Here is a 144179-nt window from a genome sequence, read left to right as displayed (position 1 = left end):
TGTGTAGCCAGCAGGACTTTATTAGACGTATTTATTCTGTAACCCAGCTTCTCTTAAGACATCCAGGGATTTCCTTTAAGCTACCTCTCCTCCCTCCTGAGAAGAATCCTCATGCTGCTTCTCAGACATTAAAAATAAGATGAGAAAGCCCCTGTCATTCAGGTCTGAACCAGCTTAGCTGACTGGCTACTGCCAGCTCCCCAGCCAGCTGGTGGACACACCCACCTTCCTGTTTGTGCTAAATCCCCTTGGGGCTGAGAGACTTCACCCACCATGGCCAAACTCACTCTTAGATCTTCAAGGCCGAGGAGACAGTTGAAATGCAACAGAAAGCAACACTATTTATATTTTCATTTCTATTAGACCTTTATAATGATTTCTTATTGAACTGAAGCTTAAATGGCTCAAGACTGATCGTAATAGAACATTTAATTGTTTGCTTGTCTAACTCTCTCAGTCCTAATTAAATATTGTTTTTCACTGAGCAGCTTACACAGCGGCGTTTTTCTCCCCGTCACTGAAGAGAGCACGGGGACCCAGGCAGAATTCAGATGAGATGGGGCTCCCTCCCTACTCGCATCCTATTCATTTTTCGTCCAACAACAGGAAGCAGAGCCCTCTGGAGGGAGAATCACTGAGTTCTTAGGAAGAGCTTTAGGAGATAATCTCACGCCAGTCCTCAGAGATGATCTGGATGCTTAAAAGATGAGCTATGATAGCTCACCTTACCTTGTAGGGTTTCCTATAGAAAGAACTGGCTCATGGTGTCAAAAGCTGGTGTTGGAGCCCTTGCTGGCACCTTTCTCCCACAACCCTTTTCAGCAGCGTTACCTTTAGTGTCACCAAAATCCAGCCACAGCTCATCACCTCCAGGTCGTCATCCAGATCTAACCCACATTCACATCTTGCCCAGATGACTGCAGAAACCTCTTTCTTGGCCTCTTCTGTTTATCCCAGGCTCGCCACCATCTGTTCCCACCAGAGCAGCTGGAGTCCCCCGATTCCCCCCTCCCCATTCCAGGACCCTGCCTTGGCTCCCAGCTCACACAGAAGAAAGCCAGGGTTCAGACAATGGCCTCCACCCTGCGGCTCCTTGTGACTTTGTCTCCTAACTCCCCTCTGCTCATTCAGCCCCAGCCTCACTGACCTCCTAGCTACCTCCTTGGATACTCTTCACGTGCTTCCTCCTCCAGGCTTTTCACTTACCATTCACTCTTCCTGGAATTTGTCTCTCCCTGAAATCTGCAGGCTCGCTCCATTACTCCTTCATGTGTTCATCCAAATGTTACCTCTAGTTGGGTGGGGGTGGGGGCTCTGATCATCCCATTTAAAATTCCCACTACCCCACACTCCCTATCCTCCCACTTAATTTTATTTTTCCCCATAGATTTTACTGCTGACACACCTTTTTAGTTCACCCATTTATTCTGTTTATCATCTACCTGCCCTCCTAGAATGTTAACTCCAGGAAGACAAGGATTATTCTCTGCTATTTTTACTGTTGAATCCCCAGTGCTTACAAAAATGCCCGGCCCTAAGTAGGTGTGAAATATTTTTTGAGTGAATGGAATAAGTATATATGAATGAATAATAATACAATGGCAAGGGTCTACTCTAGGGAGAAATGTCAACAACCTCAGATATGCAGAGGATACCACTGTAACAGCAGAAAGTGAAGAGGAACCAAAGAGCCTCTTGATGAGGGTGAAAGAGGAGAGTGAAAAGGCTAGCTTAAAGCTCAACATCCAAAAAACTAAGATTATGGCATCGGTCCCATCACTTCATGGCAAATAGATGGGGAAACAGTGGAAACAGTGACAGATTTTCTTTTCTTGGGCTCCAAAATCACTGCAGACAGTGCCTGCAGCCATGAAATTAAAAGATGCTTGCTCCTTGGAAGAAAAGCTATAACAAATCTAGACAGTGTATTAAAAAGCAGAGACATCACTTTGCTGACAAAAGTCCATATAGTCAAAGCGTCGGTTTTTGTAGTAGTCATGCAGAGATGTGAGAGTTAGAGCTGAAAGAAGGTTGAGCACCAAAGAACTGATGCTTTTGAACTGTGGTGTTGGAGAAGACTTAAGAGTCCCCTGGACTGCAAGGAGATCAAACTAGTCAATCCTAAAGGAAATCAACCCTGAATATTCTTTGGAAGAACTGATGCTGAAGCGGAAACTCCAATACTCTGGCCATCTGATGCAAAGAGCCAACTCATTGGAAAAGACCCTGATGCTGGGAAAGATTGAAGGCAGGAGGAGAAGGAGATGACAGAGGATGAGATGGTTGGATGGCATCACTGACTCAATGGACATGAGTTTGAGCAAACCCTGGGAGACAGTGAAGCCTGGTGTGATGCAGTCCATGAATCACAAAGAGTTGGATATGACTGAGTGACTGAACAGCAACAACTCTAGGCCAGGAGCCTGGATGCATTTGCACTTTGCATCCCAGCATGCTGGGTATCAAAGAAATCTTCCCATGGGAGATGGTGGCGCTAGGGGCATCATCCAGTGAGCATCTTCAGAGTGAGCTCCAGAGCTTAGAATAAGCCCTAACTTTCTAGCTGTGTTTATTTAATTGGGGGGCAAATGGTGAAAGGAGAGGGAGCTTGAACCTGAGTTTAAAAGAGGCTCTGGTTCACAGCATGAGAAGGGACAAGTTGACTCAAGGAGTTTCCCAGAGGTATCAGAGGTGAGGACAGCTCAGAGAAAAATGAGGCATTGCTGTGAATACCCATAAAGTCTGTGGGTGCTCTGGGAGCCTGGGGATGACCTTATCTGTTTGACAACCAGGTCAATCAAGGAAAAGTTTCTTGAGGGGAAAAGGGAACGTAGGTGGTATAGCCAGGACCACTCTGTTTGTACAGACACATAGGATCATTGTACAGACACATAGGATCATGGGGTCAGCCTCCAGGTGGCCCGTCTCCAGGACCAGAATCTTTGAGACATGCTCTTCTCCAAAGTCTGCTGGAGAGGGCATTCCACTTTATCCCCTATTCACCAGGTATGGGGTTACAAACTTCTTATAAAAGAGTATTTTTTTCATGAGACTTCACATTTGAGAACCTCATTCAATTCAGTTTAACGTTTATTTATTCATCAAATTTTCAAGGTTTGCAAATTTTACATTTTCAACAGTTATGTCAAACATCTCACTGGAAAGGTACCAATTTATACTGTCCTTTTCTCATACCTTACATTGAGTATCTATTATGTTTTCATCTGCTTTAAAGGGAGTCAAACTTCCTAGAGATTTGTCTATTTGATTTATCTTTTCAAAGTTTTGGTTCTTGATTTGACTAATCAATTCCTTGACTTTTTGCTTTGTGATTAATGTAGGTTCTTACCTTTATTAATTTCTTCCTCTCAACTGATATTTTGCTATTTGCTTTCCAGCTTCTGATTTCGAAATCTTAAGACAATTATTCTCAATCTTTCAACATTTAAGCATATTTATTTTAGTAATAACAGCTTTAGATTATTGATTTTACTGAGAATAACTTTAGTCAGATTCCCATATGTACTTTTATACAGTGCTCTCACCATCTTAAATGTCTAAATAGCCTGTCTTTTCAGTATTGGTTTCCATTTTGACAGAAGAGTTATTTTTTATTTTGTTTAATTTCTGAATATCATTTATCTTAATCTAGGCATACTCTTGCTATTAATGTGACCAGGAAATATAGTTTGTAAAGTTTTAATTTGGAGATTTGTTGTGGATTTCTTCACCAGATATTTGTGCTGTCTATCAGTCAGGATAAGTTAGATTAAGCTTCAGTCCAAACACCCCACCTAAGACATCAGTGGTTTAAATATCTTGGTATAGACAAATGGATAAGAAAGCTTTGGTACATATACACAATGGAGTATTATTCAGCCATTACAAAGAATACATTTGAATCAGTTCTAATGAGGTGGATGAAACTGGAGCCTATTATACAGAATGAAGTAAGCCAGAAAGAAAAACACCAATACAGTATACTAACGCATATATATGGAATTTAGAAAGATGGTAACCTTACCCCTGTATACGAGACAGCAAAAGAGACACAGGTGTATAGAACAGTCTTTGGGACTCTGTGGGAGAGGGTGAGGGTGGGATGATTTGGGAGAATGGCATTGAAACATGTATATTATCATATGTGAAACAAATCACCAGTCCAGATTCGACGCATGATACAGGATGCTTGGGGCTGGTGCACGGGGATGACCCAGAGGGAGGATATGGGGAGGAGGGAAGTGGGAGGGGGGTTCAAGAAGGGGAACACATGTACACCCGGGGCGGATTCATGTCAATGTATGGCAAAACCAACCAATATAATATTGTAAAGTAATTAGCCTCCAATAAAAAATAATAATAATTTTCATTGACAACCTTAAAAAAAAAATGTCTTGGGTAAACTGAGAGTTCTTCTCAGCACAGTCATTCAGGGGCCCAATATGATGGAATCGTCATTTTGACACATACTTCCATGATCAGAGAGGCAGAGAAAAGAGCCTGGCTCTTTTTTTCTTAATTAATTAATTTTAATTGGAGGATAATTACTTTACAATATTGTGATGGTTTCTGCCACACATCAACATGAACTGGCCACAGGTAGACGTGTCTTCCCATCCTGAACCCCACTCACACCTCCCTCGCCACTCTGTCCCTCTGAGTTGCTCCAGACCAGCAGCTTTGGGTGCCCTGCTTCATTCATTGAACTTGCATTGATCATCTATTTTACACATTCAATGCTATTCACTCAAATCATCCCACGCTCACCTTCTCCCCCTGAGTCCAAACGTCTGTTCTTTACATCTGTGCTTCTTTGCTGCCCTACATGTAGGGTATTCATTACCATCTTTCTGAATCCCATATATATGTGTTAATATACAATATTTGTCTTTCTCTTTCTGACTTAGTTCACTAGTATTATAAATCCTGATTCTTTAAACCACTTCTGTGCCCATTTCATCAGCTAAAGAAGACTCAGATTCCTGAGTTCAACAGAGCATGGATGTCTTTTCTAATTTATTTTTTTATTGAAGGATAATTGCTTTCCAGAATTTTGTTTTTTTCTGTCAAACCTCAACATGAATCAGCCACAGGTATACATATATCCCCTCCCTTCTGAACCTCCCTCCCATCTCCCGCCCCATCTCACCCCTCTAGATTGATACAGAGCCCCTGCTTGAGCTTCCTGAGCCATACGGCAAATTCCCGTTGGCTATCTGTGACATATGGAACATGGATGTCTCATCCTCTGAAGAGAGGAGTAGTGAGTATTTATGAATAAGCATTCTGCCATGTGCATTCAACAGATACTTGTAAAGGACTATGGAGATAACACCTACTATTATCATAGATTGTTATAGACATTGGGATCCTGACAGACAACTTTTAGCTCGAGTCCTGCTTCCTTTTCCCATCCATTCTCCAGCCAGAGGTGGCCATGTGACCCAGATATCAATGGAAGTTGGTGGGGTTCCTGGGAACGATTTTGCTTTTCTGATAGTGGTGCTGCCCTGTCTTCTTCCTCCCTCTCTCCGTCTTGACTGCTAATGTGGGAAAGGCCAAAAGAATCCCAGATGCTTGACATTACTGAGCATCTGAACCAAAACCAGCAGCAGCCTACCTTCAGATCTCTCATATGAAGAAAAACTAGATTCATGTTTGTACAAGCCACTGTGGTTGTTTCTTGTTAGTTGCATCTGAGGACATTTTTTTCTTTTTTTAAATCTTTATTTACTTATTTTATTGAAGTATAGCTGCTTTACAATGTTGCATAACTTTCTGCCGTACAATGAAGTGAATCAGTCATATGCATTCACATGGCCTCCCTCTTGGGCCTCCCTCCCACCCCAACCCCATCCTATCCCTCTAGGTCATTACAGAGCACCAAGCTGGCTTCCTGTTGAAAGCATTTCTGATCTGCATTTCTGATCCACATAATAATTCAGCATATAAACAAGATAGACAATTTCCATCTTCAGTGAATGATAATCCTTTGGAAGTATTCTGTTGTGAGAAAATAGAATATAGACTATATATATATGGAATATATATATATGTATGTATGTATATGGGGCATATGGCTTCCCTGGTAGCTCAGATGGTAAAGAATCTGCCTGCAGTGCAGGAGACCCAGGTTCTATCCCTGGGTCAGGAAGATCCTCTGGAGAAGGAAATAGCAACTCACTCCAGTATTCTTTTTTTTTTATTTATTTTAATTGGAAGCTAATTACTTTACAATATTGTGGTGGGTTTTACCATACATTGACATGAATCAGCCATGAGTGTACATGTGTTCCCTGTCCTGATCCCCCTCCCACCTCCCTTCCCATCCCATCCCTCCAGGTTGTCCCAGTGCACCAGGCTGAATCCCTTAATTCACGCATTGAACTTGGACTGGTCGTCTGTTTCATTCTTGCCTGGGAAATCTCATGGACAGAGGAGCCTGGCAGGCTAAGGTCCGTGGGGTTGTAAAGAGTTGGACACAACTAAGCAACTATGCAGAAGGCAATGGCACCCCACTCCACTACTCTCGCCTGGAAAATCCCATGAACGGAGGAGCCTGGTGGGCTGCGGACACGACTGAGCTACTTCACTTTCACTTTTCACTTGCATGCATTGGAGAAGGAAATGGCAACCCACTCCTGTGTTCTTGCCTGGAGAATCCCAGGGACGGGGAGCCTGGTGGGCTGCCATCTCTGGGGTCGCACAGAGTTGGACATGACTGAAGCGACTTAGCAGCAGCAACTAACACACACACACATATATGGTCTCTCTCTCTCTCACACACACACATACACACACACACACACACACATATGGTGTGACCCTGGTTCCTGAACAGAGCTCGTAAAACTCTTGTAATTCTCAGAATGGTGAGAGCACTTGGAGCATCTTTTGTTCTAATCTTTGGTATTTGACCTCAGTTCCTGGCCAGAGCTCCTAAACCCCACAGATTGCCTCAGTGATAGCAGTGTCTTTGGTTCTCATGAAGGGACTCTTGGCATACTCCTGGATGAGGGGCAAGTCACCAGAAAGACCAAGACATAATTAGAAGCTTGGAATTTTCAGCCCTAGTCCCCATTCTCCAGAGAGGGGAGAGGGGCTGCCAATGAAGCTAATAACTGATCATGCCTATGTGAGGAAGCCTCCGTTTAAATAACCCAATAGTATAGGGTTTAGAGAACATCCAGGTTGAACACATCCATGCATTAGGAAGGTGACTCACCCCAACTCCACTGGGACAGAAGTTCCTGTGCCGGAAGTGTTGTAATTGCAGTAGTGGTAGTAGTATGAGAGTTAAGGATGAAAGACACAAGAGGGGTGACCTTTTCCTGTTTGTCTATAGACAGCCAAACACAATGCTGAGTGCTTTCTAAATACGCCAAAGAGTTTATGTGATTCCAAATGTCACAAAGTCTTTATCCTTAAAAATATGCTGTGAGGACTTGCCTGGTGGTCCAGTGGTTAAAAATCCGCCTGCCAATGCAGGGGGCATGGGTTCAATCGCTGTTCTGGGAAGATTCCACATGCCATGGAACAACCAAGCCTGTGCATCCTGGAGCCTGTGCTCTGCAACAAAAGAAGCCACTGCAGTGAGAAGGCCTTGCTCCTTGCAACTAGAGAAAGCCCATGAGCAGCGATGAAGAAGCCAGAGCAGGCAGAAAGAAAAATAATAAACACAGATAATAAATAAATAAAAATACATTGTGAAATAAGATTTGCAAATGGTTGTACAAACAAATAGTTTCTTTGTACTGATTGCAGTACAAAGAAACTATTTTCCCTCACTCTCTTTTTTTCATTAGTTATAATAGGCTTGGGCTTTGCACGCAGCTCAGATGGTAAAGAATCTGCACAAAATGCGGGTAACCCATGTTCGACCCCTGGGTCAGGAAGAGCCCCTAAAGAAGGGAATGGCAACCCACTCCAGTATTCTTGTCTGGAGAATTCCATGGACAACGGAACCTGGCGGGCTACAGTCTATAGGGTTGAAAAGAGTCAACACAACTGACACACACACACACTATAGGCTTAACAACCATACTAACAATTACTTAGACAACTTTAGATTTCACTGTTCTTATTTTCAGCAACAGCTTTGTTGAGATACAATACATAAACAATGTAATTCACCTGTTTAAAGTGTAAGTTAATGGATTTTAGTATGATCGCAGAGTTGTGCAGCCATCACCACGATCTATTTTAGGATATTTTCCTCACCCCAACAAGAAACTCTGTACCCACCAAAAGTGCCTCCTATTTCATCCCAACCTGCCTCCTTCACTCCAGTCCCACCCACAGCCCTAGAAAAATACTAATCTGTTTTCTGTCTCTATGGATTTGCTTGTTCTGGACATTTCGTATAAATGGAGTGATGCATTATATGGTCTTTTAGACTAGCTTCTTCCACTTAGAGTTCATTCATGTTTTAGCATGTATCAGTACTTCATTTCTTTTTATTCTTAAATATTATTCTATTGTATGAATATACTACACTTTCATTTATTTGTTAGTAGAACATTTGATTTGTTTCTATTTTCTTTGCTATTATGAATAATGTTGCAATGAATATTCTAGACAAGTATTCATTTAAAGACCTGCTTTCAGTTATTCTGGATATATATCTAGGAGCAGAATTGCTGAGTTGTATGTTAACTCAATATTTAACTTTTTGAGAAACTTCCAAGCTGTTCCCTGAAATGGCTGCACTGTTTTGCAATCCTACCAACAGTTATGAGGATTCCAGTTTCTGCATATCATCTCCAACCCTTGTTATTACCTTCTTTTGTATTTTAGCTCTTGGAGGGAGTGTAATACCTCATTGTGGGTTTGGTTTGCATTTCTTTGGCAGCTAATGATATTGACATCTCATATGTTTATCAGTCACATGTGTATCTTCTTTGGGGAACTGTCTATTTAAATTATTTGCCTACTTCTAAGTTAGGTTGTCTTTGTATTGTTGAGCTTTAAGAGTCCTTTAAATATATTAGCACAAATTTCTTATAGGGAATATGATTTACAAAAATTATTTCCCATTCTATAGGTTGTCTTTTCACTTTTTGATAGTGACTTTCAAAGCACAACAGTTTTTAATTCTGATGATGCCAATTATCTATTTTTTTCCTTCTGCTTGTGCTTTTGGTGTCAACTTTACAAAGATTTACATCAATATTTTCTTCAAGAATATAATAATTTTATCACTTCACTTAATTATTTGGCTGTGGTGGGTCTTAGTTGCGGCACACAGGATCCTCAGTCTTCATTGCAACGTGAATTTTAGTCTTTGACTCATTTTGAATTAGTTTTTGTTTATGGTGTGAGATGGGCTTCCCAGGTGACTCAGCAGGAAAGAATTCTCCCACAATGCAGGAGACACCGGAAATACCATGGGTTCAATCCCTGGGTTGGAAAGATCCCCTGGGGGAGGGCATGGCAACCCACTCCAGTATTCTTGCTTTGGAGAATCCCATGGACAGAGGAGCCTAGCTGGCCACAGTCCACAGGGTTGCACAGAGTCAGACGTGACTGAAGCAACTCAGTACACACACATGGTATGAGACAGATTTAACTTCATTCTTTTGCATGTGATATCCAGTTGCCTTTACAGTATTTGTTCTTTGTCTCACTGGGTTGTCTTCACACTCTTGTTGAAAGTCAGTTGATTTTTATCAATATGAGGGTCTATTTCTGGATTTTCAATTCTATTCTATTGACCTGGATGTCTGTCCTTATTCCAGTACTATACTGTCTTGAGTACCATAGCTTTCTAGTAAGTTTTGAAGTTAGGACATAAGAGTACTCCAACTTCGTTTTCAAGATTTCTTTTGGGTTATTCTGGATCCCTTAAATTTTCATATGAATTTTTTTATCAGCTTGTCAATTTCTGCAAAGAAGACAGTTGTGGTTTTGATAGGGATTTCATTGACTCTTTAAATCAATTTGAGAAATATTGCCATTTTAACAATATTGTCTTCCAACCCATAAGTATGGGAGGTCTTTTGATTTATTTAACTTCTTTAATTTCTTTCAGTAATGTTTTATAGTTTTAACATACAAACCTTGCATTTCTTAAGTTTATTCCTGAGTATTTTATTTTTTGATGGTGTTGTAAATGGAATTGTTTTCTTAACTTCATTTCCAGGCTGCTCATCACTAGTGTATGGAAATACAATTAGTTTTTGTATATCGATCTTGTATCTTGCAAACTTAATTTATTTATTAGTTCTAATTGCTTTTTTTTTTTTCCAGTGAGTCAACTCGTCGCATGAGGTGGCCAAAGTATTGCAGTTTCAGCTTTAGCATCAGTCCTTCCAATGAACACCCAGGATCGATCTCCCTTAGAATGGACTGGTTGGATCTCCTTGCGGTACAAGGGACTCTCAAGAGTCTTCAAAAGACTCTGATGCTGGGAAGGGTTGGGGGCAGGAGGAGAAGGGGACGACTGGGGATGAGATGGCTGGATGGCATCACCGACTCTGTGGATTTGAGTCTGAGTGAACTCCAGGAGTTGGTGATGGACAGGGAGGCCTGGCGTGCTGTGATTCATGGGGTCTCGGAGAGTCGGACACGACTGAACTGAACTAAACTGAACTGAATTGCTTTTTTAGTGGATTCTTTCAGAATTTTCTATATATAAGACCATGTTATCTGCAAGTAGAGGTAATCTGACTTCATTTTTTTCCAATATGAGTCTTTAATTTCATTTTCTAGCCTAATTTCCCTGACTAGAACCTCCAGTACAATGTTTAGTAAAAGTGGTGAGAACACATGAGATCAGTGATTGTAATAGTGTAACTCTAGATATGGGAAGAAGCAACAAGAGGGAATACTTTCCTGGACCATAAGAGGCGAGTGACACAGGTGGTCTGGAGCCTTTCGGCACTGTGAATGAGGCCCTCCAGTAACAACAGCACACTGACTGGTCTGTCAGTGGAAGCTTCTCCAGACCTGGGGGTAAGCATTCCCAGCACCATGGGATAAAATGGTCATGAAACGCCCCACAAGCCACGGTCAGATGTCCTGCCGACTGGAAACTGGACCTTGTCATCTACCTCTGCAAGGATCAAATCCTGGCCACTGAAGCTGCTGACCTTAAACACCCCCTGAAAGAAGTTCAGGGTGGAGATGAGGAATGAGCCACTCTGTGCTCTGGGAGAAGCTAGCAGAACAGGTCCTCAAAACACTAGGTATTTTCAGGAGAAAATTTTATGAGTCTCAGTTCTTACATCTTCTCTTACCTAAAGAAACACTGACATCAGTAATGGTGACATCTGCTTTGGCTAGTAAGGAGAATGTTACAATTAAAAGTCAAAATGAAATGAAAAAAAAAGAGAGAGAACAGATATCCTTCTTGTTCCCAATCTTAGGAAGAAACAGTCAGTCTTTTTCCACTTAGTATGATGTTAGCTGTGGGTTTTCAATAGATGTTCTTTATCAGGTTAGGACGCTTGCTTCCATTCCTAGTTTGTTAAGTATTTTTATAATGAAGGAGTGTTGAATAGTGTCAAATCCCTTTCCTCGGCTACTGAGATAATCATGTGACTTTGTCCTTTACTCTGTTCATGTGGTCTTTTAAAATAATTGACTTTGGGACCTCCCATTGCAGGGACAGATCCCATTTAGTCATGGGGTGTAATCATTTTTATATATTGCTAGACTCAGCCTGCTGGGTTTTGTTGAAGATTTTTGCATTCATATTCAGTTTCCTTTTCTTGTGAAAGCCTTACATTATTGGGGTATCAGCATAATACTAGTCTCAAAAAATGAGTTGCAAAGTGTTCCCTTCTCTTCAGTTCTTTGGAAGAGTTTAGTATTGGTCCTTTAAATGTTTGGTAGAATTCACCAATGAAACCCTCTGGCTCTCAGCTTTTCTTCGTGGGTAATTTTGTTTTGTTTTACTAACTCAATCTCTTTACTTGTTAAAAGCCTATTCAGATGTTCTACTATTTCCTGAGTCAGTTTTGGTAGTTTATATCTTCCTAAGAATTTGTCCATTTTGTCTAAGTTATCTAATTTGTTGGCTACAGTGTTCAGAGTATTCTCTTATAATCCTTTTTATTTCTGTAAGGTCAATAATTATGTTGTAAAAAGAAGGAGAAAAAAAAAAAAGAGCTTCTTCTCGCAAATCTTTACTCTATGCTTTTTCTCAATACTTAACGTTTGACACCCAAATGTGGGAGGGTTTTTCCAACACCAAGAAATTCTCCAATTTTCTGTAGAAACCAACTGGATGCCCTGCAGTGCAATAGCCCTGACACTGTCTATTGGGGTTAGCACACATCCCACAGACAAAGGACTCAGTATCACAGGACTGCACATACACCCCCACTTTAGACGCCAATCGCAAGTCCAGGTTATTACCTGTGCTTCTGGCCAACTGACTATAAATCACAGATTTCCATTACACCCCCTCCTTCTGATAATTTGCTAGAATGGCTCGCCGAGCTCAGCAAACAATTTACTAGATTACCAGTTTATTATAAAAGAATACAACTCAGAATGGCCACATGGAAGAGAAGCACAGGCAAGCTATGTGGGAAGGGGCAAGGGACTTCCATGCCCTCTCCAACAAGCCACGCTCCCAGCAAGCTCTGTGTTCACCAACAAGGAAGCTCTCCAAACTCTGTACTTTAAAGATTTTATGTAGGTGTGATTGATTACATCATTGGCCATTGGTGATTAACACAACTTCCAGCCTGCCCCAACTCCTCTCAGGAAGTTGTGGGGTGGGATTGAAAGTTTCAACCCTCTAAACAAGTAGCTGGTTCCCCTGGCAATCAGTTCTTCCCTTCCCCAACCCTTAGGAGGTTTCCCAAAGTTATCACAGCATCATAAACTCCGGTGTGATTGAAAAGGGAGCTTTAGGACTAAAAAAGACACGACACTATTTCACCGTTATCACTCTCATTACTTAGGAAATTCCGAAGGTTTTTAAAGTTCTGTTGTCAGTAACTTGACGAAGATAAAGTACATATTTCTTATTATAAATCACAAAGTTCTCTTTTTAATTCTTGATTTTAATAATTTGACTCCTCTCTGTTTTTTCTTGATCAGTCTAACTGAAGATTTGCCACTTCTGTTGACCTATTCAAAGTACCAACTTTTGGTTTTTTCTCTATTGTTTTTCTAAGCTTTATTTTATTAATTTTTACTCTACACATTATTCTTTCCTTCTGCTTTCTTTGGGTTTAGTGTGTTCTTTTTCCCATTTCTTTTCTTTTTTTGGCTGCATTGGGTCTTCCTTGCTGCCCACAGGCCTTTTCTCCTGTTGCGATGTTCAGGTTTCTCTTGCTGTTGAGTATGAACTCTAGGGCATGTGGGCTTCAGTAGTTTCAGCCCAGCTCTAGAGTACAGACTCAATAGTTAGGGTGTAAGGGTTTACTTGCCTAGGCACTTGTGGGATTTTTTCCCAGACCAGGGATTGAATTTGCCTCCCCTGCATTGGCAGGCAGATTCTTAACCACTGGACCACCAGTGAAGTCCCTTTCCCCCATTTCTTAATGTAGAAAGTTATGTTGTTGGTTCGAGATATTTCTCTCTTTTTTAAATGTAGGTATTTACAGCCATACATTTTTCGCTGTTTTAGCTGCTTCCCATAAGTTTTGGCATGCAGTATCTTCTTTTCCTTTCATTTCAAAGTATTTTCTAATTCCCTGTGATTTTTTTTTTCTTTTACACATTGGCTATTGAGGAGAGTGTTTCTAATTTCCACATACTTGTGAATTTGTGAAAAACACAATTTTTTTCTGTTGCTTTTACTCCATTATATAAAGAGAACAGTCTTTGTATGATTTTGATCCTATTAAGTTTATTGTGACTTGTTTCATGGTATATTATATTACCCACCTTGGAGAACGTCCCACTTGTGAACTTGAGAAAAATGTATATTCTGCTAGTGTTGGATGGAGTGTTTTATAGGTATTTGTTAAGTCTAATTCATTTGTGTTGAAGTCGTCTATTCCCTTGTTGATCTTCTGTTTAGTTTCTATCCATCCCCATTCCTGAAAATGGGCTATTGAAGTCTCCAACTATTACTGTTGGATTATTTATTTTTCTCCCAATTTTGTCCATTTCTGTTTTATGTATTTGGGGGCACCATTGTTAGATGCATATATATATAATAGCCATATATTCCTGATGTGTCAATCCTTTCATCATTATCAAATGCCCTACTTCAGTATCTTTTCCTTTGTTTAAAAGTCTATTTTTTTCTGGTATTAGTATAACCATTCAGCTTTTTTATGGTTGTTATTTGCATGTTATTTCTCTCACATCATTTTATTTCCAACCCACTTCTATCTTTGAGTCTAAAGTGTATCTTCTATGAATAGCAGATAGTTATATCTTGTTTCTAAATCCAGTCTGACAATTTCTGCCTTTTGATTGGATTGTTTAACTCACTCACACTTAATGTTATTATGTATATAAGTTGGAACCACTGCCTTCTGAATACCAAGTCTTCCTTTTGTTCAGTTCCTCACTTTGAATTTTTTCCATTTTGCTGGAGAGCTGCTTCCAGTAAATTTCTTATGGCTATACATGGATAATATCTTTTCTGAGTTTTTGAACAACTGAAAAAATTGTTTTACTCTTATGCACAAACAATAGTTTGGAAGGGTATAGAATTCTAGAGTTGCAATCATTTTTCCTCAGAACTCTGTAAACTTTTTGCCATTGCCTTCTAATACTCACTGTTGAAGGGGAACTGTCTAATGCATCTTTCTTTCCTCTTTAATCACATTTTAACCTATTGAACTGCTCTTAATATGCTAACACTGAGGATTTATAAAAATCCACAAAATACATCCATGTACAGACTTTTTTCCAATTAATTCTGAGGATAAATCAGAAAACCCTCTTGGCATAAAGATTTAAATATTCAGGTCAAAAAAATAAATAAATTTTCAGGTCAAGTAAATTTTCATTTTTTCTTCGATTATTTTTTCTCCTCTGCTTTTCACTATATATTTTTCGAATTCCTTTTACATAAATATTGAATCATTCTATCTAGTTTGATATCTTATTGTCTTTCAGGATTGTTGTTTCTTTGTGCTTTTTAACCAAGTACTAGAGGAGCTTCTTAAATAGAACTTTTTAATTAATTTATTTAATTGTGCTAGTCTATTATTTCTATCATATTTTCTAGCTCCCAAAATTCCTTTTGTTTCTCTGATAATACCTTTTCCAAGTAACCTGCTTTAACTTACATCACTGCCGTATCCTCCCCAGTCTCACTGCTGCAATATGGCTTCACAGCATGGCACTTGTTTTGAGTCCTCGGAGACTCACTCTGATGAATTTTTTCATGTGTCTAGAGAGCTTTCTTGGAAATAAGGTGGAGATAGTTTAATGCCAGTAGCTGAGGGAGTTTCATTAATAATTCCTTACATTGATGAATTGTGAGACCAAAGGAAAAGGAAATTCAACATTAGACTATTTATCTAATTGACCTCAGTTACAGAACCTTGAGATAAATAAACCTTTCATTTATGGCATATGACCACCTTCAGGCCATGAAAATCCTTCTCTTATTTTATTTATGCATATATATAGGTAAATAGAGTGCCTGAAGAACTATGGACAGAGGTTCGTAACATTATACAGGAGGCAGTGACCAAAACCATCCCCAAGAAAAGAAATGCAAGAAGGCAAAGTGGTTGTCTAAGAACTTACAAATAGCTGAGAAAAGAAGACAAGCAAAAAGCAAGAGAGAAAGGGAAAGATATACCCAACCAAATGCAGAGTTTCAGAGAATAGCAAGGAGAAATAAGAAAGACTTCTTCAATGAACAATGCAAAGAAGCAGGGGAAAACAAAAGAATGGGAAAGACTAGAGATCTCTCAAGAAAACTGGAGGTATCAAAGGAACATTTCATGCAAGGATGGACACAATAAAGGACAGTGAAGACCTAAGAGAAGCAGAAGACATTAAGAAGAGATGGCAAGGTTACACGTAAGAACTGGTTAATGACCAGTTAACTGGTCATTATGACTGCTTAATAACCAGTTATCTGGTTAATGACCCAGGTAACCATGATGGTGTGGTCACTCACCTAGGGCCAGACATCCTCGAGTGTGAAGTCAAGTGGGCCTTAGAAAGCATTACTACAAACAAAGCCAGTGGAGGTGATAGAATTCCAGCTGAGCTATTTCAAATCCATGATGCCATTAAAGTGCTGTACTCAATATGTCAGCAAATTTGGAAAACTCAGCAGTGGCCACAGGACTGGAAAATGTCAGTTTTCATCCCAATCCAAAGAAGGGCAGTGCCAAAGAATGTTCAAACTACCAGACAATTGTTCTCATTTCACATGTTCTCATTCCTTCAAAGTAGGCTTCAGCAGTATCTGAACCAAGAACTTCCAGATGTACAAGTTGAATTTAGAAAAGGCAGAGGAACCAGAGATCAAATTGCAAACATTCAATGGATCATAATGAAAGCAAGGAATTCCAGAAAAACATCTACTTCTGCTTCATTGACTATGCAAATGCCTTTGACTGTGTGGATCACAACAAACTGTGGAAAATTCTTAAAGACATGGGAATACTAGACCACCTTATGTGTCTCCTGAGAAACCTGTATATGGGTCAAGAAGCAACAGTTAGAAACTTATAGGGAACAATAGACTGGCTCAAAACTGGGAAAGGAGTGTGTCAAGGCTGTATATTGTCACCCTGCTTATTTAACTTATATGCAGAGTACATCATGTGAAATGTTGGCCTGGATAAATCACAAGCTGGAATTGAGATTGCCAGGAGAAATAGCAATAACCTCAGATATGCAGATAATACCACCATAATGGCAGAAAGTGAAGAGGAACTGAGGAGCCTCTTGATGAAGGTGAAAGAGGAGAATGAAAAGCTGGCTTAAAACTCAACATTCAAAAAACTAAGATCATGGCATCTGGTCCCATCACTTCATGGCAAATAGAAGGGGAAAAAGTGGAAGCAGTGACAGATTTTATTTTCTTGGGCTCCACAATCACTATGGACAATGACTGCAGCCATGAAAATAAAACATGCTTGCTTTTTGGAAGAAGAGCTTTGACAAACCTAGACACCTATAAAAAAGAAAAGACATCAGCTTGCCAACATCAGCTTGCCTATATTCAAAGGTATGGTTTTTCCAGTAGTTACATATGGATGTGAGAGTTGGACAATAAAGAAGGCTGAGCACTGAAGAATTGATGCTTTTGAACTGTGGTGCTGGAGAAGTCCGTTGGACTGCAAGGAGATCAAACCAGTTAATCCTAGAGGAAACCAATCCTGAATATCCATTGAAAGGACTGATGCTGAAGGTGAAACTCCAATACTTTCGCCACCTGATGCAAAGAGCCAACTCTTTGGAAAAGACCCTAATGCTGGGAAAGATTGAAAGTTAAAGGAGAAGGGGATGACAGAAGATGAGGTGGTTAGATAGTATCACCAACTCGATGGCCGTGAATTTAAGTAAACTCGGGAGATAGTGGAAGACAAAGGAACTTGGCGTGCTATAGTCCACAGGGTCGCAAAGAGTCAGACCCAGCTTAGCAACTGGACAACAGCAGCAGAGTCTAGCATACTGTGGCTGACATATAGAAGGCATTTCATAAACATCTGTTGAAAGAATGATCAATTCAGCAAACACTGGGCAACCACGTGGAATCTATAATGACAATGGAGGGCTCCAGTTGACCCCACAGTTCCACATTTTGACCCCGAGAGGGGGCACAGAGCCTGGCTGTAGATCATTGCTTCCTAATGCTAGTGGGACCAGGGGTCAAGGACTAATGTGCTCCTGCCCTGTTAGGCTTTGGGCAACAGACCGAGAATCTGAGACAGCTGAGAACAAACACAAAGATGAAACAGGAGCCAAAGGAGTGTGTGTTGCAATTGCGATAAATGCTGTGTTAGGGTTGCTGCTACTGCTGCTGCTAAGTCACTTCAGTCGTGTCTGACTCTGTGTGACCCCATAGACGGCAGCCCACCAGGCTCCCCCGTCCCTGGGATTCTCCAGGCAAGAACACTGGAGTGGGTTGCCATTTCCTTCTCCAATGTGTGAAAGTGAAAAGTGAAAGTGAAGTCGCTCAGTCATGTCTGACTCGTAGCGACCCCATGGACTGCAGCCCACCAGGATCCTCCGTCCATGGGATTTTCTAGGCAAGAGTACTGGAGTGGCTTGCCATTGCCTTCTCCATGTGTTAGGGTTACTTGGAACTAATTTGATAGTGACGTTGGAGGAGGGTAGAAGTCAGGGAAGACTTTTCTGGTACTTGAGAAGAGATTAATACGGATCAACTGGTGACAAAGAGAAGGGGACATCCTGTTCTTTCCTTCTTCATTTCCTTTCCTTCTCCCTCCTCCTTCTTCCAGTCCTTGTCCTAGAATTCTGAGTGTGCCAAAGGAAGCCTATGCCAGTTAGGGAAGAGGCTCTTCTGTTGAAACAAAGACCTAACAATGTGATGCCTTAAATAAATTAACAGGCTTTTATTTTCACACAATAGTCCAGAACTGCAGGATTGCACTGCCCACCCCGACATGTGGCTTCCATGTCTGCTCCAGGTGCCAGCCAGCAGGAAGAGGGGAAGAGAGGAAGTGAAGGGCAACCTACTTCCTTTTAAAAGATGTGACCTGGGGACTCCCCTGGTGGTTCAGTGGTTAAGAACCTGCCTTAAACTGCAGGAGATGTGGGTCTGATCTCTGGTTGGGGAATTAAGATCCCACAGCAAAGCCCTCCTGACACAACAAAGATCTGGCGCTGGTGCTTAGTCGCTCAGTCATGTCGACTCTCTGTGACCCCATGGACTGTAGCCCACCAGGCTCCTCTGTCCACAGGGATTCTCCAGGCAAGAATACTGGAGTGGGTTGCCATGCCCTCCTCCAGAGGATCTTCCCAACCCAGGAATCAAACCCAGGTCTTCCGCATTGCAGGCAGATTCTTTACCAGCTGAGCCACAAGGGAAGCCCAAGAACACTGGAGTGGGTCGCCTATCCCTTCTCCAGTGGATCTTCCCAACCCAGGAACTGAACAGGGGTCTCCTGCATTGCAGGCAGATTCTTTACCAACTGAGCTATGAGTTTACTGTCTGAGCCATCAGGGAAGCCCCAGTAAAGACCTAGTGCAGCCAAAAAAAAATGTGATCTGGACATTGGATATACCACTTCTTACACTCTTTCAGCCAGAAGTTAGTCATGTGACCATACCTACTTGTAGGGAGGCTGGGAGATGCAGTCTCTAGTAGCATAGAGAAGAAAGGATAATGCAGAACAGTTGCCAGTGTCTACTGCAGAAAACAAGATCATTAACCCAGAGAAATCAATTCACTTCTTCAATGCCTCCTAGCACTTGCTTGTGTGTTGACAGAAGTTTTGTGGGGCAGAGCAGGGAACCTGGCTGGGCCCTGGCTTGGATGAGGGTATTTCATCTCAGTTAACGCTAACATTGTGTTCACACTCATCTAAACTGATAAAGGAGGCAAAGGGGATTTCTTTTGATCAATTGGTCAAGCAGACAGAAGAAGATGTGTATATCTTCCCAAGGCCATTCAGCAGGACAACAAGCTCCTAACTCCCTCCCCAAAGCTCCAACCACACAACCTTCCGCACACAGCTCAAGGCCAGGTCACTGAGCTCCAGGGCCTGTCCTCACTCACTCACCTTGGATGAAGATCAGTTCACTTCAGATCAGTTCAGTCGCTCAGTCGTGTCCGACTCTTTGCAACCCCATGAATCACAGCACACTAGGCCTCCCTGTACATCACCAACTCCGGGAGTTCACTCAAACTCATGTCCATAGAGTCGGTGATGTCATCCAGCCATCTCATTCTCTGTTGTCCCCCTCTCCTCCTGCCCCCAATCCCTCCCAGCATCAGGGTCTTTTCCAACGAGTCAACACTTTGCATGAGGTGGCCAAAGTATTGGAGTTTCAGCTTCAGCATCAGTCCTTCCAATGAACACCCAGGACTGATCTCCTTTAGGATGGACTGGTTGGATCTCCTTGCAGTCCAAGGGACTCTCAAGAGTCTTCTCCAACACCACAGTTCAAAAGCATCAATTCTTCAGCACTCAGCTTTCTTCACAGTCCAACTCTCACATCTATACATGATCACTGGAAAAACCATAGCCTTGATTAAGACCTTGGTTGGCAAAGTAATGTCTCTGCTTTTTAATATGCTGTCTAGGTTGATCATAACTTTCCTTCCAAGGAGTAAGCATCTTTTAATTTCATGGCTGCAATCAGCACCTGCAGTGATTTTGGAGCCCCCCAAAATAAAGTCTGATACTGTTCCCATTGTTTCCCCATCTATTTCCCATGAAGTGATGGGACCAGATGCCATGATCTTAGTTTTCTGAATGTTGAGCTTTAAGCCAACTTTTTCACTCTCCTCTTTCACTTTCATCAAGAGGCTCTTTAGTTTCTCTTCACTTTCTGCCATAAGGGTGGTGTCATCTGCATATCTGAGGTTATTGATATTTCTCCCGGCAATCTTGATTCCATCTTGTGTTTTATCCAGCCCAGCGTTTCTCATGATGTACTCTGCATATAAGTTAAATAAGCAGGGTGACAATATACATCCTTGATGTACTCCTTTTCCTATTTGGAACCAGTCTGTTGTTCCATGTCCAGTTCTAACTGTTGCTTCCTGACCTGCATATAGGTTTCTCAAGAGGCAGGTCAGGTGGTCTGGTATTCCCATCTCTTTCAGAATGTTCCACAGTTTATTGTGATCCACACAGTCAAAGGCTTTGGCATAGTCAATAAAGCAGAAATAGATGTTTTTCTGGAACTCTCTTGCTTTTTCCATGATCCAGCGGATGTTGACAATTTGATCTCTGGTTCCTCTGCCTTTTCTAAATCTAGCTTGAACATCTGGAAGTTCACGGTTCACATACTGCTGAAGCCTGGCTTGGAGAATTTTGAGCATGACTTTACTAGCATGTGAGATGAGTGCAACTGTGCAGTTTGAGCATTCTTTGGCATTGCCTTTCTTTGGGATTGGAATGAAGACTGACCTTTTTCAGTCCTGTGGCCACTGCTGAGTTTTCCAAATTTGCTGGCATATTGAGTGCAGCACTTTCACAGCATCATCTTTCAGGATTTGAAATAGCTCAACTTGAATTCCATCACCTCCACTAGCTTTACTCGTCGTGATGCTTCCTAAGGCCCACTTGACTTCACATTCCAGGATGTCTGGCTCTAGGTGAAGATCTTCTTTGGATGAAGATCAGGGAAATCCAATTGCCAATCCATTTAACACCAAGTACTGGGTGCTTGTCTACATACTTTACACACATGACATTGAGGCACTAAAAAAAAAAGTTAAACAATTTGCCTAGGGCCACAAATTTGGGCCCTAGGGCTTCCCTTGTGGCTCAGCTGGTAAAAAATCCACCTGCAATGCGGGAGACCTGGGTTCAATCCCTGGGTTGGGAAGAGCCCCTGGAGAAAGGAAAGGCTACCTGGTTCCAATATTCTGGCCTGGAGAATTCTGTGGACTGTATAGTCCATGGGGTCGCAAAGAACTGGATGCAACTGAGCGACATTCACTCACAAATTTAGGGCATGGTAAAACCGAGATCTGAACCCAGGTGTTCTAGCTCCATAATCCATGATTTTAATCTGTTACATGAGACCACACCTGCTGCAGAGAGGAGGTGGCCTCTCCCGTCCCCAGGACCTCAGGTCAGAAAGAAGCCGACCTCAGATTCAGAGTGAACAAACAATTGTTGAATGTCTCAACGTGCAGGGAAACTTTCACTCTGCCACTCATGGAGGTTCTGAAGCAACAGACACTTAAGCCTCCCCACTCCCCTCTCTGCCCCTTGCATACCTGTTTGCCAGGTTTCCCACACCAGAGCCTCACCAGAACATCTCTGCCTCAGCCTGCTCTCTGCCTACCCTCTGGCCACCTTCCTCCTCCTTCCCTAAGCCCAGGATGCTTCAGCCAAGACTGGTCAACTGGTCACCCAGTTCTGACCACAGCCACTTCTGTTCTGCTGGGCTGGGAAGAGGGTCAGCACAGACCAGACACATGGTCTGAGCTACTGTGTGAAGGCAGGCTCTAGGGCCTCAGCCCATGGGAAGGGTCTGGCTGCTGAAACCCCATAAGCCCAGACATGCAGGCTCAGGAGGAGGTGGTCAGGGAACACAAGAGTGGTTGTTAAGTGGAAAGCATCACGCGTGTTGCCCCCATTATTCGCTTTCTGCACTGTCACGCTGACAAGCTCTGACACAGAGGCATTAATTTTTCATGCCACCCTGCCACAGAAACACAGATCTGTTTGGAGCGATGACAAACGAAATGCAAATATGGCTGGGAGCCCAGGGCTGAGATGCGGAGACCACGGGTCACATCCTGCTCCAGCCTCACCCACCTGTCCCGTGACACCCGCAGCCACCACTTTGCATCTGCCACATCCCAGTGGCACCAAGGAGCCAAAGGTGACTGGCAAGGAGAGGGCACACCACACTCTCAGCGGGTAGCAGGCAAGTTGATTAAGAAAAATTCACTCCCTCAATATGGCTTCTGATCGCATGTTTATCTTCATCTGAACCATCCTGGGTAGATGTGTTTTAATTGCAAGCCACTTCCATTCTTTTTCCAGAAGCAGGCAGGGCATAAATTATAAAATAAATAAATGATTAAGAAACATCTAATTATTGTTATTAGTTTCTTACTTGAAGGTACTTCTAAGCTGCTTCTTATTAAAGTCATTCATCAAGGAGCCACTGTGCCCTTTCTGGAGGCGCTGCTCCCAGGACCAACTCGAGGCTCGCTGCCTCCCGAAACCCGTGCTGCTTAATAAACACGGGAATATTGATGGCTGTGAATTCGTCCCTCAGCCTAAACTCCAGCTTGATGGATTGATGCTTCCTAAACATGGCGACTATTTCTCCAGCCATTCATCAGCCCCACAACAAATACAGGTGTCAGCCCAAACAGACGTCAGCCTCTAACTGCCTCCCCCAGAGCAGACGTGGAGAGAAAGCCTGCAGTTTCCCACACAGGGACCTCATCCATTTTTCATGTGCTGCAGTCCCTTGACTTATTAAATATTTATAACAATGTCATTATTTACCAAACAAGCTACCAGGCTGTGTCCGAGGTCCCTAGAGCCTGGCTCCTGCGTGTATAGAGCAGGGCTCCTCCGCCCCGTCCCAGCACCACTTTTCCTCTGGAGAACCTTCTCAGTAGAGGCCGTTGGGTCTGGCAGACAGGTTTCTCTGCCTTTCTGCATGAATGCCTTTGTGGGTTCTCTCCAGGCTTGCCTGGAGGGGACTGAGGGGCTGGAGGTGCGTGACCCTGCAGGAGACCGATGCATAAGGAAGCTAAGGTGCTATGAGCAGGGGACTCCCACGGGGCCCCCCTCGCCATTCCGCCATCCTTGCCATGCTGAACTTACCAACCCCCTGATCCACTCCCCACGTCACTCCCTTCTGTCTGGGGCCCCCCGTCCCAAGCTCTAATGCTTCCGGGTCATGGCAGATTATGTCTCCAGCCAAGAGACAAAGAACTCACAGGCTCCACAAGGAGTAACTGAGTGCCTGCAGGTGTAGGGCGCTGCCTTATGTGCAGGGGACAGTGCAGTGTGGCAGACACGGGCTCTCTCCCCAGCACTCACAGCCTCCCCTAAGTTTCTTCTCTGCTGGAGCCCACCCTCCCACACCTCTTCCCAACACTGGCTAGAAATGGTGGTTAGTCACTTCCTTCGCTTTCCTTGTAGCTTGGCCACGGGCAGGTAACCAAGATCCCGGTCAATGGATCCGAGGGGAGGGTTTCAGAAAATGGTGAGGGGTGGGGGGCGGATCTGAGAGACATTCCTCTCTCTGGTCAAGACACTCTGGTAGAGAAAGGCCCCATCTTTCTCAGCTGGATGTCATCACTGAAGACCAAATCTGAAGACCTGCTGAGAATGGCAGAGAGAAGAGCCTTGGTCCAGGCTGAGGTACTGAGCCAGCCCTGCACTTCCCTGCTTCTGACCTTATTAAGTAAGGTGTTTACCATGTCTTTCTTTCACTACTAGAATACCCCGCCATGGGCCTGCCTGGGGGCTCAGTGGTGAAGAATCCACCTGCCAATGAAGGAGATGTGGGTGCCGTCCCTGGTCTGGGAGGATCCCACATGCTATGGAGCAACTAAACCTGTGTGCCACGACTACTGAGCCTGTGCTCTAGAGGCCAGGAGCCACAACGACTGAAGCCTGCATGGCCTACAGCCTTGCTCCACAACAAGAGAAGCCACCGCAATAAGAAGCCTGTGCACCACAGCCAGAGAGTAGCCCCTGCTCGCTGCAACTAGAAAAAAGCCCACACAGCAGCAAAGACCCAGTACAGCCAAAAAATAAAAAATAAAATAAAAAAATAAACCTTCCTTACATAAAAGAAAACTAATACCTCTGCAATAAAAAGGTTGTAGCAGGTAAGATCCACTGGTGGATGCTGAAATTAGTGGGCCACAGGAGGAGAGATGGGACAGTTGCATGACCTAACGTTACCTCCCCAAGACATTTATTAAGTCCATAGAGAAAAACAGCACCTTTACAGTAGAGAAACCCAGAAGACATCACCTTAACCAAATGGCCAAGGTTTTAACAACACCAGTAAAAGGACATTATCAGTCACCTTCTCCCTCTGATACGTTGCTTTTGGAATATTCTTGCCAAACAATGGAAAATCTCAATCTGACCACGACAAAGCATGAAATAAATCCAAACTGAGACACATGCTGTATAATAACTGGTTAATACTCTTCAAAATTGTTAAGGTTGTGAAAGCGTGAAAGTCGCTCAGTCGTGTCTGACTCTTTGCGACCCCATAGACTATACAGTCCATGGAATTCTCTAGGGCAGAATACTGGAGTGGGTAGCCTTTCCCTTCTCCAGGGGATCTTCCCAACCCAGGGATCGAATCCAGGTCTCCCACATTGCAGGTGGATTATTTACCAGCTGAGCCATAAGGGAAGCCCAAAAATACTGGAGTGGGTAGCCTATCCCTTCTCCAGTGGATCTTTCCAACCCAGGAATTGAACTGGGGTCTCCTGTACTGCAGGCAAATTCTTTACCAACTGAGCTATCAGGGAAGTCCCTTGTGAAAGAGTGAGGTCTGTCAATTTGGAGGAACTAAGGAGACACGTCGCTTTAACATAACATGGGGTCTTGGATTGGTTTCTGGAATAGGGGAAAAAAGACATTAGTGGAAAAACTGGTAAGATTCAGATAAAGTCTGTAGTTTAGTTGATAATATTAAACCAATATTGAGTTTTAATAAGTATTTTGGTTCCGCAGTATGCTGACATTAGGGGAAGCTAGGGAGGAACATCGGAGAAGGCAATGGCAAGCCACTCCAGTACTATTGCCTAGAAAATCCCATGGATGGAGGAGCCTGGTGGGCTGCAGTCTGTGGGGTCGCTAAGGGTCGGACACGACTGAGCGACTTCACTTTCACTTTTCACTTTCCACTTTCACACATTGGAGAAGGAAATGGCAACCCACTCCAGTGTTCTTGCCTGGAGAATCCCAGGGATGGGGGAGCCTGGTGGGCTTCCGTCTATGGGGTCACACAGAGTCGGACACGACTGGAGTGACTTAGCAGCAGCAGCAGCAGCAGCAGGGAGGAACATATGGGAATCCTCTGAGCTATTTTTGCAACTTTTCTATGAGTCTAAAATTAATTTTTAAGTTTCAAAAAATTAAGCCAAGGACATTCTCCTAAACTGTGTTTTCAAAAAGTAGCAATTTCCCCACTTCTGGAATTCGCTGTAGTAAAAATTTACTCAGAGATTCCACACACAAGAGGACTTTATACAGTGTAGAAGGATTCCTCTTCTAGTAACTGCATTACTAAATGCAGCTGTGTAGGTTGATTATTAAATTTCCTTATTTAATAATAGTATAGAGTATTGGAGTAATAATGAAAAAAAAAAAGACAAGTTTTGAAGTAGTGGGCCTAGGTCTGTATCCAAGATGTGCCGTTTAGACTGGTGTGATTGTTAGGTAAGTTACTCTCTCTGCACCTCAGCATACATGCATATAACACTGAACTAGCACAGTCTACGGAGAAGGCAGTGGCACCCCACTCCAGTACTCTTGCCTGGAAAATCCCATGGATGGAGGAGCCTGGTAGACTTCAGTCCATGGGGTCGCTAAGAGTCAGACACGACTGAGCGACTTCACTTTTCACTTCCATGCCTTGGAGAAGGAAATGGCAACCCACTCCAGTGTTCTTGCCTGGAGAATCCCAGGGACAGGGGAGCCTGGTGGGCTGCCGTCTATGGGGCCGCACAGAGTCGGACACGACTGAAGCGACTTAGCAGCAGCAGCACAGTCTAATTTGGTTGTACACTTTGTTCCTTAGAGCTGAAAACATACAAAATGACATAAGTAACACAGCAAAGACAAAGACTCAGCTTTCATTCTGGTGGGGAAGACTCGTGATAAATTAGTGCCAGTGAAGATATAAGTAAGAATATCGGAGACTGGGATGTGCTATGAAAACACAATAGGGTAATGAAATAAAGAATGAAAAGAATTAAAGAATTGAATATAGAGATATTCATTTTAAAAAGTGACTGCAGAGTCAGCTGACAATGACTCTGGATATGGGACTCCATCTGGGATGAGAAAGGACTTGCCATATGGACATGCAAGGGAAGAGCATTCCTGGCAGAGGAAACAGCCAGTGCCAAGGCTGTGTGGTCAAGACATTCGGGTGGCTTCTGTGCCTGCAGTGAAGGAGAGTGACATAAGACAGGACTGGAGAAGTGGACAGATTTATTTAAGAGGCTGATGCAGAAGCTCAGTTAGGAGACTATAGTGACCTGAAGTCACGTGTCATCAGTGGACAGGTGGGCAGATTCAGTACATAATTGTGGGATCACTGTAGACGTTGGCTGCAGCCATGAAATCAAAAGACACTTGCTCCTTGGAAGAAAAGCTATGGCCAACCTAGACAGCATACTAAAAAGCAGAGACATCACTTTGCCAACAAAGATCTGCATAGTCAAAGCTAAGGGTTTTCCAGTAGTCATGTACGGATGTGAGAGTTGGACCAATAAAGAAGACTGAGCACCAAAGAATTGATGCTTTTGAACTGTGGTGCTGGAGAAGACTCTTCAGAGTCCTTCGGACAGCAAGGAGATCGAACCAGTCAATCCTAAAGGAAATCAACCCTGAATATTCATTGGAAGGAATGATGTTGAAGCTGAAGTTCTAATACTTTGGCTGCATGATGCAAAGAGCCAATTTGTCGGAGAATACCCTGATGCTAGAAAAGACTGAGGACAGGAGAAGGGGGTGACGAGGATGAGATGGTTGGGCAGCATCACTGACTCAATGGACATGAGTCTGAGCAAACTTTGGGAGATGGTGAAGGACAGGGAAGCCTGGCGTGCTGCAGTCCATGGGGTTGCAAAGAGTCAAAAACAACTCAGCAACTGAAAACAACAACAAGGCTTAGACAGGGCTTGCAGATGGATTAGATGTAAAGATAGGGTCTGAGGGGAAAAGCAGAGTCAAGGATGGATCCGTGGTTTCTGGACGTGATCACCTGGAGTGGATGGTGATGCCATTTACTGAGCCCTAGAAGCAGATGGAAAAATGGGTCAGAAGCAATACTTAAAGAGATAATGGCTGAAAACTTTCCCAAGACTGATTCATGAAGTGCAGGATAGAAACAAACCAAAAAATAACCCCACACCAGGCTCATCATGATGAAACTGAAGAAAAACAAAGAGAGGCATCTTCAAAGCATTTAGAAAATAAATACACACCTTCAAAGGAACTGACCTATCTATAGAAATAATAAAAAGCAAAAGACCATGGAATGAAAATGAAAGAAAATAACTTTCAACATAGAATTCTATCCCCACTGAAAATACCCTTCAAAAGCAAAGGCAAAATAAAGACATTTCCAATCACGTAAAAACTAAGAGAACGCATCATTAGCATGGGCTTAAAAAAGAAACACGAAAGGAATTCTTCAGGAAGAAGGGAATTGACCACAGAAGGAACAGTGAAATGCAGGAAGGAAAGAAGAGCAATGGACAGAAAATATCTTAGTAAGCCTAAGTGAATACTGGCTTCTAATATCAATTATGATAGTGTCAGTTAGGACTTCCTTGGTGGCACAATGGATGAGAATCCGCCTGCCAATGCAAGGGGCACAGGTTCGATCCCTGGTCTGGGAAGATCCCACATGCCAAGGAGCAACTGAGCCAGTGAGCTACAGCTACTAAGCCTGTGCTCTAGAGCCCGGGTGCCGCAACTACTGAGCCTGCCCACTGCAACTAGAGAGGAGCCCCTGCTCCCCGCTGCTAGAGAAAAGTGCACCCAAAAGCAACACAGGCCCAGCACAGCCAAAAATTAATAAATGCAAAAACAGGGTAGAAAAAATAAAATAATAGTAATGTTAGTTGTATAAGTTATATATACAACCATCCCTCAGTATCACGGGAGACTGGTTCCAGGACCTACACCCCCACCTCATGAATACCAAAATCCGAGGATGCTCAAGTCCAAGGATGGCATAGTACTGTCAGTCCTCCATATTCACAGGTCCCCCTATCTGTGGATTCAACCAATCACGGTGTAGAACCCACAGAGGGGAGCGCTGACTGCACATATATGCTAAATACACATTGAATCTGAATACACAACAAATAGCAGAAAGGGTAAAAGGAAGTTAAGGTGTTCTAAAACCCTAAGGGGTAAAAATTACTAGTTTTTCTTACACTCTTAAAAGTCAAGAATGCATACTGATATCACAAGAATAACCACTGCTGCTGCTGCTAAGTCGTGTCAGTCGTGTCCGACTCTGTGCGACCCCATAGACGGCAGCCCAACAGGCTCCTCCATCCCTGGGATTCTCCGGGCAAGAATACTGGAGTGGGTTGCCATTTCCTTCTCCAAGAAGAGCAAAATAATGAATAAAAGAGGTGAAAACTGGAATTTAAAAAATGGTTGACTGATCTAAAAGAAAGAAGAGAAAAAGAAATACAAAACATGGGGTAAAACTAAATACATTAGTGATTATATTAAATGTAAATAAACCAAGCACGCCAATTAAACCTCCCAACCATCATATAGATACTGTTAGCCACAGCTAACAGGTGAAGAATTTGATGCACAGAGAAGTGAGCTGCCCAAGATTGTCCAGCTAGAAAGTCATGGTACCAGGGTTCACACCTAGCAGCCTGCCCCCGAGGCTTGAGCACGCCACCTCCTCTCTGTTCACCCAACACTGTTTTAGGTCAGCCCTTCCACAGGACTCTACCCAGATTCCTGCAACAAGTTCCTAACCAGGCCTTGTTGGTGCCACATCGTTGCCATGGTGACTGTGCTAAGTCACAAACTGGATCTCATCTCTTCCAAATTAAAATCTCTTCCTGGATTCTCATTTACTTCAAGACAAATGTACGTGGTCATAAAAGGTCCTTCCAGATGAAGCCTCTGGCAACCTCCCTCTGGCAACCTCCCTCCCCATCTACTGCTTCCTGCCTTCCTGTCCTACATTCCGGGAAGACTGGACTCCTGGGATTCCCAGAAAGCACAAGCAGGTTCCCCAGCCTGGGATGTGCAAGTTATGCTCTGATGCCCCCTCCTCTGTAGAGGTCCCATGAAGTTCAGGGTCAGCCCCTCCTCCCCATCCCCGAGCCCTTTCTCTGTGCCACGCCCCATGCTGAATGCTTAACTCCATGAAGTACCATCACTCTATCTTCTATATAGAAAGCCAAATGCAGAAAGGCCAAGTGGATTACCCAGGCAAATCCACTCATCCAGTTGGTAAATATTTACTAACTACTTAGTAGTTACTTACTTGTCCCTGGCACTCTCCTGCTGCTGCTAAGTCAATTCAGTCGTGTCCGACTCTGTGTGACCCATAGACGGAAGCCCACCAGGCTCCCCCGTCCCTGGAATTCTCCAGGCAAGAACACTGGAGTGGGTTGCCATTTCCTTCTCCGATGTGTGAAAGCGAAAGTGAAGTCGCTCAGTCATGTCTGACTTGTAGCGACCCCATGGACTGCAGCCTACCAGGCTCCTCTGTCCATGGGATTTTCTAGGCAAGAGTACTGGAGTGGCTTGCCATTGCCTTCTCCTGGCACTCTCCTAGGTGGTGGGAAAAGAACAGAACAAACAGCCCTGCCCTCTTGTGAGCACACAAACCATTTTAGGTGTACACACTGTATCCCACACATAGCTCTAATGGTAAAGAACCCGCCTGCCAATGCAGGAGATGCAGGTTTGATGCTTGGGTGGGGATGACCCCCTGGAGGAGGGCATGGCAACCCACTCCAGTATTCTTGCCTGGAGAGTCCACGTGGACAGAGGAGTCTGGTGGGCTATAGTCCGTAGGGCCATGGGGTTGGACACGACTGGAGCGACCTGGCACATACACACGACTGTATGTCGCATATATACTGTACAGATAGTGGCTGTTGGTACTAAGTGACATGAAGCAAACAAAGTAGGGAGGAGGGAGAGAATGTGAAGCTGGCTGCAGTGTCTTAAAAGGTGGCCAGGGCAGGCCTAGCTGAGAAGCTGACATCTGATCAAAGACATGAGGAGGTAAAGGAGTGAGCTGTGGGACACCTAGAGAAAAGGCTTCTGAGCACAACAGCAGGAAGTGGCTGGAGATGGGGTGGGAATGTGGAGGTGCCTTGAGGGAGGAAAAGCAGAAAGCACATGCTGAAATCTTCATTATCTATCCACCAACCTGACCCCGACCAGACAGCGAGTTCCTCGGAGAATGGTCCTATCTCCAGACAGACAGAAGGCGTTGCTAAACAAAGAAAAGTGAAAGTGAAGTCACTCAGTCGTGTCCAACCCTTTGGGACCCCATGGGCTGTAGACTGCCAGGCTCCTTCATTCATGGGATTTTCCAGGCAAGAATACTGGAGTGGTTTGCTGTTTCCTTCTCCAGGGGATCTTCCCGAACCAGGACTCGAACCTAGGTCTTCCCTGTTGCAGGCAGACTCTTTACCATCTGAGCCACCAGGGAAGCTTGGACTTTAATTTTGAATCAGACAATTAAAGGGGCACTTCCCCCAACACACCCTTTTATGGATTTGGAACCCTGAGGCTGGCACTGACCACATGGCATCATCACCCACCCCGTGCCTTCCCTTCCCTGCTCTCTGGAGAGATGAGGACTCAGACATGATGCCCCTGTGTCCTAGGAACTGGATCTGTACACTGTGGGCCTGTGAAATCTTCCTAAACCAAAGAAAGCTACAGGGGAGCCTTCCAGCAGCAGGGAAGCCCAATTCTGACCGCAACACTGGTTTCACTCACACTGTCTTCCCACTTTCTTAAAGAAAAACTGAGCTGTTATAAATACAAAGAGCAAGTGAAATTAATGTCAGCCTCCTGCACATGCTAAGAAATGGGGTACCAAGCTAATGGGTTATGCAGCATCAGGCAAAAACCTGTCTGGGAGAAGAGAGCTCTGGTCTTCTGTGTGGAAATGTGGGGAGGGGGTAAGAAACAAGGCTGAGGCCAGACCAAGTCAGGACTGAGCTCCAGAGGGTTCTAAATGAGGAAGACCCAACCCACCCAAAGAGGGCACACCTACCAGATGACCCATCTCAGACAGAGAACAGAGCCACGAAAATAAAATCCAAGACGTCCACCGGGGAGAGTTCAGGAGGTGCCAAGGAAGGAGAAAGAGCATCCTGGGGGTTGAAAGGTGGAGGGTGGCTTCAAGCCACACCCTGGGAGAGTGACAGTGACCTGGAGTCAGTCACGGGACCCACAGGAACACGTGGGCCAGGGCGAGGGGATTTATCAGGCCTTTGCTTCTTCCAGGAAGACCGACACAGAAGGGAAACATGTGTGGGGAGACACTGATCATTCAAATATTTGAAAATCACCTTCCAAATTCTAAGGAGACAGTGATCTTTCAATACTCGCCTTATTATTAAAATGACTACGGTATCTATGTATTTTACCATAGAACATTTTCAGACAAAAAGACGCCTCTTATATGATCAGTGTACTACATGGTTACATTCGCTCATACAACCCAAAGTGCAATCTTGCCAGTTAAAATCAGGCTTATGGTGCTGTACTTTAGGTTTTACGGTTCACTCATCCTTGGTTAGGAGCAGCCTCCCCGCCCTAACCCTAAACCATAATGCTGTGCCATAGGAAAATAACATCTGCCCTTTGATCTGTATCCAACGATTCTCAGGAAAAATGATGGCTGGTGGTACTTTTCTAAACTGAAACCCCTGTCCACTTACAATGCTCCTCAACTCATATCGAATAAGCATTCCCACATAGGCTAAGAACTCAAAGGATGGTTTGATAATGGTGATCTATAGTGCCCCCAAGTGGTCCTAAGTGATGTGACATCCTCAATAGGGAGTCAGTCATCCTGAGAGGTGGCAAAATCTTTGCCACCTGGACATTTTTATCACAACAGGATGGCTGAAAATGAAGATATCAAGGGCAAAGAGGGTCCAGAAAAGATGGTTCCTTTTATACCCTGTTGCCTCCCATCATGAAATCTTGGTAGAAGAGAGAAATAATACAAAAGTTTGAAAGCCCACTGGAACTGAATTAAAATGGGGAGTTTTTGTCTACTTCCATGGCTCAGGAAAAACTGCCTCTTGAAGAAAATGGCTGCATTTATTCTTGGTTATGAAAATTAAACAAGCATGGATGGATGTGATTTCTTTTTTTGCTTTAAAATGTTACTTACAAAATGTATGTATCCTTCTGTAACTTGTTTTCACTTAATACTACAATTTTAAAGCATTTTGTATACATCAGTGTAGTAGAAGCACCTGTTTAATTTCCAAAGTTAGTTAACACCAAAATGATGGAGGTTGGCAAGGGTAGAAAGAGGAATATGGCTTGAAGAGGGCATCATGTAATAAATTTATTATATTTTATTACATTTTTCCACTTTTCTCTTAAATTCCAACTGTATACTATATAATCAACTGCTGTTCCAGAAATAAAACATTTTAAACATAAAAATATAAATTTTGCTTCTTAAAAGTGCATACACTTTGAATAATAAAACATACAAATAAATAACAGAAGTCAGTGACACATCTCATGCACTTGTTCTAAAATAATTTAAAATGTATGATACACTTTGTTTCCAGCCTCAAGGAAAGACATCCTGCCTTCCATATTACTGTACAACTAAGAAAATTATACACCAGTCACTATGAATGGTGCATGACCACCACCAAAGCATTTTGTTATACAGTGATATGACATGCAGCTTTTAAGACAACTATAGAAATTCCACTGTAGAAACTTAAGAGTTCAATCAAGAAACTACTTTTGTAATGGGGCTTGAATTCAATTTTAACCAGTGGTGAGAGGCACAGCTGGTGAGCAAAACCAAAGGGAACATAAATGCATATTCGAAAGGCCTACAAAGAGAACTTCAGCTCCAGAAACACGGTAACGCCTCCCCATTTGGTATAATGACACCTCGCCATTTAGAATAGCACCTAGGGGATTTCATATTGCATTTTCACCATTACAACAGGTATCATTGCTCAGGGCAGCCTTTCTAAAGGAGCATTTCCAACTTGGGTTTTTACTTCTAACTTATTCCTTGAAGTGTTGAAAAACGCCGGTAAATTGTGTTTTTCTGTAGGCAGCATCATGCTTAACAGGAAGAAACCACCTGAGAAGCACAGCAGCTTATTTTGAATATATTCGTAGTGCATTCAGCTCACCACAGATTAAAACTAAATTTCATTCGCCTCCATAGGGAACACGTACTGCCAAATTTTTGGATGAATATTCATTTTTTTAGTTACATGAAAAAAATACTGAGGGTTACCCACACCCCCCAAAAAAAATCCAAATAAAATGCTTCACATTCATTTTTAAACTAAAAAAAAAAAAAATTCCTGAAACTACATTCTGGATAGTAAGAGAGTGAGCTAAATATTCCTAAATAGGAAATTGGGCAGCAGCCTAGGGTTTGCTACTGTAACTATTACAAGGTGACCATGGTCTATCAGAATCAGGGACAGGTTTTTCAAAGCCACTGGAGGTTTTACTTTAGCATTTTCTAACTCAGAGTGACCGCCCTGCTACCTGCCAAGGTCTGGTCCTGCTGTGGCCTCCGGCAGAGGCTGTGGGAAGGCGGCGAGCCCCACAGGACACCAACTGCTCCAGCGAACTAAAGACCCCTGGCTCCCACCAGACGGGCAAGGGTTGAGGCACACAATGCTCCGAGTTCCTCACATCAGAAAGGCACCCCCCCTTATTTCAAACAGGAGGTTGATCAGTAACACTTTTTTTTCCCTTGTCTCTCCAAAGCAACAGAGGACTCTGAGTCATTTGTGAGTACTTGACACGGCAGTGATTCTCGCCATAGTTCTCAGCAAAGGGAAGGTGTATCACAGTGCTTCTCAATTCTGCAAGTTAGAAACACTTCAGAGCTTTAAATATATTGATGGTAGTTCCTGGGACCTGCCGCTACACTAATTAGATCAAAAGCTGAGGAGTGGGACTGAGGCATTTTTAAAAGTTCCCCAGACGATTCTAGTGAGCGCTGGGTATCCAAACCTCAGACAAGATCTTCACAAGAGGCTTGATGGAATCCGGGAGAGTACGTGAGATCTGAAAAAAGCCCCCCAAGTCTGGATCTCCCTTCTCCCTCAACTGGGAAACACCAGTCTTAGACTGTGAGCAGCTCGAGAACCTAACCCACTGTGGATGCTACTGTACACCTCACAGCTCAGTCTCATTGTGACCAGTGGTGGGGAAGTGCTAAAGCTTTCCAGAACAGCTCTAAGTCTCTATAAAAGTGTCTGAAAATTGTTAGCACTGTTAGCAGTCACAGTCTTCCCTTGTGACCACGATAGAACCCTAGAAGATATAAAAAATTAAGATCTATAGAAAATGGCAGGTTATTTTTAGAACAAAATACTTTAGGAAAGTCTTCTGGCTAAATACAGTATAGAAACCACTGTGTGTTCAACACACCCATTTTCACTCCTATTTGCAAAATACTTATTTTACACACAATCTTGCCAATGATTAAAAAAAAAAAAAGGCAAAGAGAAACACATGCAGAGCAAAACAAAAAATCACATTCATGCTTTTCAATACTGATTATAGAATTACAAATTCAAAAATAGAGCTCCATAATCTAAGAGATGTCTTTTTTTTTCCAAACTTACATTGAGTGTAAGTAGTCTGTATTTTTTCTTAGTTGCTTGCATAGGTAGTAAGAGCATGCTTTCTGGGTTAGATGGAGGCCATGCAAAATTACTTGGGGAAAAAAATGATTGGTCATGCTCAAAATGCAGATGCAAAAACACTTTGAAAGTTGATCAAAAGGCAGTATGCACTGATTGTTCATTTAAATAAAAGCATGGGATTTCCCCCCCCCCAAAATATGGAGTTAGCAATAACATTACCCTTTAAGAAATTGAAGACAGACAGCCTGCACAGTAACAGCTATTTTTTGTGTTTATGTTTATGATATAGGCACTGGTTTGTCAGTAACTTTTGCTCTTCTCAATTCCAAGTAATACAAAGTTCAGTGCGCCTCATAGAATACGTGTTTTATTGAAACTGTGCTTGTGATTTGCATACTATCTCAAAAATCCAACCCGGAAACACTAATAACCTTTGCATCCAATAATTATTATAACCTACACAGGGAAACAGTATCTCCAGCTGCTCAGCAATTTGTGAGAACGAAATTTAACGTCGGATGTCAATCTACTTTTAAAAACATGTTTATTTGAAATAAATGAGCTTTGTTCACAGCTCTTCTGTTCCTTTTTTCGTAAAGGCTGTCACTTCTGTTTCCTTTACATTCTGTCCTGTTTTCTTCATGATAGGTTATTTTAGAGGGATGACCATTTTTCTCCCCACCCACCCACAGAAATCCCCACATCCACCTCACACAAATGCAGATGACCAGATTCTAATGAATAGTGACTTCAGATCGGATTTCCAACCTCTTAGTAGAGACAGCACAGTCTGAAACAGAGGATGTGACAGTAAAATGTCTCCAAAGATGAAGAAGGGCACTTTTGGTTTCCAGAACAGAACAGACTTGTTCAAGAGGCCCACAAGCCTTGGCCGATCACCAGGCTCCACTTGATCTTTCTGCTTGGGAGGACTGTCGCCCCGTCTAGGACGTCACTGGCACCCCGGGTTCATCAGCTGTGCTCCCAGGGCTCCTCAGCTACAGCGAACTCCCGAAGCTCTCAACTTGCCTTTACAAGCAAAGCAGACCCTCAATGAATGTTTGCAGAATGAATGATGAAAGAAGGATTACAGAAGAGGTCAGGGTAGCCTCACAGACAATAACAGCATTTTGCTATACCACAAACACTCCCACACCCACTTCTATTGGTCCAGTGGAGCATTACTTACTTTCAGTTAGGCTGCTTTTAGGATGAGAAAATGCACAAAAAAGGTGGGAGATGGTCTTGAGGTGCCACGAGCTTAAAGTTTCTTTGTGCTTCCACATTACATTAGGGGTTACAAAGGCAAGGTGCCGGGCTGTTGGAAGGAATGATGAAGACTCAGTGCACTCGATGTTCACGGGAAAAGAAATCAAGAATAAAGGTTTTAAAAAGCAAACAAACATTACAGATGCAACGCTACTGTTGGTGATTATTTTGTGCCTATCAGGAAATATGACTGCTCTAATCAGGCCCACCTGGTTGTCAACTAGGAACCCAGGTCTACCATCTGCAACAGATGGTTTTTAACCCCAAAACACATATAAGCTCATTGTGCCAAACATCACTGAGAAGAGAGCAAACAGAACAACAAGTCCCTAACTCCACCAAAGAACTGAACTGAAACAAGTGTAATTTTTCTATAAGATACTTCACACCACAAAGAACATCTCCAAACTTTTGGGCAAAATATCCTTTTTCTGTGGCTTAAAGGTTGCAACCTAATAACTAACGATGAAATTTTCATTGCTTACCAAGATGCCTAGACACTGCCATATTTCCTGATTTTTTTACCATTAAAATCTGAAACAGGAACTAAACTCCATAGACATACAGTTTATAGATATGCAAAGTTTATTTCTAGATCCCATGGAACTTTAATAGATTTCATAGATTTGGATTTTTTTTTTATTATAAAGACACTAAACACAACAGAAAATCCATTCTTGGAGAACTCCGGAATAAAAATATTTACCACTGGGAAAATTAAATCACTTTCTATTGATGCTTAACTGTTTATATCCCACCCCCCAAAAAAGTGTTATTAAAACACTGAGTAGTCCAACTATGATTCTAAGACTGTTTCAGAGCTTCAAATAAAAGATTTCAAATGAGATTTACCTATTAAAGAAAGATGAGAGGTTCAAATTAGACAAACACTCAATTCCAGATATTGACAACCCCACATGTGGTGCAATCTTTTTAGGAAATCAAAGTGATACAAGAAAACTCACGGTGGCAAAATACTGATGGAGCTGTCAATGTGCTGCTCAGAGCAACAAGATCAAGATGGAAGGCAGTCACAGCCCAGCAGGGGACAGTGAGGCTGCTCTGGGGAGCCAGATGGGCACGGTGAGACAGGACTCCCGGCAGAGTGGTGAAGTCAGGATCAAAAACAAAAGGTTCAGAGTAAGTGGATTTCACGGAGCACTAGCACAGCTCTCACAAGGCCAGAGGTGTTGTCTTAAATGTCACAGGGGTCTAAATTCCAGCTGACCCTCAACACACATGGCCTCCAGACTTGCAAGTTAACCTGCTAGTGCTCAAATTAGCAGCAAAATAAAGTAACCTATTAGAAGCATTTCCCTAGAGGTATTCCAGAAAAGAAAGGGGAAAAAAAGAAAAACAGGGCAGTGCAGATTTCATAGCTATGAATGTAATGTACGTTCTAGTTACTTCACACACAGCAATACTGAAAAGGGAGATGACATAAATGGATCTGTGTACAAGGTGTTCAGGAAGAACCTGAAGAGTCTATGACTTAAAAAAGTTAATATGTAAAAGCATATAAACTTAGCATGCTATATTTCACAGCAAAGTGACAAATGCTATTCAAAGAGAATCAGAACCATGACTCTCTCCAACGTTTTTAAAAAAATGGAAGAAAAAAAAAAAAAAGCTAAAAATCCCAGAACACCTCCTAAAAGCTTGAAATAATCTACATACACATCTTGCTTATCTGTGAATTTCTTGAGGTTCCCTTTTTCTCTACACAAGAAACGCAATTTTCGCTGACAATGCCAGATGAAACAGCTCCATCGAGTTTCTGGGTAAGGGATTAAAATCTTCAGCACAAAGAAGAAATAAATGCATTCCTGAAAACCGATCACAACAAAGCCTGACGGGCAGGACCACAGTGTACACATGACGCTGTCAAACATCGCTCGAAAACACCATCACTGGCTGCTGGCATCAGGCAACTTCCTTCCTCTCCAAGTCACAAGACGAGGAAACACGGGTGCGTGTACTTGGGGCGGCATGGAGCTTTCCATTTCTAACACAGAAAAAAAAGGAACACCAGAGAAGGAAATGGCACAGATTTATGCATCCAGTCTAGAATTTCTTTTTTTCCAGGAATTTTCTCTAGTCCATTTCAAAACCCCAGTGACCTTAGTGAGCAAATTTACAAGGGAAAAAAAAAAATTAACTACTAGTGACTGGCTTTCTGGCTATCCGACTTGCCATCTCTTAGAACACATCCCATGGGTCAAGACAGCTTATGGCAACGCACGTCTTTGCAGACAGGAAGGCGGTGAAAGACTTCATTTCTACCTCTAAAAACGTCTCTCTGTGGCAGTAGGAGAAACGACAGCAACCCACAGGCCACCTTCTTCTTTGATCCTTTCACGGATGTGCAACCGTCCTACACTAGCTGAGTATATACCTGAGAAACATTAGTGTTAAAATATTGCCCTTGACACAGACTGGTAAGATGGGGCCAAAGTGCAGAGTTTTTCCCTCGGTTTATTTCACTGTTAGTGTCACAGTTTATAAGAGTTCCTGGTGCCACGTGACAATCCACAGTTGATGACAAATTCCGCTCAGATGAAACCCAAGTCAAGTAATTCATCCTTCTACAGAGCACACTAGTGATAGCTTAACTGGTTTCACAGGTTTCAAATCCCTAGTGTCCAGTGAAAGTCGTTAAGAGTTCTCTACAAAGAAATATGTACAGTTGCTAAAGGGACCGTCCAGGGTATCATCTATAATTATTTCAGTTAGCTTGGTGTCAATGCTTTGCCTATGGCTGTTATTTGGTTCAATGGCAGAATAAGGCGACGCTTTTAACAATTTGCAATTGAATTCTCCACATACAAACATATGCGCGCACACACCACACACACACACACACACACACACACACACGGCAGGCACGTGACCCCCCAAAAATTACAAAACAGAAGCATAAAGGGCTTTGGTGGGAGGGAAGGGGTTCTAAATAAATTAACATCTTTACAGATAAAACACTTGGACTGCAGAAGTATCACTGAGGTTTCTGAGAAGGCCGTGCAGAGGTTTGCATGCTAGAAGGTAACTTTTTGGAGGATTTCTCAGCAGACTGCCTGCACCCAGGAGACGAGGGCGTTGCAGAATCAAGCTGGGAAGTCTTGGACTTGCGAGCGGACAGCAGGGAATGTTTAGCAGAAGCGGGGTCCTTGGAGCCAAGTGGCTCTTTCCCAACCGCACTGGCATTTGGCTGCTGGGAGCATGGCGCCTGGGAGCCTTTCTCTGCCTTGTCATCCACCGCGCTCTTACAGACCGACTTGACGGAGCCCCCGCCCGACTTCTTGGACAGCAAGGCGGTCTTGCCCAGATCTGTCGACCGTCGGGTCTCCTTCTGTCTCAAGGCCGACTTGAAGAAGGACAGCCCCTTGTCCTCGGACTTGCTGTCCCTCTTCAGACCGGCCTTCATGCTCATGCTGGGGGAGCGCAGGCTGGCCATGGAGGAGCTCCGCACATGCTTGCCATCCACCCGGCTGTCCCCGGCCCTGGCCTGGCTCACGCGTGGGGAGTTGGGTTTGGAGCTGGAGGCGACGCTGGCCCTGTCGGAAACCAGGCTGTGTCTGGAACCCTCTCGGCTTAAGCTCCTGTCTGAAGTCCTGCTCTTCCCAGGAGGGAAGGGGCCCCTCGGGGTGGGGCCTGTGGCTTTCTTGACAGACGTGGAGGAAGCAGTGTAAGCGAGGGAAGAAGCCGACCTCTGCTTCTGGAGCGAAGGTGACGACACGGACTCGTGGGACTTGGGGGAGGACTCCTTTTTTGGGGCAGGAGCAGGGGAGGAATGTCGTCCGCTGGCCCTGGAGGAAGAATCAGCTTTGCTTCGGGAGCGGGAGGGCTTTACGGACACTTTCACAGGAACGGGAGAAGAAGGGGACGTACTGGAAAGCGAGGACTCCTGGCTGGCCAAGGCTGGTCTCCCCTTCCGCAAGCCTCTATCTGGCTCAGAAGCGCCTCTGGCGCTGGGGGATCTCTTGGTTGTGCTCTCTGGTTTCTTTGCAAGGGAGCCTGGGAGGCTTGGGGATTTCACCTCTTTGACTGGAGAGCTGTCTACAGAATCGCTCTGATCCACATACGCAATCTGGTTATTGTTATCAAATGGATCAGAGACGGGGGGCAAGTGCTCCCCGTGTGCTGAGCTGCTGCTCTGCATGTCCGCCACGCTGCGGTTCAACTTGCGGGTGTCCGACTCGTCTCTGAACACGCCTTCCATGACGGCCAGAGGGGCCCGACCCACAGCCTTGTGCTCCCGCCGACTGTGACTGTCGCTTGAGTCCTGGTGGCTGCTGGACAGGTTCCTCAAGCTACCGAAGCAAGAGATGGAGACCTTGTCATCCACGGCCTCCCCGATCTTCTCCAGGGTGGACGCAGAGGTGTGGATCGGAGAGTCCCCTGAGAAGCGGGAAGGGGAACTGGAGCGCATTTGCAGCTTGGCAGACAGGGACCAGGAAGGCCGGATGCAGTTCTCATTGACGGCCAAGGGGCTGGTGACAGACGGTCTGGATGACAAGCTCTGGCGCTGGACACTTCTCACGAATGGACGAGTTGAGAAGCCTCCTGAATGCAGCAAAGAGATTACCGTTAAGCCAAGCCAACAAGATGTGCTAGTAACATCTACAGATCAAAGGAAGGTCAGCCTCAGGGCCTTCCTCAGGGGATGACGGGAGCGTGACCTTCAGAGTCAGTGTGTCTGGGGTCAGTGAGTCGTCACGTGATTTTAACTTTTCTGAGCCTTTACCTATAAAATAGGGGCATTCTAACTTGGGGATCAGCAAAGCACCTTCTTGCTGAACATCAGGGCTCAGCATACTTTTCCTCTAACGGCCAAGACAGTAAATATTTTAGGCTTTGTGGGGCAGCTGTTCAACTCTGCCACCCCAGTGCAAAAGCAGCCACAGGCAACAAACAAACAGACAGGCGTGGCTGTGTTCCAACAAAACTTTTTTTTGTTAACAAATAAAGACAGGGGCCATATTTGGCCTGTGGGCCATCATTTCCTGACCCTTGTAACTCACAGAGCTACTAGGAGAATTAAATAAAATCTTCAAAGTCCTGTGCCCAGCAAGGTACCTGAGATTGCACACTGCTCAACAAACGTGAGCTGCTTCATTTACGGCTTCTTCATCTTACTAAGGACACTGGGGCCCACAGCAGCGAGGTCCATGCCGATGACCACACAGGTAATTAGAGGCAGAGCCAACACCAGAACCACAACCCCTTCCCCCAACTCAATATCACAGGCAGGCAGGTCTGTGATCACTGACTATGAAAGCCATCAGTGGAAAGAACTACAGACAATACGCTTCTACCCTGAGTGCCTTAAAACCTTGAAGAAAAATATTCATAATTAGAGCAGTATGTGACTTTGAACTTCCAAAGAAAATACTCTAAATGAACTTCTCCACACACTTGCTACTGGAGCTGTGGTGATTAATGCAACTCCGCCTGGATGAGACCCTGAGAGACAGGCCCTGGCCCACGGGCACCACCCAGCACGACCGTATGATGATGACCCTAAAGAGGATACCGATTCCCCCAACCCTGCCATTTAAAACAGACTGGGGGCAAACCATATCTAGGCTCGCTGTTGAAACAACAGTGAACTTGAAGTTTAAAGGCTGTGCTGAAAACCACCTGCAAATAATAAACAAGCCAGGGGGCACTGTCAGTTTTTCATAAAATGTCAGGAGTGCCAGTCAGGAGCTTGGTAGTTATAGCCCAAGACTCTTACGCTACAAATGAAGACGCAACAGTCAGAAGGGGCAGAGCTGGAGGTGGGACGGAGCTCTCCACGTCGGGCCTTCCTCCAGACTCCTGTTTTGTTCCTGCAGTTTGTGTTCAGGTTTACCCATCACCACTAGCAAGCAGCAGCTTACTAGAAGCGATGGCAATGCAGGCCACAGACTGACAGACCTGCTGGGGGTGTGTCACCAAGCTCATAGTATTCCAGAGAGGCTAAGCTCACTCTCTCCCCTTCCCGATGCTCAGGACTCCAGCTGCCTGATCGCCTCCCCCAGCTTGGGACCCTAGGTGGAGCAGAGGGCTGTGTTGCCACTAGTCCAGCAGGAGCTGAAGACAAAAACACCAGAGCTCAATTTTTATCAGCTTTTCCAAGCTTGTATACTGTGACTGTTTTCAAAATTCCCCCAAACGGCTTTATGCAAAGGCAATGGCTTTTGTTCTAGCTGCTTCTGTACTCCCCAAGCACGCACCACAAGTCCCTCCAGGGAGACAGTGTGGTGGGAAGGTGAGAATCCGAACAAGTCAGGAGCCCCCACACCAGGCCCCGCATAGCAGCTCATCCCCAGGCAGCCTCCTGCAAAGCCCTTGGCAAATCACAAGCTCACTGAGTCCCCTCACAGCTACTCTGAAGAGTTTAAAAAGCACTTTGATTAAACTGTACCCGTTACTGTACAGAGTTAAAGCTCTAGCCTCCACATTTAGACTTTAAAAGTGAAAAAAGACAAAGAGGAAGGAAAAAGTCCTGGATCCCAGAGGAAGAGCAAAAGGCCCAGTGATATAAAAGGTGACGTACGATGGTGACAACAGCCACGAAGTCCCCTCACTACAACCCCCTTGTATGTTCCCCTATCTCCCTTCTGGGACTTGGCTCCTCAACATGAGGGAGCCTGTGCGCGCGTCCACGAGTCGCTGTTTTGGAAATCTATCACCGAAACCCAGACCCACCGTCGTCTTCACTCCTCTCCCCGGTCATCTCCACGGACTCGGATAGCGAGGCCAGGGAGGTGCGTCTGGAGGAAGCCGCAGAGGTCACGCTGGCTTGCTTGCTCCCTGGGAGTCGGCTCACCCAGTGTTCGCACAAGGAGGAACTCGTGGAGCCTGCAGGAAAGGAAGCGGGCACCGAGGTCAGGCCAGAAGCCTGGGGACCTCACTGCCGGGCCAGCGCTAACTCCTAGACCCCACACCATGCCCATTCGAATGCCCCCTGTGAGGATGAAAAGGAGGGCAGACTCCCACACACGCCTGCAGTCATAAACTCCAAGTACAGGGACGGACACTTCATAAAACAAAGTCTTAAGTGCTGGCAACAGAATGGAACAGACACAACTGTTCATACCTTCCGTCTACCCTACAAATGCTTACTGAGCACAACACCCCAGGCACGGTTCTAAGCACTTGCAGTAATACTCCAGAAAGAGAGATGAAAGCCAGCAGCAGCATACTGTTACTTCCTTGGCCTGTTTGGTGAAATTTTTAAATCATTTAAACCACAGTATTAACATACAACAAGCAAGCACACACACACAAGGCCAGACGCCATTCTATCTTGTCTGTTCCAGGAAGGCCCTTAAATACGAGTTAGAACAACAGAAACCACTCCCGAGATGGAGAACGTGCAGCAGCATGAATATCTCGAGAAGACCTCAAGGGGGTGCCAGGTCCAAGCACATCTCAGACTCTGGAAAGCACTGAGGGAGGGCACTGGAGCCCTGGAGTCCCATCTTCTGTGAACTCAGAGAGCAGCTACAGACTTAGTGCTGTACTGCGTGGGGCGTGATGCACCAGGGGTCCCTCTGCTTCAGCGATGCTTCCTTTGAGCAGCTTCCAGCTTATCCCCCACAAGCTTCGAGGGGCGCAGGGATGAATAACTGATCACACACTGCCACGTCCCAGAACTCTGTCCTATTCTCTCAACTCCAACTTGGCATTAAGACGACTCCTCCCCGTTTGGACTCTTGTGTGGCTGCATCAACATCACGTGTGGATACTGGTTCTTGTGTTTGTTAAACACAACAGAGTAGATCTCATCAAACTAAACCTAAGCCCTCTAAGATTATTACAGCCTTCAATCTTTCCTCTAACAGAATAGGCCAATCTTCCTGGAAAAAAAGAATAATTTCTAACAGTGCTCTACCCTTCACAAAAGGCTTTAACGCAAGTTTACCTGATCTGCTGGACACAACGAGGGAGGTAGTATCATTACACCCATGTTGCTGCTGCTGCTGCTAAGTCACGTCAGTCGTGTCCAACTCTGTGCAACCTCATAGATGGCAGCCCAGCAGGCTCCTCCATCCCTGAGATTCTCCAGGCAAGAACACTGCCATTTCCTTCTCCAATGCATGCATGCATGCTAAGTCGCTTCAGTCATGTCTGACTCTGTGCGACCCCATGGACAGCAGCCCACCAGGCTCCTCTGTCCACGGAATTCTCTAGGCAAGAATACTGCAGTGGGTTGCCATTTCCTTCTCCGTACACCCATGTTACAGATGACAAACACGTGGCTTAGATGGGACATGCTTCAAGATAACCCGACCAAGGGTGACAAAGTCAAGTCTGGTTCTATTTCCAAATCGCTCGGTCTCTAGCCTGAGAGCACCCGGCGGTGCCCCTCAGCTCCCTCGCTCAGACTCCACAAGCAAATACACAAGCGTGCTCTGAGCCAGCTCCACTCTACTTCCACAAGAACTCCTGGTTCACAGTTGCTCGCATGTTCCAGCCCCGTTTCCTTGACTGCAACCATTCTGCCTTCCAGATTAAATGCCAATGTGAGAATTAACCTGATCCAACCAGCAGAATCAGGGGACCTTCTGGAGAAGTCCTGGATCATCAAGTACCACCTTCTGTTCTCAGAAAAACCGCCCCCAGAGTGGAATGGCCTTACCAGCCACCGAGCTGTTGGCCGACCACGACGGTATCGCCGTCCGCCTCTGGTAGAAGAGGATGTACGCCGTCTGCGTGCACACCTCATCTTCAGACAGCTGCTGCACGTCACTGTCGTCGAAGCAGTACCAGAGACCATCCACGGAGTTCTTGCAGAATGCTGCCAAAGAGAGCCCACCAGCCATTAGCAGCGGGGTGGCCACCCTGGCCGCTCCGCTCCACCCACAGACACCGTTTCCTTGCCTCACATGAAAAATTCAAGAACTTTTTAAGGTCGCAGGTAGTAATGCAGCGAAAGGGTTAAAAAAAAAAAAAGCCAAATTCCAAATCATATACAGGCAAGATGTTTCAAGAAATTCCAACCTATTCCAAACGGATGAATTTCTACTTAATCTTAGAAAATGAGTATTTAGTTAAACCAGTGGCTTTCAGCCAGAGATGATTTTGCCCCAGGGGATATCTGGTAATGAACAGAGACATATTTGACTGTCACAACTTGGGGAGCGGCAGGGCAGGTAGGATACTAGTGATGACTGGGGGTAGAGACGAGGGCTGCTGCTAAACATGCCACCGTGCACAGGACAGCCCCCACAACAAAGATTTAGCAGCAAACATCCTAATATGCCAGGATTGAGAAGCCCTGTTTTAAAGATGCTGTAACATTTTAGTGTTTCGAGAACTAGAAATAATGATATTAATAATAGCAGCAGCTAATATTTAACACTTATTATGTATATATCTCATTTGATCCTATGAAATTTGTTCTTTTATTACTCCCATTTTACAGAGGCTCAAAATGATTAACCAGCTTGCCCAAGGCCGCACAGCTGGTAAAGCACAGGGGTCCAGTTCTTTTCAGAATTATCTAGTCCTCGAGCCTGTTCTTGAATCCCCACCCTACCCTGCCTCCCTCAGAGGCAGCAAAACGGTGCCTCATGGAAGTCCCCCAGCAAACTGAGAATGGGGGCTCATGAATGTGTGCGGCCTTCTCTCCAGATCAAATTCTAAGCCTAAGGAAAGAATCAAGAGCATTGAAGCACCAGCAAGAATAGACAGACACAGCTTAGTGTGCTGTGAATCGATCAGGGAATGTGATAAACTTGATCCGGAAAGCTACATGCGTACCATTACTTTCTAACTTACTGGGGTGAACATAAATGAGTGCTACAATATTTGGCTGAATGCCAGAACAGACTCAGTAGGGCCCCAGGGGGCAGGACACATAAGGTCCCCGAGTGGCACCAGGAGTGACAGCCTTAATAGGCCACAACCACTGGGTAAGTATGGACTCTGAGGAGATGAAAGGCAACAGGCGAGGCAGGGCTACACCAGACAGGTGCTGACAAAGAAGAACAGGCAAAGGCTCTATGACTGCAGGGTAGGATAGCGTCTGCAGCTGTAGACTCACTGGAACCAGAGGGGAAAGGGCAAATGGAGCTGGTAAAACAGCAATTGTTTGGTCAGTGGCGTGGTCAGGCTTGATGCACTATGGCCCAGCTGGAGACGGGGTGCTGTTCGGGAGTGGGAGAAGGGGTGGGAGGAAAACAGTAAGGAGGAACGTGCCCAAGAGAAGGTGGCAGAGCAACCGTGTACTAGCTCCAGTCTGCTTCTCCTTGGGATGCTCTGTCCTCAGCCACAGCATGGAAACCCTCAGGGGCTCATCAACGGGTTAATGATGTATTTATAATATAATTCTGTGTGCTTTTCTTCCCAGTGCTGTTTTCTAAATTGTTTTCTAGATCGATGCTATGCAAACTGTGTCTCACAGACTGGTGCCAGTCCACAAGAGAAGCACCAAAGTGGGGTAAGCATTTAAAAACATTCATAGTAGTCTGATGTTCTTTTACTGTGTTTTTGCCTAAGTTCTGGCTCGCGAAGGATTGGAAATTTTTTAAAAGGTTTAAGAAATCTGTTAAAAGGTTCTTCATCGCAGATGGTTTGAGAAGCACTGTTCTAGAATCATTACAAGTCAGCCATACGTATACCATGTAACTATAGGTAGAACCAGTGCAAAATAAAGAACACATTAAAATAAACATTCCAAGGGAAAGCTTAAATAAGGTATCTTTAACTTAACAATGCTCAAGTACTTAAATGTTCCTATGAGAGAAGCAGTGGTATGGTTTAAGCATGGCAAAGGAGAAATAAATGCAGAAAATATCTGAGTCCCTCCTAGGTAACAGGCCCCAAGAAGCAGACATGAGCACTTTCAGCTCCCTTGGATGGCCACCAGGTTAGAATAAGGTTATTCGCCTAATGTCACAGAGTTAGGAAGATGTATCTAGCTTCTAGCCCACATTCTTCTAACTAATTGTACTGCCTAAGGTAGTTATGGGTTTCTAGGCATTTTCCAGTCTATTCTATAAAAAGAGCAATATGATAGGCTAGCACTGTCCTATTTTCCTCAACAGTTTCTAGCTAGAAACCACACAACATGCTTGTCCATATTTTCCTGAGAAACAGTGTTCCGCGTGGAATACTCTTTACCAAAGCTGAAGCTACACAAACACCAACCAGGGATGCTGGAGAAGGTGTTACTTCACCAGCTAATGAGTGAAATTAAACTCCAAGTCGCTTTCAATTCTCAGAGTCCCTGAGTATATAACTCTGTGACTTAGTATCAAAGAATAGAGATATGACCAGGAATGCCCCAAGAGGAAAAATCCAACTAGATACACAAAGTGGTTCCCACAAAATATAAATATGAAATGTGTAAGGTACAAAATCTGGCTTTAGTAGATTTTTCAGTAGATCCTCTATCTCCTTTTTCTCCTAGAACATGCTTCCTAGGGCAAGTAGGGGCCATCCAAAGCACTTCACTATGAGATACACTCTATGAGACACACTCCAAGTTGGATTATTCCTTTCACAAGTGACTGCAGCTTGCAGCATCTAAATACTGAAAGAATTTGAACTTAATGGGTTTCAAAAACAAAAGATTGTGTCTAATCACACTCAAGCTCTTGCCTCCTGGAGGAACAGCAAGTTAAGAGAAGAAGTATGCAAGGCCAAGGAGGAGGTCTAGGACCCGACAGGCTCATTCACCATGTTATGGGGCTAACTGCCAGGGAAGAGTCTCAGAGAGCCTGAAAGATCATCCAGCAGGGCCAACCCTCCTCTCCCTCCCCCCACGCTTACGAACCAACAGCACCCTGGGGCCCTGTGGTAGAAACCATTGATTGAGGACACAAGAAAATCTCAGAGAAGTGTTTCTTCCAAACAGGCTGAGTGGGAAGGACACAGAAACCCGAGTCCTGGCCACCCACACATCAAGTTACCCCCACACACAGATGTCCAGGCAAGAAGCCCCCAGTATACATGCCTCCCCAGCATGCAGGCATGCCCTGAACCCCATCACTCCATTTCTGAGACTCAATCTCAAAGAGATACAGAATTAACACACAGGAAAGGGGACTATGCACAAAGATGTTCACCAGTGTCATCCTCAAAGTTAAAAACCAGAAATAATGGATGTGTTCAACAACAGGAAATGGTTATATATCACACTAGAGTTTCATCATCAGAATATCCTGAAGTCATTAAAAATAATGTTTACAAAAAGTAAGCGTCTGCCCTGTTAGTCCAGAAGGATATCACATGTAGGTGGCAGGTTACTAATTGCAGCTTCCCCTGACCGTCCAGAAAGGGGTGCTTCGGCCACTCTCTCCTCCTGGCCCCTGTTCTACCCACACTTCAATCACAAAATCTAATACACACTTCCGCTCTTTCATATTATGTGTTTCCACTCTTGGAAGACAGAGGCTGAGATTTTTTCCATTTATGGCAAGCAAGAAACAGAGGAGGTGCTCCATAGAGGTTCACCTGAACAAAGCACATCAAGTACAATCACAACAGCATAAAGTAATGGCCAAAACTTACAGAAAAACAGTGTAAGTAAACGTCACTTATCAAAATGTTACCTACTTACGATAGGATATTGTTCAGCCTTAAAAAAGGAAATTTTGACACACGATACAACATGGGTGAACCTTGAATACGTTACACTAAGTGAAGTAAGCCATACACAAAAGGACAAATACTGTATGATTCACTTACACGAGGTACCCAGAGTAATCAGTTTCATAGAAAAAAGAGTGGCTGCCAGGGATGGGGGAGGGGTCAAAGGGAGTTACTGCTTAATGGATGCGGAGTTTCAGTTTGGGAAGATGAAAGAAACTTGAGATGGACAGTGGTCATGACTGCATGAAGATATGAATGAACTTAATGACACTGAACCATATGCTTAAAAATCGTTAAAAAGGAAAATTCTGTTGTGTGTTATATATCACAGTTTCTAAAAATATTACTTTTTTTTTTCTTTTAAAGTTTTTGGTCATGCCACACAGCATGTGGGCTCTTAGTTCCCCAACAGGGACTGAACCCCCACCCCCTACAGTGGAAGTGCAGAGTCTTAATCACTGGACTCCAGGGAACTCCCACCATTTTCTGAGTAATAATCTCATGGATTATTTTGGAGTGGTATCCTCATGGGTTGCTGGCGCTATTCTTTCTGCCTCTTTCTAGTCTCTAAATTTCATGATGAGCACTACTGCTTTGACAAATAAAAAAAAATAAATTTGAACACAAAGGGAAAAGAAAAACACTTACAAGTCACTTTAAAGACACTATTAAAAAAAAGTGGTCCACAACCACTCCAAATCAGGGAGATGCTAGGCCCTCAAGGAAGCAGAGCAGAACCTTAAACGGGGGTGTGCAGGTGAGGTCAAGAAGGCAAGTCCTGGGTGAGCCAGACAAGGCCACCCCTCTGCACAGGCCACCACTCTCCCTGCTTGGCTCAGAGCCTGACCAGATAAGGCCAGGGAACAGAGAACTGAAAGCTGCCCTCGTGGTCGGCACACTTCCCACTGGAAGAGAAAGCAAGGTTCTAAAGCACAGCAACCCTATCGCAAGCACAACACGTCGGGGGGATCGTCAGCACAGGCGCCCGGCCTCTCGCGCTGCAGACCTGTGTAGTGCCCCCCTTGCATGGTGCCATGATGATTGCACACGGCATACAGGTCATAGATGTAGTCCTCAGGGTCCCTCCCGAGTCCGTAGGGCCGTCTCCATGGAGACCAGTGGGATGGCAGACTCCAGCTGCTCTGGCTTCGCTTAACCACGTGAGGTGTCATGTCCAGGCCAGTCAAAGGGAACTTGACCATGTTCTGAAGTTTCATACGCTTGTCTCCTTCCTGTTGCAAGAAGAAAAACAAGTCCTGATGGCATGTTCATGCGAGCAGAGGGTAGGCCAGTTCAGTGTGAAAAACAGACTCTATTAGCTGAAGTAGGTTTGAGTTTCCTATCTGATGTTTCCAAAGACATACGACATAGGGAACAGGTTAACACTGTTAATTACTGGGGTTGGCCCAAAAGTTCATTCACATTTTTCCATAAGATGCTATAGACAAACCCAAAGGAATTTTTTGGCCAACCCAATACCTGGAGGAACAGGTTTTAATATCACCAAAAATGGAACCCACGATTAACTACATGTAAGAGGATAATGAGCCTTCTGGTCCTTATCTGATAAAGGTTTTTAACTTGCAAAAATGACAACTTCCGGTGGTTCATCCAGAGGCATGAAAAGGAATGGAATAACAATGCATGTCAAGGGAAAGCACGGTGCTGGCACCGAACTCACGGAACAGGGCTTCTTCCTGTCCCACCTCCTCCAGCAAGTACACTCAAAGTGAACAGTGACTTAGCTTGCTACATTCACTGAGCTGACAACCTTAGGCAATCTGGAAATCTTGCCATCAGTTGAAAGATATGTACTGAATATTTCCTATGTCTATAGTGAAAGTTGCTCAGTCATGTCTGATTCTTTGCAACCTCATGGAATTCTCCAGGCCAGAACACTGGAGTGGGGAGCCTTTCCCTTCTCCAGGGGATCTTCCCAACCCAGGGATTGAACCCAGGTCTCCCGTATTGCAGGCAGATTTTTTACCAGCTGAGTCATAAGGGAAGCCCTCCAATGTCTATGGGGGCTTTAAAAAATTAATCAAGTACAGATAATGCCCATTCTCAAGGAACTATTGACCTACTAAGGGAAAAAAAAAAAAGCTCCTAAGAGTGAGGCAGGCGGGTCCTGCAGGGTCAGGCTAAAGAACTGGCATCCTGCTCTGTAGTCAAGGGGGAAGCACTGAGGCTCTGAGGCAGGAGGTGATGTCATCAGAGCTGTCATGAAGTAGTGCCCAAAATGTGCTCGAGAAGGAAGAGCAGTGTAGGCTACAAAACCAATAAAAAGACACCGCAACTGCAACCTGCTGGGAAGGAGTGGAAAGTTGGAACTGGCAGGATGACAGTAAGAATGGGGAGAAGGGGACACATACAGGAGGAAGTAGGTATGGCAACCAAGCCTAGATGTCAGGGACAAGAAAGGATAGTCAAAGACGACACTACAGTTTTGAACTGGGGCGCTGGAGGGGTGACTATATGTCTTCAAAAGAAACAGAAAGCAAAGGACATCAGTCTGTGTATGTGGAAAGAGACAGAGGGCTGGGCAAACCTCCAACAGGCCGTCCACCCACAGACCCGAATGGAGATGTGCAGCTGGGACACTCAAGGCAAATGCTCACTCCTCACTAGCACAGGGGCTGGACCCCAAACCTCCGTGTGCAATCCCCGCCCCAGCGACCACGTGAGCCCCCAACATCCTCACTTCCTCAGCACGTCCTAGACATCTCCCAAATCTATCCAGGTCTCTCCACCTCCACTGCCGCAACTCCGATGCCAGCCATCAGTGGGGCCTGCCCTGGACAAACGGCCTCCTTGAGACCTCCCCATCTGCATCCTTGTAGCCTCTAATTCTCCACATGGCAGCCTGAACGGTCTCTTCAAATCCCACCTTTGGTCATGTTGCTTCACCAGATCAGAATCCCACTCTGCCTAAAGGGTTGGGTGACCAGCCACCGCCGGCCTCTTCTACTTTGACTCACGCCTTTCTCCCCGGCCCCCCGGACCTCCAGCCACACTGGCCTCGGCTCTTAGCCTCCTGCCCTGCTCTGCACCCAGGCACTATACGCGTGTTCCTCCCTTACCTGCTGCAGGCCCCCTCCTAATCTTTCAGATCCACACCTTCTTGTAGTCAGGCTCAGAGACTCCTCCAGCATCTACCTCTCATTTTCCCTTACAAGGGGGCCGCCCGGGACAGCTCTAACCTCAGGAACAGACAGCCTATTTGGGAAAACTGACTCACAAAGCCATACAATGCAAAGCAGATTTTCTTCGTATACATGTATGACTCATCTTCCCAACTGTACAACAGCTCCTTGGAAGCAGGACAACACCCATTATTAATTTAAGTAGAAACAGAATTCTTCCCACCCCCAGAAACGAGCTCAATTTTTTTTTAAATCCCAAAGCACACTTACTTGAGCACAACATTTACAAATCTAAAGCAAATCCTCAGGAACAAAGTAAAATATCTGCCGTATGAACTAAAATGGTTAGGATTCAAAGGTCACAGGATGCTTGAACTTTGCTTTGGGAAAGAACAACACAGGGCCCCAAACACAGGGGAAAATGTGGGTCTGTAACAACACAAGATCGTGGGCTCACATGGGGACACCAAAGAACCATCCCCAACAGCCCACCAGTAGGGGGAGTAAGACACCTGGTCACAGTGCGCTTCCCTGGGACAGCGGATCTCCTTACCTGTCGAAATCTCTTCAGATGTATAATCAGCACGTCGGGCAGAGTCCAGAGGCTCAACGTAATGCTGCCCTGCTGCAGCTGCTTACAGTGCGGGCACCGCCAGGCGTCGTCGGGGGCGAGCTGGAAACAAGGAGCACGACGCTGTTAGCGCTGCTTAAGCAGGACCCCTATAGGAGACAGCCTTGTCTCCTCACTTCTGGGCCAAAGCATGGCACAACTCTGAATCCCTCCACAAACTACATTTAGGAGTCAGTGGAAAAACACAATCAAAGGGCTAGGGTTGGCACCCAAACACTGGCTGAATAGCTGCTGCTGCTGCTGTTGTTCACTCGCTAAGTTGTGTCTGACTCTTTGAGACCCCATGGACTGCAGCACGCCAGGGGTCCCTGTCCTTCACTAGCTCCCGGAGTTTGCTCAAACGCATGTCCATTGAGTCGGTGATGCTATGCTAGGTAACCATCTCATCCTCTGTTGCCCTCTTCTCCTTTTGTCTTCAATCTTTCCCAGCATCAGGGTCTTTTCCAATGATTGCTGAATAGACTCTCAAAAAGGAATGACCAATGAGGTAAATCCTGTATAAAGATGTTAAATGTCACAGAAGCTCGTCATACTCCCAAACTCAACTCATCGCCTTTCTGTCAATACAGTTCCCCTTTCTCCTCCTCCTGTATGTCCTACCCCAGCAAATACCACTACCACCTTTAACAGCAGAACACAGGGGTCATCCCAAAGCCTCAAATCCTTCCCTCTATCCTCCACTCCACATCCATCCAGGATAACACCCCCTAACATTCCTCTCCACCCCCTCAACCCAGCTTAATTCAAGGTCCTCACTCACTCTGACCTCTTCCTCCTCTGCTCTCTTAATCGTTCTTCCTCCCCCAAAACATCAAACTGCTCCAGACAATCCTCCCCCTCCTGCCACCACCGAGATCTTTCTCAACACCGGTCTGAGACCTCAAATCCCTGGGTGTCCCCTCTGCAGGCAAGGGTTTCAGGAAGGGGACAGAGAGGTACTAACAGGACATGTCTGGTGAGAGAGGTTTTTAAATTTCATTCTGGATTTCAGAAGATGCTTCAGATCTGGAACCATTAACACGATGAAGTGAGGGCAGCCATGGGAACAGAACAGATAGCCATGCCTTCCGAGATGTCAGAGAAGCCAAGGGCAGAACCTGGGGGATGCTGAGTTTTAAGGGAAACAAAGATCAAGAAACCACCAAAAGCTGAGGATGCATAGTCAGAAACACAGGCAAGTCAGGAGAATTCCTTTCATGCAGACCAAGTTAAGAGTGGCAAGAACAGGCTGGTTATCAGAACTACATCCCATGGAGAGGTCGAATGCAGGCTGAGCAAAGGCCACCGAACTGAGTCCAGGAGGGGCCCCGAGAACCCTGGACAGCTGTCAGAAACCCAAGTCAGAGAGATGATGAGAGGTCTGGGAGGGAGGAAGGAGAATGCGCTGAAACCACTAACGATCAAGTTAGGCAGAAAAGAAGAGAAAGACTGGCATGACGGCTCGAAAGGGAAGCAGAACTGAGGGAATTTTTTCCATGACAGGGAGACCCAGTTGTGTGTGCAGGAAGGATGGGGAGGGACAGGCGTCTGAGTGGATGGAACTGAGTGAGAACATCAGATAGGAGGGACCTACACTGTCACCTGGCAAGTCCACATCTTGGCAACACGCAAACTTCTACCTAAGTATGTGGCCACCTGGCCCAGTGCTTCTGGTAAAGAAGCAGGCTGTCTGTTTTTCATTTTCAACACATTGTGAACAGATACTCTTTTATAAAACAGAGTAAGAACGTCATGACAATGTCCGATAGTTTTGACAGTTTCTACAACAATGCTCTATTCCTGGAATGAGCTTGTCATAAACTGCCACAAAGCTGCCAGGTCTACGGAGCACACCTGGAGCATGGCCGGCCTCACGAACTCCTGGCAGGGAAGGTGCTGGCTCAGGAGGCAGCTGCTCTATTTTCAGTCTGTTATAGAGTTTGTCTTCATATTAAGATGAAATAACTCTCCCTGCAATTTCCAGTCTCTAATTCTGCTTTCTAGTTAAAAGAAGTCCAAATCCTCATCCACAAGATGAAATGGATGAAAATACCTATCAGATCTTCGCTTACGGTCTCCTTTGTTAAAACACGTTCAGCCGTGCCAGGATTTCCAGACGCACCATCCACGATCCACACTCTCTGCCTGTTCCCCAGGATGTCCGTCTCTTAACAGTGAACATCCAGGGTGATGAGGAGAGCAGGGCTGTCACCACCTGAGACCTGGACACTGTTTCCAAAGCATCCTTAGGCGGCCAACAGCACTGACACTCGGAAACACTGCTGACCATCACTGAGCTTGCAGACAGCTTGACCCCAAATTATCACCACACAGCCTAAGTTTGACCTTCTCCTCTTTCCTATCTGAACTGTTATTTCTGGACCCAACGACAGAGCTTCCGAAGGAACATTCACTCATTCATTGCGGGATATACTTACTGAAAGCCTTCTATGGAAGGTGGACCCTGCAGTACTTGCTAGGGTTCTTTTATGACCAGGACAAAGTCTCCTACCTGCTGTGCCCTACCACATCGGCCTCATTGCTGTTTCTCAACCTTTCTACTACCCCAGGGCCTTCGCTTCTTTATTTACTTGTTTATCCCCATGACACTATAACAGCCTGAGGGCAAAAATGCTGTCTCTGCCCCTGCTATAACCCCAGGCCAAGCACAGTACCTGGCACGTAGTGTGTACTCAACAAACAGGTACTGAAGAACAAACCCTGATTACAAGATCAGGGAGATGTTTTGTAGAATACCAGTGTTGTCATCTGGGCTTCCCTGAATCCGCCCGCAATGCAGGAGACCAGGTTCGATTCGTTGTAGATCTGCCCAACTTTAAGCTTTGAACACCCCCCAAATCAAAAAAAAAAAGCTAAATAGGATAAGGGGCTACACAGAGCATGTCATCAGTCAGGTTCAATGTCAACTGTTTTATATAAGCCCAAGATTAGAAAAATACGTCTAATGAAAAACTAGTGAAGGAACTAGCTATTAACTGAGTGGAGGAGAACAGGCTCAGTGAGCAGATGAAAACTATTTCCAAACATCTGAAGGATAAACAAGTAGAAGAAAACGAAGACCTGTTCCCAATTGTTCTTAATGACCTGAGAGTTTGCCTGTGGGTTGGAGCAACTGAAGACGTATTTCAGGGTAACATCAGTCACCATCAGAGATATCCAAAGAGGGAATAGTGTCTCTGACAAACAGCGGCTGGACAATCACCTATTTGAAATTAGGCAGAAGGACTCAATCATTAGGAAAAAGCTTTAAAGTCCTCTCCGACTCTGAAATTCCATGATTCCCTACGTGCAAGAATGAGTAGTAACAATCAGTTGGAATTACGACCCTAAACATCAGCTCAGAAGCGGATGAACTCTAAGTGCTCGCATCAAGGTTTCTCAAGGTGTCTAAACCTGAAGAGGCTTCAAAGCCACACAGGCCTGCTGCACAGTGAGCACCAGGGCTGCTTCAGTCCCTTGGTTCTGACTCTGCTACTGTCATGTCTGTTCTTCTCTACACCGAAAGGGCTATCTATTTATCCTTTTAAAAGCACTGAGAAAGTCAGCACGTTATACTAGCTGCATGAAAGGGTATGAATGATCCAGAATATCCCTCCAGAAATTTGCTTTATCATGAACTACAGTCGCATCTAACTAAAGATGTCCAAGTTAGTGGTAGTTTGCTAACTGTGTGTTTAATACAGGGTTTTCATCTCAGAATAATAACAGAAGGATTTTTACAAAACTGCAAAGGAAAAGGCACTTTAGCTTTGTCAACTAATCAAAATACGCAAAGAGATGGACAGGGAAACACTTACTGACACGGCCAAAACATCTCTATATACTAAACTCATGCTAAACTTGCTGATGTTTTAACAGAAGTGGCAGTAGATTCCATCTTGGTCATTAACAGAAAAGATAAACATAGTGACCCCTTCATGGTTGAGATCACGGAGATGAAACATAAACCTCAAACTACCTAAGCTTAATCAGAGTCTCGTTTTGGATGATGGGACATGCCATCCTAATGTGAAAAAATAAAAAGTAAAAGATGCATATATCCTCATATGCAATGTGCCATTAGAATACAAAAAATCAGAAATGAATTCTGGCTTTTTAAAAATAAGAGTGCAGGGGAGAGAGAGAGAGAGAGAAATTAGTAAAGGCTGAAAGAAAATTCACTGAAGATGGAGTTTTAAAAGTAATAAAACTTTACAAAATAAAGTGTGGCCGTGACTTAAAGGATGTGTTATTGTTAATCAAAAGGGAATTGACTCCTTTGCCTTAAATGCTCTTGCAAAAGAAGGCCTAGTAGCTCTGCACAAAGCTAAGAGCAAGGTGGAAAAGCTGACTCTGGCCTGTGGTGGGGTAGCTCTAAATTCTTTTGATGACCTGAATCCTGACTGTTTGGGACATGCTGAACTTGTCCATGACTACAGACTGGGAGAAGAGAAGTTCGCCTTTATGGAGAAATGCAACATCTGTGACATTACTGGTCAAAGGACAAAGTAAGTACACACTCATGTAAATCACAGAGGCAATAAAAGATGGCTTGAGGGCTGTTACAAACGCTATCGAAATGGCTGTGTCACCCCCAGTGTTGGTGCAGTGGGCATGGCAATGGCAGATGATAGCCTTGATTGTATACAAGTCCAGTGTGTAAGGGGCAGGGCCCAACTTGGGAGTCCAAGTATTGCTAATGAATTGCTCACTGTTCACTAGGTTCCTGCTCAGAACTTGGGTTTTGACCTTCAGGAAACACCAGTTTAAGTTCAAGCAGAATATTCAGAATCAGGTCAGCTTCTGGGTGTGGACTTGAACGCAGGTGAGCCAATGGAAGGCATACGAGATGACCACTATGTAAAGAATCAGCTTCATCACTCCTGCACTGTAACTGCCACCAACATTCTCCTGGTTGATGAGTTTATGAGAGCTGGGATGTCTCCACTAAAAGGAAAGTTGAACTGAAGCTTCCTTTGTATCATCTGAATCATAAAGACTCTACAGAGTGATCCTAAGAATATAGGTATGGAATTTTGATCCAAGCCTCAAATGATTTTCAAAGGAATTTTCTTTTCTCATATGAAAAAATGAGACAACACTGGCACCTATTCAAATTCTGAAGTTTTGAAATTACAGTGTATTTTAAACTGCTCTGAATTATACACACATACAGCAGGCTATATTTATCCAGTGAACAGGATGTTTTGCTTTAGCTTCAGTTCAGTTCAGTTCAGTCACTCAGTCATGTCCGACTCTTTGCTTTAGCTTAGTTATATAAAAATATGTTAGGTAAGCATATGTTATCTACCTTGCTATTAAATATTCCTGTTGAAAAAACACACACAGGCAAGGGTCCCATCCACTATCTTAATTACCGAATCCCTACAACCTGCAAAGCACCATGCTAAGTGGTCTAAACCAAGTTGTCCTACACTGTACAGATTTACGTCTATATCTACACTGTCCAAAACAAGAGCAACCAGCCACAGTGTCTCCTGAGCCCTTGAAATGTGGCTAATGCAACTAAGGAACTGAATTTTCAATCTTAATTAAGTTTAATAAGTCGTAGCATCTATGTTCTCACTACCAAAAAGTTGAGAACCAATGATTTAGTTACAAAGGAAAATAATTTAATCTAGAAGTTAAAACAAAAATAACTTAATCATTAACCATTAAAAAGGAGGAAAAAGAAGAACTATACAAAGATTTGTGTAGAGCATTTTTTCCCAGAAATTCCAGAAATTTAAACTCCTTTTTGTTAAAGTCCTAAAAGGATTAACACTAAGATGCACATCACATGTGCAGAACCTACATAAATACAACCAATTCTTGGGGTCTTCTGGGGCATAATCTGTTCTTCTCCATGGTCACCTGGTGCCTCCCTACTACCCTCACCGCCCAACGAACGCTGCCCACCCTTACCCGCTCCTCTTTGGTGTAGAGTTGGAAACACTGGGATAAAGTGCAAGTTTGAGGCTGATGGTGACGCTCCTTCTGCAGCCGGACACTTTCTGCATCAGGGATATACTCATCTTCAGTATTTACAAACAAGCTGCAATGAGGGGCAGAAAAGCATGCATCAGAGACAGTCAAGCAAAACTGACACAAGAATAAAATTAATGGCTTCACAACATGACTATAAATTCATAACTGAAAAGATCAATATGTAAGAGAGCAAAAGGGGCAATCCAACTTTTCTAGGATCCAAATGCTCTTGAAAAGTTCTCAATCTAAAATGTCATTTTCAAGAAATAATTTGGAGTTGGTTTTTCCGGGACTGGCCAAACACTATGCTGATTAATTCATATATTCTCATCCTTTTGTATTAAAGGGCATGCATTTGGCATAACTTGCTAGAGTTAATGGGCCTGTAATAATAATCAAAGTAATTTGAATATATAGCTTCTGTCTCATTAGCAGCAAATAAATGTTCTAAGATTTGGGGATCCAGACAACAGAATGCATAGGAGAGAAATAATACATTGCTTAAATAAATGATTAGCAACACACTTGGATAGTTAGCTAAAGAAAAGAGAGGTCTGGTTTCAGCTAATTTGAAAGATCAAACATAAGCTATTAAAATAACCATCAAGACAATTGACTATATAAACACTAAGTAACAAAATACTTACAAATCTTTTGTCTCCTTGTCCCATTCTACTACTAATTTCACATGAGCAGTACCGCCTGGTCCACAAGATTTTAGTGCCCTATAGGACAGAGAAGAGAGTCACATCAGTTCAGTTCAGTCGCTCAGTCATGTCCGACTCTCTGCGACCCCATGAACCACAGCACGCCAGGCCTCCCTGTCCATCACCAACTCCCGGAGTTCACTCAAACTCATGTCCATCGAGTTGGTGATGCCATCCAGCCATCTCATTCTCTGTCGTCCCCGTCTCCTCCCACCCCCAATCCCTCCCAGCATCAGACTCTTTTCCAGTGAGTCAACTCATCGCATGAGGTGGCCAAAGTATTGGAGTTTCAGCTTTAGCATCAGTCCCGCCAATGAACACCCAGGATTGATCTCTAGAATGGACTGGTTGGATCTCCTTGCAGTCCAAGGGACTCTCAAGAGTATTCACATATTACTCTCTAAATAAATGATTTTAATTAAACATGTGAACCATCTGAAATCATAGTGTGATTGCTGAAAATCTTCATCACTGGTCCCATCAGAAAAGGTTTCTGACCATTATAACCTCATATTTAATGATTTGATTAGAACTGGACTGAAAAATCCTTAAATTAAAATATTCAACATGGAAATAAAGATATGGGAAGAAATTTAATACCACACTATAAGGCTATCCATGTAACTCTTAGAGGGTATGATCTTTTCAATTTTTGTCTAATTTCTCACCAAACCAGAGACTAGACAACAATCTCTTTGAGAACGAAGTCTGCCTCTCTCCATTCCCCCCATACACCATGCCTGGTCCCTGGACTGTGCCCACACCAATGTAAACTGTGCCTTCCTGCAAGGGACCCCTCCAGTTTTACCTCATTTATTGCCCCTGAGCTCCTTGGCTCCTCAGCCATCTTCTGAAACACTGAGCATTAACAGTCAATATTACTTCTCAAATACTTTTTATTTTTGGCAATGTTTTAGATCATCATCTAATCTATTAACTCTAATTTCTAAAGCCAAACAGTGAATTCCTTTCGAACAGAACTATGTTGTATACTCTTTTGGAATCCCGAAATGCAGGCACTTCGATATGTATTGGAAAAGGCATTATAATAGAGACAATACTGTGTTTTATATGTATCCACATATGTGCAGGGTGTCTATGGACACATATGTCTATTATTTTATTAATACAGTAGAGTGTTGTAAGAGGACAGAAGTACACAGAAAGCACAGAAGTAGCATAGGGGAGAGACTAATTCTGGGGGCAAATAGGGGGCGGGGACAGTGTGAAGACAGGCTCAAAGGGAAGGAATTATGAAGAGGAAGCTGCACACGGGAAGGCGCACGTAAACCGTGCTGTCATGTTCAAACAACCCTCAGCACTCTGATGCTGCTAAAGGTCTGAGTCAGTGGGGAGAAGAATGAGGCCTGACAGAAAAGCAGCAGTCAGGGTTGAAACGGTAGAGAAACTGGGCTTATCATTTAAGGATCTCAAGGAGGAAAGTGTTATGATTAGCATTCTACTTGGGCAAACTTCAATCTTGGTGAGTATGAAAGTGTAGTTCATCTATCATCCTGAGACACAGGCCGATTTATTTTCCTGACATAAGCAGTCTAGGTTTCCCTTATTCCAAAGATGAGCAGAAAACAGATCCCACTCAAATACGAACCAAAAGTAAAGTAAGGGTTTACTTTCTAAATGAGCCTGAAGAATGTACCACTCTTATATGGAAATTACACCAGACATCACTAGAAATTACACACAAGCGTTCATGAAATCCTAGAAGGTGATTTTTTTTTTTTTTTACCTTTCTACTGTCGGGTGGCACAGAGGCTGCTCCTCCTGGGGCAGCAAGTATGTTATTCCCACAACACTGACCACACGCAAACTGAATGGACACACCTGCATCAAATAGCAAAGGCAAATCAGGTTCGGCTTCTCTTCCAGGGCGTGTGGTTCACAGGGGCATTTCCCAACCAGGGTAGTGGGAAAGCAAACTGTTCTACAAAACGCTTCTCTGCAATAGTCCGTGAGGTTGCCGAGCCACCCTAACACACTTTAAATATGACTGACCCAAACGCAATTTACATATCAAATGTTATGCAAGACAAGTAACATGCTGCTTTAACTTAACATTAAGTTTTCCACGGATAACTTAACAAAGTAGTCAGAATTTTGAAAATATACAGTTTGTCTACAAAATCTCTCTACAAAAGCTGATCACGTGCTAAACTTTATTAGACAAACATAAAGGAATACCTGGCAGTTCACTGAAAACCTTGCAAGAGTCAGCTCCCTTCATAAAATAAGGGATAAGTTCTCAGTCTGGAAAACCTGAATGCAGATTCTGCTACGCAGCTTTTCTCCAGGGCTCCCCAACACTCCAGCACAGTGGCTAGCCTTCCCTAATGTCAAAGGTCTGAACTTCCCATCTCACTGTGGTGCCTGTTTCTGCACGGGGAACACACACGCTATTCTGGAGTATCAAAAGGCTTACACACCTGAATGCAAACCGTGGGCCTCAAGAAGTACTTCATCTTCTCCAAGATTTCCTTCTGCAGAAGGTCCCATGCTATTGTCTTCTCTAAGTGCAGCACAAAAGGTAGTCCAAATCTAACACACAGAAATAACCGTCATCACCTTAAAAAGTACGACAGTTCTTTCAATACTGTAACTCCTTTTTCACAATCTTTTTAAATAGAATCACAATACAATTAGTTTTAGGGCAGCTTTCAAAATAAAGCAAATAGGAAATTTAACACCCTTAAGTGGATGAAAAGAGTCAGAAGAGAAACTGAGATTTATAAATGAAATTTAACAACTTATACACCAAAATGGCTTCCAATGAAGTGTGGTACCGTGATATTAGGTAGTAAGATGACAGAACTAGTGGAGACAGTGAGGAAGGCAGGCGGGCGTGGCCGCTGAGTCTAGCAAGTAACATGGCTCAAACATGTAAGGGGTTAGGTGCCAGAGGAACAGAGAGGGCTGGGAGGTCTAGCAGGGAGGCGGCCATATCCTGGTGGTCTGACGAGGAAGACACTGGCAAGCAAGTGACACTGAAAGTCAACTTTATTCAAAGGGAGAAGCCATGTGGCCCCTGCCAGTTTCCTCTCCCATGCTGAGCTCACAGGTGTTAAGAGAATGAGAGACAGAGCCGTGGTTCTCAGCCGTGCATACAGGCTGCTATCAGCAAGGGAACTTTAAAATACAGTGATGCCCATGAGATTCTGCTGTAATCACTCTGGTCTGCGGTTTCAGTACTGAGACTGTTCTAGGCGCCGCCCCCAGGTGGTTCTAAGATGCAGCCACAGTGGGGAACACTGGTCTAACCTGAACTCTCACCCAAGCCCCAGCCATTCCTAAATGCATCCAATTCACAGCCTCAACAGGCAGTCATTCCCTTAGCCTAGAAAAGCCTTGTCACTCTTAAGCTATTCCCTACTCAACCACATAAGGACCCAGTGGCACCCTGTGGATGCATTCCCTGAGCTCTGTGGACCAAGCACTGCTGCACTGCAAATACCACCTGCTTATTCTGCCTCCACCAGTAGACTGCGTTATCTGACAGCAGGCACTATGGCTGACCTATCTTACTAGCCCAAAGAGCCGATGCCTGGAAAACAGGAGGTGCCGAATGAATGACTCAATGAACAAATGAATACTCTCACCGACCCTGACTTAGGCCAAAGCAAGAAACCTGCTCCGAACAAGTACCAGTTTACTCACAGTAGTGTTCAACAGTAAGCCTACCTGCCTAAAAACAGCTGTGATGTGAAATACGTTATAAGCATGATGTGTAAATCAGCGGCCATATTTTTCATATGATGATGTTACTTTTAAGAGACCAGCATCATGAAAGGGATTCCATAAGTCTTTATTTTATATAAATCTGATCAGCTGCCTTTCCTTCTGTCCTTAAACATGCCAAGAGCCTTCTAATCTCAGCAACTTTTCAAAGACATTTTTATTCCAGTATAGTTAATTAACAATGTTGTTTCAGGTGTACAGCAAAATGAACCAGTTTTACATATACATATATCCACTCATTTTTGAATTCTTTTCCCACATAAGCTAGAGTATTGAGTAGAACTGTGTTATACAGTAGGTCCTTATTAGCTATCTATTTTATAAATACATTGATAGTTGTAAGTGTATGTCAATCCCAATCTCCCAATTTATTCCTCCCCTTCCCTTTCAGCCAGTAATATCCAGAGAAAACCCTAATCCAAAAAGATGCATGCACCCCAATATTCATTGCAGCAGATTTGCAATAGCCAAGAATGGAAGCAACCTAAATGTCCATGGACATGGGACTGGATAAAGATGTAGTATATGCATACAATGGAATATTCCGTTCCGTTCCGTCGCTCAGTCGTGTCCGACTCTTTGCGACCCCCTGGACTGTAGCCTACCAGGCTTCTCCGTCCATGGGATTCTCCAGGCAAGAATACTGGCGTGGGTTACCGTTTCCTTCTCCAGGGGATCTTCCTGACCCAGGGATCGAACCCAGGTCTCCCGCATTGGGGGCAGACGCTTTGGGAATACTACTCAGCCATAATCTCAGCACCTTTGTACTCAATGTCCCCTCTTCTTGGGATCCTTTCCCCAGAGGCTCACAGTTCACAACTTCTCACTTGGCTTGACCCAGCTACTGCCTCCTCAGGGAGGCCCTCCCTCACCTTCCTTGTTAATGTAGTTTTGCCAGACCCCCACCAGCACATTCGATCATACTAGCATGTTTTAATACCTTCAAAGTAAGGACGACTGAGATTAAATGTTTACTTGTCTTTAGTGGCTCTGTCCTAACTAGGCTGCAAGCACCAACAGAGAACACAGATCCTGCTGCACCCCTGGTGTTTAGAATAGTGCCCAACATACTATGAACACTCGCTAATGGACACCATAAATATACAAAGCAACACAGTTTGCGTTTATGTTAGTTACCATTCTTAAATAAGAAACTTATTTCAAAAAAACATTTTAAAAGGTTAATATAAATGCTACTCTAATATTAGAAACACTGTATCCTTCCTCCCTGAAACACATCCATATGTTGTTATTACTCAAGTTATATTACTAGTGTGATAAAGTTACTTTAAAAGACAATCTAAAACTCCCATAAATCCTTAGAGAGGGAAACAGATTTAAGAGAGATTTCTAACTCCCAAATGTCTGACTAAATACTGCTGAATGAATAGTGGTGCCATTTGCCAGGACAGGAAATGATGGGAGGGTTGGGTTTATAGGGAAAGACAATGAGTTCAGCCTGGAACACAAGATTGAGGTGCACATGCCATCCAAGCAGCTTTGTTAAGTTTTTTTTTTTTTTAAACTGTAAAGAAAGTAGCTGGATACAGGTCTAGAAGTCTAGAGCTCTAGGAGGATCCTGAGCTTATCCATACATATAAGAAATGTGCCTCTGAAAACTACATGAGCTTGAAAGCCATCCTAACTCAGATCCTATCATCCTAATTTTATATTCTCCTCGTGTTAACCCCTCAAATCAGGTCAACTTACACACATGCTCTTTTTAAATATCAGAATCAAAAATTAAGTACTCAAGAGTAAGGATTTTTTAATCCCTACTTTTTAAAATACTTGAAAATGTTAGACTTTCAAAGTCTCAATGCTTATTGGAAAGCAAGTTGTTTGTCACCTTTTCCCTTGCTGCCCAGTGCAGGCTCGGTTACACACTAACAGAACGATCTTGTCGCTTCCTGCTCTTGAGGGGGGCAAGTCCGCTTTCCCCTGCTTTGCTGCTGCTTGTGTAGGAGAAGACAGTCTATAATGATCCAAGCCAAACTTCAAGTGGTTTAGGTTGTTGTTTAAGTGAATTCCTAAAATAAAATGAAAACTTACTTTACCTCTTCAAATGTCTTTATTCTTTCATTATAAAAAACATACCCACCAGAGAAGTTAAGCTGTCACGTGTTATTTACACGGCGACCGAATGAGGAGCCAGTGACTGACTTTGAGATTCCTCATCCAGCCCTTAAAAAAAAAGGCTCGGCGTCCATTACAGCATTTAAACTAGCCTTACCCACCTGAAAAACTGAAAATCAGAACGAGTCACTTCAATGAATATTGGTTTTAGAATGGCAAGTCTGCAGGATGACCCTCCAGGACAGACTTAAAGTGAGTCCAAACAACCAGCAACCAAATCTTTTTTAATAAACAATAAAGACCAGTATACGGGGAACAATCTTCAATATTCCAAAGGCTGCTCCTTTACTTTGATTTAGACCCAGGCGTCTAAGACGCTCACAGCCATTACAGAACTTTAATCAACTAGACTGGATTGACCTACAATAAAGTGAACAAAAATATATGTTTGACAGGCACAGTGCTGGCCTGTGCAGGTCTTCAAAATCCAGGTCTTCGAACATGCCCCAAAGCAGAGCTCTCTGTTAGAGATACTAAGGAATTTAGCATCTAGCGCAAGGTCTTACACTTAGCTCAATAAGTGCTTGACTAAATAAATGCTTGACTAAGTAACTGCTCATTTCCTTAATCCTTTGGAAGGATAGCCTAAGGAAATGATACACCAACTGGAGAAAAGAAGCCCTCCACCACCACCACACCAAAGAAATAATAACAGTATTACCAGAAGGAGAATAAAATAAAAGCTGGTTTACACAAAAGTATTCATAGCAAAACTCCAGCAATAAACTAAATACCCAGCAATAGGTATTCAACAAATTTATTTTGGTATTAACTATGCATTTGTTGAATCTAGTTAATACCAAAATAAATTCCAAATTAATTAGTCTAAAAATGAGAACATAGAAACTAGAAATAAGGAAGAACTGAATCTTCACCAAGCTAGTACAGGAAAGAAAACTTTTTAAGCTTAAATACCATAAAGAAATCACAAAAGAGCAGCAGGTGTCACTTCATAACCATTTTAAACTTTGGTATGAGAAAATACTGAATTTGAGACAATTAATGGGCTCATTTCCTAGGTTCTTAGAAGAGGTAAGGCTGGGAAGACCTATTCTGCTAAAAGTGATCAGGATTTCTAACAAGATGAGAGGATACACTCAGCTGCTCAAAAATCAAGCTTCACATTCAAAGTCTAGGCCCACCATTACCAGCTATGTGACCTGGGCCCCTGACCTAACCTCTCTAAGTCTCAGCTCCCTCCCCTGTAAATGGGGAAAAGAATAGCCTCAAAGGAATCAGTGAAATACTGATGAGGCCTTTGTAAAGAGCAGAGGCTTACATATATTCACTAAGTGCTATATTCTTCCAACAAAGGCACTTATGTAACCGTGGACCTCACCAAATTCACTTATAAATAGAAACACAGTGTTAACCCTAAGCAACTGGGAAATGAAGGGGGATTTGGGGAAAGGCTCTGACCGTGTATTAGGAATTATACTCATCTTTCTGGGTACAGAAAGATGATGCAAAATGCAGTCCCAGCTACAAAGAATTTCACAGTGTGGTAGGAAGGACAGAGAAGAAACCAGCATTTCCACACAACATGCTAGTGTCAGAGATTAGCAGAAGCCACACTGGAACACGGAAGAGCAGGAGTCAGTCAGCCAGTCGGGGTTGGGGAAGTGAGGACAGACTTTCTGGCCTTTTACTATAATGCAATTAAAATTAGAAAACAATTTTTAAAAAAAAACAAAAGCATATGCCTGAAAATAAAGAGAGAAAACTGAATCCTAAGCTGGCAGTGGGGAAAGCAGACCAACCCACAATATAGAATTAACCACAGGTTCGGAGACTAAAGGCACCAGAGACCTGTGGAAGCAGAGGTGAAGGAAAAGAGGAACAAGAGAACTGCCAACAGGGGCACCAAGGCCATTCAGCGAGGAAAGAAAAATCTCTTCAACAAATGGTACTCGGGCTACTGAACATTCACATGCAAAAGAATGGTACTTCACACCACACACAAAGATTAACTTCAAAAGAATCTAAGACCTAAATCTAAGAGCTAAAACATAGTTATCTTAGAAGAAAACAGATAAATCTTCATGGTCTTGGCTTTAGTGATGGATTCTTGGAAACAACATCAAAAGCAAAAGCAACAAAAGAAGGAAAAGATAAACCAGACTTCACCAAAATTAAGGACTTTGATGCATCAAAAGACAGTATCAAGGAAGTGAAAAGATAACCCACAGAATGGGAGGAAATATCTGCATCATATATCTGACAAGGGTCTGCTGCTGCTGCTGCTAAGTCACTTCAGTCGTGTCCAACTCCGTGCGACCCCATAGACGGAAGCCCACCAGGCTCCCCCGTCCCTGGGATTCTCCAGGCAAGAACACTGGAGTGGGTTGCCATTTCCTTCTCCAATGCATGAAAGTGAAAAGTGAAAGTGAAATCGCTCAGTTGTGTCTGACTCTTCGCGACCCCATGGACTGCAGCCCACCAGGCTCCTCTGCCCATGGGATTTTCCAGGCAAGAGTACTGGAGTGGGTTGCCATCGCCTTCTTCCGACAAGGGTCTAGTACCCAGCAAACATAAAGAACACATAATTCAAAAACAAAAAGATAAGCAACCTAAGTTTAAAGGAGGGAAAGGTCTTGAATAGACATTTCTCTAAGAAGAAATGGCCTAAAACTGCATGAAAAGATGACCAACATCATTTATCATTAGGAAAATGCAAGTAAAAATCACAATGACATATCACTTCACACTCACTAGGATGGCTAAGATAACAACTATTGGCAAGAATGTGGAGAAACTGTAACCTTCATATATTGCTGGTGGGAAGGAAAAAATGATGCAGTTTCTATTAAAGACAGTCTGGCAATTTCTCAGAAAGTTAAACACAGAATTATCATATGACCCAGCATTTACACTTCTAGGTATATACTCCAAAAAAAACTGAAAATAGATATTCAAACAAACACTTGTACATGAATGGTCACAGCAGCACTATTTCATAACAGACAAAAGGTGGAAATTCAAATGCCCATTGACAGACAAACGGATAAAGCAAATGTGGTATATACATATAACAGAATAATATTCAGCCATAAAAAGAACTGAAGGACTGATATATGCTATAATGGACAAACCTGGAAACATTATGCTAAGTGAAAGAAACAAGTCACAAAAGGCCACGTACTATATGATTCCACTCCTATGAACACCTAGACTAGAAAATACAGAGACAGAAAGCAGAATAGTGGCTGCTTAAGACTAGTGGGATGAGGAGATCAGAAAGTGTGCTTAGGGGGAGACAGAATAGGTGTTAATGAGAACTGCAGAAATGAATTTTCAGCAGAGCAAACAGGAGGGAAAGTACAAAAGCACGTGGCATACTCAAGAAATAAAGAGTAAATCTGGATAGGGAACATGGGAAAGAAGATGGAATATATTAGGTTGGTGCAAACATAATTAAGGGTTTGTAGCATGAATTTTAAATCATTATAACATCTTTATTAATCAAAATAGGAACCATTATAATCAACACATTTTTGCCAACAAGAAATAAGTTTCTTTATTCCTGTAGCATAAACACTCTTGGAAAGCATTTTCTGCATCCTGTTGGTTGTTGAAGCATTTTCCCCGCAAAATAGCTGTTGAGATGCTTATCGAGTGGTAGTTGGTTGGTGAGAGGTCAAGTGAATATGGTGGATGAAGCAAAAGTTCGTAGACCAATTCATTCAACTTTTGAAGCGTTGGTTGTGCGAAGTGTGGTCAGTTGTTGTTGTGGAGAAGAACTGGGCCCTTTCTGTTGACCAATACTGGCTGCAGGCATTGTAGTTTTCATCAATTGCTGGGCATACTTCTCAGATGTAATGGTCGCCAGGATTCAAAAAGCTCAAGTGGCTCAGATGGGCAGCAGACCACCAAACAGTGACCGTGACCTGTTTTTGGAGCAAGTTTGGCCTTGGGAAGTGCCTTGGAGCTTCTTCTCAGTCCAACCACTGAGCTGGCTGGTCGTCACCAGCTGTCGCTTACAATCCACTTTTCGTCATATGTCACAATCTGATCAAGAATGGCTCACTGTTGCTGTGTAGAATAAGAGAAGACAATACTTCAAAACAATGTTTTTGATTTCCGGTCAGCTCATGAGGTACCCACCTTTTCACCTTTCCAATTTGCTTCATATGCTGAATGACCAAAGAATGGTCAACACTGAGTTCTTCAGCAACTTCTCATGTAGTCCTAAGAAGATCAGCTTTGATGATGGCTCTCAATCGTCACTGTCAACTTCCAATGGCTGACCACTAGGCTCATCTTCTAGGCGCTCATCTTCTTTGCAAAACATCTTGAACTACTACTGCACTGTACATTTGTTAGCAGCTCCTGGGCCAAATGTGTTGTTGCAAATTGTCTCCGCTGCTTTACAACCCATTTTGAACTCAAATAAGAAAACTGCTCGAATTTGCTTTTTGTCTAACATCCTTTCCATAGTCTAAAATAAATATAAAATAAACAGCAAACAAAAAAACACAAAGCAAGAAACACACATTAAAATGATATATAAAGTAACCACCACATTTATTTAGAATGTATTCCAATTTATCAAATGGCCAATTTCAACAATGCAAAAACTGTGATCACTGTTGCACCAACCTAACAGTAGACAGGCTAGAGAAAAAGCAAGGCATTCATCCAAGGTATTTAGATTTAAATGCAGACAAAAGGGGCGAGGCATTCTTCCAAGGTATTTAGATTTAACTGCAGACAAAAGGGAACCACTGGGACACCAATAAGCATGTAACATGATCAGAACTCTATGTAAGAGCAAGCCTGGTAGCACTGTGAAGAAATAATTGAACAGGAGAAAGCCCAGGGTAAAGAAATTACTCGAAAAGCCCAGTTGAGACTGGTCTGCACTGTGGCAGCAGCAGTAGAATGAAGAGGAAAACTACAGAGTATTTGATCAGTTGTGAATTGAAGTCAAAATCCAAGCGAAAAGTGCCTGGGCCAAGCTCGGGTGAGAAGGACGACAGTGATACTCCACAGAAGAAACGCAAGAGGAGCAAGAAAGAAATGCTCAGTGTGAGATGGCTGCAGGGCTCTAAGCAGAGATTCCAGTGGACTGCTGAAAGTCAGGGTACGCAACCAGAAGAAAAGTAGGGGCTAGAGGAGAGTTTTCACGCATTGGAGAAGGAAACGGCAACCCACTCCAGGGTTCTTGCCTGGAGAATCCCAGGGACAGGGGAGCCAGGTGGGCTGCCGTCTACGGGGTCGCACAGAGTCAGACACGACCGAAGCGACGTAGCAGCAGCAGCAGCAGGGGAGAGTTTAGTTCTAAAAATCACCAGTGCAAAAAACTGGTAAGACTGGGTAGAGCAGCAGTTGTCAAACTTTCACCTGCATCAGAATCACCTGTTAATTGACTGCTGGGCTCTGCCCCCAAGGCTTCTCACTCAGCAGGTCTGGAGGGGCACCTAAGAATTTACATTTCTCATCAGTTCCCAGGCGACACTGATGCCTTGACAACCACTGGAGTAGAGCAAAAAGAACAGAAGCCCTAGGAGCTGAAGAACCTAAGGCCAGGAACAAAGTTCTTTTCAAGAATTACCTTCTTCCAGGGAAATATGTTACCTAAAATGGACACCATCATAAAAAGATACGTTAAGTGTATTTCACCACAATTTCAAAAAATTATACCATCATACAATAAGCTAAAAGAGTAGACAGTTGTTAAACCTGCAAACCCAGGTGGTATTATGGAAACAGATGCTCATTTACCTCTTTGACTGAGAATTCCTTCAGGCCTAAATATTTCTGGAGTCTCAAAGGCAAAAATGCAGTCACTTTCATGGACTGTTTCCAGGTCGTCTGTGTCACAAAAGGAACGATGGAACCCATCATAGTACATTTCTGTTAACACAATCTAAAAATGGGAAAAATGCAAATAGTTGGGTAACTGGAAAGTCAGTAAGAATTGATCTACTAATCCAGCTGTGAACTTCTGCAGATCAGCAGGCCTGCAGGGGAGTTGAGGGCTTGGAAACACCTCATCATGCCCGGGGGATCTGCCTTTAATAAGAGAGTCTTGGAAGCACAATATCCTCTGTGGTTTTATAACAACCAACTCTGATTTCAGAATGCTGGGGCACTAAATCCAGAGTTCCTTAAAGCTCTGGTGAAGAGAGTCAGCACTTACAAAGTCTAAAGCCCTTGTTTCAGGGAGAAGAAACTAAAGAGAGATGGAGTGACTTGCCTAAGGTCATACCACTATCCAGCCTCATAGCACTGATAAGAGTCTACATCTGATTCTGAGATTTTTCTACCATTAAATTTTCTTCTTTTCAGATTAAAAAATATCAAATAACCATGGAGATTTGTACTGGAAAAAAAAGTAAATCGACTCAAGTGCCCAACAAAAGGAACTAGTTAACTATACTATATACAGTTCTACTGGAATTATAAAGTTCTTGCAAAGAATAAGCTATATATATTTGCACTAACATGGAAAGATCTAAGTAAATAGTGAAAGTTGGAAAACAACAGTATGAGTACACGGTTCCATTTTCACAAAATAGTAAATAAAGTATATGCACAAGACAATATACAACACAGTATTAAAGTTTATAAGCCTTAGTTCTAAGATACTTAATACAAGGTACTTTCACTTTTACTACCTTTTATTAAGTTTCTGAAATGGCTGACTACTTTATAAAGAAAGAAAAATAAAAGATGGGGACAAAGACAATGGAGACATGTAGAGACCTTAATACATGCTCAGCAGCACCATCCAGTGAAAAAGTACTGGACCAGGCCTGAAGAGGTTCCAGTTCCAGCCTGCCACCAACCAGCCCCGTGACCCTGAACAAGTCACATGGTTTCTCTGGGCCTCCTTCAGATGAGGAGGTTGAACTGGGCTCCTAAGGTCCCCTCTACTATCACAAATATACTAGGAGCCAATAAGGTGAAAGGGGCTTGGTGGCACAGTCCACAAACAATCCAAGAAAGACAATCCTCACACATTTTTCTTTGAACGATTTTAATGAGCACACTGTTTTCCTGCAGGTGAACATGCAAGTATACTTTACTTTCTTCAGCAAGCTGAGGTCAAAAACAAACCTGTAATTATATCACTCACTTAGACAATGCAAAAAGAGCCAGAGAGCACTGGAGGCTTTAAAGATACAACCAGACTAGCCTCAGACACACACCGAAGCCTCCCTCTATCTTTCCCCTCATCTTTAAGAAAGAATGAACGAGCATTTCAAAGTAAGGAAAATCACAAACATTTTATCAATCTGAGAGTACTTGGCCTATGAAAATATGAAATACTTGCTGCATCAGGGCAACACTGCTGGTGGTATTTGTTTTACTGCAATACTTCCCAGATGAGGTCACAGGAGGCCAAAATACAAAACACCTTCATTATTTACATGATTACATAGCAACATTCAGAAGTTATCTAGGGAAAAGCCATTCAACCACTGAATCATCTTTCCTTGGTAAATTTTAAGTAGGGAATTTTTTCCCAAATAAAACTCTAACAGTGAATTGAGTAAAAGAGGTATGTAAAAGTATGTCAAGTCACAAACAGGCCAAAATTATTCTGGGTCAATACAACTGTGTATCAAATATTTACCCAAAAAAGAAAGGTGGGGGTTGGAGGGGGTTACAACTTTCCTCTCTCTTATCTAAACAAGGTTAAACGCTCTAATCAGAAAATAAACTACACTGAGCCCCTGTATGCACAGTACTAGCAATATGCTCATTCTTTTCACCATAATGGGAAGGAATTTTCAAGAACTGGTTGGGTTTTCTAAGCCTCTCTGACCTTCAAAATACCACAGGATGCTCTTCCTGTGGCCCACATGAGCATCCACAGAATGATTTAGGGTGGTGGTGGTTTAATTAATTATACTCTATAAAACAAAGCTGAAAGAAGGTCTTGGTGTAAAGTCACAGCTTTTCCTTTTAAATATATATATATACACAATTAAATGAAGCATGAAAAGTTTTTGTGTATATTTTTCTCCTTTGGATCTTGATGTTTTTATCTTTCTTTTAACAGCAGAAGCAACTAGTTTTAAATTTCTATCCATGTGTGGCTGAGAACCATTAAAAAAAAATCCCAGAAGAAGAGAAAGCAACGTTTCTGTGGCTCGTGTGTCATCGGTCTTAGCAAGCTTATTACCTGGTCAGTGGGGATCTTCGTCTCCACAGACACTGCTTCCCGAAGTCTGGCGACAGTCCCAGAGAGAGGCACGGCCACGCCAACGCGCATGCAGTGAGAGCACTTCCCCTGGTACACCACAGTGACGTAGAGAGGCCTGCGCAGACCAAAGGCAGAGCTCCTCATTAGTCGCTCACTTCAACTGAAACGAGCGCGCAAAACAACCCTGACAGGAAGTCAACAGCACTAAAGCGAGCCCACACCTTCAGGTGGACCTACGCAGAGCTATCAAGCAATAATCAATAACTCGAGAGAACTGGCTCAAGATGGTGGAGGAGATGGCCATGTGCTCAGGGACTCCTGCGAGAGCACCGAAGAACGCTTTGGAAAGGGCAGTATTTATAACGCAAACATACAGCGTACCAATACTTGGTCCTCTGCTTTAAAACAGCATAACTCCTAGAAATTTTGAGGAACAGTTCAAATAAAACAGCAAATTTAAACGTGTAATGCAAGGTCTCTAGAGGCTCTAGTAGGCACTCAACAACCTTCTCCAGCTCCCATACTACAGGTGGACGACCAGCTGAACAGAATACAACCAGACCAACCAAAAAGACTTGCCTGTCCCATGTACCTGCCGACCCTACAGGCTCAGACTGGCATTTATAAATTTCTGTAAGGCCTTAATAATGCCTGTATTCTATTTATCACTAATCCTATTACTTGTCTAAATATGTAAGAAGCCCCAATAGAGGAGCCTATGGAAGAAAAGGAACATACAGGAACACAGTTTTAATTTGATTAACTCGGTTCTTACCTTGTGTGGGGTAGAGGAATTGGCAAAGAAATGCAGAGGAAAGGATCAAAAGTGTTGCTCTGCTTCTGACAGTGAGGACAAGTCAAAGAAGATCTTCAAAAATAAGAATGTAAGACACTCACATTAAGATCACCTCAAACTATATAAGCAGACAACATAAGGGAAATTTAATTTGGTCATACCTGTATTGGGCTTGAAAAAGTTCTTGTACAAAAGTGCTACAGACAGGAAAAGATGGTCCCTCAGGCATCATATCAGTCTCTGATGGTGGCTAAAAAAAAATAAAGTACAACTTCACAGACTAGAAGTGCCAGGTCTTGACTGACGATGAGCCTAAAGAAGTCACAAATGTCCCAGACCTCCTTTACCAGATCTGCATCAGATCCAGATATTTCAGGGAAAGGCATCTGCTAAAGGAACCAGAACACAGCCTCCAGGACGTGGGTCACATGGACTCATGGCCTCACAGGCTCTCCGAGACACAGCACTTGTCCGACTCTCCACACCGTCCAGGCCCTTGGGCAGTCCTTCCCCTGAGCACTGCAATCCTCCCTTCAGCTCTCAACAGGCTCCCTCCAACCTCTTCCAGGGAATAATCTCAACCATTCAAAAGTACCAATTCCAGCCTAAAGGGAATTTACTCTCTAGCACCTATTAGCTCTGCTGCCTACTTAGGTCTAATCACTCTACTCACATTTTACCTAACCTTTTCATCCCCCTCCCCACCACCACAGTTAGTTACTGAGCATCGGGTACCACGTGCAGAGAGCACTGCGAAAGGCCTAAGGATACAGAGAGGTTAAGACACAGCGCCTGATCTTGAGTACATCTCAATCTGGAGGGAGAGTCAGCCACAAGCGTACAGTCATATGACAGTACAGAATGTTCACGGACAAAGGACCTCGAATCAGAATAATTTAACAACTTACCAAAACTAGAAATTTAAAATTTGAGGTACAGAACAGAATTATCAAAATTTTTTAAAGCTATGAGAAGAGAACAACACTTTATTTCCATTACATAAATCATTTTGTCTGTCATATTAAGACTACATAAAAAAAAAAAAACTGATAATGAATCACTGATTTTCAGTAAGAATATTCTAAGGGTTCAGTTCCTACACTCAAATCTAATCCAAACAGCAGAGACATCCATACATTTCCTCTTTGACTGTGTGTAGATCACATTCCAGTGATCTACAGACTATGTCTCATTGGAATAGAAGGCAAATGTTTGCTTTAAAGACAGTTTACCGAGTCTAATGTCAGTCTAAAGGTATACAGGCACATGTGTCCCCTCTCGTGAGTGTAAGCTCCTTGGAGACAGCGACTCTTATTCCTGGCAGCTGCCAGCACAGTGGTGGCGGTGGCGGGGCAGGGGGAGACAGCCTCTAAGTATCCACGAAACTCACTTAGTCAATTTCACAGTATTAAGTAACTGCAAACGGCAACAACTATTCAGTGGAGGTCTGGAAGAATCTACACTCACTCCTTCCTCCCTTCAGCGCAGCACTCCCCGACCGCCCTAGGGGCGGGCCCTTACCTTCAGAGGAGGCTGGCCACTCTGCTGCACAGCGTGATTGAGGTCTTCGTGAACTCGGTCCAAAAGCCACAGCAGAAACTCCTGGGCATCATGCTGGGAATTTCCCCGATACTGCAGTGCATTCTTTGACACAATACTCTACACGGGTAGATAAATCAGCATGAATAGTGAGTTTCTGGCTTTAAAGATAAACCATCCATAATCCCAAAGAGGAATGCAAGATCTCAAGGGTGTTAGTGAGTACTTCCTGTAAAGACAGCAAACATGAAACCAGATGCTCATAAAAGCCCCACCCGTGCACCAAAACTTTTAAATGAACCGACCCAACAATCCTACTTTTAGGAATATGAATCTAAAGGAAACCATCAAAACAGCATGCTATGACTTCTAGTAGAAAAATAATTCACTTCTAATTCACTAATAGAAAAAAAACTGATAATAACTTGAACATCTTAAACATAAGAACTGTTACAAATACCAAATCATTATGTTAACCTGCAACTAATATGTTATATAGCAATTACAACTTCAATTTTTTAAAAAGTAAAAGAAAAAATGAGAATTGGTAAAAGTAAGTATTACAGTGCTGGATGATAAGCCAAAGTATAAAATAAGTCCACATAAGGTAAATGACCGCGTGAATAAACAGTAGGAAGAGACAAATCTCCCTTAAAGAAGAATTCTAAATAATGTGTCAAGACTCTCTCTTCCTGGAGCTGGACCTTAACCCCCACAACCCCAACCCTACCACCTTGAATATGCACTGTGACAGTGACTTGCCTCCAAAGATTCTAGTCTTTGCAAAGAAGAGTAGCCAGTGAAAGGCTGCAGGTGAAGCGGTGAATTAAAATTAAGATCACGGGCTCTGAAGCATATAGCCTGAGTTCAAATCTCTGTCCTGCCGCTTACTACTGGTGAGGCCTGGCCTACTCTGCTCCAAAGGAAAAAGGATAATAGATGCTGAGTGTGATGGTTAAGTGTGAATACATGCAAAGCATTTCACAAATAAGTGACGTATAACAAGCACTCAAATTTGAGCTACCAGTAATGGATTTGAAAGCAGGGAGGCAGAAGGGGAGACAACTGTGCAAAGGAAGCAGTTAGGAGACAAATTAAACGACGAGGTGAGAATAAGCATCTGCACTAAGTATGTGAGGGCGAATTTGGGACAGAGTTCAAAATTGGGGCAGCAGACCTGATAAGACTGTGACCTAATGAGGGTTTCCCAGGTGGTCCAAGCGGTAAAGAACCCACCTGCCAATGCAGGAGACATAAGAGTCGTGGGCTTTGACCCCTGGGTCAGGAAGATCCCCTGGAGGACAGCATAGCAACCCAGTACTCGTGCCTGGAGAATCCGATTCATGGAGAGAGGAGCCTGGAGAGCTACAGTCCATAGGGTCACAAAGAGTTGAACATGACTGAAGCACGTGACCTAACGAACGTGCAAAATGAGGAAGGAGGCATTAGCGTCATTCATGTGTCTTTATCTGGATGATGGGCCACTGCTGGTTCCCTTCATCATGACAAGATTGAAAAAAAAAAAAAAAGGAAGAAGTCTGGAAAAGAGAGTGCTGCGTTCCTATTAGAATCCACTATATCTGAAATCCTGTGGAGCCTCCAAATGGACATACCTGGTAAGCAACTGAGAAAAACAAGTCTTGCTCTCAACGAAAGAGTCTGTGCTCAGGACAAGGATTTTGGGGTGAAGGGATGAGTGGTCCCTGAAATCATGAGTATGACGAACACTGTCCAGACAAGATCATGAGAGACCCGCCAGAGGACAGAATCCAGAGGACTGCTCTATTTAGGAGGTCCCTAAAGATGACCAAGAAAAGGCCATCAAAGATGTGGCAAGAAAATCAACATAACGAAGTCGCAAGAGTCAAGGGCAGACAGCTAAGGAGAGAGTGATCAACAGTGTTAAAAGCTGAAGAATGACAAAGCAAGCCAAAGAACTAACAACTGTCCATTGTATTTTCTGAGATGAAAAGGGATAAATGTTTAATTAGGAAGAAGAACCACCACAAACTGGTGACCACATTCAATGGGAGTAACAAAGAGATGACTTACAAAATTCGAATTTGAGGAGGAAAACATTTAAAGGGACACAAATGAGAGAGAACATGGAGCTGTCATTGGCAAAGCTCGCTGACTGCATAAAGTGAACACGGACGAGGAAGGACCCTGGTAACAAACAAGAATCTGTGTGACCTGAGGATACCATGCGGACACCACCTCTGAAGCAGGCACACAAAAGGGGGAGTGGGTGTGGGTCAAGAGATCGCTGCACCACAGAGCTCACCCAGAGGTCTGACACCACTCATCACCACATCTAATTCCTTCTTCCTCAGCCTTCCTTTTCCTCAGTCCCCCTGTAGCATTTCATATGCTTGACAGCTTACTCCATTCTGAAATGGTTTGGCTTGTGGCCATAATTCTCATTTAGGAGAATCAAAACTTGAGCCATTGTGATGGACAGTGGAAGAATGTGATCCACAGAAGAAAGAGACCTCCTAGCAAAGAAAAAGGCATCAGTAAAAGGAAGAAAGAAAAGAAATCAGGAGCACTAGCAGGTGAACCTGCAGCTGCTTCAGACTGGAAGAGAAACCCAGGAGGGATGACGCTAGACTGAGTGATATACAGAAGAAATCTGGACGACACCCAGGTTCTTAGTTTCTGACTTCTGCAGATAAAGAAATTGGGAACAGAAGAAGAGACGGGGGACTGCAGAACTTTGAACAGGTTAAGTTTGAGGGACTCACAGGCTCCCAAGTGAGGAGAGGTCTGGTGCTCAGGGAAAAGGTCTGAGCTGGAAAGTTCAATCAGAGCACATCCACTTATCCTGTGAAAGTGAAAGTGACAGTCACTCAGGCGTGTCCGACTCTTTGCGACCCCATGAACTGTAGCCCACCAGGCTCCTCTGTCCATGGGATTCTCTAGGCAAGAATACAGGAGTGGGTTGCTATTCCCTTCTCCAAGGGGATCTTCCCAACCCAGGGATCGAACCTGGGTCTCCCATGTTGCAGGCATGTTCTTTACCATCTGAGCCACAGGGAAGACACCCTATCCTATAAGCATGGAGGAAATAACCCAGGGAACATTTAATGAGAAAAGGTGGGCAGCTGGGACAAGTCCCAGCAAAGAAGCCCAGGAAGAAGATCAGAGGGAGCAGCCAGAAGAGAGTGGCACCACACAAGCTGAGGGAGAAGAAATCTTACAGGAGATGGAAACGACTCAAACCACCGCAGGAAAGTCAAGTACGACAAGCACAGAGGTGGATACTTCCGAACAGCAAACTAAGAGACTGATTCCTGCTCCATTCAGTGACACGGATCCGAGAGGGTAAAGGAGAAGAAAAGGTAAGGCCAACCAAACGGCATCAAGAACACCACTCTTCATATCCAAGAAGCTTCGTTATAAAGGGAGGAAAGAGGCTCTAATTCTCCAGAGGGGCCACTTACAGGACAGAGGGACTTAAGTGCTGAGGGAAGAAGCTAATAGAAAAGACACACTTGAAGAAAGGATTCTCCAGTAAGGGCAGAAGGAAGGATTCAGAAAAGAGGCAGAGGAACTGCCTTAAACAGCATCGGGGTGAGACAGCAAAGGAGGCAAGGATTGTTATGGATTCAGAGAAGTTATAGACAGGGAGGCAGGGAACGTCGTTTTTGTTTTGTGGAGGAAGCTGAGGCCAACTGCCAAGAGGAACTTTTAGGTTCAGCAGGGATAAAGACAAGCCTCTTGGCATACAGATGAGGCACACAAAATGCTGGCAGCATAAGCAGCTTCTGCTCAAGACCCTCTCCTTTATTTACTTCCAAAGTAGAGGAGGGGTAGTTCTCAGCATATGTGTCCTAAGAAACAAGTTAGCTGAAATAAAATGCTTCTCTATGTGTCAAAACAGATATTTTATGCAGTGTCCATCAAATTCAGGGTGGGGACAACATTCAATTCTTTATCAAGATTGCATGAAACCTGATTTACGCTTTCTGCCACTATCATTTCAACTCATCCAGCACTTCTCCAATTGCTGTGTAAAAGGTGCTGTGCTGAAGCTGCTTAGCAAGATTCTTGTTGGGCACGACTCGACAAGCAACAGGACTTCCACAGCCCTCTGTAACTACAGCCAAAACTGCTCTAGGGTCAAGCCCATCCTAAATCACTGCATCTCAAATTAAAGGAGACTTTACAGGAAACCTCACTGAACAAACACAACACAAAGGCTCCTTTCTCCCTTCACAGTGGTGACTTCTTCCCACTGCAGAGACCCAAGGGACTACTGGGACCATTTCACTTCTTCCCCAGACAAACCAAAACACAGAATAATCTAGTAACCATCCTTTAATGTGTGTTATAGAAGAAGAAACATAATAGGAGTCAAGGAGCCTGGGCTCCAGCATGGCTCTGCCCCACACCACTGGTTATCTCGGGGAACTCACTGAACCTGATGCTGGTCACACAATGAAGCAGTTGAGCTGGACCATCGTAGAGACCCTGGCACCTCACATCTTTACCCAAACTCTGCCCCTAGAATACCAGCAAGTGATTTGGTTTTTCTTTGGGGCCTCATCTGACACTGTTTTGATTTGTCTTTTATCATTTTTTTCCTAATTAAATCTTAGTTTATTTGATGTTGTAAAATTAATCCTTCTCCAGTTTTGCAGGTTTTTTAAAAGTTGATTATCACTAGAATGTGTCATCTGTAAATATTTCTACCATCTGAGAAATCATATAAATTTGTCACTTCTATGACAGAGTATGAACCTTCTTAAAATTAACCTTACACATCTGTGTCTACTTTGCAGAATCTGGGTATGAGGCTGACTTGTAAAAACATTGAACTGGAAACTGCTGCTTTAAATACTTTACGTACTACTATAAATAAATCTAACCATCACTCCAATATTTCATTCAAGATGATCCCTAACATCTAGTTACTAAACAATGAGTAAAAGTCAAAACACATTTTTAGGGCCTTCAAACCTCTTAAAATTTCTCTTCACCCTTCAAATAAAACCTTAAGGTCTAGAACTACAGAGAATGTTTCTTCCCCCTTAAAGGGGGAAAGCATGGCTCAGAAAAGAAAGAGAATGAAGTCTATCCAACTGGAGTTTAAAAAAAAAAAATTAGACATGAGGTTCTTTCATTCCATGTAGCCCTAGTACCGAAGCAGCAGAATCCTGGGCTCCAGGGAAAAGACAGTAACTGGTTCAAGACATCCCTTACCTGACTCCACAAAGATGACAAAGCAATGGCGATTGGTGATTTCCTTCCATGGGGAATGGATACGGCAATATCTGACGTGAAAAATCAGGGGTTGGCTTACTCTTTTGGAGAAAAGGTAGCTTGCCAAAACTCATTAAACCAAATCACCACTCACTTTCCTTGGTTCTATGCCAGAAGGAACATAGAATTTACTTTCAGTGATTCTGGAAAAGAACAGAAGAGCTTGGACAATATATTTACATTTTAAGAGAAAAATCTAAAACTGAAACTTGGTTTCTGGGCTGTGCTGGAAAGAACAGAACGATAAGCACTTGCCCTGAGAAAAGTTTCATCTCTTATATCTGACCTTCTGGACACTTGAGCTGATGAATAACTAACTAAAAACACAGGGGATGCAACTGGTACAAATCGATGAAAACCGTAAAAGCAGACACGGCCCATAAAAACAGTGACAGAGAAAGTGTCGAGAATTCCACGCCAGGGGCACAGCCACACCCATCAGGGCTTCTGTGGGCTTCATCCAGCCCTTCCTCCTTGCATCTTCACCTGCGGTGGGGAGGCCTGTTCACACAACAGCGCAAGCGAGGCAGAGAGGCCTCAGGCCTAAGCCAGCCGTGGCAGCTACCGCCCCTGAAAGAGACTGGACGGCCTCCACGGTCCCTACGCCTGCAATGCCCCCCACGCCCACCCCCCCAAGTTCTCTGCTCCCTCTCCTTCCTCAGAACGGTGGAGCTGGGACCCTGGGGAGGAGAGGAGAAAGACAGAGGAGGAGGGAGGCAACGGGAAAGGAGTCTCCTTCTAGGACGGAAAGACAACTCAGGGAGAACTGTAGAGACTGCCACACACTACCTGTTCACGTGTTCACATTCGGCCACAAGGAAGAGTTATTCTGGTACAGAGCTCCTTGATCCTTCCAGACTGAGAGCCAAACAAAGGGTAGCTCAAGCACAGGTGTCCCCTAGGTTCAAGTTCTCAAGTTCCAAATTTAGAAACCAAAACAGATTTGGAGAGCAAGGGGTACTTACAGTTACTAGTTTTCAATTAAATTAATATATGCCAGAACAACTTGGTGGCAGGGACTCACTGATGAAATAAAAAATAGGAAAGGGCATATTCTTTTATAAAGGAAAAAGTTGTAATAGAAGGAGTGAGAAATGGCTAGTGCATTTCAAGAAATTATAGCTAAGGGTGGAAGTATGGTCGAGAGCATTAAAGCCAGAATAAAAGAAATAGACCACAAGTGGTTCAGCTAGATGAACAATGAGCAAGATTTTTCAACAGATCATAAAGCTGTATCAATAGAAAACACAGCAGCAAGAGAAGACCTTCAAGTATTTAAACACAGGGTGAATATTTCTGGTAGAAATACAGTAGAAACAGAAAGACTGGATTCTGAATACCTGGGTTTAAGCCCAACTTTTACTTAATGTGTAGTTTTTCTGAGCCTTGGCTATCTTTTCTGCAAAATGGGGATGATAATACTTTTTTAAATTTACCATTGTGAGGCTTTCATGAAATAACAAAAGCATTTAAACTCTAAATACCTGTCATCAGGTAAGTTTCAAAAGTCAAGAAAAAAGCAAGGAATTAGTCTATGGTATAGTATAATCCTGGAAAATGCCAAAGAAAAAGAGAAGGAAATATCTAAGGCACTAGCTCTTGACCCATGGTGATACAACAGAATCACCTGGGAAAATTTATTTAACAAATAAAAACCATAAGTGGCAGCAGCCATGGGATACTGACTTAATTACGTCTAGTCTACGGTGGAGCCTGTTCATCAACAGTTTTGTTTTTCAAATGTGATTTAACAATTCTATTTATAATGTGAAGCCAAGACTGAGAAAGAGCATGCCATGCTAAAAAAACACTAAATTTTCAGTTCCAAAAGCATTAAAAACTTACGGGAGGCTCTTTTGTCATAACTGCATTATATCAATTACTACCTTTTATTCAAATCACCAGGATACATAATCTCATATCTGTCTCTACCACTAGACTGCTCCAGGATGTCTTATTCAATATATTATTTCCTAGAAACCTACCAAATACAGTATGTGACACAAAGAATAATCATAACAAGTTAATATTAGAGTGCCTTTAATGTATCAGGCTTTGTACTAATTGTTTTATAGGTGTTATTTCCTATAAAAATTAATCCCCAGAAATTCCCTAGGCTGTTAAGTACAATATTTAACATCATTACTTACAGACAAAAAACCTTGGGCTCAGTAAAGTAACTTGTCCAATTTTATCACTATTCTCCAACCTCATATGATTACAGTGAAACTGAAAGTCGTTTAGTCCTGGCCGACTCTTTGCAACCCCATGGACTATACAGTCCATGGCATTCTCCAGGCCAGAATACTGGAGTGGGTAACCTTTCCCTTTTCCAGGGGATCTTCCCAACCCAGGGACTAAACCCAGGTCTCCCACATTGCAGGCAGATTCTTTACTAGCTGAGCCACCAGGGAAGCCCTCATCTAAATAAAATGGCCTTGAAACATTTTTGCCCTTAATTACTTTTTTCAGTGAATGGTTTTTTCCCCTATACAACTCAGGATCATGTAGGGCTTGCGGTTCTTCATTCTGAGCACCAGTCTCAATGCAGACACAAAACACATGCTGGAGACTGACCGACAGTTGCATCAAGCCTGAGGCTTCTGGGAGCTTCTTTGCTTTTAAATAAATCTGTGTTAATAAAGTGTCTGTTTTGTTCTAATTAGCATTTTTTTCCTATGACTGAAATATGGCCCAGAAACAAAAATGCAGTCTGTCTAATTGAAATGTTATTATTCAAGGAGTAAGGAGGAATTCGGACTATGTCAGCAGATCAGCTTGCAGCTTGTGAAGAAATATGCCCTGCCTGAGCGTCCCTGGTTGCTGCAGAAAGCAAACCAGAGAGTTGACCATCTGCCCTGGGAGAGCTGCATCTGTCTGTCAATAGCAAATATAAAGGGAAGCGTTCACCTTATAACGCTCAGGCTGGTCTGCTGGTGGAGATGATTCTGATCTCGTCATTCCATCCATCCTAGGACCCTCTAACTGACCAAGCCGAGCCAACTCCAAAGTCAACTTGGGTCACTGAAATGTGTTTATGCATCCAATCAACTAACTCAAGAAACTCAAGTGTCTTCTTTTTAGTCTCCTCTACATTTTCATACACAATCTAAGATTCTTCCCAACTATAGTAAAATAGAGCTTTTTAAAAAACTTAACAAAAAAAAAAAAAGGAGGAAGAGGGGGAATTTTAGCTAACTATTAACACAATCAAAAAAGAAAACACCCAAGCCCTGATGTGACTAAAAGGTCATCATATGGGAAGTGCAATAATCTTCAACAGTTAAAATTCTTCCCTGGTGGTAGAGTGGAGGCGAGTCCATCTACCAATGCAGAGGATACAGCTTTGATCTCTGGTCTGGGAAGATCCCATATGCCATGGATAACTAAACCAGGCAAGCCACAACTACTGAGCCCCTGTGCCCACAACTATGGCAGCTCACGGGCCCTAGAGTCCATGCTCCACAGTAAGGGAAGCCACTGCAATGAGAAGCCGGCACACTGCAACTAGAGAGAAGCGCCCGCTCAGAACTAGAGAAAGCCCTCTCGCAGCAACAAAGAGCCAGCACAACCAAAAATAAATAAACACACTCAAAACAAAAACTGGAAAAGCTATCTAAATATCCAAGAAGTTACTATATATTCCTACCACAGAACATTACAAACGTTTGAAAGTTTTAGAAAACACAAAAAAATAAATATGTAATAAAATTAAGTGGAAAGAAGATAAAAAACTACATGAGTTTGATTTCAAACTTTGAAAAAACATTTTTTAATGACCTTTTAGCTTTTCAATCCTTGTAAATATACACCAAAACATTAGTAATCATTACCTTAAAGGGGCAAGTTTGGAATGATTTTTCCTTTACATATTTCACTGTTTTCCACATTTTCTAAATGAATTTGTTGATAACGATAACCAACTGGTACACAGGGTGATCTTATGACAGTACACCCTAGTATTTTGGCCAAGGAACCAAATCTCATTCACAGAAAGGGCTGGCAAAAAAAAATCCAACAACAAAACAAACAAAGACCTTACTTCTAGCTGAGGTTTTGGCCCCAAATCCCTGAGAGTCAGGCTGCACTATGCTAAGAATGTTTTTCTCTGCTAGACAGATCTTGGGAGTTTTAAATCAAAGTTTCCTGCCTTATTAATCATAAACCCAAAACCGAAATCAACCTTTGGACCTTACCAGTGGGGGGAAAAGCAACCAGGATCAAAGAAAAATGAGAGAAAGAGAAAGGAAAAAAAAGAGTTTATGCCTCCAGCCACCCACCAGGGGCCTTTTTAGGCCTCCCCAGCTTGCCGGGTGGGAGGTGAAAACTCAGCTCCAGGAAGAGAAAAAAAGAACGGCAGCCTTAGCTTCCTGATGAAGTGGTGGGACGACAAGGAGCAAACAAGGGCTTGGCTTATGAACTCAGCACATGGCCCTGCTCACCTTCACAGAGGCCAGTGATGTTCTCAGCTGAGTGCCAGTCCCCTTTGGGGTGGAAGTAAAGAGACCCATGGGTTTCCCTAGTGGCTCAGTGATAAGGAATCCGCCTGTCAGTGCAGGAGACATGGGTGTGATCCCTGGTCTAGGCAGATCCCCTGGAGAAGGAACTAGCGACCCACGCTAGTATTCTTGCCTGGAAATCCCCATGAACAGAGAAGTGTTCTTGAACATTCCAGTATTCTTGCCTGGTGCATGCTATATGGTTCGTGAGGTCGTGAGCATCGGATATGACTTAGTGACTGAACGACAAAAAAGGGACCCACACATAACTGGAGGTGGAGCAGCGTGGGAAAGACGAGAGTGGGGGAGGCATGAGGCCCTGGACTGCTCCAAGGCCAAATAAACTTCTTCTACCATCAGTGGCTGTGTTCACTAGCAAAACATACGTCCTCTTGATTTTGAGTATGTTGGTATTTGATGATAATCAGATCTAAAATGGTTTTGACCAAACAGACAGTTTTATAAAGGGATTCAAATTATTCTGGAAATAAATCTTGCTTTAACCAATATTCTGTGATTGCATTTCGATAACTAAAACATCAGTTACTAGTAATCAAGAGATGTTATTCATCAGTAGGGACCCAGTAAATTTCACTATGAATTACACATTCATAGTGCCATAAACCCAGAGCACTCCAAATAAACTTTTACTGGCTAAAGAGGCTGTCAAGTCACAGACCTGCCGTATCACTCTCGTCCACACCCAGCACTGTGCACGCCTGACAGCTACGCCAGGCTGACTAGTAAGCCACACATGGCTGTAGTCTCCAAATCTGGCCAGCCTCCGCGGGTTCCTTCAACCCTCACTTCAGGAAGCAGGCAGCACACAACCACCACAGAGGCAGCCTCCAGCTTATTCAGGCTCTGTACTTTGCCGGGGCAAGTGCTAGAACCTTTCCAGTCTAGACCTGGTCTGACATGCCCCAACCGCAGCCGATGCTAGTCAGTACAGAGGCTTCCCCGCCTGCCAATGCAGGAGATTTCAGCGACAAGGGCTGATCCCTGGGTCAAGAAGATTCCCCTGGAGGAGGGCATGGCAACCCACTCCAGTATGCTTTCCTGGAGAATCCCATGGACAGAGGAGCCTGGCGGGCTACAGTCTATGGGGTCACAGAGAGTCAGACATGACTGAAGCGGCTGAGCACACACGCACGGACACACAGTTGGTACAGGATTTGTTCATCTGCCTGTAGAACGCGAAAGCCAACTCAAAGAGTATGTGAAGACACAGAGAGCAAACAAAAGGCTGTGAGATCCAAACCGGGTAATTTCCTAAATTATCTCAACGCCGCTCTCGTATAGGCGTCCTCCCACTTTGAAGAACACATGAAGCTGTGTGACCTTCACGATCAATGAAGAAATGCAAATTAAAACAATAAAATGCTCTTTCCCACTTGTCAACTTCAGGATTTCTTTCCTGCAACAGTGGGGTATGACAGACATTCTTACACTGCTAATGGCACCACCCCTCCAAAAATAAAGTAACAACATGATTTAAGAACCTTCAAAATAGATAATCTGACAGGAATTTCACTTCTAAATATCCTGAAGAAAAAGTCAAAACGAAAATTTATGTTAAAAATATGTTCACTGCAACCAGAAACAATCCAAAAATAGGTACTAAAACCTTCATCTAAAGAGTTGTTTTAAAAAAATGACTCATACAATATGAAGACAATCACACAATGCAAAATTATACAGTTTGATCTCAATTATGTTAAAACACACAAAAAAAGGGGGAAGAAAGTAATATGCTAAACAACTTTTATACATTTTCAATTTCCCTTTTCAACTGTCACATATTTTCCAAGTTTTCTACCATACTTTAGATATTACACTAACCAGGAGAGATGTTACTCATAATGAATTCTGGCAAAAGAAACCAGACACAAAAGACTCCCTACTGCAAATAAAAGCCACTGAAATACCACTTCACACCCACTAAGATAGCTGTAATAGAAGACAGACAATAACAAATATTGACAAGGATGTAGAGAAGTTGGCACCCTCACACAAGGGATGGTGGGAGTGTAAAATGGTGCAGGCGCTGTGGGAACAGTTGGGTAGTTGCTCAAAAGTTAAACATGGAGTTGCTATATGACCCAGAATTTTATTCCCAGGTATACATCCAAGAGAAATGAAAACACATTTCCACACAAAAATTTGTTGTGAGTATTTGTGTGTGTGTGTGCTCAGTCGCTCAGTTTTGTCCAACTCTCTGTGACCCCATGGACTGCAGCCCACCAGGCTCCTCTGTCCATGGGTTTCTCCAGGCAAGAATACTGCAGTACGTTGCCATTTCCTACTTGAGGGGATCTTCCTGACCCAGGGGTCACACTCGAGTCTCTTGTGTCTCCTGCACTGGCAGGTGGATTCTTTACCACTGCACCACCTGGGACAAATGTTCACAGCCTCATTGTTCATTAAGAGTAAAAGAGAAGAGACAATCCAAATGTCAATCAACAAGTGTCATAAACAGAACACAGTGTATTCATATACTGGAGTATTTTTCAGCCATCATAGGGAATGAAGTTATGATTCATGGTACAACATAACCTTGAAAAACATCAGGTTAGGTGAAAGAAGTCAAATGCAAGGGCCATGTGTTGAATGATTCCATTTCTATGAAATGTTCAGAATAGAAAAATCTACAGAAACCAGAAGTAGATTAGTGAACATTTAGCACTGGGAGGTTGGGGGCAATGAACAATGACTGCTAATTGATATGGGGTTTCTTTGGGGTAATAAAAATGAGCTAAAATTGAGATGTTGGATGCACAACTCAGTGAATATATTCAAATTCACTGAATTCTATATACACTTTATGGGCAAGTACACAGTATATAAATTATATCTCAGTAAAGCTGTCTTTAATAAAAACATATTTTTATTTCACTTAGAGTAAAATTCAAAATCAGGCAAAACTAATCAATGATGTTAGAAGCCAGGAAAGTGGTTACCTTTGGGGAAGAGGGAGGGGACAGGTTTTGGGAGGGGCCAAAAAAGGAGCTTCTAAAGAGCTAGTGATCTGGTTGATACTATCCATTTCAGTTCAGTCAGTTCAGTCACGTCTGACTCTTCGTGACCCTACGGACCGCAGCACGCCAGTCTTCCCTGTTCATCACCAACTTCCAGAACTTGCTCAAACTCATGTCCATCCCGTCGGTGATGCCATCCAACCATCTGATCTTCTGTCGTCCCCTTCTCCTCCTGCCTTCAGTCTTTCCCAGCATCAAGGTCTTTTCCAATGAGTCAGTTCTTCGCATCAGGTGGCCAAAGTACTGGAGCTTCAACTTCAACATTAGTCCTTCCAATGAATATTCAGGACTGACCTCCTTTAGGAGACTGGTTTGATCTTTGTGCAGTCCAAGGGACTCTCAAAGAGTCTTCTCCAGCACCACAGTTCAAAAGCATCAATTCTTCAGTGCTCAGCTTGCTTTATGGTCCAACTCTAACATCCATACATGACTACTGGAAAAACCACAGCTTTGACTAGATGGACCTTGGTCAGTAAGGTAATGTGTCTGCTTTTTAATATGCTGTCCTGGTTGGTCATAACTTCTCTTCTAAGGAGCAAGCGTCTTTTAATTTCATGGCTGCAGTCACCAGAAAATAAAGTCTGTCACTGTTTCCATTGTTTCCCCATCTATTTGCCATGAAGTGATGGAACCAGATATCATGATCTTCATTTTTTGTATGCTGAGTTTTAAGCCAGCTTTTTCATTCTCCTCTTTCACTTTCATCAAGATGCTCTAGTTCCTCTTTGCTTTCTGCCATAAGGGTGGTGTCATCTGCATATCTGAGGTTATTGGTATTTCTCCTGGCAATCTTGATTCCAGCTTGTGCTTCACTCCAGGCTGGCATTTCGAAAGATATACTCTGCATGTAAGTTAAATAAGCAAGACACCACCCTTATGGCAGAAAGTGAAGAGGAACTCAAAAGCCTCTTGATGAAAGTGAAAGAGGAGAGTGAAAAGGTTGGCTTGAAGCTCAACATTCAGAAAACTAAGATCATGGCATCTGGTCCCATCACTTCATGGGAAATAGATGGGGAAACAGTGGAAACAGTGTCAGACTTTATTTTCTTGGGCTCCAAAATCACTGCAGATGCTGATTGCAGCCATGAAATTAAAAGACGCTTACTCCTTGGAAGGAAAGTTATGACCAACCTAGATAGTATATTAAAAAGCAGAGACATTACTTTGCCAACAAAGGTTGGTCTAGTCAAGGCTATGGTTTTTCCCATGGTCATGTATGGATGTGAAAGTTGGACTGTGAAGAAAGCTGATCATCGAAGAATTGATGCTTTTGAACTGTGGTGTTGGAGAAGACTCTTGAGAGTCCCTTGTACTGCAAGGAGATCCAACCAGTCCATTCTAAAGGAGATCAATCCTGGGTGTTCATTGGAAGGACTGATGCTAAAGCTGAAACTCCAATACTTTGGCCACCTCATGCAACGAGCTGACTCACTGGAAGACTCTGATGCTGGGAAGGATTGGGGGTGGGAGGAGAAGGGAATGACAGAGAATGAGATGGCTGGATGGCATCACCAACTCTATGGACGTGAGTCTGAGTGAACTCCGGGAGTTGGTGATGGACAGCGAGGCCTGGCGTGCTGTGATTCATGGGGTTGCAAAGAGTCGGACACGACTAAGCGACTGAACTGAACCGAACTGAACAATATACAACCTTGACATCCTCCTTTCCCAATCTGGAACCAGTCTGCTGTTAACCACGTCCGGTTTTAACTGTTGCTTCTTGGCCTGCATACAGATTTCTCAGGAGGCAGGTAAGGTGGTCTTGTATACCCATCTCTTGAAGAATTTCCCAGTTTGTTGTGATCCACACAGTCAAAGGCTTTAGAGTAGTCAATGAAGCAGATGTTTTTCTGGAACTCTTTTGCTTTTTTGATGATCCAATGGATGCTGGCAATTTGATCTCTGGTTCCTCTGCCTTTTCTAAATCCAGCTTGAAATTCTGGAAGTTCTCAGTTCACATACTGTTGAATCCTAGCTTGGTGAATTTTCAGCATTACTTTGCTAGTGTGTGAAATAAGGGCAATTTTGTGGTAGTCTGAACATTATTTGGCATTGCCTTTCTTTGGGATTGGAATGAAAACTGACCTTTTCCAGTCCTGTGGCCACTGCTGAGTTTTCCAAATTTGCTGCTATATTGAGTGCAGCACCATCACAGCATCACCTTTTAGGATCTGAAACAGTTCAGCTGGAATTTCATCACCTCCACTAGCTTTTTGCATAGTGATGCTTCCGAAGGCCCACTTGACTTCGTACTCCAGGATGTCTAGCTCTAGGGGAGGGATCACACCATCGTGGTTATCCGAGTCATTAAGATCTTTTTTGTATAGTTCTTCTATGTATCCTTGCCACCTCTTAATATCTTCTGCTTCTGTTAGGTCCATACCGTTTCTGTCCTTCAATGTCACTTTAGGATTTAATCTTCATTGAGCTGCACACTAACGATGCTATTCATTGTTCTGTATGTATGCCATACTTCACTAGAAAGGTTTTTTTTTTTAATGATTTCAAAAAGGAAATACTAACGTTTCTTAATTCAGCCAGATCCCAGGCCCTAATGCAGAATATTTAGTGTTATTTGAGTCCATTCTATTTATCTGGTTGGTTAACTAGAAGCAGATTAGAAACTGCAAGACACAGGAAGGAGGAAGGGGGAGGTACAGATGCCCAGGATGAAGTAAAACCGATAAAGCACGAGAAAACAAAGAAGGACCACGGCAGAGGACGGGAGAGAGCGAGGAGGAGTACTGCCAGAAGCAGGAGAGGTCAAACAATCTAAGCAATTCCGGACCATGTGTCAATTCCTGCGCAGTCCCAGTGTCCCCAAAGATACCTCCATATTACAGAAGAGTGCAACAGATGAAGCTCATAATACTCTAAACCACCAGAGAGAGTAAACTCTGTCTAGGATTCCCTCCCTGAAAAAGTGAGTATGTAAAATATGCTATCAAGCCATCTATCAAAACAGGGAAAACGTCACCTTTTAAAGACTTGCTATTTAAATAATTATCTAGGAAATAAACACTTATTCCCTCAAAAAGTCAGATGAATGGGTTATTATTGTTACTCAAAAAAGATCATAGGGTCACAATAAAATGACGCAGAATATATCACGCAGAGAGAGTCCCTCTGGGGAATAGACACCTCAGCGAATCATCTAGCATTGTTACACTGGAGATTTAAATGCCACGCCTTCAAAAACAACCCACAATTCAAGAGGTCAGCACACATTCATCAAAGGTGAGCTCAAAACAATCAGAATCACAAGGCCAGACGCAGAGGAAATTTTATGTGGAGCACATTTATTTTTCCTCAGCATTTTACTGTAGCGGCCTTTTGCAGGAGTCTCCACACCTTCTTCCTTGTTGCTGTTCAGTCACTCAGTCGTGTCCGACTCTCTGCGACCCCACGGACTAAAGCACACCAGGCTTCCCTGTCCTTCACTATCTCCGGGAGTTTGCTCAAACTCATGTCCTTTGAATCAGTGATGCCATACAACCATCTCATCCTCTGTCATCCCCTTCTCATGCCGTCAATCTTTCCCAGCATCCGGGTTTTTTCTACTGAGTTGGCTCCTCACATCAGGTGGCCAAAGTATTCCAGCTGAATGGTCAGGGTTGATTTCCTTTAGGACTGACTGATTTGATCTCCTTGCTATCCAAGGGACTCTCAAGAGTCTTCTCCAGACCACAGTTGGAAAGCATCAACATCTTATTCCTACCAAGCTCCGTTTCCCATGTTCTAGGTTTGCTTTCTACACGCTGGGTTGGTGGGGTTTTCCTGCTAAAGTGTTCCCATCACTCAGGTGTAAAGCAACCAAAGGTTGTTAAACACCACAGTCTGTGAGACTATCACATGGCAATGAAAAGGAAAATAAGGAAGCTGAGGCTCAGTGATTACCCCAACATCTCAACCATACCAGAACTCTGACTAAACTCAAAATACATGGGTTCACGGATTTTTCAAAAGGAAAGGAGTAGGGACTTCCCTGGCAATCCAGTGGTTAACACTTCATGCTTCTAATACAGGGAGCACAGGTTTGATCCCTGGCTGGAAAACTGAAAAAAAAAGGAAAAGAGCAGACCTGTACCCTGGCTGCCCTCACCTTCCTCCCAGCACTGTCCTCTGACACTGAAGCCGGAGAGAGATGTCAGCATCATCAGAAAGTGGGTGGGGCAGTAACTACAGCCTAACCAGCCGCCTGATGTCACAATAAAGGCTCAAAGGGCAGCGACCAACAGGTCTCTTAACTCAGCTAACCCTTCCTCCTGCTGGATAGGAGATAAAAAGCTGCCAATGCTCCTCGATCTCTCCTGCCTGCAGGGAAATGAGGCTACCCTCCTTCTTTCCTGTCACTATTAAAATCCTGAAATCATTAACTAGTAGCTATTTCCCATGAGCTGTTGCTTTTAAAGGCGTTTTCTTTAGCTATCCTACTTTATTACAACTTTCATAAAAGACTCTGAAATGAGGGAGATTTACCAAGCTGTCACTGCACTGTCAAAAAGGAACTCTTATTTTAGGGTAATATTAAAGAATGTTTCAAGTAAATGTATCATTATAATTGCTGGGACCACCTCTGATCAGGAAAAAGGTTTCTACAATGTGTTCTTATCCAGCTATAGAGAGCTACTGATCTCAAAGAAAAGGCTGAATTTCCTTTCCTACAGTTTAAAAACAGTCCTTCTCTGCTCAAAGCAGAGAAGATACAGAAGTGAGTTCCCTGCTCACTCATGAATATACACATAAGGGACAGCACCCGACACCACGGGAATAACGAGAATTAGAGGATGAAAGGTCTGGAGAAATGCCTGTTTCTTCATCCACAAAACAGAAAAATAAACGTATATCCACCTTACACTGTTACAAGGAATATAGAAACTAACCCACTATGAAGGGCAACTGCTAAGCACCCATGTTACCGACAAGAAAAAAACAAGATAAAGAAAATCATGTATGTATGTGTGTTAACACTTATTTAAGTCAGAGAGAGATTATGAACACACACATTTGCTTCTACTAAAACAATGAAAGAATAAATCATAAAATTTACGGAGAAAGGGAATAGAATACAGTAATCAGAAACTAGACTTCTTTGAACAGATCTTGTTTTGTATATCTCACTTCAGGCAAATGAATTTAATTTTTATATAATTACAAAACAAAACTAAATTCTAAAAAACAATTCCTCAAAACCAAAACCAGAAAGAACAAATGAATGTATATATCACACTGGTGACTAAGTCACACTTAAGAACTATTCCAAGAGACTTTAAAACAAAAATATGACTGCACAGTCCTAGTAGGACATATCCTAAGGACAAAAATTAATCTTAAATTTTTAAATATTCATCCTGTTGGTGCTAATATTGAGATTATTGTGATGAGACTATAAATGCATTGTGAGATAATGTAAACAAGAATTGACACTAGGGTTAAGAATAGGATTTTCAGCACAGGAGATGTAAGATCAATGAGGCTAATAAAAACCCTGAATTCCTGAATGAAATTAGCAATATGAATTCTTGACTTATAAATCACATTTCCTTACTCTGTCTACTGAGACCCAGGAAACCAGGTACTCGCCTAAGGCCTCGACTGTGGCCTCTCAGAACCATCTGCTAACAAAAGGAACTAAGTCTCCTTAAAGAAATGACTGATTCCACATCTGCAGCAGGAAAAATATAAGATAAGCCTGGAAAATCTTAACTTCCTGTATTCTGGGTTGACATCACAGACTACTAGTATAGTGCCAAAAGGACTATAGTCAACTTATCCCAACGGCCAAAAATAGGACTGATGCTGCTGCTAAGTCACTTCAGTCTTGTCCGACTCTGTGTGACCTCATAGACAGAAGCCCACCAGGCTCCCCCGTCCCTGGGATTCTCCAGGCAAGAACACTGGAGTGGGTTGCCATTTCCTTCTCCAATGTGTGAAAGTGAAAAGTGAAAGTGAAGTCGTGTCCGACCCTTAGCGACCCCACGGACTGCAGCCCACCAGGCTCCTCCATCCATGGGCTTCTCCAGGCAAGAGGACTGGTTGGGCATAATAAGGTTAATAACTGACTCGGTCCAGTTCAGTTGCTCAGTTGTGTCTGACTCTTTGTGACCTGATGGACTGCAGCACGCCAGCTTCCCTATCCATCCACAACTCCTGGAGCTTGCTCAAACTCACGTCCGTCGAGTCAGTGATGCCATCCAACCATCTCATCCTCTGTCATCCCCTTCTCCTCCTGCCTTCAGTCTTTCCCAGCCCCAGAGTCTTTTCCAATGAGTCAGCTCTTCGCATCAGATGGCCAAAGTACTGGAGCTTCAGCCTCAGCATCAGTCCTCCCAATGAATATTCAGGACTGATCTTGCAGTCCAAGAGACTCTCAAGAGTCTTCTCCAATACCACAGTTCAAAAGCATCAATTCTTCTGGCACTCAGCTTTTTTTATGGTCCAACTCTCACATCCATACATGTCTACTGGAAAAACCATAGCTTTAACTATATACACCTTTCAAACATGCATCTAAATCCATAAGTTCATATAGTTACAACAAAAAACTCACTAACTTGGAAATCAAGTAATTATTTTGAAAACGAGAAAATAAGGGGGAAAAAAATCCACCAAATATTTATCTTGTCTTTCTTCTCAAAATTTACTTTGAGGTAACCAAACCACTGACAAGGGCAAGAGTCTCTACAGAAGTATCCCAGCTAAGTGAAGAGACATGTTACAATTAAAACCGTCATTTTTCAACCCTTAACGAACTAATGGATCGAGGACTACCCATCAGTGAGTAGAGAGTGACACAACCAGACAAGACGGACTTCCTGACGGGAGTTGGGAACACTTTTCAGAAACTAGCTTTACCAGAAAAAAATAAGAGGGCTTAAAAAAAACTCAACCCTCAAAATCATCAAGCCTCTAGATTTAACTACCGTTTTACAGGGAAAGCATGGACTATATTTTCACTGAAACTAAAGGAATAAACAAACAAAATCAGACCCTGAGAAGCTGCACAACAGTGCTCTTCAAAGTGTGGTCCACAGACAGGTGCCTGTCTGTGAATTTTTTTCAGCACCCCAAGATGAGATAAGTACAGAATTCAAAGTAAGCATTAGAAACATTTGGAACAATTTAACATAACTGTATGTCTACTGAGTAACATTTTTTTTTATGGGCCTGGTATGCCTTTTTCCTGGAAAAGTTTAAATGCATAGCTAAGAAACTTATACATTTGGTATACAAAAGAAAAACTAAAGGCAACTTTTGAAAACAGAAATAATGTAATTAAAGATAACCTTTAAGATTAATCTGGCAGCAAGAAAAACTGTCAATAGGACAGACTTTAGAAATGGAAAAGGGTAATTTGGGTGTCCGTAGACTTGGAATGAGCACCTTCTACTTCTGGAATACTTAAAATACTTACTCTATATCTTCTCCTTTAACTTCATAAAAACCACCCAAGGCTTGAGTCCTGGCTCTGCTACTTACTAGCACTGAAGCCCTGTGTCCTACTTTTTTAAACAGAATAGCAATGTTCCTTTCCCAGGGCTGTCATGAAGATTAAATGAAAAAATTATAGGGATGGCACTTCAGTGGTTAAACACACAATCTGTGAAGCTGATATTATCACAAGTCACCGAAAAGGAAAATCAGGAAACTGAGGCTCAGTGACCACACCAAGATCTCAGCCATACCAGGCTTCTGACTGAATTCAAAATTCATGGGTTCACAGATTTTTCAAAAGGAAAGAAGCAGGGACTTCCCTGGCGGCCCAGTGGTTAACACTTCACATTTTCAATGCAGGGGGAGCTAAGATTCCATATGCCAGGTGGTGTGGCCAAAAAAAAGAAAGAAGTTGTATATGAATGTACCTTGTAAATAATATGGCTCCACACAAATAAATGGTATTTCCATGATTATGATTATTATCATTTCTTAAATTCTTGAGAACCAGACAGCTTTGCCTTGCTCTTAAAGTCAAAGAATTCACAAAACCAAAAAAAAGAGAGAGAGAGAGAAGTTAAAAAAGAAGAAAAAAAAAAAGAATTTACTAAGCTGGTAAGGGGCTTACAAAGGTTCCCAACAGTAGAAGCAACAAAGGCATTTCCTGACCAGCCCTATGCCGTCTTCTGAAGCGTGAACTGTTTGTTTGTGGACACACTGTTTGCTACCATCCAAGCTCAACAACTGGAGGGAAGAAGCAACAGATGTTGGGTGACTGGCCAGTTCCTCCAGGAACTGCCACAGTTCGTGGCATAAAACAATGCTGTCTAAAGAGAAAGATCACAATCACACACAAAAAACAAGATATCCCGATGTGCTCCACTGCAAACATTCTATTTGTGAAACATAAAAGGTCATTTGAGGAACAGCCAATAAACAACTAATTAGTAGAACAAACAAGAATAATTTTGAAGGAAAAAGCTACAGAGGACAGAACTTTAAATTACTCAGTTTTGAATGACTTCTTTTCCATGACTATACATAAAAGGTTTTTTTGTGGAAATCATGAGGTCATTGTTTTCCAGTCTTCACTATAGGAAACAGCTGTGGAGAATGGCACAAACAGAGAACACTGCCCCATTTAGCAGCCCCTCACTGTGACAAGTGTATAGATGGCAACAGGAAAAATCCACCAAACCCACACCAATAGCAAAACAAAAGTGGCAGAGTCAACCGAAAAACTTTACACCCCACAAAGGAAGATATAAAACAACTAGCTCCGGACAAGCATCTGCATTATTACATCTGTATCAATTTTAGAGAGATTTCCACTTCAGACCAGATCAGCACCTTTCTACATGGGTCCCTGAAAACTTAAAGGTGATTCACTTTATAGTCCCTGCCCGATAGATGAAAGACGTTCAACAAATATAAAAACACCACCACACAAGTTTTCCTAGGGCTCTTATGCTCACATACTATGTGAACTGTCTAAAACTGAACTTACCCATCCACCTGCAGAACTGTTTTCCACTCTGTGCTCTCAGTCTTGAAAAGCGCCATCCTAAGGCACCCAGTTTCAAAACATCCAAATCATCTTCATCTCTTCATCTCTCTACCCTTTATGGTAAGCTGCCAAACACTGTCAACTCTGCTTCAACATGCATTTTTTTTTTAATGTGTTGAAAAGTTAGAGGAAAGGAGCAGGAGACAAGGAACGAGAAATAAACTGAAAGCAACCCAGCCTATTACGGGTGTGTAACTCTCCCTTACAAGACCACCCAGGACGCTGGTGAAACCTGTCCAAAGATAAAAATACTCTGAGGTGAGGCAATTCATTTCATTCTCAGACAACCTGCTCAAAAAATTCTGTATACTGAGGCATACCAACCCCTTCTCCAATTTCTCCCCTCCTCTCTCCAGGCCTAAAGCCTAAGCGTTAATTCACAGTCCTCAGGGAGGGCTGGCCCATCTGTGTACAACAGAAGCGACCCATCACCGGCACATCAATGTTTACAGCTGAGGCGTGTCTGCAAGCTGTCCCTCCTTGCTGTGGCACCTTCAGTTCAGATTAACCAAGCACCTCCAACAGAAGAGAGCTGGGCAAGACAGACTCACTGCCCTAGAGGGTCTCGCAGTGGCATGCAGGGAGGAGACAGACACGAACAGGTTTAGGAAACAGAATCCTGTTGCCTCTGAGAGGAAATTTTTCTACCCTTTTGACAGTCATGCAATACGAGGATTATCTGATCCTTGGAAGAATGTATGACTAAATTCATCCAATTCTGTTATCTTCTGGGGGAACAGGCAGTTCTTTTAATAACTATTTCAATTTCTCCCTCAGTTATCAGTCAGCCAGGTTTTCTTACTGTAACATTATTATTGGTTTGTTTTGTTTAAAGTTGTGGATTTTATCAGTGACAGGCAGACAGTCAGCAAAGATGGTTATTTTTCCCAAATTAATGTAGATATTTAACCCTAAAATTTACACAGGATTAGTTTCTGAAACCTGACAAAAATGATTCAAAAATCTTTCTGGAGAACTAGTAAAGAAGAGCAAGATAACATTTCTTACCCAATAAACTCTGTACTTCTCTGCACTGGTTTTAATCATGTCTATTATTGCAGAATAAAAATAAACGTTTCACAGTGGGAGAAAAAAAGAATAGCATGAAAAGAACAAGCAATAACAATGCCATGTGGTACCAATAAAAGTACTGATGAAACAGAATACAAAATTCAAAAATAGACCATAAAACTCTAAATATGGAGAAGACTTCTATAAATAAGCAGGGTGATAATAAGGTTGGGGTAACAATACCAGTTAACACTCACTAGAATTGATGATATGTCAGGCCCTCAGCCAAGTTTTTCTCTTACTTGTTTAAAAAAAAAAAACAAATGAGGCAGATATATTCTTAACCACATTTTACAAATGAGGAAACTAAGCCCAGAGTTAAGTGCTCAAGGTCCCATAGCTAGTAAGGGGTGCAGCCATGATTGAAACACAGGCTCTCTGGCTCCTCAGTCCAGGTTCCCAACCACTCACTATAATATACAAGATGGGAAATCTCAAACCTTAAAATAAATCCCCACTTTCCACATGCACTAAATTAAACCAAACTCCAAACTACTGGAAAGAGAAATATTTCAGAACATAATGGAAAAAACTAACAAAAAATAGAATAGAAAAATTATCCTGTATGAAAGCATAACTTTTCAGCTATATAGTTACAAAAACAATAAGGAAAAGGGACAGCTTCAAAAACATTAAAAACCTCCTGTAATATACAAAAGTAACAAACCTAAAAGAGCAACAGACTGAGAGAAGTATCTATACCAAATGTCTCAAGGCTTAAGAAGGTGTTGCCTTAAACACATCTACACTAGTCTATGAAGAGCTGTTATAAAGTTTCCAAAAAGAAAAGCACTTTCAAAATCCAAGGGACACCATGACCATAAAGTAGGATTTATTTCTGGAATGAGGAGTTATTCAACATACGAAAATCAATCAATATAATATGCCACACCAATAGCTCAGTTGGTAAAGAATCCACCTGCAATGCAGGAGACCCCAGTTCAATTCCTGGGTCAGGAAGATCCACTGGAGAAGGGATAGGCTAGCCACTCCAGTATTCTGGACTAGAGAATTCCATGGACACTATAGTCCATAGGGTCGCAAAGAGTCAGACACTACTGAGCAACTTCACTTCAATATGCCACATCAATAGAATGAAAGAAAACTACCACACAGTCATCTCAATTGATTCAGAGAAAGCACATGACAAAATTCAACACTCTACCATGACAAAGACACTCAAACTAAGAAGAAAATGTGACAAAAGCAGTATCTAAAAAGTACACAGCTAACGTCACACTCAGTTGTGAAACACTGAAAGCTTTTCCCCTAAGATAAAGAATCAAGACAAGGATGCCCATTTTCACCACCTCTGTTAAACAGAATATTGGAATTTCTAGCCAGAACAACTAGGCAAGAAAGTGGAAGGGGGAGGGGGAATAAATTAAGAGCTTGGGATTAGCAGTTACAAACAGATAAATAACAAGATCCTACTGTATAGCACAGAGAACTATATTCAATATTGAATATACATATGTAACAACCACTATGCTGTACACCAGAAACTAACACAACATTGTAAATCAACTAAGCTTTATTTAAAAAAATAAAAAAAGTAAAAGGTATCCTAACTAGAGAGAAAGGTATAAAATTCTGTTTGCAAAGAAAATGATCTTATATGTAGAAAACCCTGAGGATTCACAGAAAACTGAGACAGCTAACAGATGAATTCAGCAAAGTGCAGGATATAATATCAACATACAAAAAAATCAGTTCCATTTCTATACACTAGCAATGAACAATCCAAAAAGGAAACTATGAAAACAGTTTCAAATATATAATAACAACATCAAAAAGGATGAAATAACTAGGAATAAATTTAACCAAGGAGGTGAAAAACTTATACATTGAAAACTATAAAACTTAAGTGACAAAAATTAAAGACAACACATTTATAAAAGACACTCCAGTTCATGGATTGAAAGAATAGTGTTGCGATACTGATTCTACACAAAGCAACCTACAGACTTCAGTGCAATCCCTATAACAATCCCACTGCCACTTTCTGCAAAAATAAAAACCTGTCCTGAAGTTCATATGGAATCTTCAGGGACTCCAAAGCCAAAACAATCTTGAAAAAGAAGAACAAATTTGAAGGACTCAAATTCTGATTTCAAAACCTACTGCACAGCTACAGTAAACAAAACAGTGTGCTGGAGCACTGACAGGAGACAAAGATATACAGATCAATGGAACAGAGTAAAGAGCCCAGAGATAAACCCTCATATATACAACTGATTTTTGACAAGGGCACCAACACCATTCAACAAAGAAAAAACAGTAGTCTTTCCAACAACAGTGCTGGGAAAACTAAACACCCACATACAGAAGAACCTTACCATATACAAAGGTTAATTCAAAATGCATCAAAGATGTAAACCTAAGAGCTAAAACATAAAATTTAAACAGAGGGAAAACTTCATGACATTAAATTTGGCAACGATTACTTGGATATGATACCAAAAGCAAAGGCAACAGAATAAAAAACAAAGATGAACTGGACTTCATCACAATTAAAAACTTTGTACACCAAGGGACAGTTATTAAGAGAGTGAAACAACCCACAGAATGTGAGAAAATACTTGCTAATCATATATCATGAGAGATTAACATCCATAATATATAAAGAACTTCTACAACTCAACAATAACAACAAAATTCAATTCAAAAATGAGGAAAGTCCTTGGATAGACATTTCTCCAAAGAAGATATACAAATGCCAATAATCACTTGATAAAATAATCCAAGTCAATAGTTAAGTCATTAATTACTAATGATCCTTAGTCATTAGAGAAATGCAAATCAAAACCACCATGAGGTAACACTTCACACATGCTAACATGGTTATTATTTGAAAAAAAAATGGAAAACAGCAAGTGTTGGCAAGGATGTGGAGAAACTGGAACCCTCATGCTTTGCTGGTGAGAATGTACAAAGGTGTGGTCACTGTGGGAAAGAGTTTTACAGTTTCTCAAAAAGGGGGCTGAAAAGAGTCAGACACAGCTGAGCGACATTCACTTTCACGGGGCAAACTGCCCAATAAAAGAGGACTGGATGATTAAATTATCACTTAGCAGTATGACACCGTATGTATCATTAAACGTTAAACAGTATAATGATTACAGTTTAGAAACATGGGAAAAACTTTTATAGGCTGCACGAAAAAAAAATCATAATCCAAAGCAGCTTGGCCAGAATAATAGCAACCAAGTAAAATATGTACCATATATGTGGATGATAAAGCGTCTGCCTGAAATGCGGGAGACCCGGGTTCGATCCCTGGGTTGGGAAGATTTCCTGGAGAAGGAAACGGCAACCCACTCCAGTACTCTTGCCTGGAGAATCCCACGGACAGAGAAGCCTGGTAGGTTACAGTCCATGGGGTCGCGGAGTCAGACACGACTGAGCGACTTCACTTCACTTCACTTATGTGGACAAGTACAAAAATGTAAACTGTGGCACTTCAAGGCAATGTGTTCCAGTAGAGTAAGAACATGAATGTTATCATCACACTGCTCTGAGCTGAAGTTCAAGCTCTGTCCCTAGGAATGTGTGGAGAACCAAACTAGACCAAGGTCAGAGATCTAACCTTGCCCAAAGCATGACTCAGTGACCTGCTCCCCACCCCATCCACCACCCTTCCCTTCTGCTCCAACCACACTAGACCTTGAAATTTCTTGAATAAACCAAGTTGTTGGAGGTCCTAAGCCTTTGAACACGATGGGTTTTCCACTGTTTCCAACAGGCCTTTCCCACCTCTCCCTTTATCCACCAAGAGGATTCCTACCAAAGCCTTCCAGACTCAGCCCAGGGGGCATGTCTCCAGTCCCCCACCACTCTCAGATTCCCCCTTTCGGTTTGCACGGCACTTCTGTACACACCTCTGTCACAGTACTCATCCTACCCTACTGCAACTGATTCTTTACCCCTGCCTTCCCTTCTAGACCCAGAATTCCTTACAGGCATGGACCATCTCACTCATCCTCGTGCAGCCAGGTGCCTCCCAACACAGGACCAGCACAAGCAATGTGCTCAGTAAATCTGTAGACTTAATGAACTATGTCTACAATACTTCAACCTGAATTTGACTCCTAATGGATATAAACTGATGTTTCTGCAGCTCTACACTGTATTCAGGGCTAAGAACAGGAAGTCAACCAAAATAAGAAAAGCTTAATGACTCAGCTTCCTTGGTTTTCCGCCTATCTCTCTGCCCCTCTAACAAGTCCAACAAGTCCTTCCCTCCTCCTATCCCCTTATTTTTATTTTCCCCCAAGGGGCTGGCCTTGGGCTTCTGACTACACACTCAACGCTCCTGGCTTTAGTTATCACCTCTATGCAGCTGAATTCAAGCTATTATGATTCCTTCTTAGATATCCCATGACCCCCAATCCCACATGTTCAAATTATAGTCATGATCTTTTCTGCCCTCAGTGCCCCTTTTTGGACTGCTCCATCTCTGTCAGCTCTCCCCTTATTGTCTCCATCAGCCAGGTCTGACCTGGTGGTTCCTTTACCTCTCCATCTTTCAGCTGGTGTTACTCGCTCAGTCGTGTCAGACTCTGCGTTCCGAAGAACTGTAGCCTGCCAGGCTCCTAGTATTCTCCAGGCAAGAATACTGGAGAGGGCAGCCAGTCCCTTCTCCAGGGGATCTTCTGGACCCAGGGATCAAACCCAGGTCCCCTGCATTGCAGGTGAATTCTTTACCGTTTGAGCTACCAGGGAAGCCCTAATAGAGTCTCCTTAATCATGTCACGACATCCTCCAAAATGTCTCTGGATTCGCCCTTTCCTCCTCCTCCTCATGTCGCTCCTGTGACTACCCTTTCCAAATCCTTACTTTCTTCTCCGTCGGATGCGTTTTTGCTCACCATCAGACCCATTTTTCTGAAACATCATTTTTCATCAAACCAGAGTCTGCCCAGCTCAGGAAACCTCCACTGAATCACTGCTGACTACTGCCTCAAGGCTAAACAGTTGTGGCAGGCTTTCAGGGCCACACCGAATCTGTCCCCTTTCATCTCCTCAGCCATCTACATTTAATTCCCCTTCTCACCAAATCAGCGCTTCTCAACCAGGGGCAATTTTGCCCCCCAGGGGACATCTGGCAAAGTCTGGAGACAGTTTAGATTGTCATGACTGGGGTGGGGGCAGGAGAGTACTAACCGCGCCTAGTGGGGAGAGGACAGGAATGCTGCTCAGCATCCTACAACACCAGCACAGCCCCCACAGCAAAGACTCACCCAGCCAATAATGCCAGGCATGTCAACAGGCCAAGGCTGGAAAACCGCTCCAATCCCAGACCCCCGCCGCAGAGCACCCAGGGCCTCCTGACCCCAGACGCTGTGCCTTTACTCAGATTATTCCCCAACAGTCTGAATTGGCATCTCTCCTTTAACGGTCCAAGCTTTATTTATCTTCAAATCCCATTTCTAAGCTACTTCCCACAGTTTTAATATCACCTATTGACCAATCGGAGAAGGTAATGGCACACCACTCCAGTACTCTTGCCTAGAAAATCCCATGATGGAGGAGCCTGGTAGGCTGCAGTCCATGGGGTCACTATGAGTCGGACGCAACTGAGTGACTTCACTTTCACTTTTCACTTTCAAGCATCGAAGAAGGAAATGGCAACCCACTCCAGGCGACCCAATCCCAGGGACGGGTGAGCCTGGTGGGCTGCTGTCTGGGGTCGCACAGAGTCGGACACAACTGAAGCAACTTAGCAGCAGCAGAGACCAATGAGTCCCAAGTCTTTCTCTCTAACCAGTCCCGATCTTCTAAACACCAGACTCCCTTATCCACCTGCCAACTAGTCACCTCTCAAGTGTCCTATTTAACTCATCTGAAACTGAACTCCAAAGCTGCTGCTCCTCAAGTAAGGGCACAGCACCATAATCACCCTGCTGCTCAAAACAAACACCGGGGACTTGCTCTGACTGCTCCCCTCTGCCTCAGTGCCTTCCCTGGAACCAATCTTTAAGCAAACCCTGTCGAGTCTACCTCCAGATATATCTCAAATCCATCTGCTTCTCCATCCCATGCACCACCGGCAGGTAGCTTTACCTTTGCAAAGCCTCCTAACTGGCCTCCCTGCCTCCAGTCTGTGTTCATGATTCAGACTCAGAACATGATCACTTTACGTTTCAAGATCATGCCAGAACACTGCTTAAAATCTGCAACAGCTCCCCACTGCTCTTAGAATCAAATCTAATCCCCTCATCTTGCCCTACAAGGGGGTCCTATAGGCCCCACCTCTGCACACCAAGCCCCCTTTTCCAGCTTCATCTATCAGATGCCCCACCTAGCTCTCTTAAGCCATGAAAAAGGCCTGTCAAAGATTTTCAAATGTACCCCCAGCCCTGCCCCTGCAGAGCCTTCTGAATACATTTTAATCTCCCTATCTGGTCATTATTCTCTCTCATACACCTTAGCTTTTTCTTCTTAGCTCTAATTATTTTATTTTTGTATTTATTTTTGGTTGTGCTTGCTCTACACTGCTGTGTGAGAGCTCTCTCTACCTGCAGTGAGCAGGGGTCACTCTCTAGATGCACTCACTGGGGTGCCTCTCCTGTTGCAGAGCACAGGCTCGAGAGCACACAGGCTTCTGGACCTGCAGTTCCCAGGCTCCAGAGCAGATTCAACAGTTGTGGCGCACAGGCATAGTTGTTCCGCTGCATGTGGGATCTTCCTCAAACAGGGTTCGAACCTGTATCCTCTGCATTGGCAGGTGGACTCTTAACCACTGAACCACCAGGGACGTCCTCTAATAAATTTCAAATTTCACATTTACCTTTGTGTGCTAATGAATACACGTGCCTCCCCTGTAACTGTAAAAGTTTCAGGGAAGGAATGGATCATGGGATCTGGCACTATTTTTTTTTACATTACCATGCTGTTTGGTTTACGCCTATATACCCAGTGACTGGGGCCTCCCAGGTGGCTCAGCAGTAAAGAATCTGCCTGCTAACGCAGGATATGAAGGTTCCATCCCTGGGTCAGGAAGATCCCCTGAAGAAAGGAACGGCAACCCACACCAGTATTCTTGCCTGGATAATCCCATGGACAGAGGAGCCTGGCTACAGTCCATGGAGTCACAAAGAGTCAGACACAGCTGAACATGCACACGTACCCAAAGACTAGCGCAGCATGTGATATGGAGTTAGGAGCACCATAAATTCATACATTCGCAGAAGCTTAACAGCCGATAATGAATGAATGAATCTTCTACTTATTCTGCTCACAATTTCACCGTTCTCTGAACCCCCCCGAACTTTACCAGTCAATACAATTTTTTTTTAAATTTCCCTATAAAACTGGTAAGTTCTCTGATGGCTAGAACTCTGTCCCAGAATCCCCACACTTAATCCTCTATTCCCAACCCCTCCCCTAAACCAGTCCCTCTGTACACAATAACTGCTCAGTAAACATAGTGTAAGTCAGCAAACACGCGATTCCACAACTGCCCTGTGCATCTCTGCGCCCCAACTAGTCTTCTTCATGCTTTTCTTGCACTTTCTCGTGAAGCTGCACACATCAGCTGGGCATGTGCTGGAGAGAGCGCCACATGCTGAAGAAGCGCGGAGAACAGGCATACCTAGAGGAACAAACCTGACCCACGTGAAAGAAAGTAAGTTTGAAAATTGATGGACAGGGCAGCCACTTGTAAGAGAAAGCACACGTCAGGGGCGAGGCCCTAGCATGCAGTGTGGATGGGTCAGAGTCTTGTCCTGCACAGGCTTTGGTTGGGCAGTCTAGAGAGGCCCATCAACAGTGTGAACGTACGTTCCCTCTGACTCAGCAACACCACAGCCAAGACTTACTCCTTAGAAAGGGAGACTAGATCTATGGTGAAGGATTGGTTAGACTGGTTAAAAACTATACAACCAAAACACCATGAGTGGGCTTCTATTGTATGTGCCAGCCACGAAATCATGTCCAGTTCTTTTCAACCCCATGGACTGTAGCGGGCCAGGCTCCTCTGTCCGTGGAATTCTCCACGCAAGAATACTGGAGTGGATTGCCGTGCCCTCCTCCAGGGGATCTTCCTGACCCAGGGATTGAACTCAGGTCTCCCGCACTGCAGGCAGATTTTTTACAATCTGAGTCACCAGGGCGACTATACAACTGTTAAAAAGAATGACAAGGACCTGGATGTTATTAACAAAAAACAATGAATGCTATCTGTGATATAATTTCAAGTCCAGGATAGGAACATAGAGGAAAGCAAGTTGCAGGACTCTATAGGGAGTACGAGCCGATCAGTGCAGAAGATGTGTCTGTTACATGCATTTAAATGGTCTGAAAGGACAATTTTTTAAGGAAGACTTCCAAAAGTACCTAAGCCTCAGGAGTAACAGCACATGCATAAAGCTAGCTGCAGCTGACCTTATTTTCACTACGATTTGGCACTGCAAACTTAGAGGGGAAAAAAATGCTACATGTTTCAGCACGTCCACCCGGCCTGTTTATATATTTTACGTTGAGACCTGTTGTTTCGGTGGCTGTGCTAAGAAGACACAGAACTAGAGCTCAGTGCGTGCACCGGCATGGCGGGGTTCGGGGCGGGTGACAAACACGCAGTCAGAACTCTCCCTCAGCCTCTAGCCAGCAGGTGAACCTCAGTTTCCTCACCCAGAAAGGCTGAGGATCACTCACACCTCACCCGAGTCTTCTTCCAAGTCTACAATTTGATGACAATCTCACTGCGCTTCTCCTTCAAAGTTTTGGAACTCATAAACAGAGGTGACCACGTTTGACAGACAAGGAAACAGACCAGGAAGAGACCGTCTTCTATTTAATACTGTCATAAATTGGAAGGTGATCAACACAATTTCATTTTGTTTCCTACTTTCCAAATCAATTTGAGGAACACCCTGAAGTCAGATTACTCCTTAGGACTGTGAGATGTCAAGGTACTAAACTGCTTCATACAACCAGGAAAACTTTCACCATCGGTCTGAAGCAGAAAATCAGAGCTCCCTGATTTACTTCACAAAGTAAGTTGTGAATCCAAGCCAGTGGAAGCCTGATTGCTAGCTTGTCTGCCTCCACTCATTTATACACATGCACTCCCTTTGTAACCATTTATACACATATACTTCCTTTGTAACCCAAGAACTCTCACTAATAAATAAACACCACCATGCACCAAAGTTCAAAGAAAAAAACGTAGGAGAGAAAGTTCGGTTCATCAATTACTTTCTGTTTCACAGCAGATTTGGAAGGAGTCCCCCGAGTTCTTTCATCAGCAGATCACCCTGTCCCAGCTGTCCTTTGGAAGCACAGTTGGAAAGCTGCTGCTATAAAACCCATCTTTGTTACTTGAAAGATGACCATCCGCCTTTCACGTACTGCAAAAGGGCAGTGAGTACCAGAAATAAGAGAGCATCTGTACAAACCTGGAACACCCAAGTGAGCATCCTGTGAAAGTTAGAACAATACACTTATTTTCTCTTAGAACACTGAGCACTCAAGTTTCAAAATGATTTACTTACCCTCACAGTTTTACTAATAAGACAGTGATCCAAGGATCCTACCAGTAAAGTCTAACTTTTACTCTAGAGCTGCAGCAATCAGAGAAGAAAAAGTAACAAGACATCATTAAAGGCTGGGACAGGAAGGAAAACTCACATTAAGGAAATTCAAAACATTCCTCCAACAGTTTCTTAACCTCAGCACTATTAATATTTGGGGCTGGATAATCCTTTTTGAGGGATATGGTCCTACATGTTGTATGATGTGTGTGTGTGCTCAGTCATGTCTAACTTTTTGCCATCCCATGGACTGCAGTCCGCCAGACTCCTCTATCCACAGAATTTTTCAAGCAAGAATACCGGAGTGGTCGCTACTTCCTACTCCAGGGGCTCTTTCTGACCCACAGATTGAACCTGAGTCTCTTGTGTCTCCTACACTGGCAGGTGGATTCTTTACCACTGAGCCTCCTGGGAAACCCATGTTGTATGACAGCCCCAAACCTGGAATCACCCCATTAGTTGGCAGCGGCAGCCCCATCCCAGCTATGACACCCAAGTATGGGTTTCCAGACATCACCAAATGTCCCCAGGACTCGGGGGATAGAGGAGGCGGAGAACCACTACTCTAAGAGCAGGAAAAAAACGTCTGTGCAAAAAGAGAAAAAGATGTAAGTGGCAGCTAGGGAAGTTTCTTAAACCTTACCAAGATTGGACCACTCAACTTCTTTTATTCTGGAAAATGAAAATCCAACCTTAACAACCATCCAGCTTACCCAAAACCAAAAATCTGTTTTCCTGGCAAGCTCCTAAGGCTGAAATCAATGTAGTTAGACTCCTAATTGAAAATCTTACAAACAAAATTGTAACTTGAAGTTGTAAGTCAACAAAAATACATTCAAAGACATATTAAGCTTTTTTTTGAGGTCACAAGGCAAATTATCCCAAGATGGTAAATTGTTTTTTATCTCCTCTGCCAACTGGTAGTGGCTGCCTGGAGCCCAGAATTCAGCGGGATTCTGAATGTGAGCTCGAGAGAAACGAATCTGCCTCAAATATCAATGTCTGCCACCAACAGGTGAGGGGGGCGCGGTGACCAGTGTGTCAGCATCCACTGGCTTCCTGTTTAACGTTTTGTTTTTCACAGGTGCAGAGTCTTCCCCAAGTGAGAGTGCCTGGCACAAGGCAGGTGAGGCACTTTGGTGGGCTGCCTACGAGACAATCCCCTCCTTTACTCGTCTCTTCTATTAAGCCAGGAAAATCACATTCCACTTTCCTGCCTCCATGGCAGCCAGGGGCAGTCAAGCAACATGATTATTGTTAATGAAATGTCAGCAGAAGCCTGTGGAGGGGGCTTCTGGAGGAACTTTTATTTCCCTAATGACTTCCTGCCTTGCCTGGGTAGAATGCCCTGAGGTGACAAACATTAAGGAAAAACCGCCAGTAATAGCTAAGAACAACAGAATGGAAACATAGAAATGGTCTGGGTTCTAAGTGGGCCCATAAAGTCACTGCACCACCTGAGAACCACTTATCTCTAGACTTCTCACAGGTGAGCTAATTCAACATCTTTATTGCGTAAGGCAAGGGCTTCCCTGGTAGCTCAATTGGTAAAGAATCCACCTGCAATGCAGGAGACCCTGGTTCGATTTCTAGGTCGGGAAGATCCCCTGGAGAAGGGACAGGCTACCCACTCCAATATTCTTGGGCTTGCCTGGTGACTCAGACGGTCAAAAAATCGCCTGTAATGCGGGAGACCTGGGTTCGATCCCTGGGTTGGGAAGATCCCCTAGACGTGGGCATGGCAACCCACTCTAGTATTCTTGTCTGGAGAATCCCCATGGACACACGAGTTTGTGCAAGCTCTGGGAGTTGCTGATGGACAAGGAAGCCTGGCGGGCTATAGTCCATGGGGTAGCAAAGAGTCAAATACGACTGAGCAACTAAGCACAGCACACACTGCTTAAGGAACCCTCATTGGGGTTCGCTCTTTCTAGGCTACATGTATTCTTAACTCACTGAATAAACCTTCAAAAGACATGGAGGAGAATGAATGAATGCAAAGTGAAATCTACAAAGGGTTCAGAAGATTACATTTTTAAAAAACAGGGCCTCTAAGAATCTGTTCAACTTTGCCAAAGCATACTTTTTTAGAATTATTGACCCACTTCTGTGATAGCTTTTTAATGGATAAAAAAGTGAACACAACGTCTTAAACAGCAATGAAAATGTTCACATACAAAAACGCTATAGAAATTGATTTTCACATTTTGGAATACAAAACAAATTTAAGACACTGGGCCATGACCTTGCAAAGTTGGCAACTGCTGTGGCTACTTTCAGGCACATGCAAAAAGAAAAAGACTGATAGTCTGGTGGGCCGAGGAGATGGCAACCCACTCCAGTGTTCTTGCCTGGAGAATCCCAGGGAAAGGGGAGCCTGGTAGGCTGCCGTCTATGGGGTCACACAGAGTTGGACACAACTGAAGCGACTTAGCAGCAGCAGCAGCTGGTGGGCTGGCATTCTCTATTTTCTGATGTTGAGATCTCTGACATGAATCCCTGGTGGCTCAGAGGTTAAAGCGTCTGCCTCCAATGTGGGAGACCCGGGTTCGATCCCTGGGTCGGGAAGATCCCCTGGAGAAGGAAATGGTAACCCACTCCAGTATTCTTGCCTGGAGAATCCCATGGACGGAGAAGCCTCGTAGGCTACAGTCCACGGGGTCGCAAAGAGTCGGACACGACTGAGCGAGCGAACGGAATGGAATCCCTGTCAAGTATTTACATTCAAATTTCCAAGGTCAAATAGCGACCACTTTTTTAAGAAAAACAGGGTAGCGCAACATAAATAAAAATGTAAGTAAAATGTATCAAAAGAGGAGGAGAGTGTTGTTCCAAAGCAAGAAAGTAGGTCCTCAACCAGGAGCTGATTCCTTAGATAGCTGACCCTTTTATATTTTAATCAAATCATTTGCTTAAATAGATGTATTTTAGAAAGAAACTTCATAGCACCAACGGAAAGCCAGTACCATCTGCCATAAATAGAAGACAAATGTAAAAACAAATCCAATGAAAACATATTCAATTCTAGCTACTGTTGCCTAGTCAAGTCTCTAATCTGGAAGCTTGTTCTCTCCATTATTTAAAAAAAAAAAAATGATGGGGGAGTGAGCAAGAACTGTTAAAGATGTGCTATCACCAAGCTGAGACTTTCTCTTTGGCATGATCAAAAAAGAAAGAGAATAGAAAAGAAATTAACTTTCTTACTGTGTGCTTTCCTTCTATTTATATCCGTTTCTCACCTGAATCCCAAATCATCCCAACAATCCCAAATCATCTTTCCCTTTTGCTTAGAATAAGAGCCCATTTCCTATTACAGCCTAAATGATCCTACACCATCTGGCCCCAGCCCTCCAATCACTCTGCTCTCGGCTCTCACGCACCCACAAGGATCCAAGGGCCACATCGAGCCCACTGCCTGTTTCGGTACAGCCCACGAGCGAAGAATAGTTTGTAGAGATGAATACTTGCAATCAATTTGACGACAGAGAACATTAATTCTGAACTTCAATTAAGCTAATCATTGTCCTCTGCGGAAAAAAAAGTCCCATTCTTCTCCTTGGTAGAGTTGTATCACAAAATACTGTACTCAATTATCATATTTTAGGCAGTAAAAAAGGAGCAGAAATGTGTTTTCTGTTGTTATATAAGTAACTAACTTCTATCTCCGATTTTGCATTTTGACCAGCAGAGCCTAAAACATTTGCTATGCAGCCCTTTACAGAAAGAGTGCGCCCATCCCAGAGCTACCCTGTGGATCAAGTGCACCAAGTTCTTTCCCATCTCAGGGCGTCCGCACTTTCCTTACTCCTGGGACCCACTCTCCCCGGAGCTCCTCAAGGAGGGCTCTCCCTGTGGTTACTCAAGTCTCAGAAAGTCACTTCCTCCGAGAAGTCGCCCTAATCCTTTCCCCTTCCCATGTAATCTACCCCGCCAGCACATGAGTCACATCGCCAGCTTGTACCTCCTTCAAACCACTATCTGACATTACCTCGTTAACTTATTAAAGTTTTTAATAATAAAAATAATAATGGCAGCAAACAGTCATAGTACCACACACAATGGAAACACTTTATGTACCAGGTTGAACCCCATAAAACTGCCGATCTGTAAGACAGAACGGTCTACAATGGGTAACTTCATAGGGTTCAACCCAACATACCAACTTGTAAGACAGCTCACAACCCAACAGACCAACTTGTAAGCAGCTCACAACCCAACATATCAAGTTGTAAGCAGCTCACGACCACCTATGAAGTAGGTACCAGAGCAGAAAACTGTGGCACAGAGAGGCTGAGAAACCTGCCCGAGGTCACACCGCTTGTAAGTGGCAAACAAGGATCTGAACCCAAGCTCAACATTCCCATCCCCAAGATGTAAGTTTCCAGGAAAGCGGACGGTCTCGCCCATTGTTCCATCCTTCCCCTGAGCCCACCGCACGCAGCAAGCCCTTAATGCGCGATGAATCAATGAGTGAACGGCTCTGCTTGCAGTCCGCACCATATGCCCGGACTCGCGCCCACTCCTCTTTCTTCAGGCACCCAGAGCATCAGTCCTTCGGCCGCGACGGAAGCGGGGAAGGAAGCCCTCGGCAGGCGGCTGCCCAAGGGCTCACCTTGAAGTCGCGGCTGTGCTGCGGGGTGTACTCCAAGGTCCAGAGGGCCCGCACCAGGTGCGCCAGCTGCTCGGTGACCTCGCCCTGGCCCTGCGCGCCGCGGCCCGCGGGCTGCTCGGGGTCAGGCGAGGGCTCGGGCCGCCCCGCCCGGTACTGGCCGAGCGCCAGGTACTCGGCGAAGAGCTCCGTGTTGCTGAGACACTGCAGCGTGGCGTTCATGAAGCACGTGTTGCCGTGGTTCCGGAGCCCCGCCACCCCGGGCACCGGCTCCGCGGCGCAGGCGGGCGGCGCGGGCGAGGCGGGCGGCGGCGGGCACGGCGGCGGCGGCGTGGGCGCGGCGGCCGGCCCGGGCGGGAAGCAGCTGCGGAGGCCGCCGCGGTCCGGGGCGGCGCCCTCGGAGCTAAGGTGCGAGAGCGTGGACAGCGTCTTGAGGACGCGGCTCATGAAGCTGCCCACCGAGCGCGCCGACGAGGGCGAGGAGGGCGCGGCCGGCCCGGGGCCCCCGGCGCCGCCGCCGCCGCCCGCGCGGCCGCTCCGGAACAGCCGCTTGCTGAAGGAGCGCTTCTCCTTCCCGCCCGCCGCCGCCGCCGGCGGCCCGGGCCCGGGCGCCGTTACCTTGGACATGGCGGTGGCCGCCGACGCTCATCACCGCGCCCGCCCGCCCGGCCCGCGGCCCCGCCACGGCCGCCGCCGCATCCCGCCGCGCCGCGCCTCACCGGGCCGGGGGGCTCGACGCCCCACACACCTCCGAGCGCCGCCGAGCGAGCCAGCGAGCCAGCCGCGGCCGGCGGGGCGGGCGGGTGCGCGCGAGATCCGCCCAGCTGGGTCGCTCACGTGACCCGCCTCCAGCGCTGCCCGCCCCGCGCTGAAGCCGCCTCGGCCGCCATGTCGACTGCGGGAATGGAGCTGCCTCCTCAGTCAAACGCGATGACTGGCGGCTCCGGGCGCGGTCCTGCTGCGTGAAGCCGGAGAGAGGCCATGTCTAGTGTGGGCAAGGTCCAGGCGCCGCCGGGGAGCGCTCGGCTCGCGCAGGGTGGTGGATCCCCGGGGAGGCTCTCGGTCTTGGCTGCTGTGATGGTGAAGGCCTTGGAAAAGTGCATGAATGGGAATGCCGCTTCTTAACTAGCTCCTGGAAGAGCTGATGGACATGGTCCTGACGGATCCTGGGCAAGCCAGCCCCTCCTGGCTCCCAAGGGACCCCGACCGTCTGCGTGCCCCTCGAACGCCATCGCAGAGCCTAACACCTTTCGGCAGGCATGTCTTCCGGCGCCACTTACCTTAATTCTCAAACCCCTTTGAGCTCTAATGCCAGGCACCGCGGTAGACACTGGGAGTACGACGTGTGAAGCTAACAGAGTTTCTTCCTGCTCTCTTATTAGTGGATGCTGAGAGTAGCTGCTGTTACAAGCATTGTGCTAAGCAGTGCAGTATCTCCTTCAATCTTCCATTCAGGTGCTTTGAGGTTGTTGTTGTTCTGCCAGTAAGTCGTGTCTGACTCTCCGTGACCCCATGGACTGCAGCAGGGGCCAGACTTCCCTGTCTTTCCCTGTCTCCCGAAGTTGTTCAAATTCATGACCATTGGTTGGATGGTGTTGCCATCCAACGATCTCATCCTCTGTTGTCCCCTTTGAGTTTGGTAGAGTCTTAACCCATTTCAAACCCAAGTGTGTTCCAAAGCCCGTAGACTTGACCTCTAAACAAAACGTCACAGACACACAAATAACAGAAGGGCACATCAGTGAGTTAAGCATGTTGGCATTTCAATCATCCTATTGACCGTTACTACTTTAAGTGACTTAACTCAGTGTTGGAGGGAATATAAGAAATGGTGGGGACACTGGCAAATTGCAAATCAACATCCTTCTAAAGGGGTGACTGCCACTCAGCACCAGCCAATTCTTTCCATGCAGAAATGAGGGCTCAGATCATATGATTCTTTCAAGGAAGGTGAAAAGTCTATTTTTAAAATAAAGAAAAAAAAAGCAGAACCATTACTTTGCCAACAAAGGACCATCTAGTTAAAGCTATGATTTTTCTAGTAGTCATGTATGGATGTGAGAGTTGGACTATAAAGAAAGCTGAGCACCAACAAATTGATGCTTTAGAACTGTGGTGTTGGAGAAGACTCTTGAGAGTCCCTTGGACAGCAAGGAAATCAAACCAGTCAATCCTAAAGGAAATCAGTCCTAAGCATTCATTGGAAGGACTGATGCTGAAGCTGAAACTCCAATCCTTTGGCCACCTGATGCGAAGAACTGATTCACTAGAAAAGACCCTGATGCTGGGAAAGATTGAAGGCAGGAGGAGACGGGGACGACAGGATGAGATGGTTGGATGGCATCACTGACTTGATGGACATGGGTTTGAGCAAGCTCCAGGAGTTGGTGATGGACAGGGAAACCTGGCGTGCTGTAGTTCTTGGGGTCGCAAAGAGTCAGACACGACTGAGTGACTGAACTGAACTGAATAATAGTGCTATGAATAATCATGCACAGGTTTTTGTGTGAACACTTGTTTTCATTTCTCTGGGATAATATCCAGGAATGCATTTGCTGGATCACATAATAAGTGTATGTTTAGCTTTTTTTCCAGAGTGACTGTACCATTTTACCTGCCCACCAGCAATATATGAGAACAAGTTTCTCCACATTCTTGCCAGCATTTGGTACTGTCACTGTTTTTCATTTTAACTGTTGCAATAGGTGTGTAAAGTGTTATCTCATTTTCCTACTGCCTGGTACTGCTGAATATCTTCTCAGGTGCTTATTTGCCATCCTGGGTGAAATGTTTCCATGTGTCTTGTCCATTTTCTATGTAGATTGTTCTTTGACTTAAAAAAAAAATAAAAAGGGAAAAAAATGCAAAAAAAAAAAAAATACATCTTTGTGCTGCCCGCCCGGTACACTGGTTTGTGACCTCTGTAGATTCTCCTCTTTGCTAACTCTTAGCCTGAGTCCTGGTTACTGCAGAAGGGAGATCAGGAAAAGGAGAGCTTGTCCCCTTCTTAAAACCTAAATCCCACCTTACACCATGTTTTGGAGTAAATGGCTTTTGCCTCTGACCTCCCACTAGTATTAAGCAGGACTCTATGGTGACACTCAGTGGATTCTTTGCACTAGTCCGCAAATCACCTCCATTCCCACTGCATCTTGAGCTCATCTGGACATCAAGAAGAAAGCAGCCTGATCGTTCATACTGAAGTGTGAACACAGTAGCCCTCAAACCTTGCAGACATGTTTGAATGTTTTCAAATATGAAATTGAGGAGCAGGGAGGGACCAAAAATGAGGCGGGGAGTAGCTTTTGGTGGAATTTCAAGCAGTTTTGACAACATTGTATCACAATACCTGGCCATTATGTTGAAGGTTTGTTTGCTTGCTTGCTTGTTTCTAGTATATGGGAGTGGTCTTGGTGCTGTGGTCTCTGTAGATTTCAATCTAACTTGGAAGTTAGGTTACTTCCCTATGCTGCTGCTTTTTTTTAAAAAAAAACATGTCTCCATTTTTAACTCACGTCCACAGCACAAATCACACTTGCTCAAAATTTGCAAAAGACTGTCGGCTTTTAAGGCAGAGACTAGCTCTGTTTTACTGACCATAGATACCCAGCACTGACCATGGTTCTAATAAATGTTTGGTTGAATGAATAAACTGCTTTAGAATGAAACTGAGCATAGCAACAGCTTTTCATCTCTCACATCTTATGCCCTAAGCACAACTCTAAATTCAGCCACAGCTATAAACTGTGTAAGTCATTGCCGTGTGCCAGCGTGTGCACACACACACACACACTCCACCACCATACTTCAGATACCTGCTGTTTCTTTGTCTGCTTGAGAGTTCTCCCTAAAGCCAGGGAACTCGCAAGGTGGAGTTGAATTAATAAGCCTTCTTCCCCTGAGCAGGGGCAACCTTCAACCAGTGGGAACTACCTGCTGGTAGGAAGACATCCCAGCCTCCCATCCTTTGAATGGGCAGCTGTGAGGTGCATCCAACAGAGTTCTTCGAGTCTCCAGCAAGATTGAGCCCAATTGTCCTCCATATTAACTGGTTCAGTGAGGCACCCTTTTCTGGATTTGTTTACGTCCCCGTCTCACTCTTCCTAATGACACAGTCCTGCTTCCGGGATCAGCTCCCAAACAGACTATTTGCACCCAGGTCTTTGTCTCAGGCTCTGATCTAAGGGGAACTCAAACTGAGACACTGAGCTGCTTTAAATAGAGCTGGAGAATTCATATCCAAGACAGCTCTGGAATTGGTCCAGACTGGATTGCTGCAAACAACCGTTGGCCTTCTCCACCAATGAACTTTGTCCACGTGACTGTCCTGAGAGTTGCATTCTAGAACATCATTCCTTCCTTTACTGCCATGCATGCCTAGCAGGCAGTAAGTACTAACAAGAGTTCTTTTTTTCAATGTATAAAACTGAAAATAGTCAAAAACCAGAGGAAGTTTACCACACTGCCCCTCTTCTTTATACTGCATTCTTGGGCAAAATGAGACACCATTGCCTGGGTCCTCATTTCGGTTCTCCTTGCTTGTCCGAGCCAGCCACTTGGAATCCCATGGCTGAACCATAGCACCTCCTTCGGAGAAGGCAATGGCACCCCACTCCAGTCCATGGGAAAATCCCATGGACGGAGGAGCCTGGTAGGCTGCAGTCCATGGAGTCGTGAAGAATCGGACACAACTGAGCAACTTCACTTTCACTTTTCACTTTCATGCATTGGAGAGGGAAATGGCAACCCACTCCAGTGTTCTTGCCTGGAGAATCCCAGGGACGGGGGAGCCTGGTGGGCTGCTGTCTATGGGGTCTCACAGAGTCGGACACGACTGAAGCGACTTAGTAGCAGCAGTGGCTCTATGGTCTGCAAAAGATCTGGTGGTGGCAGTGCCTGGAATGGTGGCAGTGAGTGTCCAACTGACTGCTCTAGTGGCAAGTTCTTACTGGTATCTGCCTCCCTGCATTTCTGCCCAAGCCTGTTTCTCCAGTTCTGTTGATTCTGTAAGCTAAGCTGATAGGCTTCCTAAAAATTTCTTCCTTACTGAAACTAACCATAGTCAGCTTCCGTTGTTTGCAACCAAAAAATGAGTAGTTGTGCCTTTTTACCTGGATGCATTTTTTGCCTATGTTTTCTTTGGTGTTTTCCTTTTATAAATAGTCATTAATGAAAGCCCTTTGTATATGAGTTATTCCTTAGTCTATGCAATTTTATTTGGTTATTTATCTTTCACCATCTTTGCAGTGTTTTTATATCAAATAGTGAGTTTAATTTACTTTATCTAAGTCAGATTGACCAGTTTTTTCTATAAAGATTTCTAATTTTTTTACATGGTTAGGAACACTAAGATCAAAAGATTACTCATCTGTTTTCATTTAGTACTGTTATGGTTTCTATTTTTTTGCTTTTTCTCAATTTTAATGTTGGCTCCATCTGGAATTTATTTTTGTATAAGAAATGAGGTAAGGATCTTGCCTTTTCTCCCACCCACATGGCTAGCCAGTTGTCCCAGTACCATTTCTTTTTTTTATGATCTAACCTTTTCCCACTGCTTTAAAATATCACTTTTTATCACATGTCAAACTCCACATACATGTAGGGTTTTTAAAAAATTCTCTTCTCAGGACATCCTTAGTGGTCCAGTGGCTAAGCCTCCATGCTCCCAATGCAGGTTCAATTCCCAGTCAGGGAACTAGATCTCATATGCCACACTAAGAATTTGCATGCTGCAACTAAAAAAAAAACAAAACAAAACTCACACACCACAACGGAGACCCAGCGCATTTGAATTTTTAAAATTCTCTTCTTGTTGAGGTGTCTTTATATTCCATGATAATATAGATATGGAATGTATTGAAATATTTGGTAGGGTAATATCTCCTAGTATTTTATTTTTTGTTCACTTATTCTCTCAAATGAATGTAATTATTTTGGGGGTTAATTTATATAGATTAATTTAGAGGGAAATTGACATCATCATAATATTTATCATCTTTCCTGAGAATAAAATATATATTTTAGAAGTTAGACAAGGGCTCTTAGAGTACTAGTTTCCTTCCATAGGTTTGCATAACATTAAGAAGTTTGGGCCTGTTTGTTGCTTTTATGAATAGGATATTTTTCTGCCATTATATTTTCTACTTTTTATCTCTAGGGAAAAATTATTTTTGTAACCCTCCAACTTGATGTACTTTAGTTGTTTCTGATAATTTTCAACTGATTCTCTTGGGCTTTTCAGGAATTCATATCAGTGCATGAAATAATAACCTGGCCTCTTCCTTTAAAATATTTGTACCTCGTCTTTTCCTTTCTCTTGTCTAATTGCCCTTCTAGAACTCTGTTAAGTAATAGCAATGAGAGTGGGAAAGCCTGCGTTGTTCCTGACATTATGCTTCACCATTAAGCATGATGCTTGCTTTTGGTTTGAGATATATATTATTTATTGCATTAAAGTGGTATCCATTTATTTCTACTTCAGAAAAAGTTATTATCAGAAATGGGTCTTGAAGCTTACCAAATGCCTCTGGGCATCAACAGAAATGAGCATATGCTGTTTTTTCCTTTGACCTGTATACCCATCAAAAGTTCTTGGTAGCAAACAATACAAACTACTTTCAGCTAACTTAAAAAACAGGGGCTTCCCTGGTAGCTCAGTTGGTAAAGAATCTGCCTGCAATGCAGGAGACCTAGGTTCGATCCCTGGGTTGGGAAGATCTCCTGGAGAAGGGAAAGGCTAACTACCCCAGTATTCTGGCCTGGAGAATTCCATGGACTGTATGGTCCATGGGGTCACAAAGAGTTGGATGCAACTGAACAATTTTCACTCACTCACTCAAAAAGAAAGGGAGTTTATTGGAAGGATGGATATCAAGCTGCTCACATAACTATCGGAAGAGCTTTAGAATCAAACCTGGGATGCCAAGGAAAACAGTACGTAGGACCCTGCACCAGAAAATGTTGCCTTGAACTGTGGTGTTGGAGAAGACTCTTGAGAGTCCCTTATACTGCAAGGAGATCCAACCAGTCCATTCTAAAGGAGATCAATACTGGGTGTTCATTGGAAGGACTGATGCTGAAGCTGAAACTCCAATACTTTGGCCACCTCATGCGACGAGTTGACTCGCTGGAAAAGACTCTGATGCTGGGAAAGGTTGGGGGCGGGAGGAGAAGGGGACGACGGAGAATGAGATGGCTGGATGGCATCACTGACTCTGTGGACATGAGTTTGAGTGTACTCTGGGAGTTGGTGATGGACAGGGAGGCCTGGCATGCTGTAATTCATGGGGTCGCGGAGAGTCGGACACGACTGAGTGACTGAACTGAACTGAACTGAAACGTCTTGCATGTCGTTGTTGGCACCACTGGTGAAGCTGAACACACTGCTGCCACCAAAGCTTGCACCACCATTGGACAGTGGCAGCTACACTTCTGAACCCTTGGTTCTGCTATGTGTGTGTGTGCTCTGTTGTGTCAGACACTGTGACTCCATGGGCTATAGCCCGCTAGTCTCCCCTGTCCATGGGATTTCCCAGGCAAGAATACTGGAGTGGGTTGCCACGCCCTCCTCCAAGGGATCTTCCCAACCTAGGGATCGAAACTGCATCTCTTGATGTCTCCTGAATTGGCAGGTGGATTCTTTACCCTCTGAGCCACCTGGGAAGCCCTGGTTCTGCTATACCAGATACTAATAATCCTGAATAATTTCTGATTGTCTTGAACTTTTGCTATCATATCTTGAAAATTCTAAGCCTGACGTGAAAGCATCCATTTGGTTGGGTTAAATCCTAGGTCTGATTACTGGCTCCTGGAAATTAGGAAGAGGACCATATCTTCCTATAGCTTCCAAAGTGGGATAAAGAGCTGCCTTCTGATCATCTTGAGATTTCCTCCAAAAGGACTACTCACATCTAGGCAGCCAAAGTGACAGATGTCCACTGTAACCTACTCATGGTATGTCTTGCTGACAGCATTAAATACCTTGCTTTATCTATTTGCTACTATGTTACATAGAATTTTAAATCTATTTTTGTAAGAAAGCCAGCCTGCAGTCTGTGTATGTATGTGTGTGGACTATCCTGGTCAGGTTTCACCTTTACCAGCTTTAAAAAAAAAAACAACCATGAAGCATCTTTACTTTCCTTAGGCTCTGAAACAATTTAAATGATGTGTTTGTTTTCAAAGGTTTTAAGAATTCTCCCATTTACTCTCTGGATCCAGTAGGGTGGAGAGTTCTTTGAAATAGTTTTTAGTTTCCATCCATTAATATTGGTCTGTGTAGATGAATGGATAAAGATGTGGTGCATATATACTCACCCATAAAAAAAGAACAAAATAATGCCATTTGCAGCAACATGGAGGCAGCCAGATATTATCATACTAAGGGAAGTAAGTCAGAAAGAGAAAGACAAATACCATATGATATCACTTATAAGTGGAATCTAAAATGTGATGCAAATAAACCTATCTATTAAACAGAAACAAAATCACAGACGTTGAGAACAGACCGATGGTTGCTCAGGGTGAGGGGGTAGGGGAAGGTTGGAGTGAGATATTGGAATTAAAAGATGTAAGCTTTTATATATAGAATGGATAAACAACAAGATCTTACTGTAAAGCCCATGGAACTATATTCAATATCTATAATAAAGCATTTGAAAAAGAATATTTTGAAAAGAATGTATATATCCATATAACTGAATGACTTTGCTGTACAGCAGTGATTAACACAGCACTGTAAATCAACTATACTTCAACAAAAATATTGGTCTGTCTAAATTTTCTTCTCTTGAATAATTAATTTTAATCATTTTATTTTGCTAGAAAATCACACATGTTTTCCAATTTTGTAGCATAGTCTTACAAGGATTAGCTTAAGAGTCTTTTTTTTTTTTTTTTGGCTCAGAACCATGGAACCTCCATTTGTGACTCTGTTATCACTGGTGTGTGGCAATGGCCTCCACTGCCCCAGTCCTTCTTTGCCCGGACATTCACTAAGCTCCAGGGTTGTGGTGGGCACTATTAGTACCCCACACAGATGCATGGGATCCTTTGCCCCTTTCTGTGTGCCAGTCCCCCAGCTGTGTGCCCTGCTCAGTATGGCTGCACCTGGGACTCTCTTCTGACCTCTGCCTTTGGGTTACTGTCACTGCCCCATCTGCATGCATAGAGAGAGGAAGTGTCTGGAGCTGGGATGGCCCTTAGCCAATGACTGTTGAGTGCAGGAGTATGGAAGCCAGCTTTTCTGCCTTCATCATCATGAATTCTGAGACACAACTTACATCCAAAGTTCCCTGCAGGATTAGGATGAAAGTACCCTTTCCAGGTGGTTTTCTTTGTCACTAAGTCCGACATTTTTGCGACCCCATGGACTGTAGAACACAAGGCTCCTCTGTCCATTTGGCTTTCCCAGGCAACAATGCAGGAGTGGGTTGTCATTTCCTCCTCAAGGAGATCTTCCCAACTCAGGGATCCAACCTGCATCTCCTGCTTAGGTAGGTGGATTCTTTACTACTGAGCCACCCCGGAAGCCCACCCTTTCCAAGACCATGCTCCAAATTCCATCTGTGCTCCATGTCTTCCTTTTCCATGACCTGATCCCCGCATACCTTATGAGTTTCTTGTAAGAGCCCTTCCTCAAAAACCTTACACGTGAGTTCTCTTCTCTGGTCTAGTTCTGGGGAACTGGCTTAAAGCAAAGATAATTTTACTTATTCCCTGCCTTTAAAGACTGACATACCATCCAATCAATTATACTGTAACACCTGGACATTGTCATGGACATACCAATGAAATCCTGTGAAAGCACAGAGAGGAAGTTAATAATTCAATTGGGAGGAGAAAGTAAACACTGCACATTGAAAGTGTTAGTCAATCTGGGTTGTTTGTTGTTGTTGTCACACCCACAGCATGTGGGGTCTTAGTTATCCAATGAGGGATTGAATCCGTACCCCCTGCATTGGAAGCATGGAGTTGTAAACTCTGGACTCCCAGGGAAGTACCACAACCTGGGTTTTTAAGGATGAATAGGAATTGGACAGATAGGAAATATAGTGTAACAATGGGGTGTAACAAGCAGAAATAAAAATGGCCCCAAACTTACAATTACAAGCAACACGTGGCTCCTATGCTTTAGGAATTCAAAATGTAGTGAATGAAGTCGGGAAGCCAAACAGATCAAAGAGAAAACGCTGAGGAGGGTGTGGTGAAAAGGATTCCTACTGCTGGTGAGAATGTAAATTGGTACAGCCACTATGGAGAAGAGCATGCAGGTTCCTTAAAAAACTAAAAATAGTGCTGCCGGATGACCCGGCAATCCCATTCCTAGACATATATCTGGAGAAAACCATAATTTGAAGGATGCATTCATCCTGATTGTTCATTGCAGCAGTATTTACAATAGCCAGGACATGGAAGTAACCTAAATGTCTATTGACAGAGAAATGGATAAAGAAGTTGTGATGTATATGTGATATGTGGTGTATATATATATATATACATAATGGAATATTACTCAACCATAAAAGGAATAAAATAATGCCATTTGCAGAGACACAGATAGATGCAGAGATTGTCATACAGAGTGAAGTATTAGTTTGGTGCATTGCTATGAACAAAGCTAGTGGAAGTGATGGAATTCCAGCTGAGCTATTTAAAATCCTAAAAGATGATGCTCTTAAAGTGCTGCACTCAGTATGTTAGCAAATCTGGAAAATTCAGCAATGGCCACAAGACTGGAAAAGGTCAGTTCTCATTTCAATCCCAAAGAAAGGTAATGCCAAAGAATATTCAAACTCCCATACAATTGCATTCATTAGACATACTAGCTAGGTAATGCTCAAAAATCCTTCAAGCTAGACTTTAACAGTACATGAACCGAGAAATTTCAAATGTACAAGTTGAATTTGAAAAGACAGAGAAATCAGAGATCAAATTGCCAACATCTGCTGGATCACAGAAAAAGCAAGGGAATTCCAGAAAAACATCTACTTCTGCTTCATTGACTATGCTAAAGCCTTTGACTGTGTGGATCACAAAAAACTGTGGAACAATCTTAAAGAGATGAGAATATCAGACCACCTTACCTGCATCCTGATAAATGTGCATGTAGGTCAAGAAGCAGCAGTTAGAACTGGACATGGAACAATGGACTGCTTCAAAATTGGGAAAGGGGTATGTCAAGGCTGTATATCATCACTCTGCTTATTTAACTTATATTCAGAGTAAACCATGTGAAATGCCAGGCTGGATGAAGCACAAGCTGGAATCAAGATTGCCAGGAGAAATATCAATAACCTCAGATATACAGATGATATCACCCTAATGGCAGAAGGTAAGGAGGAACAAAAGAGCCTCTTGATGAAGGTGAAAGAGGAGAGTTAAAAAGCTGGCTTAAAAGTCAGCATTCAAAAAACTAATATCATGGCATCCAGTCCCATCACTTCATGGAAAATAAATGGGGGAAAAAATGAAAACAGTGGCAGATTTTATTTTCTTGGGCGCCAAAATCACTGCAGATGGTGACTGCAGCCATGAAATCAAAAGATGCTTGCTCCTTGAAAGGAAAACTGTGACAAACCTAGACAGTGTATGAAAAAGCAGAGACATCATTTTGTCAACAAAGGTCTGTAGAGTCAAAGTGATGGTTTTTCCAGTAGTTATGTATAGGTGTGAAAACTGGACCATGAAGAAGGTTGAGAACCAAAGAATTGACGCTTTTGAATTGTGGTGCTGCAGAAGACGATAGAGAGTCCCTTGGACTGCCAGGAGATCGAACCAGTCAATCCTAAAGGAAATCAACCTTGAATATTCATTGGAAGCACTGATGCTGAAGTTGAAGCTCCAGCTTTGGTCACCTAGGTGAAAAGTCAACTCATTAGAAAAGACCGTGATGCTGGGAAAGATTGAGGGCAGGAGGAGAAGGGGGTGACAGAGGATGAGATGATTGCATGGCATCATCAACTCAATGGACATGAATTTGAGCAAACTCCAGGAAATAGTGAGAGACAGGGAAGCCTGGTGTGCTGTAGTCCATGGGGTTGCAAAGAGTCTGACACGACTCAGCGACTGAAAAACAGCAACAAACATAATTACGGTTTTCTACAGGGAATTTTAAATCATTGTAACTAGACTCAAGCACATCTTTACTAATTAAAAAACATCATGGTCACATGTGTAATGACACAAAGACATGAAAAGCCTTCATGTGTCAAGGAAATACAAGTTCAAGGTAGCTCTACCGACTCAGAAATACATGATAAGCAAAGTATGTTCCTGTCCATTTTCTTTTGGAAGGAAAAGTCTCCATGTGGTACCAGTACATTCTGTAAACCCCTCCACCACTTGCTAATCTCTTTCTTTCTCTCCCTTTTAAAACAAGTTCAGTGCCTTCATCAGGCAGCACAATTCAGGTAGTTTGTGGTACTTATTGCACACGCTTTTTGAGAACCTTGCTATTCCCCATCAAGGGTAGAATCTATGTCCCCTCCCTTTTGAAACTTGGTGACTTTTGTGACAGACTTGACTAAGAGAGTTCAGCAGAAGTGAAACTATGTGACTCTGAGGCCATATCATAAAAGCTATATACCTTCCTCTTGTCTCTTTCTCTCTGAATGCTCACCCTGGGAACCCAGCCACCATGCTGTGAGGAAGCCCAAGCCACACTGGCAGGGTCACATGGAAAGTGATCACGCCTGAGCCCCTGAGCCCTGGGCCTTGGCTGAACTCCAGCTGGCAACCAGCACCAATTTGGTAGCCACGTAAGTGAGCACTCAGAAAAGGGTCCCCCACCCTTCTGTTCTTCCACCCCAATGAGGCACATGGAACAAAGACAAGTCTTACCTGCCAAGCCCTGCCCAGACAACAGATGCACAAGCAAAATAAATTGTTGTGTGGTTTTAACCCATTAAGTTGCGGGGTGATTTGTTATGATTGGATAACTGAACACCTGTCTACATAGATTTCAATTACATCATTTCGTTTTCTTCCATGTCTTTTTACATTCACTTTCTGTTTGTGGCAACACTAATTTTCTACTTGATGCAATGATAGGAGGTTTTCTTTTTAAACACATTTACCTCTTGGGTGTGGGCTAGACTTAATGACTTGCTTCCAAAGAACAAAATGTGGGAAGGGGAAAATAGTAAATTTGTGATGGAGAGACCCGGCAGACACTTCCTAAGCCAAGTGACTAAGGTTAACACCACTCGGAGATAAGTCATGTTGATATCAAGTAATGCTTTGTATTAGTCAGGATACTAGAGAATCATAACCAATAAGTAGGGTATGTGTGTGTTGTGTGTGTCTGTGTGTGTGTGTGTGTGTGTGTGGAGGGAGGTGGGGAGAGAGAGAGGGAATAAAAAAATAAAAAAGATATAAACCTACAAAAGAGAGTTTAAGATATGTTAAGATATGTAAACATATAGCTTATTCACTTTGTTGTACAGCAGAAACTAACACAACATTGTAAAGCAATTGTACTCTAACTGGAAAAAAAAAAAAACAAGAGCATACAGTCAATGATAGACTGTGTAAATCAAAGTTCCATCAGAAGAACAGAAGCCACTCTGAGTGTTTTGATTGGGACGTGGAAATGTAGCACTTACCCCACCAATGCAAGGCTGGGGAATGCAGGACAGGCAAGCCATTGTCATTGATCTCACCCCTTGGCACAAGAGTGAGTGAGTCTCTGGAACAATCTGACAACTTTGTGCATCCCAAGGGCAGGGCCGGGCACAGGGTGAAACTAGTGAGACAGTCACCTTGGATACCAACTTTAAGAGCATACCAAAACACTCATGTATTAGGGGGTCTCCAGAGAAACAGAACCAATGGAATAGATATGTGTATATAAGGAGATTTATTGTAGGATTTGCCTCACATGGTTGTGGAGGCCGAAAAGTCCTGCAATCTGCTGTCTGTGAGCCAGAGAACCAGGAAAGTTGGTGGCATGATTCAGTCTCAGTCCAAATGCTGGAGAATCTCAGGGGCCAATGGTTTAACTCCCAGTCTGAATCTGAAGGCCCAAGAACCAGAGTGCTGATGTAAAAGGGCAGGAGACTTTGAATAGCCTGGCTCAAGCAAAACAATATCCAGGTTACCCTTTCTCCAGCTTTTTGTTCCAATCAGGTCCTTGACAGAGCGGGTGAAGCCCAACTGCCCTGATAAGGTGGATCTTTACTCAGTCTACTTATTCAGATGCTAATCCTTATGGGCACACCCAGAAATCAAGTTTTACCAGCTACCTGGGCAGCTCTTAGCCCAGTCAACTTGGCACTTAAAATTAACCGTCACAACTCATTTAGCAAAATGAAAAATGTTTTATTACCGTATTTTTTTAAAAGCCAAACAATGTAAGAAAAAAAAATCCATTGTGAATAAAATGTCAAAATTTCACAACAGAATTTTTTTAATTTAATTTTTTTCATTAAAAACATTTTAACAGAAAACATCTGGTCCTGCATTTACACAATCCTGCCTTGCCCACTTCATCCTCTTCCCAGCCCTGCTCAGTAGCTCTGGGAGGACCTGCGGTCTACTCAGCTACCCATAATATTAAGAGGAGTGATTTATTGTCCCTACCAGGAAGATACTGAGAATTTCATGTTTATTGTCTGCTCACCCGTCTGCCCATAAATGTTGACAGAGAATAGCAATTTCTCTTTTATCTTCTGAATTCTTTGTCTGTACCTCTCGTGAGCAAACATTATGAAAGAGATTCTTGGAAATGTAATTTTAGGTTTCTTCCCTGTGGTACAGAGGAAACCATAAAAGAGAGGTGGTGCTGTCAAGTTACTAACAGATAACCCAGCAGAGAGATGTGAGGATGTTTCAGTAGCTGTAAATCAGGCAAAGCTATTAGCAGAACTGAGAAATACTGTGATGCCAGTGTTCTTGCCTGGAGAATCCCAGAGACGGTGGAGCCTGGTGGGCTACCATCTATGGGGTCGCACAGAGTCGGACACAACTGAAGTGACTTAGCAGCAGTAGCAGTGGTAAAGAAGTGAAAGTGAAGTTGCTCAGTCGTGTCCGACTCTGTGCGACCCCATGGACTGTAGCCTACCAGGTTCCTCCATCCATGGGATTTTCCAGGCAACAATACTGGAGTGGGTTGCCATTTCCTTCTCCAAGTGGTAAAGAATCTGCCTGCCAGTGCAGGAGATGGGAGAGACAGGAGAGATGCAGGTTCAACCCCTGGTCCGGAAGATCCCCTGGAGAAGGGCATGCAACCCACTCCAGTATTCTTGTCTGGAGAATCCCATGGACAGAGGAACCTAGTGGACGATAGTCCATAGGGTCACAAAGAGTCAGACACAACTGAAGCAACTTCACACACACACACCTCTGGGCTTTCCTAGTAGCTCAGGTGGTAAAGAATCCGCCTGCAGATGTAGGAGACCTGGGTTCAATCCCTGGGTTAGGAAGATCCCCCAGAGGAGAAAATGGCAACCCACTCCAGTATTCTTGCCTGGAAAATCCCATGAACAGAAGAGTCTGGCGGATTACAGTTCATGGGGTCACAAAGAGTCAGACACAACGGAGCACACGTGCATTAAAGAGAGGAAGAAAACAATAAGCATAAGGAAACAAAAGACTTGTACATAGAAAACTATAAAACACTAGTGAAAGTAATCAAAGAGGACACGAATAGATGGAGAAATATACCGTGTTCGTGGATTGGAAGAATAAATATTGTAAAAATGAGTATACTACCCAAAGTAATTTATACATTCAATGCAATCCCTATCAAGCTACCAACAATATTTTTCACAGAACTAGAACAAATAATCTCACAATTTGTATGGAAATACAAAAAACCTCGAATAGCCAAAGCAATTTTGAGGAAGAAGAATGGAACTGGGGGAATTAACCTGCCGGACTTCAGGCTCTATTACAAAGCCACAGTCATCAAGACAGTATGGTACTGGCATAAAGACAGAAATATAGATCAATGGAACAAAATAGAAAGCCCAGAGATAAACCCACGCTCCTATGGACACCTTATCTTCGACAAAGGAGGCAAGAATATAAAATGGAGAAAAGACAGTCTCTTTAACAAGTGGTGCTGGGAAAACTGGTCAGCCACTTGTAAAAGAATGAAATTAGAACGCTTCCTAACACCATACACCAAAATAAACTCAAAATGGATTAAAGATCTAAATGTAAGACCAGAAACTATAAAACTCCTAGAGGAGAACGTAGGCAAAACACTCTCTGACATAAATCACAGCAGGATCCTCCAAGACCCACCTCCCAGAATATTGGAAATAAAAGCAAAAATAAACAAATGGGACCTAATTAAAATCAAAAGCTTCTGCACAGCAAAGGAAACTCTAAGCAAGGTGAAAAGACAGCCTTCAGAATGGGAGAAAATAATAGCAAATGAAGCAACGGATAAAGGATTAATCTCCAAAATATACAAGCAGCTCCTGCAGCTTAATTCCAGAAAACTAAGTGACCCAATCAAAAAATGGGCCAAAGAGCTAAACAGACATTTCTCCAAAGAAGACATAAAGATGGCTAACAAACACATGAAAAAATGCTCAACATCCCTCATCATCAGAGAAATGCAAATCAAAACCACAATGAGATACCATTTCACACCAGTCAGAATGGCTGCTATCCAAAAGTCTACATGCAATAAGTGCTGGAGAGGGTGTGGAGAGAAGGGAACCCTCTTACACTGTTGGTGGGAATGCAAACTAGTACAGCCACTATGGAGAACAGTGTGGAGATTCCTCAGAAAACTGGAAATAGAACTGCCATATGATCCAGTGATCGCACTCCTGGGCATACACACCGAGGAAACCAGAATTGAGAGAGACACGTGTACTCCAATGTTCATTGCAGCACTGTTTATAATAGCCAGGACATGGAAGCAACCTAGATGTCCATCTGCAGATGAATGGATAAGAAAGCTTTGGTACATATACACAATGGAGTATTTTTCAGCCATCAGAAAGAATGCATTTGAATCAGTTTTAATGAGGTGGATGAAATTGGAGCCAATTATACAGAGTGAAGTAAGCCAGAAAGAAGAACATCAGTACTGTATATTAACGCATATATATGGAATTTAGAAAGATGGTAACCTGAACCCTGTATAAGAGACTGCAAAAGAGACATAGGCATTTAGAACAGTCTTTGGGACTCTGTGGGAGAGGGTGAAGGTGGAATGATTGGGGAGAATGGAATTGTAGCATCTATATTATCATAAGTGACCAGTCCAGGTTCGACGCATAAATTTTCCTCTGTTTAAAAAAAAAATAAAATAGATAACCAAGGAAAAAAAAAAAAGTTATGAACTGTAGAAAGTTTTACTTGTTGGGTCAAATGCTTGTTGCTTCAAATGCTTGTTGCATTTGAAGTGCTAGTTACAAGAAAATCAAATACCTTCAATGTATAAATGCTATTAAGTTTTTAAAGGACTCTGGAGTATAAGTAAGTTTGTTTAAAGAAATTTAGTCTGTTCAACTTGAAAAAAATAAATAAATAAAATTGGAAAAAAAAAACTAAAAAAAAAAAAGAAAACAATAAGCAAACGAAATTGTAGAATCAGATTCTACAGTTCTACAAGCTCAGTGTTATGGGTTGACTTGCCCCTCACCTCACTTCCTAAGTCCTAACCCCCAGGACTTCAGAATGTGACTGGACTTAGAGATAGGCTCTTTAAAGAGGTAATTAAGTTAGAACAAGGTCTTTAGGGTGAGCCCTAGTCCAATACAGCTGATATCCTTGTAAGAAGTGATTAGGACACAGACACACAAAGGGAAGACCATCTGAAGGCACAGGGAGAAGAGAGCCACCAACAAGCCAAGGAGAGAGACCTCAGAAGAAACCAACCCTGCCAACACCTTGATCCTGGACTTCCAGCTTCCAGAAATGTGAGAAAATAAATATCTGTTGTTCAAGCCCTCCAGCCTGGGGTAATTTGTTATACCAGCCCTAACAAACCAATAGAGTTAGGAATGAGGGGCATCAGACATAGCAAAAGATGGGGTAAAGCATGGAGCTTAAGGACTTCCCTGGTAACTCAGGTGGTAAAGAATCCACATGCAATGTGGGAGACCTAGGTTCAGTCCCTCTGTTGGGAAGATCCTCTGGAGAAGGGAACATTGACCTAATCCATTATTCTGGTCTGGAAGATTCCATGGTCTATTCCATGGGATCATAAAGAAATGGACGTGGCTGAGTGACTTTCACATGGGGCTTAAAATAGACAGCCTAGATGAAGTCTGTGTATTTAGATCCTTAGGTACCCTCACTTATCACGCACAGTCAAAGTAGACATGCTTCTAGCTCCAACTTTCAGCATGAAGTATATTTGACAAAGACATTAAACAAGAGAGATTCCAAATTCAGAGAAACAAGGCCCAGTACAGGGCGGGCAAGAGGAACTCTTCTGAGAAGTAGGGAACGACGTAAGAGACGGCCACCTAAAAACTGTGAAACTATCCCTGAGCTAACCCACTATTGGTCCCAGACTGGTACAGAGGACCATCAGCAGGAAATTGGCATGCTTTTCTAGAGAAGAAGGGCTCTGAAAAAGCTCTGCATGCAGTGACCTTTGGGAGTCTGACACAAAGGGCTGGTAGATTGCTACCGAACATGGAAGCCCTCTGAGTTGAAAAGTCACACCTCACATTCACAACTTTTTAATACCTTATTGTTAAAGGTAAATAGCTCAGGGACTTCCCTGGTGGTACAGTGAATAAGAATCTGTCTGCCAATGCAAGGGATGAGGGTTTGATCCCTGGTCCAGGAGGATTCCACATGCCACAGGGCAACTGAGTCCATTCACCCCAACTACTGAGCCTGAGTCACAGCTAAAGCCTGTGTGCCTAGAACTCTGCAACAAGAGAAACCACCGCAATGAAGAAGCCTGGGCCGTGCAACCAACAGTAGCCCCCACTCGCCAAAATTAGAGAAAGCCTGTGCACACAGCAATGAAGATCCAGCACAGCTAAAAATTTAAAAATTAATTAATTAACTTTAAAAACATTTTTTAAAAAGATGATTCAGGATCATCAGACATGTAAGTAGGATATTTTCCTTCCTTTGGAGGAAATTGAGACAAAGCAGAGAGCTAAAGAAAAAATGTTTAAATTGCACTTGTTTAAATTATACTCAAAGAGATAAGAAAAGATATTGCATCTATGAAACAACAACATGATTCGTTTTTAAATTAGAATATAAATTACTTTGGGGAATTAAAGTTTTGATGGAATAATTTTAAAACTGAACATAAGTGTTAGAAGATAAAATTGCAGAAATCTCCTAGGAAGTTGAATTGTTACCAAACAAGACTCTGTGGGGCCTTCTTGAGATAAACCCTTCCCCCATTTTCTCTGCTTTAGCTCCTTTGTGAAGTAGCTAGATAATAGTATTAATATTGGATGCCAATTTCCTGAGTTGTTTTACAGAGGTGGAAACTCCCACCAAATGGCAGATGTTAACTTCTTGATGACCATGAGCACATAGCCTCCTGAAGCCTAAGGGCTGATAATGCTCGCCCCTATGACATCACCCAGTAACAGCATCCCACCATCACCCAATCAGAGAATTGTGCATGAGCTGATCACAGACTCTGGGACATCCCTCCCTCACCTGGTCTTTAAAAATGCTTTGCTGATATCCTTTAAGGAGTTCAGGGCTTGGGAGGCTAGTTCAGAAGGAGTAAAATTACAGGTCAGTATGGAGTAATATTTACATAAATCAAATAACACAAAACACTGAGTTAAACTGTCCCACTGAACTGAACTATCCCTTAGAAGGAAATCTAAAAAAGTGTGAATATATGTATATGGATAACTGACACACTTTGCTGTTCAGCAGAAACTCACACACTGTAAAATAACTATATGCCAGTAAAAAATTAAAAAAAGGATCATCCCTTAGCCATATTGAGAGGATGGTAAGACGATGCAGTGATTCAGCATGACGATGCTAAATATATGGTTGTCAGTGCCAGCTGACTATCTAATATCTATTCTCCCCTTATGATTTTTTCTCCATTAAGTTTTTTATTTATTTATTTTTTGGCTATACTGGATCTTCATTGCTGCATGTGGGCTTTCTCCAGTTGCCTTGAGCAGCGGCTACTCTCTAGCTGTGGTGCACAGGCTTCTCATTGTGGTGGCTTCTCTTGTTGCAGAGCACAGGCTCTAGGGTGTGGGCCTTCTGTAGTTGCAGCTCATGGGCTCTAGAGCACAGGCTCAGTAGTTATGGTGCAAGGGCTACGTTGCTCCACGGCAAGTGGGATCTTCCTGGATCAGGGATTGAGTCCATGTCTACCACACCAGCAGGCAGATTTTTTTTGTTGTTCTTTAACCACTGAGTAACCAGGGAAGCCCTCCCTTCATGATATAACAATAAAACTCTGATTTTTATTGGGGGTAGCAATGAACCTGGTTTAAAAATACCATTTTCACCTCCAGAAAGTAGCCAGACTGAGTCTAGGTACTTTCCCTTCCACATTGTCACTTATTTCTTCCACCCAGAAAAGTATATTCCAGACCAAGAGATGAAGAGGTCATCTTTGAACCCTGAGATCCTAAAGATGATGGAGTCAAAGAAAACAGAAGACTGGACCTTGACACCCTTGAGAAGTTGCATTAAGTCCTAGGTACAGGTAACACAAGCAGAAAATGAAATTTAAAATAAAATCACTTATGACAAAACCCATCAAATATCTGGGAATAAATCAGACAAGAAACATAAGACCTCTATACTAAAAATTACAAAATACAGTTGAAAGAAATTAAGAAAATCCAAATAAATGAAAGGTTTACCAAATTCACAGTTAGAAGACTCAATATTGTAATGTCAGTTCAGTTCAGTTCAGTCGCTCAGTCGTGTCCGACTCTCTGCGACCCTATGAATCACAGCACGCCAGGCCTCCCTGTCCATCACCAACTCCCGGAGTTCACTCAAACTCATGTCCACAGAGTCGGTGATGCCATCCAGCCATCTCATTCTCTGTTGTCCCCTTCTCCTCCCGCCCCCAACCTTTCCCAGCATCAGAGTCTTTTACAGTGAGGCAACTCGTCACATGAGGTGGCCAAAGTATTGGAGTTTCAGCTTTAGCATCAGTCCTTCCAATGAACACCCAGGATTGATCTCCTTTAGAATGGACTGGTTGGATCTCCTTGCAGTCCAAGGGACTCTCAAGAGTCTTCTCCAGCACCACAGTTCAAAAGCATCAATTCTTTGGCGATCAGCTTTCTTCACAGTCCAACTCTCACATCCATACATGACCACGGGAAAAACCATAGCCTTGACTAGATGGACCTTGGTTGACAAAGTAATGTCTCTGCTTTTTAATATGCTATCTAGGTTGGTCATAACTTTCCTTCCAAGGAGTAAGCATCTTTTAATTTCATGGCTGCAATCAGCATCTGCAGTGATTTTCAAGCCCCCAAAAATAAAGTCTGACACTGTTTCCACTGTTTTTCCATCTATTTCCCATGAAGGGATGGGACCAGATGCCATGATCTTTGTTTTCTGAATGTTGAGCTTCAAGCCAACCTTTTCACTCTCCTCTTTCACTTTCATCAAGAGGCTTTTGAGTTCCTCTTCCCTTTCTGCCAAAAGGGTGGTGTCATCTGCATATCTGAGGTTATTGATATTTCTCCCGGCAATCTTGATTCCAGCTTGTGCTTCTTCCAGCCCAGCGTTCCTCATGATGTACTCTGCATATCAGTTAAATAAGCAGGGTGACAATATACAGCCTTGACGTACACCTTTTCCTATTTGGAATCAGTCTTGGTCTATAGATTCAACACATTCTCTATCAAAATCACAGCAAGATTTCTTCACAGAATTTGACAAGCTAACTCTGAATTTTATAAGAACATGCAAAAGACGTAGAATTACCAAAATCACCTTGAAGAATGAGGCTTTACACCACCAGAGTAATTATGCAACTTTCTCTAATTAGCTTGTTTGTATTACTTCATTGTTATCTGCTCTTTATCATTTCTTCCTTCTTCTTTCTTTGGCTTTAACTTTGCTGTTCTTATTCTAGCTTCTTGAGATGGTAGCATAGAGTGTTGATTTTCAAATAGTCTTTAAAATTTTTTGAACTTTTTACTTTGAAATAATAATACAAGGGACTTCCCTGGTGATCTGGTGGCTAAGACTCTGTATCCCCAGTGAAGGCATTGGGGTTTGAGCCCTGATCAGGGCACTAGTGGAGAAGGCAATGGCAAGCCACTCCAGTACTCTTGCCTAGAAAATCCCATGGATGGAGCAGCCTGGTAGGCTGCAGTCCATGGGGTCGCTACGAGTCAGACACGACTGAGCGACTTCACTTTCACACATTGGAGAAGGAAATGGCAACCCATTCCAGTGTTCTTGCCTGGAGAATCCCAGGGACGGGGGAGCCTGGTGGGCTGCCGTCTATGGGGTCACACAGAGTCGGACACGACAGAAGTGACTTAGCAGCAGCAGCAGCAGCAGGGAACTAGATCCCCATGCTGCAACTAAAGATCTCACATGCTGACACGAAGACTGACAATTCCACGCGCCGCAACTAAGACCTGACACAGCCAAATAAGTAAATATATTTATATTTTCTAGAAGAAATAATAGTACAAGACTCACAAGGAGTTGTAAAACTAGTACATGGAGTTCCTTGAACCCCTTATTCAGCTTCTACCTATGATGACGTCTTATAAAACTAAAGTGCAATATCACAACCAGGAAACTGATATTAGTACAACATCATTGAATGACCACAAACCTCATTTGGTTTTCAATGAGCTTCAAATGTGCTCATTTGTGTGTGTGAGAGGAGGGAATTCTGTGCAGTTCAGTCCCATGGATAGACTTAAGTGACCATGCTACGATAAAGATACAGAACTGGTCTACCACTACAGAGCAACTCGTTCCTGCTGCCCAGCTATATTCCCACTCACCCTCTCTTACCCCCATCCCTGCTTCTTAGCAACCACCAGTCTGTCCTCCATTTCCATAGTTTTTTCAGGTGAGAATGCTATATAAATGGGATCCTCTAAAGTATGATCTTTTGAAATTAGATTTGTGCATTAAACATAATGCCCTTGAGATCCACCCATGTTGTTACATTTGTCAACATTCATTCTTTTATTACTGAGTGGTAGTCCACTGTATGGATGTATCACTTTGTTTAACCATTCACTTACTGAAGAACTTTTGACTTAGTCCCAGTTTTTGAATCTTACAAATAGAGCTGTAATGAATATTCCCATAAAGATATTTGTCTGGACATAAGTTCTCATTTCTCTGGGGAAAATGCCGAAGGATGTGAATGCTAAGCTTTATGGTAAGTGCACATTTGGTTTTATAAGGAACTGCCAAACTGTTTTCCAGAGTACCAGTTTACATTGCCACCAGCAATGTATGAGAGATCCAGTTTCTCTGCATCTTTGCCAAGAAGCATTCTTTTAAAATACATGCGTTAGAGTTACACATTTCCATCTGAGCACTGCTTTGGTTGGATTTTCTAGGCTCAGTTGTTTAAGCCACTGTTAATCAGTTCTTCTAACACTCAGAGCTGAATGAAATCTTAATCAGCTGTGCCCTGTGCAACTCCAGGGGGCCATTATTAACCTCATGGTCTAGAGTTTTGTAATAAGCATTAGCAATTCTGAAATGAGTGTAAAATAGGTTAACTGATTACAATACAGGTTGACGATTTGTCTTCAAGCCAATAAAATATATACGATTAGAAAAAAAAATCTGAAAGCTTCTAGTAGATATCTAGAATTCGGTTAGGAGGAACAAACCTGATTTAAATAGAGTGGTCATGAAAGACTTGCTGGAAAGGTGAATTTTGAGCAAAGCTCAAAGCGGTGAAACAATGAGCTAAGAAAAATTAGGAAGACAGGCATTTCAGGCTGAGGGGAGAACAGATGCAAAGGCTTTGAGACATATATGTGTCTGGGTTGTTTGAGAAATAGCGACGATGAGGGCAGTTTGGAAGTGAGTGAATGACAGAAAAGTAGTAGGATATGAGGTTAGTACAGCAACAGGTTCAGTGGTGCTAAATCACGTAGGGATCCAGCATAGACCATGTGGGAGGCTATAAAGCTGACCTCGATGTGTTTAAAAGGATTGAAATCATATATTGTATGTTCTCCAACCACAGTTGAGTGAAATTAGAAATCAGTAACAGAAATGTGTGGGAAATTCACACATGAATTGTGGAAAATGAAATGTGGAAATTAAACAAGACACTTAATTTTTTTTCTTTTATTTGGCTGTGCTGGGTCTTAGTTGCAGTATGCAGGATCTTTAGTTGTGGCATATGAACTCTTAGTTGAAGCCTGTGGTGTCTAGTTCCTTGACTAGAAATTGCATTGGAAGCACAGAATCTTAGCCACTGTACCATTAGGGAAGTCCCAACAAGACACTTCTAAATAACTAATGATCAAGAAGAAACCACAAGGAAAATTAGGAAGTACTTTGAGATTAGTGAAAATGAAGATGCAACATATCAAAAATTATGGGATGTAGCTCAAGTAGTTCTTAGAGGAAAACTTATAGGCTTAAACACCTATATTAAAAAAAAAACAAACGATATTAATTCAAGGGCTTCCCAGATGGTTCAGTGGTGAAGAATCTGCCTGCCAATGCAGTAGACACAAGAGATGTGGGCTCAATCCCTGTTTCAGGAAGATCCCCTGGAGGAGGAAATGTCAACCCGCTCCAGTATTCTTGCCTGGAAAATTCCATGGACAGAGGAGCCTGGTGGTTAACAGCCCATGGGGTCACACAGAGTCAGACATGATTGGGCATGCACACACACACACACACACACACACACATCAAATCAGTAATCTAACTTTCCACCCTAAGACGCAGAAAAGGGAGAGCAAACGAAATCACAGAGAGTCATATGGGATATGGTTTCTATAACCTTTGAGTACCTTCGTATCCTGAGATGGTTAATTTTATGTATCAACTTGACTGGGCTAAGGGACGCCCACACACCTGGTAAAACATGATTTCTGAGTGCTTCTGTGAAGTTTTCTGAGACATTAGCTTTTGAAGCAGTAGCCTGAGTAAAGACCATCCTCACCAGGGTAGGCAGGCATCATTTAATCTGCTGAGTACCCAAACAGAAGGACAAGAAAGAGGAGGGGGGATTTTCTCTTTTCTTGAGCTGGGATGTCCATCTTCTCTGCCTTTGAGCACCCATGATATAAACAACTACTGTTTTAGGAGCCTATTTAATGCCATTTTTTCACACTTTTGTGCCTTTTGTTGGTGATTTTGCTGTTTAAAATGGCCTTCAAGTGTAGTGCTGATGTACTGTCCAGTGTTCCTACCCACAACATGGCTGTGATGTGCCTTTCAAAGAAAATATGTGCGTTAGATAAGCTTTGTTCATGCATGAGGCATATGCCATAGGTGAACAATGTTCATCAATGCTAATGAACTAACTATATATATATAATATATATATATATATTTATTTTGGCTGTGTCAGATCTTAGTTGCTGCACACAGGCTCTTCATCACAACTACTGAGTGCACAGGCTCAGTAGTTTTGGCATGCAGACCCTCTAGCTGTGGCGTGCAGGCTTACTTGCCCCACTGAATGTTGGATCTTAATTCCCCAACCAGGGATAGAATCCATGTACACTGTCTTGGAAAGCAGATTCTCAACCACTGGACCACCAGGGAAGCCCCAACAATATATATTAAATAAGATATTTCAAAACAGAAACACACATTTTAAAAATGTACGTATTGATCAGTTGATGAACACATTGTGACCAGAGGCTCACAGGATCTTAGCTCTCAGTTTCCCCTAAGAGTCATGGTTCAGTATTTGCTAATTCAGTGTTTGTGATGACTTCATAACTTCAAGTGCAAATATCAAGAAAAACTCTACATTTTTAGTTCTAAAGGTAATCTGACTGTGACATCTCTTATCAGTCATGTGCTGGCTGGAGGAGGTCACTTTCACTATTTCATCCTTCTTGCAGTTTCCCTCTCAAAGCTGCAAGTGGCATTTTGGGGGAGAGGAACATATCAGAAGAGACCTCCTGCATACAGGGAGAAGCCACAACCGCACCCATAGCTGCTGTCCATGGTGCTGATCATCTAAAGCAAGTTTGCTGGAAGAGAAGAAGCATCAGAAAAATCATTATGAAATTTGCATGAGTACACCTAAGGATCCTGTCCTCTACTCCTCCATGATCAAAGAGAATAGGTTTCCAAAACTGGGTTAATGATCATGCATGATTAGAGACTCTTGATCCCATCCTTGTAACATCAACGTAACATCCACAAGTACTGAGGAACACAGAACTAGAGCCACAGGAAACCGGAAAAGAGCCAAAGTTGGAAGCACACTTACTGATTACCACGGAGTTCCCTCACTTAGCCAATCCTGTGCTACTGAGGAACATATCATAATAGACCGTAGTATCAGTTTAACCAAGCCTTCTAAATCACTTCAGATTCTCCTCTAACTCTCCAGAAGATTTAAAATCTGGTATTTCTCATGACTGGTTTCTTGAGTCCCCAAACTTTGATCCTCTAAAATCCAGAATCTTTGCAGACCCTGCGTTACAAAAACTTTCAAAAAGCAGAAGCAAATTTTAGACAAATTGATACAACAGAGAAGACAGTGTTTCACTGAGACAATAGTCAAGAGCAAGTGCCAAAGAAGGGAAAATTGGGGAAATTATGGAAGATTAGCTGTTTTGAAACCCAGAACTTACCTGAATTTTGCTTTGGGGAAAACAACCACTGTCTCACTCTCAAACCATGTGTTTTGAGTAAAGATGATTCCAAACCTAAGCATGTGACCCAAGCCTAAGCATATCAATGCATTCTCTATTCTAATCACAGCTTTCAGGTAGAGGTTGGGACATGCTTCAAGCAAGGTAATAAAGCCTAATTAGGACAATTCAGTAGTCATGTATGGATGTGAGAGTTGGGCCATAAAATGGCCAAGCACCAAAGAATTGATGCTTTTGAACTGTGGTGTTGGAGAAGACTCTTGAGAGTCCCTTGGACTGCAAGGAGTTCCTTAGCCAATCCTAAAGGAAATCAATACTGAATATTCATTGGAAACACTGATGCTGAAGCTGAAACTCCAATACTTTGGCACATGATGGAAAGAGCCAACTGATTAGAAAAGACCCTGATGCTGGGAAAGATTGAAGGCAGGAGGAGAATGGGGTGAAAGAGGACAAGATGGTTGGATGGCATCACTGACTCAATGGACTTAAGTTTGAGCAACTCTGGGAGATGGTGATGGACAGGGAAGTCTGGCATGATGAAGTCCATGGGGTCACAAAGAGTCAGGCGTGACTGAGCAACTGAACAACAACAAGGACAATTCAAAACTAATTCTACAATCTATTCTGGAGCCACAAGTCTTGCTGGACTCAGTTATGTACATTAGAGACTGGAGCTAATGTAATCCTCTTATGATCGAACTGGACAGAAAATGGCATGAACACTGAGAGAGTAGAGCCAAGACTTAATCGTAGAAAAAACAGGTCCTGGTGACATCTTTTTGTGTGTGTGACATATTTTGAATCCAGGCTTGTGCTAAGCTGAAACCAAATTCCTAAGTATATGAGATGATTTGTTCCATCTTTAAACTAGTTCAGAGTTGTTTGTTTCAGATACTTTCAAAATACAGAGTTCTACTTAGATTACAAATAAGTACTAGAAGTGGACTAAAATATTTTAGGAGATGTATGATAAAATGTTGAATTCACGAAGGCCAAGTAATTTGGATACAGGGCAGTGAAAACCCTTCTGACATAGCTAGGATGTTGGGAAGCCTTTTCACCTGTTAGCAAAATGCTGATTAAATTCTCTTAAGGGGAAAGTTTTTATCAGCTGGCTCAGGAAGTATACTCTTCCTGAACAAATGATGGCCAGAGAGAAAAATACTGTGGTTTTTGTGGGAGTAGGGGGCTCCGTGTTGGAGAAGACTCTTGAGAGTCCCTTATACTGCGAGGAGATCCAACCAGTCTATTCTAAAGGAGATCAATCCTGGATGTTCATTGGAGGGACTGATGCTAAAGCTGAAACTGCAATACTTTGGCCACCTCATGCGACGAGTTGACTCACTGGAAAAGACTCTGATGCTGGGAAAGGTTGGGGGCGGGAGGAGAAGGGGACGACGGAGAATGAGATGGCTGGATGGCATCACCGACTCTGTGGACATGAGTTTGAGTGTACTCCGGGAGTTGGTGATGGACAGGGAGGCCTGGCGTGCTGTGATTCATGGGGTCGCGGAGAGTCGGACACGACTGAGCGACTGAACTGAACTGAACTGAACTGAACCAGAATCATATGGTTATAAGCTAGGGGAAGATGATTTCCCAAAGGAAAATATAGGCTCTGTTGCCAGTAGAAAGTGGAATGGATTCCATGCAGGCAGGATAAATAGATTCCATCAAGAACTCTTCTGAAACAGTTGTCCTGTAAGTGCTTTCAATAAGTCCCCTCATAAGCATGTCTCTTGAGCCTTAAAGAATCTGATTAACAAAATAATGTTTCTTATACTAGAAAATGATGCTAACGTTTGTTAGAAGCATTTATATCCCTTGGAGAAAAAAATGTCGTAGAAAATTAATTAACCAGATTTGCATTTCTTTATTACTACGAAAAGTAATGCTATTGGCCCAACATAAGTCAATGGGCAGAAACAGTACTCAGGTCACTGGAAGCTAGGGTTGGATTACGAAATAAGAATGATTGTTGTGTGTGTGTGTGTGTGTGTGTGTGTGTGTGTGTGTGCTTAGTCACTCAGTCATGTCCCAACTCTTTGCAACCTCATGAACTGTAAAGACCAGGATCCTCTATCCATGGGGATTCTCCAGGCAAGAATACTGGAGTGGGTTGCATGCCTTCCTCCAGGGGATCTTCACAACCCAGGGATTGAACCCAGGTCTTCCACATTGCAGGTGGATTCTTTACTGTCTGAGTCATCGGGGAAGCCCTGATTGTCTATTATGTCACCACTTTTCATGAGCTCAAGTTGTGGGTGATGGCCCTCACTGGAGTCATTTGACATAAAAATAATGTTCCCCAGAAAGTTTGTAGATCCTGCATCTGGGACTGAATATGGAATACACTTACTTTAAGGAGCAGAAGATGGCATCACCCTAACCAAGTAGATTGTTGGTTGAAACTCCTTTGATTTCTAGTGAGAGAAACTGAACTCAAAATATCTTAAGCACAGTAGCCAATGTATTAACTAACATGACTGAAAAATTTAGAAGGTAAACCCAGCTTTGGGTTGTGCTAGGTCCTGAGACTCACATGTTATCATCAGGGCTGGAACACTTTCCATCTCTTAGCTCTCCTTTTCTTTATTCTGGCATTGGTTCCAGGTCTCATGTGATTTTCCCAGTACTTCTTAGACTACACAATCCTTTCTGCTACTAGCTCCAACAGTAAAGAAAGTTCTCCTTTTCAGTCTTTCAGAAAACATCCTGGGTGGACCTAACCCACACTGGATTGAATTGGGGCCCATGCCCACTCCTGAAAAAGACACTGTGACTTGTATGGTAAGATAAGCTGATTGGCCAGGCCCAGAGCCAGAGGTGGGATCAACCCAGCTTGAACTACAGTTCAAGTATTAGGAAAGGAGGCTGAGTTGTTCTCCAAAGGAAATTCAGGGTGTCCCCAGAATAAGAGGAGATAAATATTGATTTAAAAATAGAAGAAACAGATGACCACTACACCAGTGCTTTGGGCAAGCAAATCTATAAAATCTGTGCATTTAGGGGATAATGTGTGTGCATGCATGCTCAGTTGACTCAGTCATGTCCAATTCTGTGTGACCCTATGGACTGTAACACACCAGGCTCCTCTTTCCATGGCATTCTCAAAGGCAAGAATACTGGGGTGGGTTGCCATACCCTCCTCCAGGTGATCGTCCCGACCCAGGGGTTGAACCAGTGTCTTCTGCATCTCCTGAATTGCAGGCAGATTCTTTTAACCACTGAGCCACTGGGGAAGTCCAGGGGACAGTGTAGTAGTACTGTTAGTCGCTCAGTCATGTCTGACTCTTCGAGACCCCATGGACTATAGTCCAACCAGGATCATTTGTCCATGGAAGTCTCCAGGCAAAAATACTGGAATGGGTTGCCATTCCTTTCTCCAGGGGATCTTCCAAACCCAGGGACTGAACCTGGGTCTCCTGCATTGTAGGCAAATTCTTTGCCATCTGAGCCACCAGGGAAGCGGGCATCAAGGAATCAGGGGAGTCTTATCTAAATGTATCTTTTCCTAAGTGGCCTAGAAGTAGTACTACTAACTCAAAAGGAAGTGTTGGTTCACTTCATTTTAAGATTTATTCTTTACTCACAGCCACACGTTCTGAAAATTGCCCATTCTCCCAGAGTGGTGGACATCTGCTGTCATGTTTAATCCTACTCTTATGCTGCTAGCTTATTGGACATGAAGACACCTGACCCCCAAAATCTAGCTCATTGGCATCATAATGGCCAATCAAATTCTTCATGGGCTCCCCTGAGACTGAGAGGGGTTCAGTCAGTTAGTCAGTTCAGTCGCTCAGTCGTGTCCGACTCTCTGCAGCCCCTTGAATTGCAGCACGCCAGGCCTCCCTGTCCATCACCAACTCCCGGAGTTCACTCAAACTCATGTCCATTGAGTTGGTGATGCCATCCAGCCATCTCATCCTCTGTCATTCTCTTCTCCTGCCCGCAATCCCTCCCAGCATCAGGGTCTTTTCCAGTGAGTCAACTCTTCACATGAGGTGGCCAAAGTATTGGAGTTTCAGCTTTAGCATCAGTCCTTCCAATGAACACCCACGATTGATCTCCTTTAGAATGGACTGGTTGGATCTCCTTGCAGTACAAGGGACTCTCAAGAGTCTTCTCCAGCACCACAGTTCAAAAGCATCAATTCTTCAGTGCTCAGTTTTCTTCACCGTCCAACTCTCACATCCATACATCACCACTGGAAAAACCATAGCCTTGACTAGACGGACCTTTGTTGGCAAAGTAATGTCTCTGCTTTTTTAATATGCTATCTAGGTTGGTCATAACTTTCCTTCCAAGGAGTAAGCATCTTTTAATTTCAAAAGAGGGGTTGGGGAACTCAAAAAAAAAAAGCCCACAAAATACTCCTTCTGAGAGAACCAGAAAGTTCCTGATTCCCATTCTCCTGAGGCCTTATTTATGTTTCTTTGGATCATGAAAGACTTCTGCCTGCATCATTTAATAATTTCTTGGTTTTCTGATATTAACTTGTTTGTTTCTGTTCACTGAAACCAAATGACTTGACTGAGACTAATTCCACTCACAAGGTTTCCAGTATCATTGAGAAAGGAGTAGCTG

At 43.4% G+C, this 144179-nt stretch overlaps 1 protein-coding gene and 1 pseudogene across 4 annotated transcripts; one reads left to right on the top strand and one right to left on the bottom strand.

Annotated features, from left to right (window-relative positions):
• Positions 1 to 32747: 32747 nt before the first annotated feature.
• On the bottom strand, positions 32748 to 113632 carry USP31 (ubiquitin specific peptidase 31). 4 transcript variants are annotated; one of them, XR_008683708.2, is made up of 17 exons: positions 112858 to 113632; positions 75819 to 75956; positions 74459 to 74547; positions 74277 to 74369; positions 73481 to 73616; positions 71071 to 71215; positions 65060 to 65240; positions 61902 to 62013; positions 61208 to 61302; positions 59401 to 59478; positions 58691 to 58820; positions 52709 to 52828; positions 50019 to 50244; positions 45054 to 45212; positions 43118 to 43270; positions 36345 to 40987; positions 32748 to 36184 (listed from the first exon to the last, which is right to left on the bottom strand). XR_008683708.2 is itself a non-coding variant. In XM_055409665.2 (16 exons), exons 1-16 carry the CDS (start codon positions 113479 to 113481, stop codon positions 39420 to 39422), a joined length of 4047 nt encoding a protein of 1348 aa, XP_055265640.2. In that variant the 5' UTR covers positions 113482 to 113632; the 3' UTR covers positions 32748 to 39419. The 4 variants fall into 4 exon arrangements, 1 of the variants encoding a protein (XP_055265640.2); XR_008683709.2 differs by having other exon boundaries at positions 32748 to 36473; positions 37390 to 40987; XR_008683710.2 differs by having other exon boundaries at positions 32748 to 36473; positions 38102 to 40987.
• LOC148773663 (T-complex protein 1 subunit zeta-like) lies at positions 53809 to 57733 on the top strand (annotated as a pseudogene).
• Positions 113633 to 144179: the final 30547 nt, after the last annotated feature.

Source organism: Moschus berezovskii, chromosome 27 (genome assembly GCF_049115385.1).
Source record: "Moschus berezovskii isolate FMDL1 chromosome 27, NW_MosBer_1.0, whole genome shotgun sequence".
In the NCBI taxonomy this organism is placed as follows: domain Eukaryota; kingdom Metazoa; phylum Chordata; class Mammalia; order Artiodactyla; family Moschidae; genus Moschus; species Moschus berezovskii.
Note: the sequence above shows the minus strand (reverse complement) of the source record. Positions and strands in the feature narration are given on the sequence as shown.

Coding starts and splice junctions, on each gene's coding strand:
- USP31 (XM_055409665.2), bottom strand. CDS start 113,481: ATGTCCAAGGTAACGGCGCCCGGGCCCGGGCCGCCGGCGGCGGCGGCG. Junction 75,957..112,857: donor AGCACAGCCGCGACTTCAAG/GTGAGCCCTTGG, acceptor CTACCCGTGTAG/AGTATTGTGTCAAAGAATGC. Junction 50,245..52,708: donor ATCTGAAGAGATTTCGACAG/GTAAGGAGATCC, acceptor TTCTTGCAACAG/GAAGGAGACAAGCGTATGAA.